Here is a 144,179-nt window from a genome sequence, read left to right on the forward strand (position 1 = left end):
CGTCATACTATACCACTACCAGCAAAATCGTTGACATGACTGTAACAATAGATTGTATCTATGTATGTTAAATTTGCTTATTTTTTTTTTACAAAAATGATAATAATATTAGTATATAACAACTCCTATGGTGGTGAAGGGTGGTATTGTTTGCATGCTGTGGTAGTGATTGTCCTGACGAAGAGACGGGCACGTCTCGAAACCGGTAGACATGCAAATCTCGGTAAGTGGTTGTATACTAATATTATTAACATTTTTGTAAAAAAATAAATATGTAAAAATAACTAACCACAAAGTAAATGCTAAAAATATTAATAATATTGAGATTTTTTTTAAATGTTTTACGCAGATACTTTGTAGCACATTTTATGAACTTTATAAAATTAACAACTTTGTTTTAACCACTTTAATAATAAAAAAAATGGTTAAAATAAAGTTCCTTAATTTTATAAAGATTTTTTGAGTCTACTAAGTTGTATTTTTTTGTTAAAAAAACACATAAAAATCAATTTTGTGACAATTCTTTCAAACAAATGTCATGGATAGTCGTTTGAAAATGCCATAACTAGGCAAAACAGTTGTCACAAGATTGATTTTTATGTTTTTTTTTTAACAATAAATAAAACTTGGTAGACTCAAAAAATCAGTGCTTGATTTAACATTTGATACATAAATTAAAATGGAGTTCTACAAATTAACCCCAAATCTATAAATATAATATAAGTATAGATTGTTTTATTAATGTACTATTTTTTTTATGTAAAATAAACGATATTTTATGTAATAATCTTTTATACTGTGATATTTTTATGTAGTACGTAAATATGTCAATGAAAAAAAAAATACAAGTTTAAATACAAATACAAGGTTAAAACAAGAAGTTCGACCCTTGTGAATCTTTGGTTTAAATTTATTTTGAATTTCGACTCTTGTGAATCTCTGGTTTAAATTTATTTTGAATTTCGACTCTTGCGTAATCTTTGGTTTAAATTTATTTTGAATTTCGACTTTTGTAAATCTTTGGTAAAAATTTATTTTGAATTTCGACTCTTGTGAATCTTAGGTAAAAATTTATTTAGAATTTCGGCCCTTGTGAATGGGCCTTCTGGTTTAAATTTATTTTCGAGTAAATTCGACGACGCCGTATTATTTATTTACCGCCAAGACCTTGCGCCGTCAGTAGCCTATTTGCAAATAATGGGAGCCAAGAATTTATGATTAATTAATATACCCCTCGCCCCCCTTCTAAGACCGCATAAATTTATGGAAAATCGGCCTGACCCAGATGCCAGGCATTAAACCTGACCATATATAATATTGTACACGCGAATGGCCGTTCGGGCATAGCTGCATCGCGGTGAATATTTCATCGGGCGCTTTCAGCATCGAAAGTGCACGGAAGAGCATATATTATACAGCGTCATCGAAAAATAATGCCATCATTTGAAAAAAAATATAGCAACGAAACCCTTTATATTGAACGGGTAATTCTGTATCATTGGACTGTCTCAATAATAATAATGTCTTTGCACTGTTCCGTGTCTGTCTGCTGTGCTGGTCGGGGTTGTGGGCGTCTGTGTACCGGCCAACGTTGGGTCGGAATCGGATCTAGCTGACTAACTGAACTAAATACTAATCTCTTTCACTGCCTACACTGGGGTACTTCTAGAAATTTTGGTGATGGACTTACAATCTTGTATTTATTTAGATCGGCAGTGACAGGTATATTTAAAGCTTTTAAATGTAAATTCACAGTAAAATCGGGATACAATTTTATGTTGTTTCACATTTTCAATAAATTTCGCAACTTAGTTTTTTTTTTAAATTGCTTTGCAAGAGCAGATCTGTCAGGAAGCCTAGATGCTTTTGTATCAGATCTGGACATGCGGTGGGACAGCTTTCAATATGTCTCAATAATAATGCTTTTTTTTTAAATTGTTCATATATCAAATCGATATATTGATGTACATAATTGTGAGAGTTATTTTCAGTACGTATGGTAGAAAAACCGACTAAGAGTGCTTGTGTACTACGCGGAATTTCACCATCCGGCAGTTAGGTTTTTTTATTAATAAAAGCGACTACGATAGTTTAGCGTGATCAAATTTACGCTCACCGCGATCATCCGATCATCCGTTTTATCATGCTAACCGGACTGCCGAACAGTGCACAAGTACCCTAAGAGCGCTTGTGCACTGTCTGGCAGTTATTTTTTACATAATTTTTTGAAAAAAAAAATATTTGGACACACTCAGAACGTTGTAGATACATATCGCTCACTCCTTTCAAGAAAGTCATAAATCAAAAACTTGATTTTTCAGGAGAACGTTTTTAAAGTTTAAAAATAAAATACAATGTATTAAACATAAATATCAAGCCACTTAATGAACTTTTTACTGTGCAACAGATCTTATTAGGTAAAACCTGAATGTTTTTTCTCCATTTGAAAAATATTTAGTATATTTAAAAAAATAATTAAACAATACATTTTCTTCAAAATGCAAAAACAACTCTTTCTGCCCTGTAGCGGGTTAATATTAAGTTAAAAATATGCCGCTTTTGCTGGGATATAGTACATTTTCTGGGCATTACGAAAACATGCACAACTCAAAATTGACGATTTTTGATTTATAACGTTCTTGAAAAGAGTGAGCGATATGTACATCAAAGCGCATTCGATGACCTGTATTATGTCCGGTGATAAACATACAAGGTATTATGACGTGTATATTACAGCCCCCGTAACACACGCGGTGGGCCTATCCGACAATAATAATTCATGCAGTCGGTGTTCGTTTATTCATCCCCGGCTCGATGGACCACGCGGCGGACGGCGTCGGCCGGGAGTCGAAATTCGAGACTCGAAACACGTGACCCAGTTGCGGAGCATCCGACTGTGGGTTAACGAACAAACGAGGGGTGGGGTGTTCTTGCATTCGCGATGATCCTTCATCTAAATTCACGTTAAAAATCGGCGAAACGTGGCATTAAGGAAGAATTTCCTAGCAGATTCGTTTAAAATCAAGTTTTACTCGGTAAATACCAGTATTTCTTAAAATCTTTTGTGACACGTGTTTCGTTGCATTCCGCATCATTTACAAACACCGTGTCACAACAGGTTTAGAGAAAAAGTGTTATTTAACAAGTAAAAGTAAAACTTGAATTAAAAATATAATTTTTTCACTATTTTCTTATTCGTACGCACAGTGGACATTTTTCTTTTGAACATATAAAATGTGTTCAAAAGAAAAATGTCCCTATTATGTCAAAAGTATATCCCAGCAAAAGCGGCCTATTTTTAACTTAATATTTACCCGCTACAGGGCAGAAAGTGTTGTTTTTGCATTTTGAAGAAAATGTATTGTTTAATTATTATTTTAAATATACTAAATATTTTTCAAATGGAGAAAAAACCTTCATGTTTTACCTAAAAAGATCTGTTGCACAGTAGAAACTTCAATAAGTGTCTTGATATTTATTTTCAATACATTGTACTATATTTTTAAACTTTAAAAACGTTCTTCTGAAAAATCACGTTTTTTGTTTTATAACGTTATTGAAAGGAGCGAGCGATATCACAAATATATTTTTTGACTGTCGAGGATGATTTAAAATTGATTTCCTCATCCTAAAAAAACAATAACTTTCTGTCTTACGAAAAGATCCTAATTTTCGAGTAAATTGACGTATGAATTACAAAGTTCCTTACATTTTTCCCCTCGGAATTTCGCAATATTAAAATTCAGCTACCGTTTCGCACGGTATTTGAAAATTATGCGGAATACATCGAAACACGTGTCACAATAGAATTTAAGAAATGGTGGTATTTACCAAGTAAAACTTGATTTGAAAACGGATTGCCACAAAAGACTGAATCAATTAATAAGATTTAGCGACAGTTTGCCTTTTTATCACAGTAGCTTAGTGTATCGTCTGATGATCTTTTTTAGGACCACTTTTCACAAGTTGGTTTCAAGAACACTCAAGTGGTCCAAAAAAAGCTTCTCAAACAATATCAGTAACAAATGTAATTCAAAACATTTAAACTAAGTATTTAAGCAATGTCAGTAACAAATGTAACTCAATTCATTTAAACTACGTAGCCCTAAAAAAGACCAAAGACATCAAGAACAAAACTAAAATAGCTTTGAAGCATCCCTCGTTTTGAAGATGATCTGCAAATTATTGATTCTTATTTAACTACCCGGATATATTTATTTTACATCCACTAAATTCCCAGAACAATATTATTTGTCAGTAAGGTCCCAAATCCCTTGAAACAATTTCCACCTCAGCGCCAAGAGGTTGCTTGACAGTTCGGTTTATCATTTAACGTCCGGCGCAGTTTGTAAGGAGCGATATTATGACATTGATTTAGGTTCACTCGAATCCGGCACTTACGGGGGTACGCTATCTCGGTACTGTTGAACTTCAAAGTCGGTCGTTATGTATACAATATCACTATAACATTGGCATCATCTTGGTCCAGAGCCATAATCGATTAAGGAATCTAAGACACACGTCTTGTCCTTAAGTTAATTGTTCAAATTTCATTATTTGGCTAAAAAGGTTTGTGTGTGGAGTTCCATATAGTAAGATGAGATGGAAATTCAATAAAATGAGAATAAAGAGAGGCTATTAAATAATAATAAATAAATATGATCAATTTATAAAGCGACGTTTTCGTGAAAATTACCTTAAGGGTGCTTTACAACAGACATTAATAGGAAAGTAGAGGAAAAACAATTGAGACGGTATGAGCATATAGGACGCAGAGAACCCGAACATGTAGTTTACCAGGAAATAGAAATGGATCTTCCTCGAAAGTTATCTAGAGGAACACCAAGGAATTCATGGGTGAAGCAGAAAGATAACGCGATTCGAAGGCATGGCCTAGGTGACGTTGTCCAGGACAGAAGGACATATAACCTGAGGACGATGACAGCTGACCCCAGCAGTCTACAAGTATAACAAGCTGGGATAGAGCCAGGAAGAAGAAGACCTTAAGAGTGCTTAACAATTTACAGTAATTGCTATGGATTTTACAGTAATAGAAATCCGGAAAACGTGGGTCTTGAGTTTAGATCGAAATTCGCCAGAATTCTGGATAGATCTCAGATTCAGGAGTAAGTTGGTCCACGTCGCGGCCGACAAAGGCGAAGATCAAGGATCTCCCCAATTGATGTCACTAGTGAAGTTCTAGTGATTCAGGAATGATATTTCAAAATTGGTTCATATATACTTATAGAACTTCCAAGAATTTGAGTAGTGTGGTTGACAATAATGGGTGGAATTGGGGAATGTTACACGTGTGTAAAGTGATCACTTAAACCAGCCTATGACGGTCGTCAGCCCCGTAAATGCCCAGACTTCCATACTCTTATTCATCCTTGATGAGATGTCTAAAAACATTATAAGACCTATGAAATATGTGACTAGAGATAGTGGTCGTATGGTAAACGCGTAAACTGATTATTTCTTTCGACATATGGGATCCGGAGGTATTTTAAGCAATTGTCGTGGCATTAGAAACCCGCGAATGTGGCGCCATCTGAGATAAGCCTTATGAATAATGAATATGATTAAATTAACTCGTCTGCTCCGATGTACATATACCATGATACACGCAGCCTCATAGGAGTGCCCACCGCCCGCTGGCTTTTAGAAATCGCAGCGACATCTCGCAACTTTTTTCACAGCGGCATATGTTAGCGAAATCTCGATTCAGATGTTATCGAAATCAAAGAGAAATCAATTAAAAAGGCATAAAAATTACGGGGTAATTAAAAAAGCAGATAGAAACTACAAAAATGTCTAGATTCGACACCCGCTGCGTTAGAAATCTTTGTATTTTACCCGAATACGTCATTATTTTTATTATTTAATTAAAGTATTCGCATTCGATACTATAAACAGCAAAAATATATTTTTCAAGTTTACTCTGACAGAACATCTGCTAAGATTTTTTTATTGCTGATAAAAATCTAGCTAAGATTCTTAGATTAAGGGGGAATTCGCAGAATTCATATTCAGAACGCGGACGATCGCGCAAGGGGTCGGTCGTGCTTACGCGCACGATTTTTATTGGAATATAGAAATTTAACTTTTATTTTTAGAAAATACATAGAAAAAGTATTTTCATATATTTTTTAACTCCTTACCTTTCAAAAATATTTTCTTTTTCAAAACTGATTGATTGGTATATATTTTTCATAATGACAGTTTTGATTTTCATTGAAATTCATACATAATTTTACTCTGGATATCACTTTAAAAATATATTATTGAAAACTCACCAGCACTCCTTGCATTGACGACCGCCATCGTAGCGAAGACCAGCAAAACAGCGCGGAGGAAGGAAGCCAAGGCTGACCCCCTCCGCCTGGGACTTCCTGCAGCATCACCCATGTCTCTACTCCTCCAGTGTTCCATCCTGGAGCAAATCCATCTTCTCCAACTCTCCAGGCTTCTGCTATCGCTACTTCTGCACTTGCCTAGGCGCGAACAGCATTTCCGACTATCGGATACACTGTGGTCCCTAACGTTTTCACTAACAACACTTTGTACATTTTCACCATCTCCGCTAAACTGTACACTTAACTGAGAAGAACCTATTTGCGGATGTGTTCCGACTATTGCATCACCGTCTGCTTTCGATTCCAGGCTATTTTGGAGGTTCTCTTTAGGAGAATACGGTTCTGCGTCCAGTCTCCTATGATCTTCTCTGCTCCTTCTACCCTGGTCCCCTCGCGGGAGCCTGGCTCCTCTCCGAGATGCTGGCTGCAAGGGACAAGGCTGCGTCAGCAACATAGTGGCTGAGGGAGTTGCTGACGTCGGCTGGATGCGAGCGGGGCCCAGCCGAACTAGTTATCTGGAAAGAGAGAAACAATTATTTACAACATTTTGAGTGTGTCCAAATACTGTATCCTTGTGTATTATGTTGATAAATTTGTGTGTTAAAAATCGGTTTGGGTTGCTGTGAGTCGTTTGAAACATTATTCGAAGCATTTCTGTAATCTTATATGTTGGGAGAATTTCAAAGGATATTAGTATATGCTAGTTCTCAATGAATTTCTTTTACAACATTTTGAGTGTGTCGAAATACTTGTTCACAAAATCTCGATTATCTCCAATTACAGGAGTTATTTTCATATTATTTTTTGACATCTCATCAAAGATGAAGAAGAAGAATATGGAAGTCTGGGCATTTACGGGGCTGACGACCGTCATAGGCTTGGTTAAGTGATCACATTACACGTTTTAACTTAACTGGCGTTTCTCATGTGTGTGATTGTAATCCAGGATTCGGACTTCACATACTAATATAAGAGTTTCTGCTTAGTAAAAAGCTTCTTTACATCTCACCAATAGATGTCTCTAGTGAAGTTCTAGTTATTCAAGGTTATTCAAGTTATTCAAGGTTTCTAAATTGGTTCATATATAGCTCACTTCTTTCAAGAACGTCATAAATTTAAAATCGTCAATTTTCAGTTGTGCATGTTTTCGGATTGCCCAGAAAATGTACTATATCCGAGCAAAAGAGGCATATTTTTAACATAATATTTACCCGCTACAGGGCAGAAAGTGTTCTTTTTGCATTTTGAAGAAAAGGTATTGTTTAATAATTTTTTTAAATATCCTTAAGATTTTTCAAATGGAGAAAAAACCTTCAGGTTTTACCTAAAAAGATCTGTTGCACAGTAAAAAGTTCAATGAGTGGCTTGATATTTATTTTTTACACATTGTATTATATATTTAAACTTTAAAAACGTTCTCCTGAAAAATCAAGTTTTTTTATTTATGACGTTCTTGAAAGGAATGAGCGATATAAAGAACTTCAAAAAATTTGAGTAGTGTGGTTGTCAATAATGGGTAGAATTGGTGCATGTTACACGTGTGTAAAATGATCACTTAACCAAGCCTATGACGGTTGTCACCCCGTAAATGCCCAGACTTCCATATTCTTCTTCTTTTTCTTCATCTTTGATGAGATGTCAAAAAATAATATGAAAACAATTATTAGCTTGAGGCGCAAAATACCGAATGCATTACGTGGGCGGACGATTGCGAAACCAAATTACTGTTGTAAACCGATTTGTATTACACATTATAAACACTTGCTCCGCTATAAATCAAAACATTTCAACATAATTAAATGATTGATTATTCATTACATTAAAACTACAAAAAATCTCTTCTCATTAATTTATTCTCTAAAATTTAGACTTGGCTTCGCATACGGAATTGAAAATTTTTCAGATATTTAGATGATTACAAAAACTAACGAGCAATAAAAATATTGGTAGAGGTGATAACTAGAGGGGGAGACTTGGTTTAATGGGAACATAGACAATAACGGTGATGAATTTTGGAAAAGCATATTATTTCATCAGTTTTAAAAATTTTATATACATATTTCTATGTGGCGAATGTGAGAGGGAAAACAGAACGTGGACGACCGAAAAAGACTTGGCACGATCAGATCAATCAGAACCTAAAATCTGGCGGTGTCAAAAGTCTGCGTAATCGGAGGGCATGTATGACTAGATGTATGGATGTGAAGAAGGCGAGGAGTGTATGTCAGGACAGAAGAGTGTGGCGTTCCATCCTCTCTGCCTACCCCTGCGGGGAAACGGCGTGATGGTTGTAGTAGTAGTAGTAGTAGTATTTCTAAATTGTTCATGACTAGACTTTTGAATGTCGATCTTCGAAACTAGTGTAAAATTAAATACAACACTCTTCTCATCATTCACCGTTCACTTTGTGTAATACCACTTTAAAAAACACTACTTTGTTTTGTAAATGTATGAAAGTGGTTTTTTAAAGTGGTATTGCACAAAATGAACGATGGGTGTTCGTGGATAAGGAGAGTGCTACATTACCATACCACAAAGTTAAAAATGCTTTTAATATACATTGGATCAGGTATGCCAAATACTTGAAAGTGGTCAGGTTAGAAGTCGTAACAATCGGCGGGTATGTATGAGGAGATGCATGAACATGGAAGAGGCGAAGAATGTTTGCAAAGACAGAGTGGTGTGGCGTTCTATTCTCTCTGCCTACCCTTGCGGGGAAGCGGCGTGATGGTTAGTTGGTTAGTTTTTTTTACACAAAATACGAAATGAAATACAACAAACTTCAATAAGTGGTCTAATACAAGTGTTTTAATGTTTAATAATAAATTGATTTTATTAAAAAATATTTTTACGAAATAAAAATGAAATTTTATATTTGATTGGCAAGCAAAAAAATCTGTATTACAAATTATATAAATTATTTCTGATCGGTTACGAGTTACAACACGAGAGAAGAATAATAAATCAGTAATTAAAACAAGATAATAATAAACACAAAAAATCAGGACCATCAGAATCTCATTTGAGAGCTGATCAATACATGACGTAATTATTCATGAATGATCGCCACAATTTTATAATTGAAATGCACGGATTACTCGCACACTCGTACGTATTGGATTATAATATCCTGGTCGAGGAAGGTGGAAATCATATTTCTCTAGAATAGCAGAGTCACCGTGACGACACAGGAATCGCACATGTATATTGAACATCGAAAGCCCACACACAGACTGCATACGAAGGTCCCTGAGCCTACGCAAGTAAGCCATTGGTAATCAAAATTTTAAATGAGAAAAATATCAATTCCGAGAATACGCATTTCTTCTCGAAAGATCAAAGAAAGACGAAACGTCGTGTTTTTTCTTCTTATACAACTCTGAACGAAAGTATCCAACGTTGGATAGAGAACAATGCTGATTACTGAAGCGAAGATTTAGTGTTTCTGCTACTACTACGACTATCATCACCTCGTTTCTCTGCAGGGGTCAGAAAAGAGGATAGAACGCCATTATTATTAAAATCAACGTGTCATTACGTCTGTAGCTTGTCTGCCTCCATACGTAGTGGTAAACGCGTTTAACTACCGCGCTTGAAGTCCCGGGTTCATAAATATAACAAATATAAGTGATATTCACCTTCAATTTAATATCACCCTGGACTGATAGAAGACGCGCGGGTCTAAACTATTTACATGCATGCAATTTACGAGCAAGATAACACTGCGTTGATATGATGTAGTGGCCCACGCGGATAAGTTAGAAGAAGTGTCTCACGGGTTTGATTTATAGAGAGGTTCATAAAAAATATTAAATAAATAAATATTTATTTTTCAGTATTGTTTCCAAAATGTATTTATAAAGATTAAGTGGTCAGGGTCAGGTGTCGGAATAATCGGCAGTAATGTGTGAGGAGAAGCATGAATGTACAAGAGGCAAAGATTGTTTAGTGACAGATTAGTGTGGCGTTCTATTATCTATGCCTACTCATGTGGGAACGCGGCGTGATGGTTAGTAAGTTAGTTTAAAAAATATATTCAAAGATACCTAAAACACATAATTTTTCTTCATACGTAAATTAAAGAAAGATACACGGGTGATATAATATATAAACTTATGGTCATAAATTATAGGTGCGTGTGTGAAAATTCTGAATAAACACGCCCTTGGGTAATTTTCTCATTGTCGTGAATTAGTTATTTATGTATGTATTCCAATACGAGCCAATATGGTAATCCATGTTTTATTGAAACCCGTTTTTCCAAGCGGCGAATAAAAAGTGGCGAGTGGGTGATCGGGAGAGGATCGACGTGTGTAAATATAATCTGAATTATTTATCGGCAGGGCTTACCTGTTGAGTCGAGTTCGAAGACACCGCAGGAAGCTTCACACAGATATAACGTACGACCCTAAAGCTGAAAGCGCTCGCCAGGTATGTGACCCGGAAACGGAAGCCGAAGAGGTATTTACAGGAACGGCTAAATTTCAAATGAAGGGTATAATCGTAAATTTAGACAATACGAGCCGGCTTTCGCTAACCCCGGAAAATACACTCATTCCAAAGCCAAATCCCTTCGACTGGTAGCTAGAATTCGGTACCAAGAATTGCTCCGACAAGCTGTATCCGCTTTGCAATTTATCACCCAGAGGATTGACTTAGCAAAGATGAAGTAACTTGATGTTTTAATGCGACAACAGGGGTGATAAATGTAAATATTTACAGTCGAAACGTGTTTAGGAACTCTAGTGAAGCATAGGGAAAAAAATAAAGCAAACGAAAACATCTTCAGATGTTTTTAAACATTTGCAAGATCAACCCAGAGCGCAATGATATTCGAAAAAAATTCCCATAAAATGAATTAAATATAAAAGAGAGGATATAAACAGACGATATCATGAAGACGAAATACAAGTAGAAGATGGAATAGTGACTAATATAGAAAAATGTTGAATTACCAACTGCATATACAGGAATTGAAGAATGTATTTTATAATCGGATTGTAAAGATATAATGATTAAAAAAATAACTTATAAAGTTATAAGATGAGTTAAGCTCGAAATAAGGCAGAAACGTGGCTGAGAACCGATGGATAATGAAGGTGAAGAAACGATATTCACAAAGTATGTAGATTACACACGATCGCCTTTTGTCCGTGGATAATATTATGATCTAAATTAATAAACCTTATTATTATCGAGTATAAATTCACGATATGCGTGGTAGAGGCATCTCGAAAAGAGATGAAAGTAAATATGCTCTCGATAGCAGAAAACCAGTTTCGAAGCCGTTTAGATTCACGCAAACTGGTCGCAGGGGCCGATACAATATTGGAACATCGGCGAGAGACGAGAACTTCGTGTCTAATAACGGTAATAAAATGTGCGTCCGAATCACGGGCGGTTGGAAAGGTCAGAGGCTGGTAGGCTGGTCGGAGGACAGGGTATAGAGACTGTGTATAGTCTGCTGTAGGTAGGAGCTGTACCGGCTCAGATGGCTGGCTCTGTATGTAAACCCGGAATGTAGTCAGTGTAGTCCTAGGCGATTAAACATTACGGGCGACCTCCAAGCGGCGCGCTCAGAGTGCAAACGCTTGTAGCACCACTAATTGCCAATCAAAAGGCCGGGATGTTTTTGCTCTGGCGGTCATTCGGACGCGATTCCATTAATGCGGGTTTATAGAGCGAATGCACTTACCGCTACCGATGATATAACACCCGCTGCCCCGGCAATTACCATTTACTACCTCGCGGACGCGTCCAATTCGTACGTTTCAACGTAGGGAGCAATCGAGGCGGGAATGCGGCCGAAGCGATCGTTAAATCGCATGTTGAACCCGACTTACATTTTTATGGCCCTCAAATGTTTAGCATAACAATAAAACAAAAACTCCGCGAGAGTTAATTTATATTTGCATCGCACGTTTCCAGTGTTCAACATTTTTACAGCAAATCATCTGATAGTGAGACATGAGACAATATATCATATCACGTGGGAGTAGCGAAGGCTGCTTATTCGTTTCGACATAAAACAAAAAAGGCAGAATTAACCATGAAAATTATGTTTGCGAGAAATGCGCTTTCTAACCTTTTTTAAGATAAAAATTCTCTAGGTATCCTAAATTTAATACTGTTAATAAGAAGTCTCTGTGCAAAGTGTTCTGCTCGCATTTATGTGGAAAAAAACCTGCGTATATACGTTCATTTTCTCGAGGCGCGAAAAAGCCCCGGGCTCCAGAAACATCAAAGAGATGGAAAAATGCATAATGCATTGTTTTTTTAACGTCCGCCGTCCGAAAGGGGGAATAATTACAACGATGCTACAGGGGGAGCGAGGCGAGAAGAAGAAAAGCCGACAAGACACTGAGAAATTTAATAATATCAAACGGAGGGAAATCCGACAACACGGTCACTTCAGCGGATTTTCATTCGCAAATTTAACGATGTTAATCCTGGCACATCGCTTTTGCGAGGATACCCGAGTGCATATTTCGACTGACAGTATGAAACATAATCGCTTCTAACGAATTCGCGCGTCGGCCATAAAAAGGGGCGGGATAAGAGAATTTTAATATGCACGATTAAAGTATGCCAATGCCGCATTGACCGCTTTTTTCGCCGGCGATAAATCATCGGCTACGAATTTATTGCGCGGCTAGGAGGAGTGGCCGCGGTGTCTATCATATCCAGTCACTTCTTCCACACTCCTGGCATCGCCGAATTAATGATGGGCGACTCTAGTCGAGTCATTAAGCGGGCAATATTAAACGTTTTGTTCTCTCGATTCGAAAGAAATATATTTCGTATACCGTACACCACTCATGTAAAAGAAATTCACTGAGCACTAACATAATACCTTTTGACATTCTCCCAACATATGAGATTACAAAAATGCTTCAAATAATGTTTAAAACGACTCACAGCAAGACGAAACCGATTTTTAACATAGAAATTCATGATTATAATTATTCTTCTTCTTCTTCTTATTATAGGCCTTGCGGCCTGTTTTTAAGAGGGATTAGCCTCCTGCGACGTCGATTCCCAGCTATCGATATTTAGCCATTATAATTCACGAGGACATAATAAAATACGTATGGAGCTGATAAGCACTACTAAGTTTGGAGTAAGGTCCTTGCAATATATTGCCTACACCCGAATTAACCAGCTGCCTGACATATATAAAACAGAACCCAGTCAGGAATCCAAAATGAATGAACTGAAAAAATAAAATAAAATCTGACAAGATATTTAGTGTAAGTGATGATTAAAATTTTCTCAATTATTCCTTTAAACATGCTTCTTACCTAATTTCTTTATGCCTATTTACTGTACCTTTTATTGCTTTATATTTTACATATTGCCCTATGTTTTCTTATCTGTTTTTCAGTCTCGTTAACCTGAATCCCATGTCTCAAAATGGGTAGTGGAAATTACTCATCGGGAATATTATATATGTGACGTATGTATGTAATATGTTTTTTTAAAATTAACTCAATAAACTGTGTTCTGTGATCAAGTGAGTACTTTTTTCATTCAAAAGTAATCTTCTGATGAGCTGTGTATTCTTACATCATATCACACATCCCACAGTATACCCTAGCACCTCACATTTTATAAGATTGATCCATGTGATGGTATACATACGTAAGTATGTAATATGTTTAAATAAATAAAATAAACTAAAAAAGGGAATAAATATACGGTACGAGAGAGTCCAAAAGCCGAATCACGATCGGAACGTGTTACATTTTGAAAAACCTTTTCAGCGCGCATGCATTGTATATATTTCCCCGAGTTTGTCCCCGGGAGAAAAGGAGATGAACAGTTACTAGGGCCACAGAGCACGCGGGCGGTTGTAACTCCTCGATACACCCACATGAGGCGGGGACGGTTTACGAATTGGCGCCCAACGTGGGGCAAAAATATACGAATTATTCGATTACATTAAAGTCACCAACAATTCAACGCGTTTAACCCTACATTGCACTTTTTTCTAAATCAGAACATTCAATCGATGTTAAAAATATGTCCTTTTTCATGGTATTTCTTTCATCTTTACTGCATAAAATGTACGCATAAAATATGTTCTTTATGGTATTTTTTTCACATTTACTTTTGTTTTAACGAGACGGCATGGGCATATAGGACCTTAACGTATTGAGAATCAGGCAATCGCGACAAATCTTCCTCGAGAGACGATCAATTCATTTGTGCGTAAGTGCGTATTTTAGAGTTAATATGATATAATATAAAAAGAAAAGTCAAACAATTTTTTTTTAAGATGACGAACAGTGGACTCATCCTAATGACATTGAGATGACGACGTCATAAAAATAATGAAATCATAAAATTATCTAAAAAAAAACCGCAGCAGCGACGGACGATTCTGAAAGAAAAGCTTATTAAAAACCGTCATTATAAATTTCGTGTACGTCTTTCTGACGACTGATCCCAGACGCCTCTTCAGCGACTTCAGGATTAAGATATAAAACGCGAGATTAACGGTGATTTTCTTTTAAAACAAAAGCCAAAACGCAGATAGTTCAGATATCGGGCAAACACAAACAATCCTTTGTGCAAACGTAGCTTATTCCATTCAATTCCAACCGTCTCTCTCGGGTACAAAGGACGTCTGTAAATGTTTAGCTAGGGAACCGTTTAATCAATTTCAAGAATAAGGATTGCCTGAAATAAAACCGAGCGGAGAAATAAATCGGCCAGCCATTACGTAGAGGCGTACTTTGCAGACGCTGAGTGAAAAACTGACCGCAACGGGACTGAGCTATGAACGCGAGCATGGACTGTATACACATCAGCAGAAGCGAGCATGTGCATAAGAACAACACAACACATATATGGTCCATCCCGCTTAGAATACCCGCTATCGCCGGTGATGTATGCGCCCCTAGTATTCCGGGAGGGCTAACAAGAGGACGCGGCGGCAAACAGAGGGAGCTTTGTAAAATTACATTTGGGAAGAGTTACACGAAGGAGAGTGTAATAATAGCAGACGAAATGTAATACTCGAGACTGGCAAGTGCCGACAAAGCATGAATTGTATAAACGAAATAAATATATGGAGAAGTAGAAGAAAATGCTGAACATACAAATATGAAAAAGCAAGAGAAAGAGTATTGTAGCTTAAAAAAATAGCACTGTTATAAAATCACAACAACGTTATGTTGAAATTTCAACGCAATCAGCGAATACCTTTAGGAGATTCAAGATTTAGAAAAAACGAACATATACATATTAATTTACTTTAAAAGATGAGCAGAGTAAAAATACTACAAAATGATGGCATAAGAGCAAAGTTTGAAACAGGCGTATGCAGTAGGTTGATTGCGGAAAATGTAAATGAACTCGGTATAAATGATATGTGAGAACATCTAAAAGGTAGTGTGTGTGGATCCGCAAAGGTGGCGTGTGGTATAGCGGTGCAAGGAAGGAAAAAAGGCGATGTGTGGTGGGATGACGATGTCAAAGAATCAGTAAAAGAGAAGAAGAATGCGTGGTTTAGCAGTGAAGAATATATACTCCACTGAGTGTGAATATACCTCGGTGGTTAGAGCGCTACGTGCAGCGCAGTCAAGGGATAACTGGAGAAGAGTCATTGCTTCCACAAGGGTCACAACCCTCAGTTACGAGGAGTAAGACGAAGAAGAAGAGAATGAATCGATTATAAAAGTGTATAAATAATGCATAATGAAGGTTAACAAGATGTGAGTGAACGAAAACGACTATTGAGAGAGGAAGGAGTAAAAATGACTGAGAAATTCCAGGAATATAAAAAAAAACTGGAAAGAAGTCAAAAATTCCCAAAGTCTAAATGATAATTCACAGGAGAATATAAAAAAATGATAGAATTCAAAAACTCCAAAAGCCTAGTGAGAACGGATGTATGAAGTCCGTGGAGCCAGAAGAGACACAACACAGATACAATAAAGATACGAGAATAGCTAATAACGAGTCTGGACCAACGATAACGGTGAGGCTGTGTAATCTGCGGGCACGTATTGTGCAATGATGGCTTAATTATAACACATGTTATTGAGCCGAACACCGGGTTATGGTTATACGGCGCCAATAAACCCCGACGCGGGAATAACAACAATTAAAACCCATAAATGTCTCACCTCCGGACCCGCGGCCTAATGAAAAGCTAATAGTGGCTTTAAATCATTTTATATTCAAATTAAAAATTAATTATGCTAAATGAACAACACGCCCCGATTCTCCGTACAGTATCAAGAAGATGTTCGCCAACTTAATTAAAGTGGCCGAAATTTTAATATCGCGAAATTCCAAGGGGAAATGAAACGAACTTCGTAATTCATACATCAATTTTCTCGAAAATTAGGATCATTCCGTAAGTAAGCTCTATCTACTAAGTCAGAAAAGTAATTACTTTTGATGATTAGGAAATCAATTATGCGTCATTCTCGACAATCAAAAAATATTTTTGTGACGTGGATTCAAAAGATAATGATCACTTTGCGAACGAATAAGAAAAAACTAATCAAATAATTTCAATTCAAATTTTACTTGGAAAATCCCACTATGTATTTCTTGAAATCTATTGACACTTTGTTCGAAAATGTAGAGGACTCCATCGAAACACGTGTCACAATATATTTTAAGAAATAGTGGTATTAACCATGTAAAACCTAAATTAAAACAGATAGATATTACCACAAAGTGACGTCCGAATCAATTAACGAAAAAATAATTATATTCGAAGTATAACTAATAGTCTTACAGTCTTCACAGTTAGGCACAACGTAGTCCTAATACCAACCGTAATGTATAAGTAAAGTATGATTTTGTAAAATGTCCAAATACTTGTTGTCCAATTAGGAGTTACGTTTACATTATTTTTTTGACATCTCTATATACACTTCCATATTCTTCTTCATCTATGTTGAGATGTCAAAAAACATAGTCTATTTGCTTGCTTGGACGTAAATAACTTAACAAGAAATGAAAATATAGATTTTGTATAGAAAAACTAACTAACCATTACGCCGCTTCCCCGCAGGGGTAGGCAGAGAGAATAGAACGCCACACCACTCTGTCTTTGCAAACATTCTTCGCATCTTCCACGTTCATGCATCTCCTCATACATACCCGCCGATTGTTACGACTCCTAACCTGACCACTTTCAAGTATTTGATACCATACCTGATCGTGGCATGTTTTTCTCGGTCTTCCTCTGCTACTTTTTCCAATAACATTCGCCTCGTAAATTTGTTTTACCGTTCTTTCCTCACTCATTCGCTCTACATGTCCAAATCATCTCAACACACCTTTCTTAATTTTATCGATAATGCTTATCTCAGCGTATAGAAAAATAATCAGCAAAACTTCTAATGTACCGTGGAATACACCAGGAGCACAGCAGTACGAAGAGAACTATTTATGTACCATCCTAAAAATGAAAATATTGACTTTGCATAGAAAAATAATCAGCAAAACTTCTAATGTATTGGGGAACATATCAGGAGCACAACAGTATGAAGAGAACTTTTCATGTACCATCATTCACTACCTAATAAAGACATAAATAAATAAACACAGGTATGCGAAATTCGGCAATATATCAAATTGATCCCTCATCCAGAATCCTTGTTATCGGACACAAAAGCCCTTTAGGAAAGAACGAAAGGGAGGGAGGATTGTAACAGCGACCCGGAGAGCAGAACATTTGAAGAGGCTCATCGCATCGCTCATACCCGTAATGCACGGGAGCCGGGAGCGAGAAGGCATTCTGTATGTGGCGTATGAAATAATACGAGCCTACCAGGTCGACTCCCCAACTGGGACGCGCGGTTATGTGTAATGCCCGGGTGGATACCGAGTAGTGACGCGAATGACAAACGGTATGGTAGTTATAAAAATAATGAAAAATTATTTGTAAAGCGCCATTTTTGTGAATTATCACATCAAGCGCGCTGTAAAAACGACATACATCCTAGTTGAAATTATTAATGAATGACAACTAGTTTCAGTTATAAAAATAATGAAAAATTATTTGTAAAGCGCCATTTTTGTGAATTATCACATCAAGCGCGCTGTAAAAACAACTTAATCCTTTTAAAGAAAACACGTTTTTATACCACTTGAATTAATTTATGAATGACAACTAGTATCAGTTTACATTTAGACCTGAAGGTGGAAGCTTAGCTTCCGAAACTAGTCAATATCAATAAATAATATAAAGAGCCATGTCAATAGATTCTTCCTTACCCAAAAAATAAATATAGGTGTACGTACCTACATGCCCCATTAACTATTGTTGTCTCCCGTAAGTTATTACTGCACATGTTAAAACTATTACTTAAGTACCTAGAATTGTAAAGCTACATAAGGACCGTCAGTCCATTTAATCTTCACATTCGTTTGAAAATGCCATAATATTAATTTTTATGTGTTTTTTTAATAAAATACAACTTAGTAGACTCAAAAAATCTGTGTTTGATTTAAAAGTTAATACATAAATTAATTTAAAGAGAACAGGCTTATGATGTAGCACTTTGATCAAACAAGTTTGCCATACGAATCATAACTAACTAACTAACTAACCATCACGCCGCTTCCCCGCAGGGGTAGGCAGAGAGAATAGAGCGCCACACCACTCTGTCCTTGCAAATATTCTTCGCCTCTTCCACGTTCATGCATCTCCTCATACATACCCGCCGATTGTTACGACTCCTAACCTGACCACTTTCAAGTATTTGGCATACCTGATCGTGCCATGTTTTTCTCGGTCTTCCTCTGCTTCTTTTCCCACTAACATTCACCTCATAAATTTGTTTTACCGTTCTTTCCTCACTCATTCGTTCCACATGTCCAAACCATCTCAACACACCTTTCTTAATTTTATCGATAATGTTTATCTCAGCTTTGCATTCCTTCTTTATTTCACTATTCGCACATCTATCATACATCGTTTTGTCGCACATTCTTCTGAGAGATCGCATTTCGACTGCATCCAGTCTACTTTCATTCTTCTTCCTTCATCCAAAATTATTCGAATCATCCAAAATTATTCGAATCATCCAAAATTATTCGAATCATCCAAAATTATTATTATAAACGAATCATCCAAAATTATTATTATAAGTTATCATTCAGTAATCGGTTTCCGTGACCGAATGCGCCATCAGCCGGTCGCGAGTGTCCCTAGAGCGCGGGGAGCAGGAGATGGATAACAAAAAAAGTTTAAGGGAGATCTTAAAACTAAATGGGCAGAGCGGTTCGCAGGTAGAGCCGCTCGCCTGTCGGCCCGCTAGATTTATGTCCCCCTGGTATGTTTAGGGTAAAAATCAAAAAGATTTACGGCCAAGTCCGTGCGGAATATAATTCTGGAAATTAGTACGGAGCGGGAATAGTCACTGCGTTCGGGGAAAATACCGTGCGTTATTTCGTTTGTTACGCAAACACGCATCACGAAGGTGATAAAGGATTCATTAGGAGGATATAACGACATAATAATGGTATAATATACTAGTGTTTACCCGATTAAACTTCCTATATACCATCCGCTGGCAAAAATGCTAGCTATGCTGAGCTCTTTATCGCGAACAGTAGCGTCTGTTACCAACGAGCGTTAGTCTTATAATCTAAACCAGGCATGGGGAACCTGCGCCCTTGAGGCCGCATGCGGCCTTTTGGCTATTCTAGTGCGGTCTTTTGGCTATTCTAGTGCGGCCTTTTGGCTATTCTAGTGCGGCCTTTTGGCTAATCTAGTGCGGCCTTTTGACTGATGCCAATTTTTGTAATTATGCATATTTTCTATATTTTTTAAAATTGCATTTTTAACAATTTATATTGTGATATAATTAAAATATCTTGTTTATGGGGAGGGTGTCAAAGTTTTCTTTACTGCGGCCTCATGTTGAATCAGATAAGTGAATGTGGCCTTTTGAAATAGAAAGGTTCCACATGCCTGATCTAAACCATTGTTCCGCAAAGTGTGTGCCGCGGCACACTGGTGTACCGTGGTTATTAGTTGGTGTGCCGCGGAAAAAAGTCAAGTTTTGTGAAAATAACACAATTGCTTCAAATTTTGATTGCCTGTGCTCAGGTAAGTAGGCTCAATTTTCGCATTAAACATAATATGTTACCATAATATCGCTCACTCCTTTCAAGAACGTCATAAATCAAAAAACTTGATTTTTCAGGAGAACGTTTTTCAAGTTTAAAAATATAATACAATGTATTAAAAATAAATATCAAGCCACTTTTTACTGTGCAACAGATCTTATTAGGTAAAACCTGAATGTTTTTTCTCCATTTGAAAAATATTTAGTATATTTAAAAAAATAATTAAACAATACCTTTTCTTCAAAATGGAAAAACAACACTTTCTGCCCTGTAGCGGGCACATATTATATTAAGTTAAAAATATGCCGCTTTTGCTGGGATATAGTACATTTTCTGGGCATTCCGAAAACACGAACAGCTGAAAATTGTCGATTTTTGATATCAGACGTTGTTGAAATGAGTGAGCGACATGTCGTATTACATTTTAAGAAATAGTGGTATTTACCAAGCAAAAATTAAAAAATATAAATATACACACGTGTTCCGACGCATTCCGCATCATTTTCAAACACCGCAAATTTAACCAAAAAGTGGGCTTGAGTATAAAGATACAACTATTATTTCTTTTTTTTAATTGTGCCACAACGTCATCATTGTTTTTAATATGTAATCAATTTTTTTTTAAACCCTTATCCGCACCCCAATGGTGCATAGGGCACTGCGTAATACAAACGCAGTGTTATCTTGATCGTTAACCATGAAGGAAAGGTGATCAGCCCTCCGCTTCAGGTACCAGTCCAGGGTAATATCGAATAAATAGTACAGTGAAAAAAATCACTTATATTTATTTTACCCCCCCCCTGGGAATCGAACCCGGGACCTCCAGAACGGTAGCCGAGCGTGCTGACCATTACACTACGGAGACGGACGTAATCAAATTACACAGTTCAATTTTAAGCCTCTCTCCGACAATATCCCACTCGATGTTTCTATCATGTTTCATTTTTAAATTTGCAATATGACGCTAGTCCCAACGCAGAGACCACCTGGTTTTAGGTTATCCCGAGAAACCGCCATGACTAATGAATTATGTATGTGGCTTTTAGTGATGAATATTTTTTCTGCATATTCCATTTCCTGGAAAAAGAGGGTGGGTGATTCCACCCGAAAGGGCCAAAGTATCATCCCCTAATTGCACCCGACCCATTTACACAGTAAAAAATATAAAAATATCTCAGCGGAAGCTAAACTGGCAGTACACAACGGAGTCCTGGTATCAACTCTAACGTATGGAAGTGAAACATGGAGTTGGCGAAAGAAGGATGAAAGTAGACTGAATGCAGTCGAAATGCGATCTCTCAGACGAATGTGCGACAAAACGATGTATGATAGATGTTCGAATAGTGAAATGAGGAAGGAATGCAAAGCTGAGATAAGCGTTATAGATAAAATTAAGAAAGTTGTGTTGAGATGGTTTGGACATGTAGAACGAATGGGTGAGGAAAGAACGGTAAAACAAATTTATGAGGCGAATGTAATTGGAAAAAGGAGCAGAGGAAGACCGAGAAAAACATGGCACGATCAGGTATGCCAAATACTTGAGTGGTAATAATCGGCGGGTATGTATGAGGAGATGCATGAACATACATACAGTTAATGACCCCAATTAAAAATTTCGGCATTCGAAATATGAAATGTGTTCTTATTTATTTTGCTGTAGAAAATAGAATACATAGTCAATTGCGAATTTCGGCATTCGAAATTCGAAATGTGTTCTTAATTATTGCGAATTTCGGCAGTCTAAATTTGAAATGTGTTCTTTATTCTTTTGTTATAGAAAATAAAATACATAGTTGATTGCGAATTACGGCATTCGAATTTTGAAATGTGTTCTTAATTAATTTAGTTATTTGCGAATTTCGGCAGTCTAAATTTGAAATGTGTTCTTTATTATTTTGTTATAGAAAATAAAATACATAGTTGATTGCGAATTTCGACATTCGAAATTTGAAATGTGTTCTTTATTATTTTGTTATAGAAAATAGAATACATAGCTAATTGCGAATTTCGGCATTCGAATTTTGAAATGTGTTCATTTTAAAAATAGAAGCAAAGCATTGTACCACGTGACCAGCGTTCGTGCATTTAACACGGGCCGATACGATCTCGCGGGCCGTGGAATTATTTTTCCGTTCGGCCATAAATCACCGGTTCTCGACCCGATACGTATAATGATAGGGCTTTTCTAGGCGTTTTACATTAGTTTTTTCGGGATTTCGGACCGCGGCTCTGTTCTCCACTAATACTTGTAATTTGGTTATGAATAATTAATTTTCTCGCATTTCGGCGGTGTCGGGGAACGGCCGCAATCGGCGATCGCGACAATTTCGAAAATTGACTAAAAAAATTAGAAAAATTACCGTGTCGTGTCGGCCGGGGGCATAAGAAGGCTGAATTACGACCGGCGATACTGGCTGTTCATGTCGAATCGATTTGAAATTAATGTTCGTGCTTTTAGATTAATTCACGGCCCGAAATTATGTAAAAATATATAAAGTTAAACAATTTGAGAATGCAAATTAATAAATTTCGGGCCTCGCTGTGACATTATCTGTATCGAAAGTTAATTTGTTTTTAAATAAAAAAATTAAAATCCTAAATTCCCTCATACCAGCTTAATTTCCTCATTCCCTCATACCACTAGAATTTCTTTCTCGAGATAATATTCATTCGCTCTTTAGACCGCAATGACAGTGCCATCTGTTACGTACGCAAAAGCAACACATGCAGTAGTTTACATTGATAATGGCAGACAGCGTGCTTCTTGACAGCTGCTACCACTTTTGTGTCCAAAATAAAATATTGTTTCGTAGATATAACATTTTTTTTAATATTGAAAGCATTAACTTTGTGGATCATATTAATATATTATTTCGAGAAATAAAAATACTTTGTGTTCTGATCCACTCACATTTTTATTAACCAACTAGTTTCGGCAACAACCTGTTGCCCTCTTCAGGGTTTAATCATAAATTAAACCCATTAAGTCATAAATTAAACAGGTTGTTGCCGAAACTAGTTGGTTAATAAAAATGTGAGTGGATCAGAACACAAAGTATTTTTATTTCTCGAAATAATATAAAATTTTTCATTGTTTCACAAGCATTGTAGAATTTAACATACTAGAAATGTGTACTATCTATTTTCTTTCTTTTCTATTTGACTCGGATTGAGCCACAGCAACGAGTGGCGGGTTACATCTAATAATAAAAAAATATAATACATCATTTAAAGTGTATTTCGATACCAAATACTACAAATCTGGGTTTCTTCACTTAGGGAATTATTTTTACATGTTAACATCTAAACATAGATGAAGAAAAATATGGAAGCCTAGGTATTTCCTGGGAACATTTTTTTTTTACTTACATTGTAATAATTTTTTTATTACGGATGATGTATTTTGTTTGAAATCTTGATAAAACTTAACTGTAAGAATGAGGAAAAATTTACATGTTTTTTTTTAAGTGGCCCCTAATTTTTTTATTTAGTATTTTCGTGGATACGAGGTTGTGAATCAACACCGTCGAGGAACAAAGAACCACATGAGCGTGTAATTATATTAAATTTACTATAACGCGTTACATACCGCGCTATACTTCACAGATGACTATGAATGATGTTGCTTGACCCAGTTCGAGAACAATTTACAGTGACCCGCGATGCTCGGAGAATAATTCTCAATTCGTGTCCAAACTCTTTCGGCCACACCACATTATGCTACATAATGTAAAGAAATGAAATGAAGGATAACGGTAGAAGAGCAACAAAATAAAAAAGGAAGAAGAGGTTGAATATGAGAAATAGCTTACGGGATTACGGGCGGTCATTAGGCGGTTTAAAAAAAAAACGTGAAAAAAACTGCGTTGGCTGTCGTTAATTTGTCAAATGGTTTAATGTTTTAACCTTCCCCTCTCGATAATATGTCGCTCACTCTTTTCAAGAACGTCATAAATCAAAAATCGTCAATTTTCAGTTGTGCATGTTTTCGGAATGCCCAGAAAATGTACTATATCCCAGCAAAAGAGGCATATTTTTAACTTAATATTTACCCGATAGGGCAGAAAGTGTTGTTTTTGCATTTTGAAGAAAAGGTTATTATTTAATATTTTTTTTAAATGTACTAAATATTTTTCGAATGTAGAAAAAACCTTCAGGTTTTACCTAAAGAGATCTGTTGCATATTAAAAAGTTCAATAAGTGGCTTGATATTTATTTTTATATTTTGTATTATATTTTTAAACTTTAAAAACGTTCTCCTGAAAAATCAAGTTTTTTTATTTATGACGTTCTTGAAAGGAGTGGGCGATGTATTTACTACAACTCGACTTTTCAAATGAGAATATCAATACAAAATATAATACATACGGGCTCACAATTGTTGTATTCGTCCATAGTATAATCATGTATTACATGAAAGTATTATATTATAATATAAAGTTATTCATTTGCAGCGACGGAAATAAATCATTTGTGAAAAAATCGGGAATAAAATCACCAATACACAAACGTTCCTCAGTGTTGGAACGCGTGTCGTTGCTTTATGTATACGCGCATGTCGTAGCAAGTTTAGTAGTGCGCAGTCGTATGCAGCGGTCGTGTCGCTACGCTAACTATTGCGGCTACTTACGATGTCTTTTTTCTCGTTCAGATAATAATCAGGAGTTATATGATCAAGATGATCAAGAGTTAATTCTATGAAAATTGTATAATAGTAAAAAAAATTAAATAATTGTAAAATAGTAAAATAATGTTTTAATATATTATTAGATTAAAATCAATATTTTTAGCTTTTCCACTTTATTTTTATTTGACCAGCGACCGGGTTTCGTCGTTACCGACATCATCAGACTGGTGGGAGGCTATACAAATTGTGTAAATTTAAGTATTGTATGATATTAAAAATATTTTTATTAAGTATTGTATGATATTTTAATATCATACAATACTTATATTCACTCAAATTAAATTAATTTCTCAATAAAATTATATAAAATCATGGTTATCAACTCCTGCATTGTTTTATATATAACATAACAATTTATATAGCCTCCCACCAGTCTGCTGATGTCGGCAACGACGAAACCCGGTCGCTGGTCAAATAAAAATAAAGTGGAAAAGCTAAAAATATTGGTTTTAATCTAATAATATATTAAAAAATGCAATTCCATCACGAAGTGTCAGTGGATAATATAAATCTAGTAAAATAATTTTTTAATTTTTTAATTTTTTTATATATTAGGTTAAAATGGATTAAAAACAATAAAAAATGTATGTTAAAAGAACTCCACCGACAAGACACACAAGGTGGCTTAGTGGGTCTCTGAAAAAAATATTTTAAATATGATTATAATTGTTCTTTTAAATAACAATTTATGTACATTAAAAAATAAAATAAAATTTTATTAAATACTTATGTAAATTTACGTAAAAATAACTCCAACCTCTAGACACGTAAGGTGGCTTGGAAAGCCTCAGCATTAAAAAAAATATATATTAATTTATAAATGTGTGTAAGTATTTTTACGTATATTTTTTACGTATTTAAGAAATTAAACGATTGTAAAAAAATGTACTGAAGAAAAACTTGGAATGATCAAGTATTTCAAATACTAGATCAAATTCAAATAGCAATGGCTTAGCGGTGCGAAGGTTAGTAAGTTTAGTTTTTTTAGTTAAAAATAACGCACATGTTATTTTGTCAAAATAAAGGTGATGTATTCAAGTATTCAAGGCTGAAATGTAAAAAAAACACACATCCTTACTTTACTTGGGGTAGTATTCCTCGAGTAACATTTTTTCAACGCATGTTAATGACGAAGTCGAGAGTCGACCCAAAATAATTAGGTACCTCGGCTGGCGCTATTATATTTCATCCTGCAACGAGATATCCCGATATTCTCATATCCATGACGCCCACTTACGCATCATATTTTTGTCACGAGGAAAATCGAGTTTATCGGCTATTCCAAAAAATTCCATACGACAAAAATAGAAATATTTTTCAATTCGGCCATAAAATCAGAATGGAAAACTAAATGGAATAGTTATGACTCCAATTGCGAATTTCGGCATTTTTTCATCAGTTGGAAAAAGAAGCAGAGGAAGACAGAGAAAAACTTGGCATGGTCAGGTATATCAAATACATGAAAACGGCCAGGTCAGGATTCGAAATAATCTTCGAAATAATCGCCAGGTATGTATGAGAAGATGCATGAATGTGGAAGAGGTGAAGTATGTTTGCAATGACAGAGTGGTATGGCGTTCTATTCTCTGTCTACCCCTACGGAAAAGCGGTGTGATGGTTACTGAGTTAGTAAATAATGTAATAAAATTATATCAAAATTAAATCCGTATTGTGAATTTAAAGATTATTTTGATTTTTACAATAAAGAAATAAAGACGAAAATCAAACATGCTAAAATACGTTGCAAACACTGCAAAATGAGTATGAAGGCTAGCAAAAATAAATTTAAAAATAATAATAAATAAATCGCGATGAACAAAAATAAACGAAAAAACAATAAAATAACAAATAAGGTCGGGTTGTGGTCCCGTGGTTAGTGTCGCGAACTCTTAAGTCAGAGTTTCTCGATTCGAACCCACTCTATCACAATTTGATGCCTATTTCTAATAATGAGCCGCTAAGGCTCACAGAAAAAGTTTGAAATTGAAATATTTGTGTAAACAATAAAATAAAAAAACATTTTATTATTATTTTTAAATCATGACTTATCCTAGTTTTCCTGGTGACCGCATTATTTTTCGAGGGCTGTTTTAAAAACATCACATGCGCCCAAAGAATCACACGCCTAATTAAGACGGGAAACAAACACATGTTAATTTTTTCCATTTACTTTTTTATGAATTCGCTATGCGACCTTTTAAAGTGGTATTTAAGATTTGTCGGCGACACAAATGTGCCTTTTTTTGCTTCGTTTTAAAAGCTTTCTTAAACATCTGAGCGTGCTTTAAGAGGCCAGTCGTCACATCTTGATTCGAGTAATGTAAAAATTAATTTACGCATTTCCGTGGGACAAAAATGGCACTTAAGGCCCAATTTACGAAAAATCGCATAATTTTCTTTAAACCCAGGCTACGTTTGACGTCATTGAATTTTTTACTTCAAACACCGTTTTTGTAATGAAAAAGAAGTATTTCTTCGAAATAAATATATGGTTTTAAATGAAAAGTTATTGAAAGGTACGGAGTGAAAAAAAATTCAATATATTTTCTCAAAAATCAAATTCCAACACAGATTCTAAAAAATATGAGACGTCTAGCCACTAGCGCGGCCGATCGCGTTCTAATTTAAACGTTATAAATAAAACTAGGAACGCATTTATTTGCTAAATCATTTCCACTACCTCCTTTTCCCAAATCATTCACAGTGAAGCGCCCTTGAGATATTTTTTTTTGTTAAGGAATTGTACAGCTTTACATTCAAAAAAGAAGAAAAGTTTACAAAAATGGCGCTATACAAATCATCCAAATTTATATGATTATTCATCCTGTTGATGGTATATCAACGTTTTTTTACCGAGTGGATAAAGTGATCACTCAAGCCAGCCAAATGCCAGGTCGTAAGCCCTGGGATGCTCAGACTTCAATTTCATTTATATATATATATATATATATATATATATATATATATATATATATATATATATATATATATATATATATATATATATATATATATATATATATATATATATATATATATATATATATATATATATATATATATATATATATATATATATATATATATATATATATATATATATATATATATATATATATATATATATATATATATATATATATATATATATATATATATATATATATATATATATATATATATATATATATATATATATATATATATATATATATATATATATATATATATATATATATATATATATATATATATATATATATATATATATATATATATATATATATATATATATATATATATATATATATATATATATATATATATATATATATATATATATATATATATATATATATATATATATATATATATATATATATATATATATATATATATATATATATATATATATATATATATATATATATATATATATATATATATATATATATATATATATATATATATATATATATATATATACCCGCCGATTATTTCGACTCCTGACCTGACCTTCAATTATTTGACATACCTGAACATGCTAATTATTATTTATTTATTTTAAACTATAATTATATATATTTTTTTACTATAATTAAGGGATTCATTTTTTTTCTATTAATAAAATATATGAAGCGTTTTTAAGAATTCTTTAATTAAATTTATGTGCAATAATAGAACAGAAAAGGGATAAAAACGGTTTGGCAAACCTCTGCAAAACATGATTTCTAAAACTGGACCCTTAACGACAGAATTTTGTCAAGAGGAAAGAATGCATCCGCAGACGATAAGAGAATTACCAAAGATAAAAAATACATTAAAAAAATAAACTTAGGTTGTTCGATCATATGAAACCGGAAGGCAAAACCCGTAAATCTCTTTTTTTTATATTTAAATAACCAGACCATGCAATTATTTCAACCATCAGGTAAAAATGTATTTCATATTTAATATGATAAATCCTTATCCGCACCCCGGTGGTGCATAGGGCACTGCATATAAACGCAGTGTTATCTTGATCGTTAACACATGAAGGAAAAGTAATGAGCCCTCCGCTTCAGGTACCAGTCCAGGGTGATATTGAATAAATATTAGAGTGCAAAAATCTTTTTCGTTGAAATATTAGAGTGAAATTTCATATTTACTAACGCAATATATTCATACTGTATTTGGGTGAATAAAATAAAAAAATAAAAAACGCTAATTTATACTGAAAATATGCTTCGAATCCGCTTCATCGTCAATTTCACAAATACGTAAATAAATATGAATATTCTTTTTTAATGCGGTAAGCTCAAAAAAAACGGATTAGCTTAAATATCGAAAATTCGAATCCGGAAGGATTTTATTTTCGTTACAAAAATGATATCCGCCATAAAAAAAACTGATCAATTCCATAAATTCACAAACAGAATATTATTTCGCGCGGCAGCGATTCTCAAACTTTAAGGGGGGGAAATATTTTCAATAAATATTTTCTCAGGTGAAAAAAAACTCTGGGAGTTGCTATTTAAAACCTGCGATTTTAAAAATACAAATGAAACGCGATAATTCGTCCTGCATTACGGAATTACGGAAAAAGACGAATAAATGAACGGGTCTGAAACAGAGAAAATATGAATGAAACAGATTTTTTGATACTCCATTTATTGCATTCACATGCATTCAAGTATGCGCAGAAACAAAAACGTGTTAAGCGTGTCTGAAATGAAGACTCTAAGGAGTATATCTAGCAAGAATTTACGATATAGAATAAGGAACATCATTATCTTACCTTAAAACCCTAACTGTCCATCTCCTCCTCCCCTGACCCCTCCTCTCTTTCTTAAACTTGCTACCTGATTCTACCTATTTATCATTAGAATCCTAGAATACTTTTTTGTCTAATTGTTAATAATTGTTTTTTAGTTTTTTTGATAAAATCTATTACATCAGACAATAATATGTATTAACTTTTAAAAACGTCTGAGACATTACTATCTGTCATTAGAATCCTAACTGTCGATCAAACTTCCTCCCTCTACCTCCTTCCCTAAACTCCCTTCTTCCTTTGCCCTCCTTATTATCGTCTTTTGTTAATTTATGTTTCTTTTTAAATGTCAATTTGTAATTTATGTTTTTTTAAATGTTCAAGTACTATCTGCCCACTGATTGCAAACGGCTATATATGGTATCAAACGTTTTGATCAATATCACTAGTCCGTCTTTGGTCGGTTGGAAGATATTGCTTTCTAGCAATAAGCCCGCCAATGTCCTTTTTATTTTCTGTACATGAAGTTTAAAATAAATAAAAAATAAATAAAAACACCAGGATAAATTTGAATAATATCTTTGGAAATTTCAAAAGAATGGCAATCATGGGAAGAAAGGTGCACGTAACACGTGTATAAAGTGATCGCTCAAAAACCAGCCTATGACAAGTAGAAAGCTCGATAAATACACGTACTTCCATATTCTTCTTCATCTATGTTGAGATATCAATAATAAAATAATAACTCACAATATAAAAACACACATTCATTCAAATGTAAATTCTCAGTAGCATCTATGGTTATAAAATAACTCGCAGGTGGAGAAGAAACCCAGATATCGCTCACTCCTTTCAAGAACGTCATAAATCAAAAAACTTGATTATTCAGGAGATCGTTTTTAAAGTTTAAAAATATAATACAATGTATTAAAAATAAATATCAAACCACTTTTTGAACATTTTACTACTCATCAAATCTTTTTAGGTAAAACCTGATGGTTTTTTCTCTATTTGAAAAATATTTAGTACATTTAAAAAAATCATTTAAAAAATACATTTTCTTCAAAATGCAAAAACAACACTTTCTGCCCTGTAGCGGGTAAATATTAAGTTAAAAATATGCCTCTTTTGCTGGGATATAGTACATTTTCTGGGCATTCCGAAAACGTGCACAACTGAAAATGTACGATTTTTGATTAATGACGTTCTTGAAAGGAGTGAGCGATATGTGAGTAAGGATTTGGATGAATTCAACATGTTGTGAAAAAAGATGTCCAGACTTTGTTGAGATAACCGAGAGTTTCTCGGTTCGAACCCACTCAACCACAATTTGATACCTATTTATAATAATGAGCCGCTCAGGCTCACAGAAATAGTATGAAAAATAGTTAACACAAATATTTATCTTTTAAAATAAAACTATTTGTTTAAATAATAATAAATAAATTATTATTTTCTGACATCTCATCAAAGATGAAGAAGAATATGGAAGTCTGGGCATTTACAAGGCTGACGACCGTCATAGGCTGGTTTAAGTGATCATGATTTTTATGCCCAGACTTCCATATATGTACTTATTCATCTTAGATGAGATGTCATTTTTTTTTAAAAAAATAACTCCTATAATTGGAGATAATCCAGATTTGAGAACAAGTATTTGGACACACTCAAAATGTAGTAAAAATAAATTGAATAATTAAATAAATTTCCCTTTAAAAAAAAAAAAATCTTCCTAATCCACGTTACTTTAAATGTTACCTGAGTTTAAAGAAAATTAATTTGCGAGCTATAGATTATCCCGCCTTAAACGTAAATGCCCAGACTCCCATATTCTTCTTCGTCCATATTGGCATATCAACATAAACGTTTGAGAAACAGCGAAAGGCGAAAATATGATGAAGGTTTTCGATAATTCTCAAAATACACGCGGATTTTCCGCACAATCGGGCAAACATCGGACGGAATAATCCGCTCCGGACGCGTGCTCCACCCAGCCTCCGTCCTACCTGCACATAATTGTTTTCGGTGCAGTGAAATTACCAAATTTTAATCAATCCAACGCAACGAGACGAGAGTAATTAATTTTTAGCCGGTGCATAATCGGAGCCGTCGTGATTGGCGGCCATTCGCGCGACAGCTGGAACCAATCACGGCGGGCTATTGCTCAAATACGGAAAAAAAACGGATTACAAAATTTCTAAAACAAAATTTGATATAAAGACATATCAAGGAGAGTGAATGCTGAATGCTGGGAACAAAGTGAATGGTGCACTGAAATCAGTTATTGCAAATAAAAACCTATCAGCGGAAGCTAAACTGGCAGTGCACAACGGAGTCCTGCTTCCAACTCTAATGTATGGAAGTGAAGCATGGAGTTGGCAAAAGAAGGATGAAAGTAGACTGAATGCAGTCGAAATGCGATCTCTCAGAAGAATGTGCGACAAAACGATTTATGATAGATGTGCAAATAGTGAAATAAGGAAGGAATGCAAAGCTGAGATAAGCATTATCGATAAAATCAAGAAAGGTGTTTTGAGATGGTTTGGACATATAGAACGAATGAGTGAAGGAAGAACGGTAAAACAAATTTATGAGGCGAATGTAAGTGGAAAAAGGAGCAGAGGAAGACCGAGAGAAACATAGCACGATCGGGTATGCCAAATACTTGAAAGTGGTCAGGTTAGGAGTCGTAACAATCGGCGGGTATGTATGAGGAGATGCATGAACGTGGAAGAGGCGAAGAATGTCTGCAAAGACAGAGTGGTGTGGCGTTTTATTTTCTCTGCCTACCCCTGCGGGGAAGCGGCGTGATGGTTAGTTAGTTAAAACAAAATTCAAACTTCGTTTAGCTACTTATATCCCTCACTCTTCTTCCAAGTGACTTAAATGGCCCTTCTGAACATTTTACGTTTTGGTAGTTGGTCACTTTCTCCTTTACGACTACACTATCATTATCATCATCATCCTATTATTATTATTATTATCCATGTCTTTATAAACGCCCTTGAGGTAGTATTTTACGAAAATGGCGCTATACAAATCATCCAAATTATTATTCATCAACGACATATATCAAAAAACTTGAATTTTCAGGAGATCGTTTTTAAAGTTTAAAAATATAATAAAATGTATTAAAAATATATATCAAGCCACTTATTAAACTTTTTACGGTGCAACAGATCTTTTTAGGTAAAACCTGAATGTTTTTTCTCCATTTGAAGAATATTTAGTATATTTAAAAAAATAATTAAACAATACCTTTTCTTCAAAATGCCAAAACAAAACTTTCTGCCCTGTAGCGGGTAAATATTCAATTAAAAATATGTCGCTTTTGCTGGGATATAGTACATTTTCTGGGCATTCCGAAAACATGCACAACTGAATATTGTCGATTTTTGATATATGACGTTGTTGAAAGGAGTGTGCGATATGTTTAGCCACTTTTTCTGTATTTGAGTAATAGGTGTTGCTCAAATGCCGAAAAAAAACGGAATACAAATTCTGTAAAACAAAATTCAAACTTTGTTCTTAGCCGCTATTATTTTTGGTAGTATTTTTAAGCGATTTCGACAAGCACCTTGTCATCTACAGAGATGGATACGTCCTAAACTGAAATCTAAGAAATATTCATTAATTATCATAAAAGTTATTATTTCTTAAAACAACAATAATGATAGAAATAAAATAAAAACTACATATTTTTAAAGGCGTGTTCGATGGCTATGCGACCCTAACGGACCCGGCCAGATGCGACAAATTTGACCAGGGAATCTGACGCTATACTCAAAGGAAAGTTAACCTTCGACTTAACTTTTATTATCGTTTTGTCCAAGAAAAAAAAAGTATCACATGATATACAAGCGAAGAGCCCTTGAGGTGGTATTTTACGAGTGCTATACAAATCACTCAAAATTATTTTAATTATTTTTCTTAATCGATTAAAAATAATTTCAATGCGGACATGGGTCATTATACATGTAGTTTCAGTTCGGCTGCATGACTAAGGTACAAAAAAATACCATTACGTCATACGTATGTTACGTTAAAGTATTGTTACATTATTCTGACCTCAGAACGTAATAACGATAACAAATGACATTACTCATTCTTACGTACGCTAATGTATCACACTATTTAAATTAAATGTTAAAATCTGGATGTAGTAAGTTTGGAATTCCATTGCTTGAACATTCTAACGTTCCTCACAAAAAAATAATTATAAATAATTATAAGGGGAATTTTTAAACTTTTAGTACCTACTTAGATAATTCACGAACCCTTATCCGCACCCCAATGGTGCATAGGGCACTGCATCATACAAACGCAGTGTCATCTTGATCGTTAACACTTTAATATTCGAAATACTTTAACATGCCAAGTTTTCCTCAGCCTTCCTCGGTTTCTATTATTCTACATAAAAATCACTTACTCTTAGCCTTAACAGCGCGTTTTGAACGGATCACATGACGAAAGCAGCAGAAAATAATTTACCTGCAACAAAAAAAAAACAAAATGAATTACAAATTATATAAATCTATGTACTTAGGTTATGTTTGGGAAAGCGCTCGAGTCTAGTGGCCTTACCGCTTTATTTATGCTACGGTCCAATTAGTTCTTTATTGCATAACATCGACCCTGGCCACAGTACCTACTCGAACAAGTCGATAGCTACAAAATCTCTCTTGTTTGAACCCTGGAACGGAAACCCTGGGAGCTTGGCACAACCCTGGATTACCAACTCTACTAACTTCTTCTTCTTTTTTTTTGAAGATATATTTGTGTTTTTATTATTTACAAAAATACATACTTTAATTTCATACTATTTCTGTGAGCCTAAGCGGCTAATTATTAGAAATAGATATCAAATTGTGGTAGAGTGGGTTCGAACTGAGAAACTCTGACTCAAGAGTCCGCGACACAAACCACGGGACCACAACCTGACACATTTTTCACATTCTTCTTCTTGGTGTAGGCCTTGTGGCCTGTTTTTAAAAGGGATTAGCCTCCTGCGATGTCGATTCCCAGCCGTCGATCCATCTCTTTGGTGGTCTGTATGGGATTCGTCTATCTTAGGGTTGGCCGAACATTGCAATGTGGGGGGAATGATGAGTCAGGGATGTTAGTTTCTACTAACTTTATTGTAAATGAGTTATTATTGTAAAGTATGCCCTCGGCACGGAAAAAGACAACGAAGACACATTATTGTGTCATAAAAAAGTATAATATATATTTTTTTTAAATCTAGATATAAGTCCAGTCTAGGGTAATATAAAATAAATATTGGAGTGAAAAAACACTTTTATTCGAATCGAGCCCGGGATCTCCGGCTTGCTAGCCAACCATGCTAACCATTACACTACGGAGCTGTACAAAAATTTATAGAAATATTATACAATAAATAAATAATAGCAAATTAACATACGATGCAATGATGAGAAGTGAAATTAAGCAAGAAAAAAAATATAAACGTTTAAACAGTTGTTTCAACGTATTAAAAAAAAAAGTATTTAAATACAAAATATTTGAGAATCGCTGCCTTAGATTATTCAACGGGAAGTAAATTAAGTCCGGTTAAATTTAATTTAACGTATTTTTCATTGTTATAGAAAATACGTCAATGAATTGCTCAGTTTGTGGTTTTTATGAATGAGTGAGTATCCGAGTAATCGTAATTCATCTTGCAGGTAATGACTTCATTCATTGCAATAAAACGTCACATTGACAGTTCTATAATAGTCGATTGACAGATCAATGACATCTCGCTCACTCCTTTCAACAACGTCAAATATCAAAAATCGTCAATTTTCAGTTGTGCATGTTTTTGGAATGCCCAGAAAATGTACTATACCCAGCAAAAGCGGCATATTTTTAACTTAATATTTACCCGCTACAGGGCAGAAAGTGTTGTTTTGCATTTTGAAGATAAGGTATTGTTTAATTTTTTTTTTAATATACTAAACCTTTTTCAAATAGAGAAAAAACCTTCAGGTTTTACCTAAAAAGATCTGTTGCACGGTAAAAAGTTCAATAAGTGGCTTGATATTTATTTTTAATATATTTCGTTATATTCTTAAACATTAAAAACGATCTCCTGAAAAATAATGTTTTTTGATATCTTTATGACGTTGTTGAAAGGAGTGAGCGATCTGTGAATATTTGTATGTTATTTTGTCATAAAATATATATATAATTATTTTTTTTTTTAAATAATTTCTATCTTCATAGATTTTGTAAAAAAATAATATGTAAAAAGAACCCACTCCTCAGAGAAAGTCGGACATCAAAGGATCTTTGTCAAACGGGAGGAATATCTAATTTAACATACTCAACCTATAAAGGATTGTATTAGACTCGTGCAGTGTTTATAACAGCCGAAATAATAATTGTTTTCATTCATCATTTTCTTTTGGATAATTTGCCTTCGAAAAAACGTTATTTTCATAAGTTGGCAATGAATGACGTCACAGAAAAGATGGATTTATTTTAATGTTGGTGTCATTGGTTAATTATTGACGGCTGTATTTGTTGATGTCTATGGTCTATATATTTCTTTCGAATCGAAGGAACAAATCGTTTAATATTGCTCGCTTAGTGACTCTAGGTATTATAATGATGAATATCTCTGTTTAAAATCGGTTTAGTATAAAAAGGAAATTAAAAGATGAAAAAACCACACACCCAGGCGAAACGCGTCGTATTATTTACCCGTCGTATTATGAGTCCCGGTACCAAACCCGCGCTGGTAGATTTACAAGCCTGTAGCCATGTCCGCTATTAATCCCCAGTGACGGGCAGTCCATTAAATTGGACCCGAATTGACTGGATTCGACCATCAGACCGACGCTCCGTCAAATCCTTAGGCGTGAAGACGTGTGTTCAATAAATAAACATCGTGTCGACGGATATGAGCGGATTCATATAATTTACTGCGTAAGAAATCATACGGCGTCCGTGAAAACAGGAAAATGATTAAAAAAGCGGTGACTGCGACACGGTATAAAATTTGATTACGTTACTGGTGCAACCGGGACCAATGTGAGAAAAATCATAGAACTAAAATCATACCTTTAAATGACTATATTGCTTATTAAGAATCGTGTCATTAACGAGTTTTTTTGTCTACATTTTTCCCTCAAGAATTACATGATTAACTGGTTTAACCAAAAACTCTTCGCCTCTTTCAAATACATCATGCCAAGGTTCTATGTGTCTTCCTCTGTTTCTGTTACTATGAAAATTCGCCTAAAAATTTTGTTTAACTGTTTTTCTCCATTCATCTGATTTCCACGCACAAACCATCTAAACACCATTCCTAATTTTGTTTATTATACTTATAGCAAGCCTTGCATTAGTTTCTAAAATCACCATTCGAACATCTAGGTCATTAGAAATTTCTGAAATGCGAATGTTTAGATGGTCAGCTGGAGTATCCCTTGGAGACAAAATAAAGAGTTCACGCATGCGTGGAAGCCTGGCTGTAACAGCCATCAACAGTAAGGTAGAGGAAAGGCATTGAGATGGTATGGGCACGTAGGACGTAGAGAACCTGAGAATATTGTAAATCAGGCGATCGCCATGGCTCTTCCTCGAAAGAGATCTAGAGGAAGATCAAAAAAATCGTGTGTGCTACAGAAAGATAACATGATTCGAAGGCATGGCCTAGGTGACGTTGTACATGATAGAATGACCTACAACCTGAGTACGAGGAGAGCTGATCCTAACAGTCTATAAAGAGAACTGACATGTTAGGACACATGCAATTGCTAAAAAAAAATGCCCCTGGTAAATTCTGCCCTGGACAGGTCAACATGCCGCTCACTCCTTTCAAGAACGTCATAAATCAAAAAACTTGATTTTTCAGGAGAACGTTTTTAAAGTTCAAAAATATAACACAATGTATCAAAAATAAATATCAAGCCACTTATTGAACTTTTTACTGTGCAACTGATCTTTTTAGGTAAAAGCTGAAAGTTTTTTCTTCATTTGAAAAATATTTAGTTTATTTAAAATAATAATTAAACAATACATTTTCTTCGAAATGTAAAAACAACACTTTCTGCCCTGTAGCGGGTAAATATTAAGTTAAAAATATGCTTCTTTTGTTGGGATATAGTACATTTTCTGGGCATTCCGAAAACACGCACAACCGAAAATTGACGATTTTTTATTTATGACGTTGTTGAAAGGAGTGAGCGATATGTATAATTGCAAAAAGAATATAAAAATTTGCCCCTTGTAAATTCTACTCTGGACAGGTCAACATGTGTAGTACCTACACACACCTACTACGAAAGCGTAAGCCACGAACATATAAATATTTTTATTTACTCCCATTGATGTGTTTTAAATCCACGGGCTTCGGAATCACAAATCATACCAGCGTTGACACAGGATAAAAAAAAAAAAGAAAAAAAAAACAGATATCATATTTCAACCGACAAACCGGGGTGTATTGTTCAAACAAGAGCGGTCGCGTACCCCCGCGACGGAAGAATGGAAAAATAAATATAAATAAAAATAAAACAAACCAGCCGCGGATCGGCCGTTATTCCAAATCAAACACGTTCGAATATCGATCCGTTCGTTTCCGGATTCGAGATTCGAAAACAAATTACAAGCTTAAGTGGTTTCGCACCAAACAACGTTTGGGAAATACAACGAAATCGAGAAGAATCCCTTAAGAAAATGTTTCAAGGTTCCTTAAAAATAATTTTTCTCAGAGAAAAGAAAAAAAATTTTTTCAACATTTTACATATAACTCGATTTTATACGTTTTTGACATCTCAACATAAGTGAAGAAGAATATGGAAGCCTGGGCATTTGCACGGCTTACGACCGTCATAAAATAACTCAATCTAAGTGGAGATTATCCAGATTTGTGAACAAGTATTTGAACACACTCAAAATGTTGTAAATCGACTTCAGTTGACAAAATTGCAGGCAAACCATTTTTTTTAGATTTAACTATTACTACCACCACACTACCATCATAGGTAGGCAGAGAGGATAGAACGCCACATTCATCTGTCCGAACATTATCTACAATGAAAGATCTAAACATGCATGCTATCCGATCGCGTAGACCTTTGACACTACTAGATTTTTAGATTACAATTTTCGTTCTGCTCACCCTTTTATATTTCCCAAATGTGTAATTTTTAAATAACAAAATGCAACACCAAGCAATTTAAAATTATTGGGAATCAAATATTTAAATAGCCTCCTTCCCTATAGATATAAAAAAATGAAGATACTAAAATTCTCTATTTTAGCCTAGTGACTAAATGCCTAAAAATATGTAAAAAAAAAATACATTAAAAATACATTAAAAAACGTAAAAATATTTAAAAAAATGATTGCATTATATCCATAATTCAGTACAATAAATAAACATTGGGTGCAAGTCCCTCTCCAAGCGCATGAGCCAAGTCTCTTTTATGGAGAGGCGCGGAGTAACTAGTATAATATATTTTATAGTAGTTACGTTAGTACAAATGCCTAGTTCTTCTAACTCTTATGCGCATCCAATGTTGCATAGGGCACTGCATCGTAAAGAAGCAGTGTTATCTTGATCGTTAAATACACGAAGGGAAGGTGATCGATCAGCCTCCCGCTTCAGGTACCATTCAAGGGTCATATTAAATAATTAATGTCTAGTTAAAAAAAAATATTGTAGCAATATCAAACAAATAAAATGAATACAAAATGTAACTAACTAACTAACTAACTAACCATCACGCCGCTTCCCCGCAGGGGTAGGCAGAGAGAATAGAGCGCCACACCACTCTGTCCTTGCAAACATTCTTCGCCTCTTCCACGTTCATGCATCTCCTCATACATACCCGCCGATTGTTACGACCCCTAACCTGACCACTTTCAAGTATTTGGCATACCTGATCGTGCCATGTTTTTCTCGGTCTTCCTCTAAGGAATGCAAAGCTGAGATAAGCATTATCGATAAAATTGAGAAAGGTGTGTTGAGATGGTTTGGACATGTGAAACGAATGAGTGAGGAAAGAACGGTAAAACAAATTTATGAGGCGAATGTTATTGGGAAAAGAAGCAGAGGAAATACAAAATGTAAAATATATAAATCTAGATCCCGTTCATTGGTGAAAGCACTAAGTGGCCAGATACAAATTTGGAATGGAACCAAGTTTATTTATTTATTTTTTATTGGTCGCGTTAAATCTTGCAACAGTGCACCACGGTTCAGAACAAACGGTGAAGTCACGCGTAAAAAGTGAAGAATTCTAGAAATGACTAAAACGTGCTGAGATAATATGACGCGCGGACGTCACTCTGCGTCGACCTCGGTTCAAGTGTCTCGCCTACGCGCTCAGAAATAATAAAAAGCATATTACAAAAACGTCCCGGGTTCAAAGTAGACAGATACCTAGACAATTATGTCGTAAACTAGACAATTTAGTATGTGCCTGATGACTAACTGTTAGTTTTTCGGTAACCCGACTGTTACTTTAGTCGTTTTATGTTAATTTCCAACAATACGTTTGTCGAATCGTCAAATATATCAGGAACTAGAAATATTTTCAACACACTAAGGACGGGAAAGGTATTTCTACCCGTTTGGTCGATTGATGCTTAAGCATCCTAATAAATAAAATAAAAACTTGTGAAAACTTTATATCCCTCTCAGATCATGGTCTATCACTTCGTTCTTCCCAAGAAAGAACACTTTCCATTCCTCGCCATAACACATCATTATTCAGTAATTCCTTCTTTGTCCAAGCGGCCAGACTATGGAATGAATTACCTCTCCGCGTAAACAAATGCACCTTCTCCAATAAATTTTAAGAAACATCTGAGACATTACTATCTATCATTAGAATCCTAACTGTCCATCAAACCTCCTCCCTTAATTTTTTTCCTCTACCTCCTTCCCTAAACTCTCTTTTTCCTTTCCCTTCCTTATTATCATCTATTTGAAATTTATGTTTTTTTTTCAATTTTCAAGCACTATCTACCCTCTGATTGCAAACAGCTATATCGCTCACTCCTTTCAAGAACGTCATAAAAAACTTGATTTTTCAGGGGAACGTTTAAAAATATAGTACAGTAATATTAAAAATAAATATCAAGCAACTTATTGATCTTTTTAGGTAAAACCTGAAGGTTTTTTCTCCATTTGAAATATATTTAGTATATTTTTAAAAATAATTAAACAATACCTTTTCTTCAAAATGCAAAAACAACACTTTCTGCCCTGTAGCGGGTATATATTAAGTTAAAAATATGCCGCTTTGCTGGGATATAGTACATTTTCTGGGCATACCGAAAACATGCAGAACAGAAAATTTACGATTTTTGATTTATGACGTTCTTGAAAGGAGTGAGCTATATATGGTATCAAACGGTTTGACCAATATCACTAGTCTGTTAGGTTGGTTATTGCTTTTTAGCAATAAGCCCGCCAATGTACTTATTAATTTTCTGTACATGAAGTTTAAATAAATAATTCATTCCACGGTCTTATCTGCTTTTGAAACTAGCAGAGACTGATACACACATCACACGCCCGTGTGTTGGTACATACCCAACCGCACAGCCAGCTAAGGCCAGGTCCCAGATGCGCTTTTAATGGTCGGGTCTTAGCTCCCCGAGGTTTAGACAAAGCGAAGAGCCGGGCGCGGTTTTCCGATGTGAGTTTACGGTTCGCCCGGGAGATGTCGTTGCGCGAGGCAAGCGATTGATCGATGGCGCTCCCGTAAGTGAGATGGCTTCGGTTTATTTATTCTGTTTTTAATTAAATCACGTTCGCCGTATTTTTATCTCGGGAACGTTGATACGGTAAGGTTCCTCAAGAAACACGAGTAAAATTTAAAATCCTTATTATATATATATATATATATATATATATATATATATATATATATCGCTCCCTCCTTTCAACAACGTCATATATCAAAAATCGTCAATTTGCAGTTATGCATGTTTTCGGAACGCCCAAAAAATGTACTATATCCCAGCAAAAGCGGCGTATTTTTAACTAAATATTTACCCGCTACTGGGCAGAAAGTGTTGTTTTTGCGTTTTGAAGAAAATGTATTGTTTATTTTTTTAAATATACTAAATATTTTTAAAATGGAGAAAAAACCTTCAGGTTTTACCTAAAAAGATCTGTTGCACAGTAAAAGTTCAATAATTGACTTGATATTTATTTTTAATACATTTTATTACGTTCTTAAACTTCAAAAACGATCTCCTGAAAAATCAAGTTTGTATATTGTATATTTCTTTCCAGTTCTACGTTCCGCGTCCATACATCAGTGTCGGTGCCAGCACAGCGTTGTGAACCGCCATTTTGACTTACGTTTACATATTGTTATAGTTTTATGCATGACAATATTTCGCAGGCAGTTGCTTTGCGTTATCCAGTACACCTGGGTCCATATTTCGCAGGCAGGGTGCGGTCACATACTGTATCCGCCCTTTAAACTGGCGTTGTAGGGGTAAAAAACCCTTTAGCAACGGTTGTTGAAATTGACGGCTCGCGGCAGTCATAATATTTCATCAGGCACCCTCACCAATCCGTCCATCACTCACGAGGGATGTTTATGTTTAGTGGCTGTGAAACCTACCTCTATCGTGCGTTGCCACCCTCTCTCCCTTAGATTTACTGCTATTTACATTTACATCTTTCAGAGGCATTTTCTTCTTGGGATTCGAGAGTGCGTGCTTATTTTATTTTCGATAAATCATTGGCAGTTGGTTTTTCTTCTTCCTTTATTGGTTTTGCGTTGCATTCATGGAGATAAGACGATCGGGCTTACCCCTGAGTTTAAACTTAAAAACGGATCAATATTGACCCATGTGTGATGGTAAAACTAAATGTGTTGGGTCGTTTAGAGGCATTTTCTTCTTGGGATTTGAGAGTGCGTGGTTATTTTATTTCCGATAAATCTTTGCCAGTTTGGTTTTTCTTCTTCCTTCATTGGTTTTGCGTTGCATTCATGGAGGTAAGACGATCGGTCTTACACCTGAATTTACACGGATCAATATTGACCCATGTGTGATAGTAAAACTGAATGTGTTGAGTCGTTTAGAGGCATTTTCTTCTTGGGATTTGAGAGTGCGTGCTTATTTTATTTCCGATAAATCATTCGCAGTTGGTTTTTCTTCTTCCTTCATTGGTTTTGCGTTGCATTCATGGAGGTAAGACGATCGGGCTAACCCCTGAGTTTACACTTAAAAACGGATCAATATTGACCCATGTGTGATGGTATAACTGAATGTGTTGGGTCGTTTAGAGGCCCTATTCTTCTTGGGATTCGAGAGAGTGCGAAATTACTTTATTTCCGATAAACCATTACCAGTTTGGTTTTTCTTCTTCATTCTTCTGCATCCGATTGGTTTGGCGTTGCATTCATGCAGGTGAAAATTCAATTTTTACCCTCAGTTTATACTTTAAAATCAATCGATATTGACCCATGTGTAATGGTATAGAAAAATGTGCATAGGGTGTCGTATTTATAGACCGATTTGAGATTCGTAAGAAAAGATGCATATACTTGAAGGAATAAATGTGATGGTCAAGATCAGTGGTCCTTACGGACCCCAGGAGTTAACGGGATATTTCAGGGGGTCCGTGGAAAATTCAAATTGATTTGGGGGTCCCTGAACAACGTTAGGGGGTCCGTGCAAGGTTTAATATCGATGCGCGACTGCGCGGTATGGTCGATAATCCTGAAATTATCCGGAGCATTATTCTGTATGTTCCCGATAGTTACCTAAGACAGCGTCGGCATAGATTGTTTCACATTCCTATACACAGGACCAACCTGCCGATGGTTATGCCTGTAGGAAGAGCTACCGCTATGTTGAACAATATCTCATTGGATATTGATCTGTTCCATGTGTCTGAAGGAGTTTTCCGAAGCGGGATTCTTCTACACCTTTAGCAATAGTATTCTTGCCCTTTTTCGATTTTTGTTCATGTATTTGGACGCATCCGGAAAAACGATTATTTGAAGAACGAAAGAGGTTTGACTGTAGAAACATAAGGAGAAATAATATAATTTAAAAAGCAGGACCTCCGCGTCTATCAATCTTCCATTTGAGGGTAGGAACATCAATCTTTTTAAGTTACGATAAAAAATCTCATTAATTTTCTCCGATCCGTACGAGATATCTGATCAGCCGTTTTTTAAAACATGATATTTACAGTGACGCTTCGGCTAACGAATTTCATTCGTTCCGCGAGGTAACTCGCAGTACGGTAGAACGATTCAAATGTAATTAGTCAAATTGCTAAATATATTAATAGAAATTGCATAAATGAAATACATTGGCTAGTTGTTTTTGCTTTTTTCGTTAGAAAGATTAATTGGTATTCTTACTTACATTTTCGGTACCCTATCCCCGTTGCGTTGGTCAGCATTTTGTTTCATGACTATTTTCTTTAATCTATATATGTCTTTATAGTCCGTAGTAAATGGAACCAAAATATCGTCCAATATCACACAGTCAAAATGGAATCATCATCCGTTATAGCACAACCAAAATATCGTCATTATCCGATATCGCACAACCAAAATATCGTTATCATCCGATATCGCATAACCCGAATATTATCATCATCCGATATCGCACAACCAAAATATCGTCATCATCCGATATCGCACAACCAAAATATCGTCATCATCCGATATCGCACAACCAAAATATCGTCATCATCCGATACCGCGTAAACTCCAAATAAAAAACGTGCCCTCGCGACGCTGGAACGTCGGTTGTTTTGACTTTAGGACGATTTAGAAGCGCGGTGAGTCGAGAGTGGCATTTCCCGCTGGATGTTTACCGTCCGCTGTTTGCTGGAAATTTTTACTCTGGCCGTGTTTACCGTTTCCCCAGCGCCGGCCCTGCACGCGGCCGCAACAGGTTTTCACGCAATTAGCCGCCCGAGTGACGGGCGTCGAGACGCGAAGCGGACGAGGCGAGAGGAGCGTCGGCGTCGCCGGAGCGGACGCGTAAATCTAAACACCCCACGAGCTTACTGATAATACTTCAAGTGCGTCTAAATCTTTACTTTATATACCTGCCGATGGTCGAAATGCGTTGTCTCAAACGAGTGTGCGGCAAAACGATGTCTAAATGTTGATAAAAGAAAAGTGTGTTGTGATGATTTAGGCGTGTGAATCGAATGAGTGATGAAAATAAAGTATAATGAATTTATGAGGCGAATGTGGTTGGTAATAGTAGCAGAGGAAAACCGAGGAAAATTTGGCATGATCGAGTATTTCAAATACTTAAAAGTGGTCTCAGACGACAAAACGATATATATTATTGATGTTGTAATGACATAACGCAAGGCTAAGATAAGAATTATCCATAAAATGAAGAAAGGTGTGTTGAGATGTTTAGGCACCTGAATCGAATGAGTGAAGAAAATACGGCAAAATAAAATAATCAGGCGAATGTGGTTGGTAATAGAAGCAGAGGAAGACCGAAGAAAAGTTGAAAATGGTCTGGTCAAGAGTCGAAATAACGGGCGGGCATGTATCAGGAGACGCATGAATACGGAAGAGATGAAGATTGCTTGCAAAGATAGAATGGTGTGGCTTGCTATTCTCTCTGCTTACCCAGCGGAGAAATGTCGTGATGGTAGTACAGTACTTAATAAAAATCTACATACGTTAATTTATTTTTGTGGTACCGTAGAACGGGGCTACTTGAACTTTAACGTGTTACTTGAGCCCAGTACAAAAAAGAGATTTAAATTTGTTATTTGGTCACTGATAATAAACGTATCGTGACAATAAGTGTCACCTGTCAGGGAAACAATGAATCATGTAAATACATTCATAATTGTAGACCAAATACACATCTAAATATTTTTTTTTGTACTGGGCTCAAGTAACACATCAAAGTTCAAGTAGCCCCGTTCTACGGTACCTAGTTTTCACCATATTCACTTAAGATTTGAGGAATTTCTTATCGCTTAACTAAGTAGCGGCCCGGAACGCCAGAGTTTCACTATTAACGATTTACGGTCATAAGTGGCCCGGCATATAAATCTGACAGTAATTGATTTTCAAGTGTCGACCAGGAGCCGAGAAGGATGGTGAGGTGGCGGCCCTCGACATGTACCAATTAGTTTACAATGCGTCCCCGGAGCCAATTATAAGGCCGCTCCGACGGCTGCGACTCGTCCAAGTTATACGTTATCCACGGTGGAAGATAAATTAACCTTCGCGGTTAAGAAATTGTAATTTAGCCCTTTTGTTGTATATTGTCAACAATCACTAAAAATCAAGTTGCGAGTAAAAAAAAACTCCCAGATTGCAGCTAACTTGACGTATTTTTTATTAATAGATTTATATTATCCACTGACACTTCGTGATGAAATTGCATTTTTAATTTATTATTAGATTAAAACCAATATTTTTAGCTTTTCCACTTTTTTATTTGACCAGCGATCGGGTTTCGTCGTTACCGACACCATCGTATTTTTTATTCAAAATATATTACATAAAAAAAAAACAAACTAAACTAACTAACCATCACGCCGCTTCCCCGCAGGGGTAGGCAGAGAATAGAACGCCACACCATTCTGTCCTTGCAAACATTCCTCGCCTCTTCCACGTTCATGCATCTCCTCATACACACCCGCCGATTGTTTCGACTCCTAACCTGACTGCTTTCAAGTATTTGGCATACCTGATCGTGCCAAGTTTTTTTCGGTCTTCTTCTGTTCCTTTTTCAGTTACATTCGCCTCATAAATTTGTTATACCGTTCTTTCCTCACTCATTCGTTCTACATGTACAAACCATCTCAATACACCTTTCTTAATTTTATCGATAATGCTTGTCTCAGCTTTGCATTTAATGTTTTGAAAAATAAATAAATTAAATTGTTGAATAAAGGGTGATCGTTCGTTTTGCGCCGCCCAACTTGCGTACATCGCAAGTCTAAACGATCGAATTTGCGGGCCGAACGTTATACCATATTTTGAGCGGTGATTAATATCATTATACAAAGTTCTCCTTCCACGCGACGTCGGGCTGATTAATTCCAGTTTTCGTTCAGAAAATTCACGATAACCAGACATTAGCTGAAATTACAGTTGGAAATAATTTAGATTAGCCGGAGGTAGGTACAAACGCACAAAACAGTTAAATACTTTCAGACTATGAAATTAATCAAATTCATACGAAATTATCCGAGTAGGTACCTACACAGCCTGAAGGTAAATCAATCATGCCGTTATAACGCCGTATCGCACGAAACAAAAACAATCAAATTTCTTTACAATCAGCAATACTTCTAAAAGTATCTAAAATCGTAACCATATGTGGAAGGTTCTGACAGCACTGCATATATCATAGTAAACCCCCCTATAACGTTGAGACAGGCACTTCGTTATCGGAGGGAACTAATAAATTCATACGAAATCATCCGAGTACCTACACAGCCTGAAGGTGAATCATGCCGTTATAACGTCGTATCGCACAAAACAAAAAATTACTATTAAAAACAATCAAAATTCGCTTCAATCAGCCATACTTCCAAAAGTATCTAAAATCGTACCCATATGTGGAGGGTTCTAAAAGCATTGCATATATAATAGTAAACCCCCCTATATCGTTGAGACAGGTACTTCGTAATCGGAGGGAAGTTTTAAGGTTCTCAATTTTGTCCGCAGGACCTCTTAGCAGTCGAGGCCAACGAAAAAAGTATAAGAGAATAAATTTTATATAAAAAAAAACTTATTTTAATGAATTACATACGAAAAACTAATTTCGATTTTACTGTTAATACAACATATATCCAACAAAATTATTATTTAAAAAATTTCAAGTCCCAAATAAAGAATCCATTTATAAAAAAACCGCAATTTTTCAAATACTAAAGGGTGACAATTATTTACATTTAACAAAAAAATTATCATCGAGATTCTCAAACGATTTTTCTACTCCAAAATGCAACACCAATCAAACATTTCAATAAACTCCCTAAAGAAATTTAAAAAAATAGATGATATAAAAATACTTAAGAAAAAATTAAAGCTCTATACATTTAAATCTTGAAAAAATATACAAAAAAAGACTATTTTATCTTTTATTATATAACATTAAACCACGAGTGCAAGTCCCTCTCCAAGCACAAGAGCACAGTCTCTTTTATGGAGAGGCACAGCGAATCGAAATATAAAAGTTCTCCATATGTAGAAATGATTCAAATGTATTATGTTATAAATAAAAATGTAAATATATTAAATTAATTAAAAAAAATAATATTTCAAAATATAAAATTATCATCTATCGGGAATATGTGACACCGTTAGCTTCATATTTGTGATGGTAATATCGTTTAACTGCGGGATTAAAATATACCCTTGCCTAAGTGATATTTAATTTACGACTTACCCAAGACGTTTCGGGACCCTTCCGAACTCAATATCCGGGATTTATGTTAAAAGCGATGAAGAAAAACAGAGGACCCCATTCATTAGGATATGCGTAGTAACACGGCGTATAAAGGTATGTACATAAAAAAATATATTATATGGGAGAGATATTTTAAAATTTGAAAGGTATGCGTAAAATTAGTTTTAAGAAATCGCTCACTCCTTTCAAGAACGTCATAAATCAAAAATCGTCAATTTTCAGTTGTGCATGTTTTCGGAATGCTCAGAAAATGTACTATATCCCAGCAAAAGAGGCATATTTTTTAACTTGATATTTACCCGATACAGGACAAAAAGTGTTGTTTTTGCATTTTGAAGAAAAGGTATTGTTAACTTATTTTTTTAAAATAAACTAAATATTTTTCAAATGGAGAAAAACCTTCAGGTTTTACCTAAGAAGATCTGTTGCACAGGTAAAAGTTCAATAAGTGGCTTGATATTTATTTTTATTACATAGTGTTATATTTTTAAACTTTAAAAACGTTCTTCTGAAAAGTTTTTTGATTTATGACGTTCTTGAAAGGAGTGAACGAAATGTGAAGCAATTAAATATGTCCAAAAACTTAATTCACACTTGTTAAAAAATGTTGTAAACAAATTAACTGGTCAAATTATAAGCCTAACCGCCCTACACATACGAACGTACGTGATACGCGCGGTTTTTCTTCACCATCCTGCGCTAACCCGTATGACCTACGCGCACGAGAAAACATATCTGTTCCAAAAATATTTAATGCGTACCGGATACACTGACATATTTTTGTCAGGTGTCATACCTGACAATATTTTGTGACAACAAACGTAGTGTTTTTTTTTGCATGTTTATAAAAAAATATGCCTGAAAATAACCCGAAGGTAGGGTGGGTTATTAAAATTGTAAACGATGTTGTCGAGTGTTTCTCAAGTAAGTATGTGATTATAATCCAGGATTCGGACCTCACATACAAATGAAAAAGTCTCTGCTTAATAAAAGCTTTCCTCATCCCACGATAGGAGGTGTCTAGTGAACCGTGTTTTGAGTTTGATCAATATATCTAGAAGTTTCAAGAATTTTAGTGAAAAATAATGTTAATAAATTTGGCTAAATAAACGTGGAATATATGTATTACTAAAATTCAAACATCCAAAATGACAAAAAAATCGTCTCAAAAAATTATAAAAATCGAAAATTTATATCATAAAAATTACGAACGAAGCCCTTTTGAAACGTCAGCATAATAGAATTTTTAATATTTTAAACGATTTTAAAATATTAGATTTTTTTTAAATTTACTTTTTTTAGAAATATCTATCAAATACTGCCAAATACAGTGTTACGCGAATAAGGGATGATAAATAGTGGGGAAAAAATGAGAGCTTTATAAAAATGAATAATTTTCTTTAAAAGACTGGGTGTTATCGATTGGAACGTGAGAACTAAGTAGAAAAAGAAAGCCCTGGCAGAATTACTGGGGGGTGTTTTATTGAAACCCTCCCAATATGATATTTCCAAAGAAAAATGGGAATAAAAGAGAAAATTGAATAGGCGATTTTATCTAGAAACTGCAGGAGCTTGATTGAAAGCGAAACAATTATTTTTCCTTTCAAATTGTAACCATCACATAAAAAGAAGTAATTGAAAATGCAAAGGGAGTCAAATTAATAATTTAAAACTCAAAGGAGCTGAATTTGTTTTCGAATGCTCTTTGATGTGTGAATATCTGAAGCTAGCATAACTTTTTGTTTCGGCAAAAACGTGAAAAAAAAATCAAATCACCAATAACAATATCGTAGAAAGGGGCTAGTTGAACTTTGATGTGTTACTTGAGCCCAGTACAAAAAAGAGATTTAAATCTGTATTTGGTCTACAATAATGAACGTATCGTGACAAGTCGCTCACTCCTTTCAAGAACGTCATAAATCAAAAATCGACAATTTTCAGTTATGCATGTTTTCGGAATGCCCAGAAAATGTTCTATATCCCAGTAAAAGAGGCACATTTTAAACTTAATATTTACCCGCTACAGGGCAGAAAGCGTTGTTTTTGCATTTTGAAGAAAAGGTATTGTTTATTTTTTTTTAAATAAACTAAATATTTTTCAAATGGAGAAAAAACCTTCAGGTTTTACATAAAAAGATCTGTTGCACAGTAAAAAGTTCAATAAGTGGCTCGATATTTATTTTTAATACATTGTATAATATTTTTAAACTTTAAAAACGTTCTCCTGAAAAATCAAGTTTTTTGATTTATGACGTTCTCGAAAGGAGTGAGCGAAGTGTCACCTGTCAGGGAAACAATGAATCATGTCGATACGTTCATTTTTGTAGACCAAATACAGATCTAAATATTTTTTTGTACTGGGCTCACGTAACACATCAAAGTTCAAGTAGCCCCGTTCTACGGTAATGTTTTTTATCACACGGATGACTATACAGTAAAACCTCGATATAACGGGCTAATTGGGGGGAGGGAGTCCGTTAAAGATTCGTGAGTGAGTAAGAAACTATAGGTAATAATAAAGTAATATTACCATCGAGTGCTTGAAGGATAAGAAGAAAAAACAGGAAGAAAGAAATATTACCAAAACGAATGAACCCTTTTTCATGGCGAATAAACTTCAAAAGAAAAGCGTCTTATAATTCAAACTGAACAAAAATTGAAAAAAATTGCCCATTTTTTGTAATGTAAGAATTCATATTTTACATCGACGGAAAAAATTGCAGTAAAGACCCGTCTAACGACAATTCAAATTGGAGTTGTCCACTTAAGTAAAGAGTTTTTTTTGTTAAAGATTGTTAAAAATTGCCCATTTTTAGAACAGTAAGAATTAATATTTTAAATCGACGGTAAAAACCGCAGAAATACGTGTTATAGCAATTCGAACTGAAGTTGCCCAGATTAGTAGTGCGTTTTTATTAAAGATTTACAACATTTTGAGTGTGTCCAAATACTTGTTCACAAAATCTGGATTATCTCCAATTACAGGAGTTATTTTCATATTAAGATATGAAATATATTATTATATGATATGATATATATTATTTTCATAGTGAAGTTCTAGTGATTCAAGAACAAGGTTTCTAATTTGGTTCATATATACAGAACATCCAAGAATTTGAGTAGTTTGGTTGTCAATAATGGGTAGAATTGGTGAATGTTACACGTGTGTAAAGTGATCACTTAAACCAGCCTATGACGGTCGTCAGCCCCGTAAATGCCCAGACTTCCATATTCTTCTTCATCTTTGATGAGATGTCAAAAACAATATTTATTAAAGATTGTTAAAAGTGACAAATTTGTCCTTTTTAGTAGTGTGTTTTTATTAAAGTTGGTTAAAAAAATTCTAAATTTTCTCAGTTTTGTAATTAAATAATTTATGTTTTATATCGACGGAAAAAACCGCAAAGACTTGAATGAATTTCAAAAGTTTACACATTGAATACAAAAAGTAATATTCTTTTTATCAAATTGTAAGAGATCGTATTACAATATGAAAATCCCGTCAAAGGAAATAAGTGGTCCCAACACCATAGAAATAAATCGAAATAAGTTTTCGAATTTTGTTCACTTTCCGAGCAAAAGACCAGTATGGAAGAGGGACCGCTGAATACAATGGTGAGCTTTATCACAAAAATGCAGCGACCCGCCCAAAGCACGTTTGTTAAAGCCCGAATAACTAGCGACCGGCCGTCTGCGCCAAGAAATCCAGTGCACTAACCCACACCTTCCGATTAAACTGCCGTCGGTATCTCAAAAAACAAAGAAGATTTGTCGAATAACCGGTTAAATTTGACCGGAGGTTCGGTACGTGCTTTTATACCGGGCATGCTAACAGATTTCCGGTTAAACTCCGTTTTACGCGGTGCATACAAGTCGACGATGAGAACAATGTTACATTACTTGCTTTTTCTTCTTTCAAGTTTTCTCTGTAGTGGAAGTTCAATTGGGAGGATAACGAAGGTGTTAAGAAGAAGGAAAATAAGAAAAAGTAGAAGTGCTTCTTTGGCTTTATACTTTGCAGTATTAGTAATTGAAATACTAAAGAACCCACATCGAGAGGAGGAAGAGATATCAGTGAGAAGAGAGATAGTTTATGGGGAAGAACGTGCATCATTACGTAGGAATCTACAAGAAAACTACTATTCTAATCTTCGACGAAACGAAAGGAATATCTTCAAAGAAATATTAAGTGACCAAGTCACACACATCGATTCACCTTTTACAGTTATACCCATTAGAACACAGACAATAAGTACTTGAGCGCCCTTGAGGTAGTTTTTTACGAAAATGGAGCTAAATAAATTATCCGAATTATTATTACTTAAATATCATATCGATAAGAAATAACTACCAGAAAATTAGTAATATTCATAATCGTTAAAAGAGGCAAAAATTTAGAGTAAAAAAAAAACAAATAACTTAGAAAACGACAGAAATCCGAAGTGTTTTTTCGCAAACAGTGTCATAATTTACTAAATAATTTTTCAAGAAAATACATTAAATAAATCAACGCTTACCTTTTGATTGTTATTTTGCCAACAAATTATCAGTTTATTTTTTTTAAAGATTTAAAAATACGACGGAAATCTGATATGTTTTTTTGTTTTTTTTTTATCATTTCAAAAAAACAGAAAAAAGAAATCAAGGTACATCTTAAGCTTATTGTAAATACCAATAAATTTTCAGTTTCAATTGAAAAAAAACGACATAGAAATACAACAGAAATCCGATGTATTTTTTGGAAAATAATGTCAAAATTTACTGAATAATTTTTCAAAAAAAAATAACGCATACTTACTTGTTATTTTTGCCAAACAGTTATCCGTTTCAATCAAATAAATACTATTCAAATTGTCCAAAACGTATTTACTAAACATGAATTAACAAATTCTGCAGATGAAATATTACTAAAACGATTTTCGACAAAAACCACATATTTTGCGAAAATTAGTTTTCAACTGAAATTGATTCCCTAACGATTGACTTAATCAAAATTAGATTATAATATAAAATGAGGTACAATTTAAACACCCCCCCCCTTCCACGCTCCGGACAGCTAACAGAATTGTTAAAAAAAATTGACCTGATAAATATATCGTAGTCGTACAGGAGAAAGTGACCAACTACCAAAACGTAAAATGTTCAGGAGGGACATCTAAGTCACTTTTGCTAGGCAAGAAAATGAGCATAAATGCAGTTAGTCATTTTTAACAAGTTAATATATTATACTTACAAGTTTAAAATCCTTAAGGATTTTTTTCAGGGCAATATTAAGGTAGTAAGATATCAAATAGTCAATGATCACGTTTTTTTTTAACACTTGGTCACTTTATCCTCTATGACTACGATATATTTAAATTTTTAACGGACACCGCCTCTCCCAATTTGTCCGTTATATCGAGGTTTTACTGTATTTACGTAACATGTCGTAACCATCATGGCTACATCCTTCACTGTCGAATAATGAAGTCATACCGATTAAGGGTTAAATTAGCGTGCTAATATACAGTGGAACCTCTCATAACGAGTACCTCTCATAACGAATAATTCGCATAACGAGTTACAGAGAAAAGGGAAGTACCTTTTTCACGACATTCACTTGTGAGACGGGACTTCCGTGCCAGTCAAAGCAACAACAAAAAACTAACTAACCAACTAACCGATGAGTTTGACTCCTAACCTGACCGCTTTAAAATATATGGCATACCTGATCGTGCCAAGTTTTTCTCGGTCTTCATCTGCTCCTTTTTCCAATTACATTAAAAACAAACAAAAAATCGCTTCGGTTAACGAGTAAAATTCTGAAACGAATTACGCTCGTTGTGAGAGGTTTCACTGTATTCTAATGTTTTTCCCTGTGATTTTCGAAACCGTCGCGTGTAATACATATTTACCGCTGAAGGCTCGTTCTCTCTTTCGGGGAAATACGCAACGATGCTCCAGCCAGTTTAATTGTGTTACTCCTCATCTCGGTTTGACGGTATTATCATCCCAATTCCCCCCACCCTAGTACCCACCCTCCGCCCCCCCCCACCTTGCGTGCCTCGGGGGCTCATTACACCGGAATAATGGCTTTGGAACTTACCGAGAGACGAATAGCGAGTAACTTACTCTAACTCCATCGTGCTTATTGCTCCGAGCCATTAGATAAAAAAAATCCCGAAAATTCTAAGTGATTCAATTTTACCTGGATTTTCTTTATTCGGTCTCTTAAAAGACCTGCTAATGCAGTGGTCGGCAAACTTGTTAGCCGAAGACACAAATGCGCACATTATAACGTTGACTTTTTTTCTTGAGAGTCAAATATGTTTGCAATTCAAGTAAATCTCAATTATAATTTTAGAGCATTATTAAATTATGGGTACACTCAATAAAACTTGATTTCACAATAAACAGTGGAACCACAACAAATACTGCGAATACAGATTTTTGCCTAGTACCTCTTCGACGCACGCTAAGCTTTATTTGATTTAGGAGATCAGGGCTGTCCAAAAATTGTTAAGAATTTTATGTATGTCGTTATCTACAGCATGTTTCTAGGTTCTCGTCAATAAAGCGATCACTTAGATTGATCTAAATAAGGATCGGAGTCGAAGAGATACTTTTTTAAATTTTTGACTAAAAACTAACTAACTAACTAACCATCACGCCGCTTCCCCGCAGGGGTAGGCAGAGAGAATCGAACGCCAAACCAATCGGTCTTTGCAAACATTCTTTGCCTCTTCTACATTCATGCATCTCCTCATACATACCCGACGATTATTACGACTCCTGACCCGGCCGCTTTCAAGTATTTGACATACCTGATTGTGCCAAGTTTTCCTCGGTCGTCCTCTGCTTCTTTTTCCAACTACATTCGCCTCATAAATTTGTTTAACCGTTCTTTCTTCACTCATACGCTCCACATGTTCAAACCATCTCAACACACCTTTCTTAATTTTATCGATAATGCTTATCTCAGCCTTACATTCTTTCCTTATTTCATCATTCGAACATCTATCAAACATCGTTTTGCCACACATTCGTCTGAGCGATCGCATTTCGACATTTGACTAACATTTAAGTATTTCAAATACATGAAAGCGGTCAGGCCAGGAGTCGAAATACTCGGCGGGTATGTATGAGGAGATGCTTGAGTGTGGAAGGGGATAAGAAAGTTTGCGAAGCTCTGCTCCCCCCTGCGGAGCAGCGGGGAAATGGTTAGTAAGTTATATATTTCAGTTTATTAATTCAGCATTTGAAATTTGTAATAGATTTCAAGTAATAAAATAGATGAAGAAAAACTACGAACGATAATTGGGTTATATATTTTAGATTTTAAGCAATAACTTTGTGATTTTCCTTTTTTTAATTAAAATATAACTTTGTTTTATTTATTTATTTATTTTTCAAAACATATTTTATATATAAAACATTTATAATATTCCCGATGAGTAATTTCTGTTTCTCATTTTGGGACATGGGATTAAGGTTAACAAGACTGGAAAACAAATAATAAAGTTACAACAAAGATTTTGAAAAAATAACCTAAACTAAAACATGGTAAAATATAAAAACAATAAACAGGTTTAAAAAATAGGCATAATGAGCATTTTTAAAATAAATAAATGTGAAAAACATAAGGCAAGAAGCATATTTAAAATAAACAAATAAGAATGATTAAAGAAAACACTTGGTTTTTTACCACTTGAGTTTTATTATAGACTACATGTTTCAGAAGTTAAACTTCCATCATTCGGGTCTGTATAATAATATAATAGGTATGTAGTTATTATACAGACCTGAATGATGGAAGTTTAACTTCTGAAACATGTAATCTATAATAAAACTCAAGTGGTAAAAAACGAAGTGTTTTCTTTAATCATTGTAACATGTCTTACCACAAAGTTAATGCCGAAACAATAAATAAAACAAATAAAGAAAATGTAAAAAATGGGAAAATCACTGTAAATGATACATATTTACAGTGATTTTAAAATAACGTTATATTTTCAATGATTAAAGAAAACACTTGTTTTTATACCACTTGAGTTTTATTAAAGACTACTAGTTTCAGAAGCTAAACTTCCATCATTCAGGTCTGAATAATAACTACAAAAACTAACTAACTAACTTTAAAAACAAGTGTTTTCTTTAATCGTTGTAACATGTCTTACCACAAAGTTAATGCCGAAACAATAAATAAAAACGTTATATTTTAATAATAGATAATTGGGTTGGTACTCTATCTTCTTTAGAAGTTAAGAAGAAAAAAAACATGGTATTACCGATTAAGATGTTATTTCAAAGTATGGGAATTACGGCGAAATTCCATGATCCGGCCTTCTCTACCTGGGTTTATCCGACAATGGCGATGTAGGTATTTCACCATTGTCGCCAAGGCACCTGGGAATGGGTATACACCATCGATACCTGAAATTCTTGCCAATTCACCCGACACGGACCTATTACCGCCCGACTTAGCACATATCTAGGCATGCGATCGGTCGTGAGTTTGTTCCTGCGCCACCCTAATACTGATTCAACATCTTGTAAAATACTACCTTATAACATTTTGAGTGTGTCCAAATACTTGTTCACAAATACGGATTATCTCCAATTAGTTGTTTTAAATACTTATTTTTAAATGGCGTAAATGCCCAAACTTCCATATTCTTCTTCACCTATGTTGAGATGTTCAAAAAATCATATAACGTCGGTTTTTTTAAGGTATATGTACATTATTGTAACTATTTTTTGTACATTATTGTTCAAAAAATCATATAACGTCGGTTTTTTAAGGTATATGTACATTATTGTAACAATTTTTTGTACATTATTGTTCAAAAAATCATATAATGTCGGTTTTTTAAGGTATATGTACATTATTGTAACTATTTTTTGGACATTATTGTTCAAAAAATCATATAACTTCGGTTTTTAAGGTGTATGTACATTATTGTAACTATTCAGGTCTAATTTAACATACTCAACCTATAGAGGATTGTGTAAGACTCGTTTTGTGTTTATAACAGCCGATATAATCAATATACTATTTTTTTATTGACACTTATATTTGTTAACATGTATAGTTAAAAAATACATATAAATATACTATATGCATTCATTTGAAAATTCATACATCAACATAATTAACTTTTTTGCAGAGACCCACCAAGCCACTGGTGGGCTTGTCTTGGTTATGTGTCTTGTATGTCGAGGTTATCCAGATTTGTGAACAAGTATTTGGACACACTCAAAATGTTGTAAATAAATTAAGGGGTCAAATAATAAACTAAAACAAAAAATTCAAAGAAATTTTCTGGCATTTCTCGAGTATATGAATATAATCTAGAATTCGGACTTCACATGTAAATGAAAGAGTTTCTGCTTAATAAAAAAACTTCTTTCATCCCACCATAGATACTAAGCAGAAAGGGTTTCATTTGTACGTGAAGTCAGAATCCTGAATTATATTTACATATTTAAGACACACTTGAAAATATCCTTTTTATTTTAGCTTATTTTTTGACCAGTTAATTTATTAACAACATTTTGAGTGTGTCCAAACATATACTACAAATAAACAAATATTTGCCTTGTGAGTTTGTTATATAGAGTTATCGGTCTATTACAACGTACACAAAAGCGAAAAAACGCGCTAAGCTACATTTTGCCATTCAACTCCTAACGCACTGCGTTTGACCGAAAGCCGTTTGGATTTGCCCAGGCATTGACGTATTTATTCAGAAAAAAATATTTGTGTGTGTATCGTACATCAAATAGTTTGGTTTTATTTTTCTGGGTTAGTGGATTTCGATGGGAGAAAACCTCGTCAATACGGGAAACAAGATTAATGGGAAAATATTCCCGGGTCCTTAGGGAAATATTTGAAGAAATCAAGTCATTAATTTCGCAATTCCCCCTTTGTAAGTCCGACTCCCGGGAATACTTGGCCGAAATCGTACAACATTCTGGATTAACAAACAAAATAAGAAATATAATATTTGTATTAGTATGTTTCCTATAATATCAGTGATTTCCAAACTTTTTTGATTTAGTACACTTATTACGAAAATAATCATAAAAATATACCATTGGTGAATGTTACACGTGCGTAAAGTGATCACTGAAAACAAGCCTATGACGGTCGTGAGCCCGTAAATGCCCAGACTTCCATATTCTTCTCCATCTATTCATTTAAAATTTTCTTTTATTTGTTCGGGAATTGTACAGCTTTACATATTTTTTTAAAATAGTTATATTAACAATTATAAACATTACATTACTCTAAAAAATGGTTACATTTATAATAATAAAGCCATTTAAATAATTCCACATTTATGTTTTAATTACTGTTGAACATTAACAGATAAAAATAAAATCTACGTTGCGATGACAGAATAAAGAATATAAAATATAATAATTATAATAAATAAAAGCCTTTTCCGCACCCCAATGGTGCATAGGGCACTGCTTCATATAAAAAGAATATAAAATATAATAATTATAATAAATAAACCCCTTAGCCGCACCCCAATGGTGCATAGGGCACTGCTTCATATAAACAAGAATATAAAATATAATAATTATAATAAATAAACCCCTTATCCGCACCCCAATGGTGCATAGGGCACTGCTTCATATAAAAAAGAATATAAAATATAATAATTATAATAAATAAACCCCTTATCCGCACCCCAATGGTGCATAGGACACTGCTTCATATAATCGCAGTGTTATCTTGATCGTTTACACATGAAGAAAAGGTGATCAGCCCTCCATTTCAGGTACCAGTCCAGGGTAATATTGAATAAATATTACAGTGAAAAAATCAGTAATATTTATTTGACCTCTCCTGGGAATCGAACACGGTAGCCGAGCGTGCTGACCATTACACTACGGAGGCGGACAAAATATACCCTCATATTATTTATTGATTCTGCATTAAGTTTGTGGAATGACATGTTGATTATATAAAAATAAATACAGACTTGTATAATACCACTCAATGAGTTTTATTACATTAAACACGGCTTGTTTCGAAAACTAGAGACGTTTTCATCAACAGGTGAAAAGTAAAACTTAAAGTAACAAATACACCTTAATAAAATAAAACTATTCATATTTTAAAATATACTTTATATTCTAATTTTTTATAAGACTCTTTTTTTATAAAAGTAAGAAATATAATTATTGATATGTTTCCTATAATATCAGTGTTTCCAAACTTTTTTGATCTTGTACCCTTATGACGAAAATGATCATGAAGTTTACCTTTATAAAATAAAATACAATATTGTTCTTTTAAAATTTTTATTTATGTTTTTTTTTATAAAAATAAGAAATATAATTATTGATGTTTCCTATAATATCAGTGATTTCCAAACTTTTTTGATATTGTACCCTTATGACGAAAATGATATGGCCCCAGAGTATCTTAAGGAGCTGTGTATTCCAGATGAATTGGTTGATAGACGTCTCACGCTTCGATCGGCTACAACATCTGAAATGGGCAAAGTGATCTTACCAGCTCGCAACCAACGCACTAAATTTGGCGAGCGTGCCTTTGCTGTTGCAGGACCGACGGCGTGGAATGCTCTTCCACCAATGGTGAGAGTATGATGATCTTTAGAAAAAGACTAAAAACGCATTTGTTTGCTAAATCATTTCCACCATAATATTTTCCCCAATTCATTCACAGTGAAGCGCCCTTGAGGTATTTTTTTTACGAAAATGGTGCTATATAAGTTATCCAAATTTATTATCATTATTATTAAGAATACCTTAATAAAATTTAAAAAAAACATTGGTCTTTTAACACGTTCATTTTTATTTATTTGTTAATAAAATACAACTTAGTAGACTCAAAAAATCTGTGTTTGATTTAAAATTAATACATAAACCTTAATTTTAGTACTTTTTCCGAAATATTTTAATTTTTATCAAATCTAAGCTGAGGCGGAAATGGCAAATATCACTTATCCCTCCCTTCACAAAATATCACTAAGGCAACAATGTAATGACGCGTATACGCGGTCACTTTTCGCAATCTACATATTACTCTATTACAAAAACGGGGCAAAGCAAAAAAAAACGTTAAAATAATTAATAAAGCAAAAAAAATAATGGAAAATATACCTAATTCACCTATCGCGATACAAAGCGTATTTTCCTTCGATTTTAATTTACTAACACAATTTTTTCACAAAAGGGCCGAGCTTGCAATTTCGAAAAACGCCAATCCCACAGCGCAAATTAGCGATGTTAGGGGAGAAATTACACATTACGCGAATATTGCACATGGACACGCCATTGCGAATTTGCATATAGTGATGAAAAAGTGTTACATAGGGAGCGGCGTTACACGGGGAATTATGTAACACGACATTGGGCACCACCTGACTGTGGTATTTTGTTATTAAGTTTTCTAGTATTAGTTAAAACCAGGCATGGGCAACCTTTATACACAACATTTTGAGTGTGTCCAAATACTTGTTCACAAAATCAAGTATTGAGAAACACTCAAAATGTTGTAAATAAATTATGTGGTCAAATTATAAGCTTAAATAATAAAAATGAAAATGATATTTTCTGGCGTTTCTCATGTGTGTGATCATAATCCAGGATTCGGACCTCACATACGAATAAAGAGTTTCTGCTCACTAAAAAGCTTCTTTTCTTCTAACCAATAGATGTCTCTAGTGAAGTTCTAGTGATTCAAGAATAATGTTTCAAAATTGGTACATATATATAGAGCTTCCAAGAATTTGAATAGTGTGGTTGTCAATTATGGGTAGAATTGGTGAATGTTACACGTGTGTAAAGTGATACACACTTAAACCAGCCTTTGACGGTCGTCAGCCCCGTTAATGCCCCCAGACTTCCATATCACTTATCAGCACTACTCAGCCTACTACAGGGCAAAAATGTTGTTTTTGCATTTTGAAGAAAAGGTTTTGTTTCATAATTTTTTTAAATACATTAAATATTTTTCAAATGGAGAAAAAACCTTCAGGTTTTACCTAAAAAGATGTGTTGCACAGTAAAAAAGTTCAATAAGTGGCTTGACATTTATTTTTAATACATTATGTTATATTTTTAAACTTTAAAAACGTTCTCCTGAAAAATCAAGTTTTTTGATTTATGACGTTCTTGAAAGAAGTTAGGATATATATTTTTTTTACGGATGGAACGCCACTGGTTTCTACACAAAAGCAGTGTCTCAAGGTGGGCTGGTAGATACTCCTTTGCAAATTACAAAAAGGCACGATGATAGCTCGGTTTCTGATGACAATGGAAAATGGGGTGACTTACTTATGGGAGAGGGGTGAGGGGAAAATCCGTTGTAGGGGAGGGGGGGGAGTCACGTATCAAAACCCAAAGAAGACGAAATGGTAATGACGAATTTTCAGTCACAACTGGAAAATCGACAGGTTATCGGTCAGGTTAGGAGTCGAAATGATCGGCTGGTATGTACGAGGAGATGCGTGAACGTGGAAGAGGCGAAGAATGTTTGCAAAGACAGATTGGTGTGGCGCTCTATTCTCTCTGCGTACCCCTGCGGTGAAGCGGCGGGATAGTTAGTAAATTAGTAATTAAAAAAGAGATTCTTTAGAGGGTGTAAGCATATTTTTTTTTAGCTTCGGGTCTAGACATGAAATTGCGCACCTTATAGGTAGGGAAAATGATAACGAAAATGAAGAGGGAAACGTTTCAATCAGTGTATGGCCCCCTTCATCAGCCCCTAAGCGGAAGGGAGGCAGCCATTGTTTGAAGTTGGGAAAAATATCGCTCAAATACAGCTCTACAACTCAGAATTCGTGATTTTTTAGGAAACGCTAACACTGTATATACAGTGGTGGCCAAAAGTATTTATATGAGTAAAGGAAAAAATTGCAAGAATTCCATAAGTCACGGTATTTAAAGCCATAAATTAATTCTGTAGGGGTGCCTAATACATTTGGCCACAACTGTATGTACTTAGTAACGTAAACAGAAGGGGCAAAAGAAAGTATGCAGTTGACAAAAAATGATGAGGCAATAGGACACAGAGATCTATCAGGTTTAGTGGTGTCTTATTTAGAAAATACAAGTCGAAAAAGACAAATAAATGAGCTATGTGACAGATCTCGATTGATATAAGATATTGAATCCATGCTAACTAAAAAAATGTCCCTTACTGAGTTTTAAATTTGGACAGCCGTATTGTATTGTTGTATTAATTATTATCTAAAAAAATATATTCCAGAATATAAGTAAGATATAGAAAAAACACTTTTTTTTACTTCTAACCTTTTAATAACTATTTTCTTATCAAAATAATTTGATTATTTCGAAGAAAACCTTACTTTTTCGATGCAAAAACAGTGTAATTATTAATGAAAACATTAGTTTTTACCACTCGAGTTTATTTTATGACGACTAGTTACGGAAGCTAAGCTTTCATTTTCAGGTCTAAGTGTAAACTTAGTTACATTAAGACCTGAAGATGGAAGCTTAGCTAATAAACTAAACTCAAATGGTAAAAAAAAAACAAGTGTTTTCTTTTTAAAAATTATTAAGCTTCCATATTCAGGTCTAAATAAACAAACTCTTAAAACATACTAAACAATTAACTGTTCTATAAATAAGGAGAGGGTTTTAACAAAAAAATCAATTGCGTAACATGTAACCTGGATTTAGAGAAATATAAGTTGCGAATTAACGAATACTGGGCCATTTTTATGTATTTATTTTTAAATCAAACACAGGTTTTTTGAGTCTACTATTTTACTAACAAAAACACATAAAACAATAAGATTGTGACAATTATTTCGCCTATTTATGGCATTTTCAAACGGTACCTACAGCTAAAAATTAAAAAAAAAATAATAAGAAAATGTCCACAAGCAGGTATACGGGGGAGTAAAAAAACAAGGATACTCGTATACAGAGCAAACAGCAATATCCCCGAATCCGAATAATGCACGTAGGTACTCGTATTGTGAGATGCGCAATATTTTTTCTCAACAAATGGCGCCCCCAAATAGCGCCCCCCCCCCCGCTCGCGATTACAATAATGGCCCAGAAAGGGGACATTGTGTGAGTGATTCCTGCGCGCTGAACAACTGTGGACTTCTAGGTACTTTCGACAATGCACACGGTGGTCCACAATATCTCAAAAAATTGGCTATACTGATTGGTGAAATCGAATTGGACTTGAAATTTCTACCTTAATCTTGAAGATTAATTTAATTTTTGAATTTTTCACCTTAATCTTGTAACTCAATTTAATTCTTGAATTTTTTACCTTATTTTGTAGCTTAATTTAATTTTTAATTATTCCATCTTTGTCTTGTAGCTTAATTTAATTCTTGAATATTCCACTTTAATTTTGTGACTTAAATTCTTGAATTTTCCCCACCTCAATTTTGTAGCTAAGATTAATTACGCTTTTAATAAAAGATTTATATTATCCACTGACAATTCGTGATGGAATGGCATTTTTAATTTATTATTAGATTAAAACCAATATTTTTAGCTTTTCCAGTTTTTTTTTATTTGACCAGCGACCGGGTTTCGTCGTTACCGACATCACCAGTCTGATGATGTCGGTAACGACGAAACCCGGTCGCTGGTCAAATAAAAAAAGTGGAAAAGCTAAAAATATTGGTTTTAATCTAATAATAAATTACGCTTTTAATTTTTACTTCATATTTTTCCATTTTTCATTGCTTTTATTGTAATTACTCTTTTTTATGACCACATTTCTATTATTTCTTTATATATGTATTCCATTTGACTAGATTATTTTATTCGCAATATTTTTGTGTGCCCAAATCTTTGTTCACAAACTTTGTGAGCGAAAATTTGTACAGACTAAAAAAATGTGAAAAATTAAGGCACCTGGGTACTCATACATATATCATATGACTGTAACATGGCTTAATATGTGAATTTGCGGCAGCATCTCTAGTTGATTTAAATCAGTGATTCCCAAAGTGGTCTATATCGACCCCCAGGGGTCTATGACAACTTGCAAGGGGTCTATGTTTTAATTTGAATTTAAAATATAAATGTATAAAACCTAACATGTGTGGTTCAAAGTGAGTAACACTACATATACCGGCTGTCAAAAATACATTTGAAGTTAATGAATTTGATAAAAATCAGTATCAGGTAAGGCAAGGGGTCTACGAGATAAAAGAGTTTGGGAACCTCTGATTTAAATCAACCTTTTAAAGTAACATAAACCAGCCTGTGATGAAAATAATTAACCAGACTACCATATTCTTCTTCGTCTATGTTGAGATGTCAAAATGCAGAAAGCTATCTACTTTCTGACCACCCAGTGCAGTAATGTAACGTGGGTCCGAGAATTTTCACGCTCCAATAGACGTTTTATACAATTTTACTATCATTTCGGATGAAGACATCTGAAAACTGTGGAGATCTCTCCCCGAGAAACTAGGGTAATCGTATGGAGTGAATAAATAAACAATATTCTCACTATACTACTGCATTCAGTCACTTCCGGTGATATTCACATTTTGAGTGTGTCCAAATACTTGTTCGCAAATCTGGTTTTCTCAATTTAATTAGAGTTTTTTTTGACAGGTCATAAGCCAATGATAAGTCACAAGCCTAGACTTCTATAATCTTCTCGTCTTTGTTGAGATTTGATTTGTTTGTTTGGAAATTATACAGCTTGCACATAAATTTTTTTTAAAAAAATAGTAAGGTTGACTATGGTAAAAGGCAAATTATAGGCTGCATTAAAAAAAATATATATAATTAAAATGTAACTTTGTTTTAAAATCACTATAAAATTTATAGTGATGTTAAAAGAAAGATACATTTTGAATATAAAATGGAAAATTACAAAATTAGTGCTTCAAATATAAATTACAAAAAAAAATGTTTTCATGCGTTTGTCACTATGTAAAATTAAATCGGATTTCAGACGAGCATACATGTTAATAAAAGGATTACTTTAAATGCAACTATGCAATGAAACTACAAAATTTAAATCTATAATATAATATAATGCAATATTATACAGTGAAACCTCTATTTATCGTTCCTCGAATAATCGTTTTCCCGGATGTGTCGTTTATTTCTTCTATCCCGAATTAATTTCTTACTAAACTAAACCGCATCGATCGTTTCTGTATCACCATTTACCGCATTTATCGTTCGAATTTAGCTGCATATTTGATACATTTTGTCTGTTTTTTACATTCTTTTCAATTTTCCTACATTCAACGGCAACTTATGGAATAGAAACTATCGAAAGCTTGTGTAACCGATACCAGAAGCCGAAAATATACTATTGACTTACGAAAATAAAACAGTTAAAAGACAAAAGTTTAAAAAAAAAATCTATTCAGGTTTGTATTTTTTTTAAATAAATATATTTGCATCTGAAACACGTATTCTTCTTAGAATTTTAGCCTACGCATTCGTAGGCTAAAATTGTTATGCAGATTGGGAGGACGGTATCTTTACTCGGTCGTATCTATTTGCGTATTGACCTCTTAATCCCGAATTCATTGTTTTCTATTTCAATAGGTCCCTTTAAAAACGATAGATAAGAGGTTTCACTGTATATATATAAACTATTTCGAGGAAAACGGATTAGATTTACTGTGGTAATCGAAACTTTAAATCCATATGTGGTAAAATACCACTTTTTGAGTTGTTCAGTCCCAAAACTGTAAAATTACATTCGAGATATGCTCGAAGCTACCCTTGATACAACGTTTTTTGTTCTGGTACATGAGCATAAAACATCACAATATGTATGTACAATAGAAGCGATCGCTCCCAGACGAAAACGGGCGGAAAACGGCAGGAGGGAATTTTATTTATTGATTTGGCGTTTAATTTGTAGAACTCCATTTTAATTTATGTATTAATTTTTAAATCAAACACAGATTTTTTGAGTCTACTGAGTTGTATTTTATTGTTAAAAAACACATCAAAATTAATATTGTGACAATTGTTTCGCCTAGTTATGGCATTTTCAAACGAATGTAGGGTAATTTCATTCGGCAGTCACTTTGTGATAAAAATAATAATCTTATTTTTTGCTTTGTAATTATATATTTGTAATATATATTTGTAATATATATTTAATATATATTTATATATATATTTAATATATATATTTGTAATATATATTTAAGCAAAATGGCGTTGTTTTTGTCGGTCCGAGAGCGGCGATAGATCTCGGTGATAGTTGTTTCGCCCGCCTCGTCCGTTTGCCGTTTCAATTAATGGTGAAATAGAGTTCGAGAAACGAGTGTTTCGCGAACGTCGGGTCAAGTACCGGTTCGCTTCCAATTTTCTTCATTTTTTAAATATGCACCATCATTTATATCCCCCCCTCCGCGGCTCCCACCCCCCGCCCATCCCTTCCCCCCTTCTCTGTCAACCCGGAGAATAAAAATTGTAAATTTATTCATAGAATCTGAATTGATTAATGCCCGCCACCAGAGTGAATTATGTCCCAGTTGATATTTTCCCATATCCGAAACGGTCCTTTTCGGGGCCTTTCGCAAAACAAACACAGAACAATCTTGCCTCCGTTCGATTCGAAATGTAGGGCTTATTTATGTAAATGTTTTTTTTTTTTCCGAATATTTTTTTACACCTCTTTATTCTGGTAGCTTCGACATAAAATAATAATATATAAATTAAAAAAATAAATAAAAATAAGAAACAGCTCGTGCCCCCTCTTCAACCTTCAACGTCCCAAGGACACAAGTCTAAAATTTAGAATTAGCTTCAAACACGGTGTTTGAAAATGATGCGGAATGCATCGAAACACGTGACACAGTAAATTTGAAGAAATAGTGGTATTTACTAGGTAAAAATTTAATTAAAAAAAAACAATTTTTTACACGTGAATTACATTAATTGAAAATATTATGAAGATAATTCTTTCTGACGCATTGTCTGGTGCACACATTATTTAAACTCTGCCAATTCTACCCTAGTAATATTTTTGAAGTAAACAATTTTTTTAAAACCCTTATCCGCACCCAAATGGTGCATAGGGCACTGCTTCATATGAACGCAGTGTTATCTTGATCGTTTTACACATGAAGGAAAGGTGATCAGCCCTCCGCTTCAGGTACCAGAGTCCAGGGTAATATTGAATAAATAAAAAATAAGATGACAAATTATGAACGAACCATTTCAGGGCCTTTCATCTTGTAGTACATCAAAAAAACTATATTTTATAAAAAGTATATTTTAATGTAAATTGCATAGTTATTTTAAAAAGATAATTGTTTCTGAGGCACTGTCTAGTAAAAAGAATATAATAAAAAATGGTGGTGAAGGGTAGTATTGTTTGCATGCTGTGTTAGTGATTGTCCTGACGAAGAGACGGGTACGTCTCGAAACCGGTAGACGTAAAAATCTCGGTGAGTGGTTATATACTAATTTTATTAACATTTTTGTAAAAAAATAAATAAATAAAAAATGAATTAAATAAAAAAAAAATAATAAAGTTTAATACTATCCTAGTACTTTCTGCAAATTAAAAGAAATACATTAAAATATGTGGGTGTCTGAATATCTGAATCAATAAATCGCCAAAGACTTATTTCAAACATTAACTTATTATTGTAAGCGACTTGATTCAGAACTTAATGAAACTCGAGATAATGGAGTTATTTTAATTTTGAATTCATTTAAATTCTCCTCTCCATTTGAGAGCTCTCAGAATTTAAAACGACTACTAAGAAGGTAAGTTTTTATTTAAAAATCGACAAACCTCAAGGTTCTTACGAATATAGTATCTCAACTGGCCACACTTAAACGATGCGTAGGGCACTGCGTGGGATCTGTGCGGTGTTAACCTGATCGATAAAGAAATATTTGGGCGAGGTGATCCGAGATTCGCTAATAAGTATAATTTTTTTTTTTTTTTAAATAAGAAAAAATGTATTTAATACCATGGTTTTTAATCCCTGACTAATTGTATTTACAACATATTATATATAGAATTTTGACTTCCAATTTTATACAGTCTGGTGATGTCGGTAACGTTGAAACCCGGTCAAAGGTCAAATAAAATAAAAGCTATATTGAATATATTCGATAGGATGCAGATGACGTTGATGAAGGAGTTAGATTTTTCTGCTGCATGGAAAAGGAAATGGAGGAAGAAAAGTAAAGGGAGAGGAAAATGGAAAAAGGCAGCAATAGCTAGGACACTCGTACTAGCTCGTTTACGCGTTTAAAAAATGAAATTATCTAACCTCCAGGTGAATCTGAATTTCTTGCTACGTCTTATGCAACACCGCTTATCATGTTCCAATTTCATAAGTTTTATAACCTATTACTTATTGTGAATGGGTTTACTCTTTACGCTAAAAGTTATTATAATTTAGTGGTAGCGTAGTTGGGTAGACGCGCGACTGCGAAACTGGCGTCACGAGTTCGATTCCCACGAATTTCAAAATAAATTTGAGGATTTATTTATAATTTGTCTGGGTGTTTGTATATTTTCTATATCTATTTTCCCTGTCCTTACTATCCTTCCTGCAGATAAGCCTTTAAAAAGTATGGGCTTTGTGGGTTATTCTTTTAAAAATATGTATACTAAAAAATCATGAAATTGAGCGAAAATTTCTAGACAAAAACTATAGCACGTTAATACGTAAATAAATAACTAACTAACTAACTAACTAACTAACTAACTAACTAACTAACCATCACGCCGCTTCCCCGCAGGGGTAGGCAGAGAGAATAGAGCTCCACACCACTCCACGTTCATGCATCTCCTCATACATACCCGCCGATTGTTACGACTCCTAACCTGACCACTTTCAAGTATTAGGCATACCTGATCGTGCCATGTTTTTCTTGGTCTTCCTCTGCTTCTTTTCCCGCTAACATACGTATATAAAATACTTTAATACGCAATAAAATATTTAGAAAATATGACAAGACGAATAAGACAAATAAATACACTGTGACAAATCTTAATTGATATAAGATATTGAATCCATTGTATCTTTTGTATTGTTTTTAGGGATCAACCTTATTAATTTATTATTAATTATAAACATTTACTATCATTTTTAAGACACAAACACTAAATATGCTATGTACATCGTAGGCAAAGAGAATTTTCAGGCATAATGCAACTAATAAATATTATAAAAATATATTGTTATTGAAAAAAGAGTAAAACATGGCACGATCAGGTATGCCAAATACTTGAAAGTGGTCAGGTTAGGAGTCGTAACAATCGGCGGGTATGTATGAAGAGATGCATGAACGTGGAAGAGGCGAAGAATGTTTGCAAGGACAGAGTGGTGTGGCGCTCTATTCTCTCTGCCTACCCCTGCGGGAAAGCGGCGTGATGGTTAGTTAGTTAGTTAGTTTTTTTTAAAAAGAGTTGCTTGAGGATTGATATAAAGTAATTCGCAAACGGAACGCTTCTAATGGACACGAAAAATTAATGAATTTGTTAAATTATTTGAAAACGGAACACATCTCAAATCTCTCTTGAATTTGTATAGCGCAAATTTTGCAAAATAGAGTCGTGGAATGCAACAAAATGCCGTTCGAAAATGTGTAGTAATTTGAAAATGGAACGAGAGCCTCATGGATACAAAACGTAGTTTCGAAGTTGTCAATTTTGAAAACGGAACACATCTCAATTTTGAATTCGCATAGTGAAAAATTTGAAAATAGAACACAGATACGAAAAATGAATGAATTTGTTAAATTATTTGAAAACGGAACACATCTCAGTTTTGAATTCGCATAGGGCAAATTTTGAACATAGAACAAACACAAAGTGAGTCGTGGAATGCGACAGAATGCCATTCGAAAATGTGTAGTAATTTGAAAATGGACGAACCTCATGGATACAGAATGTAGTTTCGAAGTTGTCAAGCGACCCTTGTCGAGTCCTTTGGCGCAGGAGGCAGGTAGGGACTGTCCTCAGACATCCCGCACACATTGTACCCAATAATCCGGGGGGCACGTGACCGTGAGCCACATCAAACTTTAGACACAATTGCACTTCGAGACACAAAATAAAAAAAATAAAAACACAAATTAAAATTTCAACACCGATAATTTTCCTTCCGCTGATGTCACTGCAAACGCACAAGTTTAAAATCGAATTTCGACAATGATCCGAAATGGCAACATTGTAAACGCGCGCTGACAGCTGTTTCGACGAAATTTCCTTACATAGTGCAATAATAAAAAAATGATGAAGCGGCAAAATTCTGAAATTGCACCATTTTTTCCCATTTCAGGTAATAAAGTGTAATTAAAAAATTGTTGTGAAATAATTTTACATTATTACACAAGAGTCCATTCACATGGATACTTCTTCTCAAACACTCATCCGCACCCAATGGTGCATAGGGCACTGCTTCATATTGATGCAATGTTATCTTGATCGTTACTTACACGAAGGACAGGTGATTACTCCTGCGCTTCAGGAACCAATCTAGGGTAATATTGATTTAATAACAGTTAAATAATGATTTAATCATTTTTTTAACTTTCTTCATGGGAATCGAACCCGGCACGGTAGCTAAACACGCTAACCATTACACCACGGAGGCAAACAAGATTGATCAAATTAACACATTGATTAATAAACCTATATAAATTGTGTAATTTTTATAAAGGCGCATTTTGGAGGTGTTGTAATTCGGCTTTACAAGTGTTATAAGTGCAGCGATTCGATACTCTCGAACCTGTGTAAAACTTGATTCGGAGACAAAACATGTTCTCCATTCCGTCGTAAAGCGGTTTCTTGCCCGTTTTTGGCTGTAAAAATCGTGTAATTCGAGCCAAGAACGAGAGAAGACCGCCAATTAGTGCGTTCAATAAACGAACAGGTCGAAAAAATATCAAATTTTCAACGTATTACCGCGAAAAACAAGTTTAAATTCGGAACACAATTGAAACGCGGGATTTTGTTTACGGGAATTTTGAATTCAAGCATCAAACGGAACACAACAGGAATTCAATTCACAGGGCGTTCGGTACGGAAAATCAAATCGAAACATCTGTCAAGCGCAGAAACAAAACAATAAAAAAAAGCATTGATTTACAGCACGTATTGTTGGGAATTTCACAATTTTCCGATTACGGGAGCCGACGCAACACCGACGGCAACACTGGGAACTTTTTCTCACAATACACGGACGACGCGGACGCGAGAGAACGTCGTGCGCGAACGACCAGGCGACGCGGCGTTCGCGAACAGACTGACGAACGGAAAAAATGCGGACCGAGCCAGCCTTCAAAAGCATGACGGACCGCTGTATACGATCACCAGAATGATAGCGGCCGAAGTGAGCCGATGGAATGTTGGGAAAAAGTTCAAATGATGCGCGTTGATTTGATCATTCTCTGACAAATATTTCAGTAAAGGCATAAAAAGTATGAAGTACAAAGATATTGAGTCATAAATTAAAACAAAAAGATACTCATTTTCTCTTATTTTAAAAATTAAACACATGTATAATACCACTTATTAAGATTTATATCTTATTGAGTGGACGCATGAATGTGGAAGAGGTGAATAATGTTTGCAAAGACAGGGTGGTATAGCGTTCTATTATCTCTGCCTACCCCTGTGGGGAAGCAGCGTGATGCTTATATAGTTAGTTAGATATTACTTATTGAGATATATAAACACACGACTAGTTTCAAAAACTACGCTTGTTTTCAACGACAGGTGATTACAAAAACTAACGAGCATTAAATGATTATTCAGGCATATATAGTGGTGGGTGGGTATGTCATTCAAGTATTTATGATGTATGTCTTTCAACAAAGTTAATGCCGAATCAATAAATAATGTAAGTTTTCTCTTGGCAAACTTAAACTATGCACCTAAGGGAGTTATTAGTAGAAAACTAATAACTCCCTTAGGTGCATAGGCAATTTTAATTCTATTAAGGGTAACTTTGAGTGTAAATTTCCCAAAGGAATTTGCCAGCTTTGGACTCAAAAGCATCTCTGAGAAGGTCTGTAAAATTCTCAATATAAACTGTCGCTAATGGTCGTTGACGTGTTTCACTGAACGTTTTTGAATATATAATTTGTATTTGAAGTAACTTTGTGGTTTTCCATTTTATAATTAAAATGTAACTTTGATTTAAAATCACTATAAATATTTTATTAAAACTTAATTATTATGTCTACCGGTTTCGAAGCTAACCGCTTCTTTATCAAGACTGATAAATACTTCAGTCTTGATAAAGAATCGGTTAGCTTCGAAACCGGTAGACATGAAAATAAAGTTATAATAAAATATTTTAAGTGATTTTAAAACAAAGTAACGTTTTCAAAAATATTTGCGATTGCAATTTGTGAAATATATTTGACAGCGAACGAAAAGAATTGATTTACCGGGCTTGATGTAATATTATAATAAAACAGTGTATAATGATTTTATTTTTAATATCTTTATCGCTTAAAAAAATAGTCAAACTTAAAAGAGATGTTTTTGTGAAAAAAACAACTATGGGTCGCTTGTAAATTGCGTCCAAATAGTGGCTTAATGCAATGAATGTCTACTGGTAAGAGTAAAAAATTAGATTCGATCTGGTTTTTATGGATAAGAGATCTGAAAAAAGTGGCATCAAATACTGCAAATAATACATCATTGTCACAATGAAAAATGCATAAAACGGTTTTATTAGTTAGCGAATTTCGTTACAATGGATGAGGTTCACGATTCAATTCGCAGGAGAGTTATTAATTATCGTCCGTTTTTAAATTTTAACATATTTTTTTTACTTGTGATAAAAAAATCCACAATTAACAATAGAAGCCTCCTTTTCTACAATGATTGTCAGATTTACAACGGTAAATTGAGTTGTATTAATAAAAGAATCAGCATTGATGATGAATGCAGCATAGCTAAACGAAAGTTCAGCAAGAATGATAACGACACACGACAATATTCCAAAAAAAAAAAATTAAAAATAATAACAATAATAAAATTGGATAATTTACATAGCGCCATTTTCGTTAAAATACTACCTCAAGGGCGCTTCACTGCGAATGAATTGGGGAAAAGAAGATAGTGGAAATGATTTAGCAGAGAAATGTGTAATGACTATTATTTTAACTGATTACAGTAAGATAAGCAAGTCAAGTACAGTATGGCGAATTATGAACTAAATAATGCAAGTTATTTTTCATAGTGCAGGTACATATGAGACTTGCACTGTTCTTATTCTGGGTCGACTGTACTACACGACGGACCAGAGAGCGGGAGACACGCCGGGGAGTCTCCGACCTTTCGGCGGCAACACAGAGAGAGTGCGAGCGAGACGCTAATACGCCTACCGCGCGCGAGCGAGCGAGACAAACGAAGAACGAGACGCACCTATACGAAAACACACACAGCCGACCGAAACGCCAGAGCCTCTCTCACGCGCGGGAATAAGAGACACAGCTATCCGCGGGAAAGAGACAAGACGAGTCGTGGAGCAAGAATGAAAGGCAGAGACGGTTTACTGGATTATTATGCGTGCAAAAGAGATGGGTAGAATGCACACACACATATAAGCGATGGATTTCGTGTACGTACACGCTGATTTACATGTGAGATGTACTAACGGTGTAAGCATGCAGGCGGACTGTATAGAATCTGGTGTAGGTACATTTTTCTTTATGTACGCAAGGGTGAAATTAAATCATCTTATTTATGACGGAATAGGTGTCCCGAATGGAATTGATGGGACAATGTGATCTTTCAATTTCGACTCGAAGATGAACAAAACTTTTAAGAACAATACTAATTGAACTATAAGTATTATATATACAACATTTTGAGCGTGTCCAAACACTTTTTTTGAAAAAATCTTGGATTTTCTCCAATAAGGAGTTATTTTTATATTATTTTTTGACATCTCAAAATAGATTTTACTTTCTTTCCGCATCATTTTCAAACACCGTTACGGTATTAATTTTTAAATCAAACACAGTTTTTTTTTAGTCTACTAAGTTGTATTTTATTAACAAAAACACATAAAAAATTAATATTGTGACAATTGTTCGCCAGTTATGGCAATGCTAAAGCATTCGTTCGAAAATGCCATAACTAGGCGTTTTTGTTAATGTAATGTTTCTATGTGTTTTTGTTAATAGAATACAACATAGTAGGCTCAAAAAATACGTGTTTGATTTAAAAATTAAAACATAAATTAAAATGGAGTTCTACAAATAAAACGCCAAATCAATAAATAAATACACCGTTACGGTGTTTGAAAACGATGCGAAATGCAACGAAACACGTGTCACAGTAGATTTAAAGAAATAGTGGTATTTAACTAGGTAAAATTTTAAATTAAAAATGGATAGGTTTTACCACAAAGTGACTGTCGAATCAATTAATGAAATAGACGAAGAAAGTCTGGGCATTACTTACGAACGTCATACACTGGTTTAAGTGATCACATTACACACGTGTAACATTCATTAATTCTACCCATGATTGACAACCACCCTACTCAAATTCTTGGACGTTCTATATATATATGATCCAATTTCGAAACATTGTTCTTGAACCACTAGAATTTCGCTAAAGACATCTATTGGAGAGATGAAAATATAAAAAATAGCTTCTTTTCATCTTTCCAATAGATGTCTCTAGCAAAATTCTAGTGACCCAAGAACAATAATTGTTAAAGATGTAGAAGAATCCCGCTTCGGAATGTCCCTTCACACACATGGAACAGATCAATATCCAGCAGCGTGATATTGTTCAGCATAGCGGTAGCTCTTCCTACAGGCATAACCATCGGCAGGTTGGTCCTGTGTATAGGAATGTGAAACAATCTATGACGACGCTGTCTTAGGTAACTATCGGGAACATACGGACCAATGCTCCGGATAATTTCAGGATTAGCGATCGTACCGCGCAACAATCGATAAAAATGCGTAATCAAATAAACTTTTTTTTCTTCTTTATTTTAAATTCTTTTGCATTTCACAATATAATAAAATTACAAGTACAAAAAAAATAAAAATACAAAAAAGATCCTACAAAGGCATGGCCTGAGTGTCGGTATACATTATAGTTTAGGTTATAGTAAAAAGCGCTGGCAAGAATACAATAGATATTATTAGATTTTTTTATTAAAAGTGCTACTATAAACTACAAATATTTGATTGTAACAAAAAAAAAACGAAATATCAAAAAGATGAAAATGAAAAATGTTAGCAAATATGTAGATACTAAATTATAAGAGAAAAACAGTTGTTTTTTTACCACATGAATTTATTTTATGACGGCTCGTTTCGTAAGCTTACGAAACTAGCCGTCGTAGATCCATCTTCAGGTCTAAATGTAAACTGTTAGTTGACATTTAGACCATGATAATTTATTCTAAACCTTATCCGCAGCCCAATGGTGCATAGGGCACTGCATCATATAAACGCAGTGTTATCTTGATCGTTATTACACAAAGTAAAGGTGATCAGACCTCCGCTTCAGGTACATGTCCAGGAAATATTAAATAAATATTGGAGTGAAAAAATCACTTGTATTTATTTGACCCCCCCCCCCTGGGAATCGAACCCAGAACCTCCAGAACGACGCCGAGTTTTAGAGCTACGAAAAATGAGTGAACACTCCAAGTCTCTAGCTTTCTCATCACAGTTATCACCCATACCCTTTCCACCTTCCAGGATTACATGACGTCACCGGTCCTATTGTAAGGAGTCCTACGGGACCCGGATTAGCCCGGACTGACCCTGGATTCCGGGAATTAAGGTGCCAGCATTGTAATTGCTACAAAATATAATACCCGGTTATGTACTCGCAGTACTTAACACGATCTATCCAGAAGCACAATGCTGAAACTAGCCGAGGTGCTACAATGGCACTTTCGCTAGTCTTTGTATGTTTATTAAAGTCAAAATTAAATTAAATTAAATATTTGCCTGGAATTTTCACTCATGAAATACGTGAAAATGTAGTAAGTTTAAACATAAAGTTCGCCTCCGTAGTGTAATGGTCAGCACGCTCGACTACCGTTCTAGAGGTCCCGGGTTCGATTCCCAGGGGGTATAATAAATAAAAGTGATTTTTTCACTGTTATAATTATTCAATGTTACCCTGGACTGGTACCTGAAGCGGAGGGCTGATCACCTTTTTTTCATGTGTAAACGATCAAGATAACTCTGCGTTTATATGACGCAGTGCCCTATGCACCATTGGGGTGCGGATAAGGATTTTATTATTATTATTGAACATAAAGAGCAAATCCACTCGCGAGTAGGCATAGGCTATAAAACTAAAAAAGTCGAAGCCTGAGTAGGGTCATGATAAGCAGTGTTGCATAAGCCGTAGCTAGATTTCAGAGTCACATGGACGTTAGATAATTTTTAAAAAATCATAATGTGATCCAAAAAAAAATAAAACAGGTAGGTACATTTCTAACTAGCTACTAGCTGCTAAGACTATAAAAAAATAAAACGATGCATATATTTAAAAAAAAAGACATTTTAATACAGAGTTGTTGGAGAAAGTCCTGAGAAGTGCTAAAATGGTAGTTCACAGCATTTTTAGTGTGTCCAAATACTTGCTCACAAATCTGGATTATCTCCATTTAGAAGTACATATTTTTTAAATTTGTAGAGAAGTATTTGAGTTTTTTTACTATTTATAATAATGCTTCAATTTCTTACTATTTCTGTGAGCCTAAGCGGCTCATTATTAGAAATAGGTATCAAATTGTGGTAGAGTGGGTTCAAACCGAGAAACTCTGGCTCGAGAGCCCGGGGGCCACAACACGACACATTATTTAACTAACTAACTAACTAACCATCACGCCGCTTCCCCGCAGGGGTAGGCAGAGAGAATCGAACGCCACACCACTCTGTCTTTGCAAACATTCTTTGCCTCTTCTACATTCATGCATCTCCTCATACATACCCGACGATTATTACGACTCCTGGCCCGGCCGCTTTCAAGTATTTGACATACCTGATTGTGCCAAGTTTTCCTCGGTCGTCCTCTGCTTCTTTTTCCAACCACATTCGCCTCATAAATTTGTTTAACCGTTCTTTCTTCACTCATACGCTCCACGTGTCCAAACCATTTCAACACACCTTTCTTAATTTTATCGATAATGCTTATCTCAATTTATTATTTTTTTAAAATAATATAATAAGAAATAACTCCTAATTGGAGATAATGCAGATTTGTAAACAGTATTTGGACACACTCAAAATGTTGTAAATAAATTAAGTGGTAAATTTTTAAGCTAAAATAATTTATGACATTTTGAGTGTGTCCAAATACTTGTTCACAAAATCTGGATTATCTCCAATTACAGGAGTTATTTACATATTATTTTTTGACATCTCATCAAAGATGAAGACGAATATGGAAGTCTGGGCATTTACGGGGCTGACGACCGTCATAGGCTGGTTTAAGTGATCACTTTACACACGTGTAACATTCACCAATTCTACCCATTATTAAATACCACACTACTCATATTCTTGGAAGTTCTATATATATTAACCAATTTGAAACAGTATTCTTGAATCACTAGAACTTCACGGCTGTCCAAACTCAAAACACAGTAAGGGACATTGTTTTGTAGTACGTTTTTTTTTTGCATTTTTGGACTAAGTAGATTCTACCTAGTCGAAAAATGCAAAAAATGTCCCTTACTGTGTTTTAAGTTTGGACAGCCGTTCACTAGAGACATCTATAGTAGTATGGTTCTTCTTCTTCTTTGATGAGATGTCAAAAAATAATACTAAAATAATAAGTTATAAAAATGAAAAGAATATTTTCTAGCGTTTCTTATGTATGATATGTGATTATAAACCAGAATACGGACCTCACATACAAATTAAAGAGTTTTTGCTCAATAAATACAAGACAAGACAGACAGACAAGGTGTCGCCCGACAGAACACATGAGGAAGAAGAAGATAATTAATCAATAAAAAAGTACATATGGTTGCGTTTTTTTCAGCATATACATATTTCACTCGAAAATTCGTAATGAAAATGTCGACGATATTATTCGAGTGATCTTTTTCAACGTACAATTCGTTTTTGGATCCATCAATGGATTTCTAAGTACTGAGGTATTATACCAACAACATAATAACCAGAAAAAATGATACTCAAAGCGTAGCGGATTACGACCCACCATAGATTTTTTTTACACAGACGACATCTCTTTTCATAACAGGCATTACTAATACTGCGAGAAAGGGAAGAAGATACTCCTTTTGTACGTTCCCCTATTGATGGTTTAGTAGTAAACATTATATTATTGATGGTGACATTTCTATAAACTACGAGCTGTACCCGGCCATCCGTTGCTGTGGCTCGGGCTTGTTAAAAGGAAAAGAAAAAAAGAAAAAGCACATATTTCTAATAATAGTGAACTCATTCTAAAATTAATATACAATTTTCTAAAATTAACACTACTTTCAGGAGAAGAAGCCTCGAATAAACTGATGATTTAAAACTAACCATCTCCCATCATATTCCCATAAAAAGTTAATAAAACCATATATGTAGTACAATACATACCAATATAACTTTTCTAGTCGAAAATAGAACGATGTCAATTGAAGAATAATAAAAGTCTTACCTGAAAACAAAGAAAAAATATATATTAAAAATGGCATTTCTTGAATGTTTTTCGCAGATACTTTGTGGCACACTTTATAAAGTTCATAAAATAAAACAACTTTGTTTTAACCACTTTTTATTGGTACAATTTTTCCAACCGGTTTCGACAAGAACCTTGTCATCCTCTGGGTTTATGTACTAATTCTAAAACGTTGAAGTACTCATAATAAGGTTATGGTTAATTAACCTTCTCTTACGATACCAAAAACTTCCACGCACTCCGCACACCACATGAAAATATGATTTAAAAAATGTGATTTAAAAAAACGGAAGAAAAACTCCTAAATGTTGCTTTTATTGAGCATTGGGCAGCGAATTATTAAAAAAAATGGCATATCTTCTTCGGATACAAAATGCCGAATCTTCTTCTAGTGTAATGGAAGGTCTATTGATGACAGTCAACAGTCCGGCATCTCCTGAGGAGTTTTGCGTAGTTTCCTCCCAGCAATGAGCAAATGCTGACAAGTTTCTGATTGATCCACACAAGATTAACTCCCTGTTCCCAACACAGATGAAAATAAAACATCATTTTTTTAAAGTAGGAAGAAACAAAAATTCACTCAACGATATAAACCTTGTACATAATAATGAAGATAAATAATAAATGCAACTCCCATCTAAATAAAAATGCAATTTATATTTGAAGCACTAACTTTGTGATTTTCCATTTTATAATTTAAATGTAACTTTGTTTTAAAATCACTATAAATATTTTATTATAACTTAATTATAATGTCTACCGGTTTCAAAGCTAACCGCTTCTTTATCAAGACTGATCAATACTAAAACACTATCTACTAAACAATATTCAATATATTTTGACGATTAGGGAAAGAAGCTTAGGTAGATCTCAAATGGCTTTATTTTTTTTTGTGTTGATTGGCAATCACAGTCAAAAGGGATCAGGGAAGATGAGTGATTGGACACATATTTAATAACGGACTTTTAGCGAAATCAATAAAAATCACAAAAAAATAACTTGAGATTTACCTAAGCTTCTTTCCCTAACCGACAAAATTGTTGAATATTATGGTAGATAGTGTTTTGAATGTAAAAATAATGATATTTTAATTATAAATAAAAATCGCCTGGTTTACAGTATGTTCAGGTTCTCTGCGTGCTATGTGCCCATACCATCTCAATTGCCTTTCCTCTACCTTACTATTGACACCTGTTACAGCCAGGCTCCCACGAATGCGTGAACTCTTTATTTTGTCTCTAAGGGACACTCCAGCTGAGCAACTAAGCATTCGCAGTTTCTAGTTGCCTAGAGTAGGTGTTGTACATCGTCCAGCATTCGGAGCCATAGAGGAGTGCGGGTCTGACAATTGTTTGGTAGACTTTTCCCTTAAGCTAGGCTGGAATTTTTGGGTCCCAAATGTTTTGACCACTGCTGACAATTCGTCGGCAGTTCTCGTCAGCACTTCGGGACGCGGATCTGACTTAGGGGGATGCAAGGGAGCTGGCAGCCGACAGAAAAGCCTGGAGACAGTTTGTGGACTCGATATGCTCCACCTATGTTTAATAAAATTAATTAAATGTTTTTGCGTTTGTAATACATAAATTTTCGTCTGTCAGCGGTCGGTCAGCACGCTGGGCTACCGTTCCGGAGGTCCCGGGTTCGATTCCCAGATGGTGGGTCCAATAAATATAAGTGATTTTTTAACTCTAATATTTATTCAATATTACGCTGGACTCGACCTGAAGCGGAGGGCTGATCACTTTGGCTTCATGTGTTAACGGTCAAGATAACACTGCGTTTATAAAATGCAGTGCCCTATGCACCATTGGGGTGCGGATAAGGTTTTGAATGAAATGTATATGATGCAGTGCCCTATGCACCATTGGGGTTCGGATTTGAATGGGTTTGAATGAATTGAAACGAACACGTAAATTAAATTACACACTCCTTTGACTTGTTACAGTCTAAAATTGGGTGCGCAAATTCATATCGGAGTCGAAATGATCCTTACAGGCTGGTTCGTCGCATGTATGAGTCCGTATAGCATACAGGTACGTGACGGTGGCAATGTGTCTACATATTTCTGCAGTCATATCGCTCACTCCTTTCAAGAACGTCATAAATCAAAAATCGACAATTTTCAGTTGTGCATATTTACGGAATGCCCAGAAAATGTACTATATCCCAGCAAAAGTTGCATATTTTTAACTTAATATCAACCCGCTACAGGGCAGAAAGTGTTGTTTTTGCATTTTGAAGAAAAGGTATTGTTTAATTATTTTTTTAAATATACTAAATATTTTTTAAAATAGACAAAAACCATCAGGTTTTACCTAAAAAGATCTGTTGCACAGTAAAAAGTTCAGTGAGTGGCTTAATATATATTTTTAATACATTGTATTATATTTTTAAACTTTAAAAACGTTCTCCTGAAAAATCAAGTTTTTTATTTATTTATGACGTTCTTGAAAGGAGTGAGCGATATGTGTGCCCGTACGATCTAGTCTATGGCAGGGTCATAAATATAGTCAATCTATAATAATCGGTCGGCATCAAGAGCTAATAAAGGCGATTAATCCCGAAACACGTTGTCTGTGTGCGTATTCGTGAATTATACATGGTGCATAAAAAAAATCACATATCCGCTGTTTAGAGCAAGAATCAAGTAACCCAAATAGAGATTTTACGAAAAAAACAAACATTTGCCACGATGTACGTATGATAGATGTACGAATACTGAAATAAGGAAGGAATGCAAAGCAGAGATAAGCATTATCAATAAAATTAAGAAAGGTGGGTTGAGATGGTTTGGACATGTAGAACGAATGAGTGAGGAAAGAACAGTGAAACAAATTTATAAGGCGAATGTTATTAGAAAAAGGAGCAGAGGAAGACTGAGAAAAACTTGGCACGATCAGGTATGCCAAATACTTGAAATCGGTCAGGTTAGGAGTCGAAACAATCGGCGGGTATGTATGAGGAGATGCACGAACGTGGAAGAACAGAAAAACAAATTCATGATGTTATTGGAAAAAGGAGCAGAGGAAGACTGAAAAAAACTTGGCACGATCAGGTAAGCCAAATACTTGAAATCGGTCAGGTTAGGAGTCGAAACAATCGGCGGGTATGTATTAGGAGATGCATGAACGCGGAAGAGGCGAAGAATGTTTGCGAAGACAGAGTGGTGTGGCGTTCTATTCTCTCTGCCTACCCCTGCGGCGTGATGGTTAGTTAGTTAGTAAGTAAGCTTTATCTCAGCCTTGCATTCTTTCCTTATATCATATTTTCGATGAATAATGGCTGAGTGGAAATGCGATGACTGACCATTCTCTATAAATGTCTTTGCACTGTTCCGTGTCTGTCTGCTGTGCTGGTCGGGATTGTGGGCGTCTGTGTACCGGTCAACGTCGGGTAAGAGTCGGATCTAGCTGACTAATTGAACTAAATACTAATCCCTTTCACTGCCTGCACCGGGGTACTTCTAGAAAATTTAGTGACGGATTTACAAACTTGTATGTATTTAGATTGGCAGTGACAGGGATATTGAAAGCTTTTAAAAATAAATTCACAGTAAAATCGGGATACAATTTTATGTTGTTTCACATTTTCAATAAATTTCGCAACTTAGTTTTAAAAAAAATGCTTAGCAAGAGCAGATCTGTCAGGAAGCCTAGATGCTTCTGTATGAGATCTGGGCATGCGGTGGGACAGCTTTCAATTTCCTTATACTTTATCAACATTCATACATCCTCTAAGAGAACGAATTCCGACTATCGCATTCCGGCATTTATATAAAGTGCAATTACAGATATTGTTGACTTATCATTTAAAACTGGCGCGTAAACAAAATATTTACATACGATATGTATAAATATTACGAAGTAATTAAAAAAAATGTACTCTATTTTTTAGAACTTATGTTTTACTTGGTAAATACCGCTATTTCTTGAGGCCCAATATACGATAAATTGCAAAATAACATAATTTTCTTTAAACCAGGGTAACATTTGACGTAGTTGAATTTTTCGCTTGAAATGCCGTTTTTGTATTGAACATTTTTTTTTTAAAACAAATATATGGTTATGTAAAATTAAAAAGAGTTGTTGAAAGGTAAAGTGTTAAAAAAATGAAAAAATAAAATTTTTACATATATTCTAAAATAAAAAACAAATTTCACGTTTTTTAAGAAAAAAATGCGCTCAAAAATACGTCTGACTTCTAGCGCAGCCGTCCGCAGTCTAAATTTAAAGATTGCGAGTTTAGCCATAAAATCTATTGTGACACGTGTTTCGATATGTAAGACATAAAAGTTAAGGTGTTTTGCCTTGAAGCCTCGGACGTGCCCGTACTAAATAACGTTAATATGCAAGTGAGACTTACGAACCAAGAACCCTCCTATTAGACAGTAAGATTATATTGCAAATTTCGCACTGGGAAATTTCCAATTGCCAAATTATAAAACAACGCATCAGCGGAAGATAAATTTGGGATCGCTTAAACGTGTGATTCAAAGTAGACTGAGAAATAAAGAGAAATGATAAAATAAAATTTCTAGCAATTTCCGTGACCATTTTGGTGCTGAACTATTCTTCACAACATTTTGAGTGTGTCCTAATACTTGTTCACAAAATCTGGATTATCTCCAATTACAGGAGTTATTTTCATATTATTTTTTGACATCTCATCAAAGATGAAGAAGAATATGGAAGTCTGAGCATTTACGGGGCTGACGACCGTCATAGGCTGGTTTAAGTGATCACGTTACACACGTGTAACATTCACCAATTCTACCCATTATTGACAACCACACTACTCAAATTCTTGGAAGTTCTATATATTTACATAAAAACCAATAGAGAATATGCTCATATTCACATCGCATTGGAATTGAAATTGTAACCTTGGAATTATGACATTAGTTTGAAAATGCCCTAACAAGGCGAAAAAAGAATTTTCATTTTTACGTTTCAAAAATAAAATAAACGTTTTAGTAGACTCAAATCAGTGTTTAATTTAAATACTAAAAGTACAAATATGGAGTTCTACAAAATAAATGTCTGCAAACTCTATAAATAAAGAAATACTTTTTTATACCTTTATTAATTGACTCGGCTGGGAAACATGGCACCTTACAAGAGCCCAGAGCAGCCGTGTACTTAGCTTCAAGAATAGGCGTCTGCAAAGAATTTAAGCTTTTAGGTCTAACTTTTTGAGGAATGAAGAGATAAGGCGTAGGATGCAGCAAATCTTAGTACAACTGTAGTTTGTAGCCGCCTATACAATGCCTGCATTGCTCCCGTTATACGGCTGTGAGAGCCCAGAGCAGCCGTGTACTGAGCTTTGAGAATAGCTGTCTGCGGAGAATTTTAGGCGTGCGGTGGACTTTGTGAGGAATGAAGAGACTAAGGCGTAAGACGCAGCAAATCTTAGTAGAACTGTCGTCAAGAAAAGGCGATTCAGTTGGCTTGGCCATATACTCCGCATGCCTCCCGAGAGCCGCCACAAACTTGCCTCTTTTACAAGGCTGGTTCACGCCTGCTGACAATACGAAGACAGTTCGCGTGTGAATTTCGGAACGCAGATCTGACTTGGGAGGATGCGAAGAAGCTGGCTACAGACAGAAAAGTCTGGAGACAGTTTGCAGACTCCATATAATTCACATATGGTAAAAGAAGAAGAAATGTATTTACCAAGTGAAATTTAAATAAAAAACGGATCAATATTACCACAAAGTGGCTGCCGAATCAATTCGTGAAATTAGGGATGAATCCATAAAGCAAACGTACACATTTCGCAAAATCTATCAATTTCGAGCTACACCTTGTGTTCTGTTACGCAGCTGTACACAAAATACTACCCGCGCATGAACGTGAATTATAAATCGAGTAAGTCTAATAGCATTTTTAAAGTAATAAATACTATAATTATAATTTAAAGCGTGTATCGTTTACCGCGCGGTTCCTAGGAACGGCCGGCGAGCCCGTCGGTCCGCGGAGAAGTTATGCAAATTGAATTTGAATCCGTAAAGTCTCGATTAAATATGAGAATAGCACCGCGCCAATGATAGGTTGTGTACCGCGTCTCGAGAATAGGCCAAATTATGGGCCGGGTAATGGGTACATTTAGTTCCGGAAGAGCCAACGAGTGCGCAGTCAACTGGAGGATCAGGTCTACGCGTCGCAACAGATGGAAACTAATCTAAAAATCGAGAGAATACGATATTAGGAGATAAAATTCTTTCTGCTTTGTAAAAAGCTTATTTACATCTCACCAATAGATGTCCCTAGAGAAGTTCAAGTGATTCGAGAACAAGGTTTCTAAATTGGTTCATATATCACTCACTCCTTTCAAGAATGTCATAAATCAAAAATCTTAAATTTTCAGTTGTGCATGTTTTCGGTATGCCCAGAAAATGAACTATATCCCAGCAAATGAGGCATATTTTTAACTTAATATTTACCCGCTACAGGGCAGAAAGTGTTGTTTTTGCATTTTGAAGAGAAGGTATTGTTTAATTATTTTTTTGAAATATACTTAATATTTTTCAAATGGAGAAAAAACTTCAGGTTTTACCTAAAAAGATCTGTTGCACAGTAAAAAGTTTAAAAAGTAGCTTGATATTTATTTTTAATACATTGTATTATATTTTTAAACTTTAAAAACGTTCTCCTGAAAAATCAAGTTTTCTGAAATAAAATAATATAACGTTTACATATAAAACCGGAAATTCTTCGGAATAAAACTAAATTATAACCTACCCTTTTATTCGGTGATCGCACAGAAAATACGGATTACCGGCATAAATAGTTTCACGAACTTTCGATCCACATGTTCAAAGTTTTACCACATAGCCATTCGACGTCCAATTATTATTCAATTACATACCTTCTCATGCCGGAAAATCTGAAATAAGTTATACTAGCTCGTCCGTTTGCTGATTATAAGTCCACCGATCTCCATACAACTTTTGTTCTCCTGATAATTAAGAAGAAAAAATACATACCAAATATCGCTCACTCCTTTCAACAGCGTCATATTTCAAAAATCGACAATTTTCAGTTGTGCATGTTTTGGGAATGCCCAGGAAATGTACTATATCCCAGCAAAAGCGGCATATTTTAAACTTAATATTTACCATTTTTAATTCATGTTTTAATTCATTTTTAATTCAAGTAAATACCACTATTTCTTAAAATCTACTGTGACACGTGTTTCGATGAATTCCGAATCATTTTCAAACACCGATTTTAAGAAATAGTGGTATTTTCTATGTAAAACATTAATTAAAAATGGATTTTACCACAAAGTGACTGCCGAATCAATTAATGAAATTAATATTTACCCGCTACAGGGCAGAAAGTGTTGTATTTGCATTTTAAAGAAAAGGTATTGTTTAATTATTTTTTCAAATACACTAAATATTTTTCAAATGGAGAAAAAACATTCAGGTTTTACCTAAAAAGATTTGTTCCACAGTAAAAAGTTCAATAAGTGGCTTGGTGTTTATTTTTAATACATTTTATTATATTTTTTAAATTTAAAAACGATCTCCTATTAAATCATGTTTTTTTTTTATATATGACGTTGTTGGAAGGAGTGAGCGATATGAGAAGTCCACTGGCAAACCACGTTAAGTCAAAAAAAAATAGTTTTTTTTAGTCAATGGCGCCAACCGGTAGAACATTAAATCTTCTACCGATTTGAGCTTTTTTGAGAGGTTTTAGAAAGTGAACTCTCGATCGGAATATATAGTTTTGCAAGAGTTTACATTAGCAGTTTTGGCAGATTATGTTAAATACGTATTTTTCATTTTCTATTGTTCGGCGCTATTCACTAAAAAACTCAATTTTTTAACATAACCTGGTTTGCAAGTAGATATTTATACATTCAAAATAATAATATGAAGAATCACATAATTGTTGAACGAAAATGTAAGAGGAAAAAATATCTTCAATGTTTTATACAGATAAAGGGTCCGCCAAATAACATTTTTTTTTTGAAAATGGGGCGCAAAACATCGAGTGTAGCTTCGGCTGTGTGGCACGTAGCGCCGTCCTGTTGAAACCAAATGTTGCCAATATCCTCCTCTTCAATTTTTGTGAACAAAAATCCGTTCAACATGGCCCGATAACGATCGCCATTGACTAACGGCCACTCCTTGCTCATTTTCAAAGAAAAATGGCCCAATTATGCCTCTGGACCAAAATCCGCACCAAACAGTGACTCGTTTTGGGTGTACCGGCTTTTCAATGTATGCGTGCGGGTTTTCTGTGCCCCAAATACGACAATTTTGCTTGTTTACATACCCGCCAAGATCAAAATGAGCTTCATCCGAAAAGATGATTTTTTTGGCAAAATCGGCATCTTCTGTAAGTCGAATGTCGCAATATTTCCCAGCGTTGTTCAAGCGTATACACAACCATATTCGCTCAGCGGAAGGATAAAACTAATTATCTGTCAAATCAGACATGAGCTAAGTGTTACCATTCACGAAATAAGCACTAGTTGAAAAAAAAAACTTTAGATGGCGGACCCTATACTTCGAGGCACATTTTATAAAACTTTTTCTACATATTTTTATATGTCCATTTTGTATTATATTTAGTACATATCCAGCCCTAAAGATGACAATGTTGTTGCCGAAACCGGTTGGAGAAAAGTACCAACAAAAAAGTGGTTAAAAACAGAAATGTTTTAGTTTTATTTTATAAAAGAAAAATAAATAAACAAATTCTCTACCGGGGTCAACCGTGAGAATTATAATAAATTATTATTTAAAAAAACTACTTAGTATTTTAAAAAATGTTAATGCAAGGGTAGATTTCTTTTACAGGTACATAAATCGAATAAATTGTAATACTTTATTAGTATTGAACATTTTAATAAAATTTAAATTAAAATTACCAGGAGCACATAGGGGTATAATGAACCCAGCCGTAAAATTTTCCGGCTGCGGTGTATGGACCAAAAATTAAAACGGATTTCATTATCCTTACTTTGTACATAGTCATCACTATTTTCCCTTCATTATTGACGAACTATCGACGCGAGTTACGAGTACGCTCTTGAGGTAAACATTTACGTATGTCACACGTCAGATAAAAATATTTGTGGGCCAGGGATTCTAAAACTAGGGTTCGTATCGACATTGGTCAAAAATGAAAATAAATAGCTATACTTTTTCTAAGCCTTATCCGCACCTAATGGTGTAGTTTTTTTTTTTAAATGTTAATTATTAATTTTATTAAAATGTTAATTAGTCATGTGATTCAATATCAGCCGAGTACACACAACAATTTTAATCTAATAATGTATTAAAATGCAATTCCATCACGAAGTGTCAGTGGATAATATAAATCTAATAAAAATTATAGTTTAGACAGTTTTAAATTTTGTACTGGAATTACTTGATGGAACTACTTTTCATATAATGATACATCAACTATTTAGTTTTTTTTTCATATTAACTTTAGTTTTCGTCGTTACCGGTATCATCAGTCTGATAACGTCGGTAACGAGGAAATCCGGTCATTAGTGTATTGAATCCTGCATACTGCCAGTGAGCACATATGCACTAGAGACTATGGCTCTGACAAAGAGAAATATAGAGAAACTTAAGCTTCACACAGCGTTCAATGGATCCATGCTTGGATTTAGCCTAAGGGATAAAATTAAAAATTAATATACTTACCAGGAAAAAACTAAAGTAGAGGACATCAAGGATCGCGTGGCAAAACTCAAATGGCAGTGGGCAGGACATATAGCAAGACTGGACCCCATGAGATGGACCCCAAAAATTATACGATAGAGACCTTGGGAGAACAAAAGAGTTGTTGGAAGACCCCAAAAGAGATGGTCTGACGACACAGTTGCTGTGAAGAAGAAGAAGAAGAAGAAGTCTAATAAAATGAATAAGGAAAAAACAATTATACTCTTATTATATATAATAATAAAATAAAACCCTTATCCGCACCCCAATGATGCATCGGGCACTGTGTCATATAAACGCATTGTTATCTTGATCGTGTTGTTACACGCATTGTTACACGTGAAGGAAAGGTGATCAGGCCTCCGCTTCAGGTACCAGTCCATGGTAGTGTTGAATAAATATTACAGTGAATAAATCACTTATATTTATTTTACCCCCCTTGGGAATCGAACCCGGGACCTCCAGAACGGTAGCCGAGAGTGCTGACCATTACACTACGGAGGCGGACTTATTATATACTTAATATATTATTAGATTAAAACCAATATTTTTAGCTTTTCCACTTTATTTTTATTTTTATTTGACCAGCGACCGGGTTTCATCGTTACCGACATCATCAGACTGGTGTCAAAAGTGTCAGTGGATAATATAAATCTATTATATACTTGTTATTTTATTATGTATACATTGTAAAGAGTTCGCTTAAAACAGTTTAACAGTCACTGCCATAGACAATGTGAACGGTCCTTTTTACGGCCAGTGGCGAAGGGCCGTTTTACGTCGCATTTATGGTACACATTCGGGCGCCACTAAAATTCACGCACAATTTTCCCGCGCGGGTTAAACGCGCGATCTCCGCGCGCCGCACGCACATCCGCGTTTATGGCAATAATCTCCCAAGTATTATTGACGAAATCTGGCGGGCCCGGATCGCGGATAAGGCGCGTTATCTCAATTCATGAAGGTGACGCGTTTAACCCTTAACAAATCGCCTGCGGGTATTTTGAATCTCTATTCGCGTCAGACAATCTCTTACGCGCGTCGTCGATCATGTGCGCGTATCGGATTAATCCGTTAAATGTTTAACTCCATCCGGGATAAAAATCTATACGAAAGAAGAAAAAAATACTATGTGGAATTTATCGATTTTATTGTAGTTGGGTAGACACTTGACTGCGAAACTGGCGTCGCGGGTTCGATCCCCGTCAAATTCAAAATTAATTCTAGAAAGATTTGTTTTCGATAAGTCTGGGTCTTTGTGATGTGTTTTTTTTTTACATTTACCTTCCCTATACTTACTATCCTACCTGCAGACAAGACAATTATTTCGAAGAAAATTTATATTTCAAAGCAAAAACGGTGTATTAAGAAAAAAAATCAACTACGTAAAATGTCACCTGGATTTAGAGAAAATTAAGTGGGGACTTAACGAATACTGGGCCTTAAACTGATTACTTAAATCAGACTATGACAAGTCGAGAGCCCTTTAAATACCCAGACTTCCACGTTCTTCTTAATTTATGTTAAGATATCAATTTTTTGACATCTCATCAAAGATCAAGAAGAATATGGAAGTCTGGGCATTTACGGGGCCGACGACCGTCATAAACTGATTTAAGTGATCACTTAACACACGTGTAACATTCACCAATTCTACCCATTATTGACAACCAAATTCTTGGAAGTTCTATATAAGTATAAACCAATTTTGAAACATTGTTCTACACTACACTAGAACTACACTAGAGACATCTATTGGTAAGGTGAAAAGAAGCTTTTTATTGAGCAGAAACTCTTTTATAAGTATGTGAGGTCCGAATCCTGGATTATAATCACACACATGAGAAACGCAAGAAAATACCATTTTCATTTTTATTATTTAAGCCCATAATTTGACCAGATAATTTATTTACAACATTTTGAGTGTGTCCAAATACTTGTAGAATGGGTAGAATTGGTGCATATATATATAGGACTTCCAAGAAATTGAGTAGTGTGGTTGTCAATAATGGGTAGAATTGGCGAATGTTACACTGTGTCAAGTGATCACTTATCATTTTCATTAAATATCATTTTCAATATCATTTAAGCTTATAATTTGACCAGATAATTTATTTACAACATTCCGAGTGTGTCCAAATACTTGTTCAAAAATCAGGACTATCTCCAATTATACGAGTATTTTTCATATTATTTTTTGACATCTCATCTTCACATTTGATGAGATGTCATTAAATAATAATATGAAAAATGCTCCTATAATTGGAGATAATCCAGATTTGTGAAGTATTTGGACACACTCAAAATGTTGTTTATATATCAACATGGCCCCTCCCGCCTCGTATGGTATTTCGTTGCACGCTTCTCGAACCTTCGCTGGGCCACAGTATATCACGTTACGTGTTACACACGTGTTAGTACACGGTGTACGGCAGCTCGTAATGTATCGAATTCACCCGTGTCCCTCCCACACGGGCTGACAACACACACGACACTGGCGTGCCAAGCAAGAGGACGTAACTGCATTTTAACCTTTCCGATCATCAGAAATTACTTCTTCTTCTTCTTCTTCTAACCCTTATCCACACCCAATGGTGCAAAAGACACTTAAATTAACATCACACACACACATTCATTAATTTGCTAGATCTACACTAAATATTTTGTAATAGATTTATATTATCCAGTGACACTTCGTGATGGAATTGCATTTTTAATATATTATTAGATTAAAACCAATATTTTTAGCTTTTCCACTTTTTTTTTATTTGACCAGCGACCGGGTTTCGTCGTTACCGACATCAGTCTGATGATGTCGGTAACGACGAAACCCGGTCGCTGGTCAAATAAAAAAGTGGAAAAGCTAAAAATATTGGTTTTAATCTAATAATAAATTAAATATTTTGTACTAATCTTTATTGGTTAACTATAATTGGCTTGTTTAATGTATTTCATTTAATTGTTTTGTTTTACATATGTTGCTGTTGTAAACCCAAATTAAAAAAAATATTTAAAAAAATACCGAATGTTAATTTCATTTTTTCATCCAAACCCTTATCAGCACCCCAATGGCGCATAGGGCACTGCTTCATATAAACGCAGTGTTATCTTGATCGTTAACATATGAAGGACAGGTGATCAACCCTCCGCTTCAGGTACCAGTCCAGAGTAATATTGAATAAATATTAGAGTGAAAAAACGCTCATATTTATTTCCCCCCCCCCCCATGGGAATCGAATCCGGGACCTCCAGAACGGTAGGCGAGCGTGCTGACCATTACACTACGGAGGCGGACAGTGTTTAAATAAATAAATAAATAATTTGCCTTTAGGATAAAAGATATTTGCCATTGTTTCCTCAATTCAGATTTATTAATTTGCCCACATTGTACGCAAAAGAACCTAAACTAACCTAACATCACGTAAAATTCTAAAATTCTGAATTGTGACCATTTTATTGTAATAACTGATCAAAGTAATAGATAGGTATCAATAAAAAAATAAAAAAATAAAAAATTACCAAATGTTTAAGGCAATCGTTTTACGCCATTTACCCCATCTTTGCTTAGTACTTCAGTAGCGTTGGCTGTTGCCATTTCTTCATATCGCATGCCACCGTCCGATAAATTCTGTTTCGGGTTTTGATCTCCCGTGTGTTTCTGCCCTCCTGTGATCTGTTCACATTTCACAATACTTTTTGTGCCTTTTCCCTTTGGTGTCCTTTTCGGCGTGAACCCTTCAACTTATTTATTTATTTTCAACTTGAATTATTGCAAATTTAGTTATTAATTTGTGGATTTATTGTTTATCTCTCTTTTTGCGTGTATATAAGGAAAAAAAATATAAAAATAATAAAAAAACGTATGTAAAAAGAACTCCACCGACATATCACACAAGGTGGCTTAGTGGAAAAAAATGCAACTCTCTGCAAAATTTACGATGCAAAAAATATTTTAAATATGTTTTATAATTGATAATAATAAAAACCTAAAGTCTCTTTTAACTAATGGTTCAATATCCTTAATTACTACAGTAAAACCTCGCTATAAGGGACTGTTTAACGGACTTCGGATACGAGTCATATAACGGAGAAAAAACCTATCAAATTTTAAAAAATCAAAAACATCCTGTTCATATTATCTTCAAACCCTTATCCGCACCCCAATGGTGCATAGGGCACTACATCGTATAAACGCTCTTGATCGTTAAGACATGAAGGAAAGGTGATCAGTCCTCCGCTTCAGGTACCAGTCCAGGGTAATATTGAATAAATATTAGAGTGAAAAAATCACTTAAGTATATAATGTTTATTTGACCCCACCCAGGGGATCGAACCCGGGACCACCAGAACGGTAGTCAAGCGTGCTGACCGTTACACTACGGAGGCGGAAAAAATATATATTATACAGTTATTAATTTATATTATATATGCTTAAATTCAAGTGTCGCCGCTTGTAAACGATTTTTCGTGGTCATGATAATCACAAATTACGACTCAAAGATGAAGAAGAATATGGAAGTCTGAGCATTTACGGGGCTGATGACCGTCATAGGCTGGTTTAAGTGATCACTTTACACACGTGTTACATTCACCAATTCCACCCATTATTGACAACCACACTACTCAAATTCTTGGAAGTTCTATATATATGAACCAATTCAGAAACCTTGTTCTTGAATCACTAGAACTTCACTAGAGACATCTATTATGTATTCTTCTTCATCTTTGATGAGATGTCAAAATGTAGTATGAACGATAAATCCTATAATTGGAGATAATCCAGATTTGTGAACAAGTATTTGGACACACTCAAAATGTTCTAAGTAAAACTTTAATTAAATAAGTGTGATTTTTGGTGATATCATTGTAATATATCACGAGTATATATGTTTTCGTTATTTTTACCTCACATGTGCGTGTTCGTCAAGGCGAGTGTGTGTAATGCTCGCGACAATACACGTCTAGAACACGTTATTACGTGTATATATATATATTTTAACGCCGTTTTGGCCTGTCTAAAGAAAGGTGGGATTAGCGCAGGACAATACATCGTCACCTTTCTTTGATGGCCCCATACAATGGGACAAAGGCTAGATCAAAATGAGCGCACCTTTATGGGGACACTACACTAAGGCGTACCTTTTCAGGGCCATTAACAAGGTAACTACAAGTATTAGCGACTATCAAAGGGGCTTAGTTTAGTATTGGGGTATTTGACAAGTTTAGAGCGATTTTCTAAAATTAGTTCAAGGGATATATTAGAGAGTTTGTTTTACATTTTATCAATAAAATGAAATGAATTCGAAATGCGATCTCTCAGAAGAATGTGCGACAAAACGATGTATGATAGATGTGCGAATAGTGAAATAAGGAAGGAATGCAAAGCTGAGATAAGCATTATCGATAAAATTAAGAAAGGTGTGTTGAGATGGTTTGGACACGTGGAACGAATGAGTGACGAAAGAACGGTAAAACAAATTTATGAGGCGAATGTTAGTGGGGAAAGAAGCAGAGGAAGACCGAGAAAAACATGGCACGATCAGGTATGCCAAATACTTGAAAGTGGTCAGGTTAGGAGTCGTAACAATCGGCGGGTATGTATGAGGAGATGCATGAACGTGGAAGAGGCGAATAATGTTTGCAAGGACAGAGTGGTGTGGCGCTTTATTCTCTCTGCCTACCCCTGAGGGGAAGCGGCGTGATGGTTAGTTAGTTTTTTTTTGATAAAATGTGACGTTTGGATTTTTATTATTATTTTTATCGTGAAAATTTTATTAATATACCCTAAATTGTTATTGTCCGCCTCTGTAGTGTAATGGTCAACACGCTCAGCTACCGTTTTGGATGTCCCGGGTGCGATTCCCAGATGGGGGTCAAATAAATATAAATGATTTTTTTACTCTAATATTTATTCAATATTACCCTGGCTGGTAGCTGATGCGGAGGGCTGATCATCTTTCCTTCATGTGTTAACGATAAAGATAACACTGCATATATATGATGCAGTGTCCAATGCACCATTGTGGTGCAGATAAGAGTTTGAAGAAGAATAAATCATTATTATACGCCTCCGTAGAGTAGTGGTAAGCGCGTTTAGCTACAGTTAGAGGTCTAAATTAAAAATAAGTTATTTTTCACCCAAAATTTATTTATAAACACGGAGTATTTGATAATATCCCAAGAAGACGAAACGCGTCACGTATTAACATATACATAAATAAATGTAGAATTCAACCAAATAAACCTTGTTTAATTTTGGATATAGTACCATTCGTGGATGCCTGGCTGTAACAGGCTTCAATAGTAAGGTAGAGGAAATGCGATTGAGATGGTATGGGCACATAGGACGTAGAGAACCTGAACATATTGTAAACCAGGCGATCACCATGGATCTTCCTCGAAAGACATCTAGAGGAAGACCGAAAAATTCATGGATGCTGCAGAATGATAGGTTGATTTGAAGGCATGGCCTAGGTGATGTTGTCCATGATAGAAGAACCTACAACCTGAGGACAAGGAGAGCTGACCCTAACAGTGTACAAAGACGATAAGATAAGGATGGAGCCGGAAGGAAGAAGAAGAAGAAACCTCTGGATGTGTAAGGTATAAGTGGTGTAAGTTATCTATAAACGGCCACATGAGATTTATACCCATGCCCTGTTAACCGCCAATTATTTATTTTATTTTATTAAGTAGATATTATGTAATCATTGTATGGCAGAATTAAAAACGAGGTTATAAGAAAGGAATGTAAGCTGAAAAACGAATAATTAAAAATATTAGGAAGAGTTATTTACGGTGGTACGGACATGTGGAGCGAATGGATAACGAGAATATGACTAAAAAAATATATGTGATGAATTTGAGAGGGAAAACAGAACGAGGACGACCAAAAAAGACTTGGCACGATCAGATCAATCAGAACCTAAAATCTGGCGGAGTCAAAAGTCTGCGTAATCGGAGGGCATGTATGTCTAGATGTATGAACGAGAAGGAGGCGAGGAGTGTGTCAGGACAGAAGATTGTGGCGTTCCATCCTTTCTGCCTACCCCTGCGGGGAAACGGCGGGATGGTAGTAGTAGTAGTAAGTAGATATTTTTTAGTACAAATTCGTCTTGAGGAAGAAGATGTTTGCTTCGAAACCGACCGACATAATAATTAAGTTATAATATATAAAGTTATTTTGTAAGGTATAAAAAAATAATGGTTTTCTGATGCGCGTGTCACTCTACCTCTAAGTGGTCACCGGTGACGTAATACAAATTTATTAGATTTATTCATTATACAAAGTACCAGTTGCATTATCACAAGTCGCGTCACGACGAGCGCCTAACGTTTTGATACTTCCATATAGTTTATTGGCGAGATAACTCCACATCCATTGGGCTCATTCGATGGCCCGTGTTAATAATAACACGTCGATTTATTGGCCAGTGATGTCGCTCACTCCTTTCAAGAACGTCATAAATAAAAAATCGTCAATTTTGAGTTGTGCATGTTTTCGGAATGTCCAGAAAATGTACCATATCCCAGCAAAAGAGGCATATTTTTAACTTAATGTTTACCCGCTACAGGGCAGAAAATGTTGCTTTTGCATTTTGAAGATAAACATATTTTTTAATTATTTTTTTTAAACACTAAATATTTTTCAAATGGAGAAAAAACATCCAGGTTTTACCTAAAAAGATCTGTTGCACAATAAAAAGTTCAATAAGTGGCTTGATATTTATTTTTTAATACATTGTGTTATATTTTTAAACTTTATTTTTACTTTTTTTTCCTTTTATAATACTTATTTATTTATTGAACGGCTAAAGCCTTTAACGTAATACATATATACAATATCAAATATAAAATTACAATAATGAATACACTAATAAAGAAACAAAAAGTCTTGAACATAAAGTAATAATAAAATAACAAGTATTAATAATAAAATAATAATAGTAATACTAAAATAATAAGTCCGCCTCCGTAGTGTAATGGTCAGCCCGCTCGGCTACCGTTCCGGAGGTCCCGGGTTCGATTCCCAAGGGGGGTATAATAAATATTAGTGATTTTTTCACTGTAATATTTATTCAATATCACCATGGACTGGTACCTGAAGCGGAGGGCTGATCACCTTTCCTTCATGTGTAAACGATCAAGATAACACTGCGTTAATATGACACAGTGCCCTATGCACCATTGGGGTGCGGATAAGGGGTTTATATAATATTAATATTTTAATCAAACACTGATATTGTTTGAGTCTACTAAGTTGTATTTTATTGTTAAAAAAACACATAAAAATTAATATTGTGACAGTTGCTTCGCCTAGTTATGGTATTGTCAAACAAATGTAGGATAATTTCATTAATCGATTCGGCAGTCACTTTGTCGTAAAATCTATCCGTTTCAACAATTTTTTTACTTGGTAAATACCACTATTTCTTAAAATCTACTGAGACACGAGTTTCGATGCATTCCGCATTATTTTCAAACACCGTATCGTAGTCATACAGGAGAAAGCGACCAAGCGCATTTTTTACAAAAACGTGATCATTGACTATTTGATATCTTACTAGCTTAATATTGACCTGAAAAACATCCCAAAGGATTTTTAACTTGGAAGTATAATACAACTTGTAACAAACGACTAACTGCATTGATGTTTATTATCTTGCCAAGCAAAAGTGACTTTAATGGCCCTAATGAACATTTTACCATACGTTTTGTTAGTTGGTCACTTTCTCCTGTACGACTACGATATATTTTACGAGATTTAAATTTGCCCCATAGCGCGTTGCTCAGAATAGGTCCAAGTTGATGCGCAGATGACCGGGGAAGGGGGGGGGTGACATTCCCAGGATAAGACCTTTTTTATGGAACACGAATATTTGTCATCTCGATAGAGCGGTCGCATTTTTATTTCGGAACTTTTCACCGACGAATCCGGCCGATTCGTGGCCACATTCGGGGACAATGTCGCCGGACGGCATTTCGGCCGTTGGCTTTTTATTTATGCGACAGCTGTTGCGCCCGGCGAGAGGAGTCGAATTTATCAACACGTACGCGTGTTTCGGATTTGATTTACGCGGGAGTGATATGAAATAATGTTATTGGGCGCCAGGACACGCGTTAAGCGCGCAAAAACCATAAAGCACTCGAACATGTAAAATAATACGCGGAATTAATTTTGTGTGTATATATTAGAGATGTGAATAATGGGTCACTGTTGACCAACTTACTAACTAACCACCACGCCGCTTCTCCGCAGAGGTAGGCAGAGAGGTTAATCTGTCAATTGCGCGTAATATTCGCCTTTTCCACATTCACGTATCTCCTCATGCATACCCGCCGATTATTCCGCCTCTTGACCTGATCACTTCAAGTATTTGAAATACTTGATCATGCCAAGTTTTTCTTGGTCTTTCTTCGCTTCTATTACCAACCACATTCGCCTCATAATTTTATTTCACTATTCTTTCTTCACTCATTCGATTCACATGTCCAAACAATGAAAACTGTGAGGCGAATGTGGTGGGTAATAGAAGCAGAGGAAGGCCGAGAAAAACTTGGCACGACCAAATATTTGAAAGTGGTCAGGTCAGGAATCGGAATGATCGGCGGGTATGTATGAAGTGACGCATGGATGTAGAAGAGGCGAAGTAATGCAAATATTGTTTGGTTAGGCGTTCTATTCTCTCTGACTACCCCTGCGGAGAAGCGGCGTGATGGTAAGTTAGTTAGTTTAGTTTTTAAAATATAGAATAACACAAGTATAATAAGTTCTTTGCGGTGGTATGGACATGTGGAGCGAATGGATAGCGAGAGAATGACTAAGAAAATATATGTGGAGAATGTGAGAGGGAAAACAGAACGAGGACGACCGAAAAAGACTTGGCACGATCAGATCAATCAGAACATGAAATCTGGCGGTGTCAAAAGTCTGCGTAATCGGAGGGCATGCATGACTAGATGTATGGATGTGAAGGAGGCGAGGAGTGTATGTCAGGACAGAAGAGTGTGGCGTTCCATCCTCTCTGCCTACTCCTGCGGGGAAACGGCGTGATGGTAGTAGTAGTAGTAGTATTACAAGTATAATAATTACTTGAGGTTTCGTTCTTTACCACGCATTAAGGATCCTATTCTCGCGTTACTTCTTTATGAACGTTGAAGTTACAGAAATTTGAATTCTAAAGTCATGTATTTGACTAGTTCTGAATCGAGATTATGCTCAAATGCTGGATAGATCTCTTCTGTTACAAACAAAAACGATCATTCGCGATAATTAACGACCATCAAAGATCATTACATACCAAAAAACAGTCTATATATCTAATTGTTGGGTAATATATCCAAAATTAAACACGGTTTATTTGGTTGAATTCTACATTTATTTATGTATATCTTAATACGTGACGCGTTTCGTCTTCTTAGGACATTATCAAACATTCTGAGTGTTTGATAATGTCCTAAGAAGACGTAACGCGTCACGTATTAAAATATACATAGATAAATGTAGGATTCAACCAAATAAACCATGTTTAATTTTGGATATATTACCCAACATTTCAGAATGGAATTCTACCAACTGTCTGCAGTTACAATAAATAAGTCTATATATCGCTTACTCTTTTCAAGTACCTACGTCAAATATCAAAAAGCTTGATTTTTCATGAGATCGTTTTAAAGTAAAAAAAATAATAAAATGTATTAAAAATAAATATCAAGCCACTTATTGAACTTTTTACCGTGCAACAGATCTTTTTAGGTAAAACATGAATATTTTTTCTCCATTTGAAAAATATTTAGTATATTTAAAAAAATAATTAAACAATACCTTTTCTTCAAAATGGAAAACAACACTTTCTGCCCTGTAGCGGGTAAATATTAAGTTAAAAATATGCTGCTTTTGCTGGGATATAGTAAATTTTCTGGGCATTCCAAAAACATGCACAACTGAAAATTGTCGATTTTTTTATATATAACGTTGTTGAAAGAAGTGAGCGATATCCGATTAGGAAAAAGAAGATTGAAGGAAAATTATAGCTGGAAGAGAAAATTAACTAAGTGCTGCTTACACAAAGTATTGTCCACATGTCATAAAATATACATGCTAATGACAGCCGGATAATCGGGAATATACCGATTTTGTTTTGATTATTCGCGCCAATTCGCGGAAAATGCCACCTGGGGTCGGCAGCATGCGATGCGGACATTAGGGTAAGCGGTCCTAATATCGACCATATTTTTTTATTTTCCCCATATTTTTATCCTAATCACATATATGGTAAAAACACAAAGGTACATACATGATATTCCAAATGAGTAATTTGAATCACTCATTTTGGGACAGCGTTATATTGTATTATGGATATAACATACAGAGTAACAAAAAGTATAGAAAAAAATACAGTTACAATATAGAGCAAAATATAAACATGCATATCATTTGTAATGATAATATGGTGGTCATGTCATCATTAAAGTATAATAATAAAACATAGCCAAATTTACATTAAATATTTATTTATTGTACATTTATTAAGGGTTTCACGCAACCTATTTTTAATTGTTTTATTTCTCGGGTATTTTTTTGGTGGTTTAATATATTTTATCTTTTTTGTATCTAAAGAGAGATTATTAAAATGTTGGAAGTGCTTGGAAAAATTATTTTAGAATTTCAACGATGTTTTTTTAAAGATTTAAATATCTTTTAAAACTTCTAAAAAATTACACTGTAACCACTGTGCCGCCTCCGTGGTTAGCGTGTAATATATTAGAAGTAATGTTATACGATGCAGTTTCCTATGCATCATTGGGTGTGGACAAGGATAAGAAGAAGAAGAAGAATACATATGTTAAAATGTAAAGCGATCAGTGAATGACTTAAGTAGATTTAAGATTTTGAATCGAACCCGGGACCTCCAGCACGGTAGCCAAACCCGCTAACCAACGACATATTCAATTTTCAAACCCTTATCCGCACCCCAATGGTGCAGAGGTCACTGCATTATACAAACACAGTGTTATCTTGATCGTTAGTTAACACACGAAGGAAAATTGATCAGCCCTCCGTTTCAGGTACCAGTCCAGGGTAATATTGAACAAATATTAGAGTGAAAATATCATATATATTTATTTGACCCCCCTGGTAATCGAACCCGGGACCTCGAAAACGGTAGCCAAGCGTGCTGACCATTACACTACGGAGGGGAACAAACTAAACAACAACATTTCCTCTCCTTTCCTTCTCCTTCTTCTTCCTGTTAAATCTATTACATTATATCATACCCTTTTTTTAAATCTCTGAATGTTTTTTAATAGTTTTATAACATAAATGTGAAATTGTTTAATTGTTTTTTTAACGTAACTATTTCTGTTAATGTAATGTAATGTTTATTATTGTTAATGTAACTATTGTTTACTGTATCATTTTTTTATATGTAAGCTGTACAATTCCCGAACAAATAAAAATAAAATAAAAACATAAGAATGCAAAAATATGGATAATTTAGAATATTCTTTATCCTGTACAAAAATATGACGAAAATGGGATGTTTACCCTAAATAATTTGATTGGTATAAACAACACAGTGGTCATGCGATATCCTCGCCATTGAATTCAACTGCTGCTGCGGTTATGGCATTTCTCTCCCCGTCCCACCAACAAACACTTCTTCTTCCATCTGTATTTCTTCTTTCTTTCTTTATTTTCTCGTTCTTACGACGTCCTCGCACGCTAACTCGCGGGTTGCTGTACGTTCGGCAAATATTGAATTCCGGCCAATTCATGGTCCAGGAATTTATTTGAATTTTGGCTGGATAAATTTAGGTCTTTGTAAAGAGACGGGTCGTGGCACAGTGCCTAAATGGTGTGTGGATAACCTGATTCGTGGAATTGCGGTTCGCTTCCCAGTCACTGGACTTGAGAGTTCCTATCGCATCAATGTGAAATTTTTACAACATTTTGAATGTGTCCAAATACTTGTTCACTAAATCTGAATTTTCTCCGATTACATGAGTTATTTTCATATTGTTTTTTGACATCTCATCAAAGATGAATAATGTTGTCAATAATGGGTACAATTGGTGAATGTTTCAGTCTTGTTGACTTAAATCCCATGTCCCAAAATGAGTAATAGAAATTACTCTCGGAAATATCATATAAGTGACTTATGTAAACAAATTTATGAGGCGAATGTTAGTGGGAAAAGAAGCAGAGGAAGACCGAGAAAAACATGGCACGATCAGGTATGCCAAATACTTGAAAGTGGTCAGGTTAGGAGTCGTAGCAATCGGCGGGTATGTATGAGCAGATGCATGAACGTGGAAGAAGCGAAGAATGTATGCAAGGACAGAGTGGTGTGGCGCTCTATTCTCTCTGCCTACCCCTGCGGGGAAGCGGCGTGATGGTTAGTTAGTTAGTTAGTTAGTTTATGTATGTAATGTTTAAAAATAAAATATATATTCTGTTAAAATTAAATTAATTAATCACGAAAGGACTTCGGCCGACTTCGGCAGTCTCTGTGACTATTCGTAAGAGAAATTGCAAAAAAAATGCAGCACTCAAATATCCATTTCGTCCTGTTTTCCTGACACTATCGAGATAAAAGAAACCATATAATAAATAAATAATTTTAATATTTTAATATAATTTTTTGACATGAAAAGATAACACTGCGTTTATATGACGCAGTGCCCTATGCACCATTGGGGTGTGGATAAGGGTTTTATTATTATTATTATTATTATTATTATTATATATATATATATATATATATATATATATATATATATATATATATATATATATATATATATATATATATATATATATATATATATATATATATATATAATAATAATAATAATAATAATAAAACCCTTATTATTATTATTATTATTATTATTATATATATATATATTTATATATATATATATATTTATATATGTATTCCATATATATTCCATGTTTTAATAAAATAAATTAAAGTATTTGGAGACACTCAAAATGTTGTAGATAAATGATAATTCACTTAGAGACGAATGATAACTACATATTTACCCGGAATTGTCCGAACCCCCGAGTAAGGCACACTTTGTATGTTTCCTTATGCGTCGATGTAACGGTCCCATTGTTTCATGCCCTTATGTACGGTGACCAAGTGCAGTCAATCAATTTACATATTAGATTCGAGCATGGACAACGTATTAGAATAATGTGACCATAATTCAATGCATCGGAAGGCCAGAGGAATGCCGGCTGGAAGGGGACTGCATATAAAATGCACGGTATGCAGTTTGGTCAGGTTGATTGCGAAATACGCCGACATCAACATGTCAAAGGTTTTATTGATTTATTGACAGGAAATGCAACTGTGACGTATTTGTGGGCCTTTTCCACATTTTTCTCATAACTTCAATGATTCATTTCTTATTATTTTTTGACATCTCATCAAAGATGAAGAAGAATATGGAAGTCTGGGCATTAACGGGGCTGACGACCGTCATAGGCTGGTTTAAGTGGTCACTTTACACACGTGTAACATTCACCAATTCTACCAATTCTACAAGTATTTGGACTTACCAAAAATGTTGTAAATAAATTATCTGGTCAAATTATAAGTTTGAATAGTAAAAATGAAAATTATATTTCCTGGTGTTTCTCATGTGTGCGATTATAATCCAGGATTCGGACCTCACATACTAATATAAGAGTTTCTGCTCGATAAAAGGCTTCTTTTCAACTCACCAATAGATGTCTCTAGTGTGGTTCTTGTGATTCAAGAATAATGTTTCAAAATTGGTAATTGGTAATTTCATATATAAAGAGCTTCCAAGAATTCGAGTAAAGGCCCAGACTTCCGTATTCTTCTTCATCATTTACAACATTTTGAGTGTGTCCAAATACTTGTTCACAAAACCTGGATTATCTCCAATTACAATATTACACGTGTGTAAAGTGATCACTTAAACCAGCCTATGACGGTCGTCAGCCCCGTAAATGCCCAGACTTCCATATTCTTCTTTATCTTTGATGAGATGTTAAAAAATAATACTTCTTCATCATTGATCAGGTGTCAAAAAAATGTGATAATTAACTCCTATACTTGGAAAATTAACTTCATATATATTTGACAAAATACAAATAGTAAAAAAATTTTTAAAAAAATGTTTCTATGAAATAAATAAAAATAAAAAATTTACATACGTTTTTCTTTGTGATTTTTCATTGTGAACAAGTGACCTTTCGCATTCAATCATCTCGATCTCCACTTCGTAACAAAGAATTAAATAATTTAGCTTAATTCCCATCGCGCTAATGCGGCCATTTCTCCCGGGGCCTGCTACGTGATAGTCCGCAATAAGCGGATATTATTGTTTATAGGAACAGAAATACGCATTATAAATAATAATGCTTAACGGTTATACCTCCTAATGCCGGAGTGATTTGAAAGATTTCACTTTTGCACAACGAAAACCCCACATATCTAACGAATAACGCAATAATTTATTGAAACGCCGTGTGTGAGAACTGTGGGGGTCTTTGAAAATACGAATTTTATAGTAACCAACTAACAAAACATCACGCCGCTTCTCCGAAGGAGTAGGCAGAGACAATATAACGCCACACCACTCTGTCTTTGAACACAATTCACCTTTCATCACGCATCTCTTCATAGAAACCCACCGATTATTTCCTCCTCCTAACGCGGATATTTTCAAGTATTTGGCAAACCTGATCGTGCCAAGTTTCCCTCGGTCTTCTTCAGCTTCTTTTTTCAACTAGGTTTGCCTCATAAATTTGTTTTACCGTTGTTTGCTCAATCATACGTTCCACGTGTCCAAGCCATCTCAACACGTCTTTCTTAATTTTATCGATAATGCTCATCCCAGCTTTGCGTTCCTTCCGTATTTCACCATTTAAATAAGGAAATATGTAAGAACGATTTTCATTTATATATATGAATGTACGTATATGTTTTTACACGATTAATTTTAACTTCGTTTTTGAAATTTCTTGTTGAAACTCCATTTTACATAATAAAACAACAACAATATTGGTTTTTCACATTTATTTTATTTGACTAGTAATGGGAGTGTGTGTCAGTAATGAAGAGTGCGGCGTTCCATCCTTTCTGCCTACCCCTGCGGTGAAACGGCGTGATGGTAGTAGTAGTAGTAGTATGTTTTCTCTTTTCCTTTTAATGGTAAACAGATTAACTAATACTACCAACTTTAATTAAGTGAATTTTTTAAATTTACAAATTGATTAAACGTTGTATTTGATTACTTATTTATTTTATTTATTCGGGAATTGTACAGCTTACATATAAAAATGATATAATAAACAATAGTTACATTAAAAATAATAAACATTACATTACATTAACAAAAAATAGTTGCGTTAAAAAAAAGCCAATTAAACAATTCCACATTTATTTTTTAAAACTATTAAAAAACATTCAGAGATTAAACAAAAAAACAAAAAAGCGTATAATATAAAATAATAAATTTAGCAGGAAGGAGAAGGAAACGAGAGGAATTAATAAGGGTGGTTAAAGGTTTTTTTTTTCTAGGTAAGAAGTTTAAAAATATATTTTTAAATATACATACATACATATACATACGCATACATACACACATACATACATATATATTTATATATTTATATATATATATATATATATATATATATATATATATATATATATATATATATATATATATATATATATATATATATATATATATATATATATATATATATATATATATATATATATATATATATATATATATATATATATATATATATATATATATATATATATATATATATATATATATATATATATATATATATATATATATATATATATATATATATATATATATATATATATATATATATATATATATATATATATATATATATATATATATATATATATATAAATATATATATATATATATATATATTTATATGTAATAAAAAAACCTAGGTACCTACCTACACATTTTATTAAGTACTTACAAATAGTACCTACATAAAACAGTTCTACCACCAGATGTCGCATGCGTCGCACTGAATAAAAAAAAGACATCAGATAGAAAAAATATAATATTGTTAACTGTCAGAATCAGATAGATAGAAAATTATTGTAAAGATTAATTAAGAATAAACTTTTATTGTAGTTTCAAGCAACACATTGTTTATTTTATTATTATACACCCACTTAACATATTATTTACACCCAATTTACGAAGAAAAATAATACCACGTTATATATATATATATATATATATATACCTACATATACACCACTTATACATACATATACATATACATTATATATACAGAAAAAAAAATTGTCATACACCGTTCACCCCCCCCCCCATAACATAACTACGTTATTGGTGGAGAGTAAAAAGAGTATGACAACTTTCTACTAATCTCTTTTTTTATTATAGCTATAGCTATTACTGAAACATTTACCAATGCTACTTAGTCTGTGCACGTACGGAGTTTGAAGGTTTTTTCATCTGTGTACACTTTGTTTCGTTACATCCAGTATTTGCTAGAAAACAGACAAAAATGGCGTCCATTTTCCTCAACATGCAATTTCGTGCTTTACAACGCTTGCAACGAAAAAGCTGCGAATAATCATTAGCAATACACTAATGGTGTGCATCAGATGGTTCGTAGGTAAATACACCGAAGTACATATGTACTTTCTTTTTTTTCACATATCGCTCACTCCTTTCAAGAACGTCATAAATCAAAAAACTTGATTTTTCAGGAGAACGTTTTTAAAAAACTAACTAACTAACTAACCATCACGCCGCTTCCCCGCAGGGGTAGGCAGAGAGAATAGAGCGCCACACCACTCTGTCCTTGCAAACATTCTTCGGCTCTTCCACGTTCATGCATCTCCTCATACATACCCGCCAATTGTTACGACTCCTAACCTGACCACTTTCAAGTATTTGGCATACCTGATCGTGCCATGTTTTTCTCGGTCTTCCTCTGCTTCTTTTCCCGCTAACATTCGCCTCATAAATTTAATAATCGTTTTTAAAGTTTAAAAATATAATACAATGTATTAAAAATTAATATCAAGCCCCTGATGGAATTTTTTACTGTGCAACAGATCTTTTTAGGTAAAACCTAAAGGATTTTTCTCCATTTGAAAAAAAAATTGTGCATTAAAAAAAAAAGATTAAACAATATATTTTCTTCGAAATGCAAAAACAACACTTTCTGCTCTGTAGCGGGTAAATATTAAGCTAAAAATATGCTTCTCTTGCTGGGATAAAGTACATTTTCTGGACATTCCGAAAACATGCACAACTGAAAATTGACGACTTTTGATTTATGACGTTCTTGAAAGGAGTGAGCGATATGTTTCAACAGATACAAATAATTTTTTGACGTGTGAATGTAAGGCTTATTTATTTTAACACTCTGAATATCTCAATAGTTGCTACGCAATTCACAAGAAAAATAACATTTAGGAGTTTTTAAATCATATTTTTAAATAATATTTTTTTAATAATATTTTCATACGGAGTGGGTGGATTTTTTTGGTAAGGGAATGTAATTGAACCCGGGATCTCCAGCACGGTAGCTAAACACGGTAACCAGTACGGAGGCGGACTAAAGGTTAACAATGCTTTTAATATAATAATATCCAGGTGTAATTATCACACTGAAAAACTTTAAAACATAAATTATTTTTATATCTCCTGTATGTTATGTTTATAATCTAATCATCAAAAAATATATATATATATATTAAAAATTAAAAAAAAATATATATAAACTTTGTATTACCATGTTAGTATTCGGCTCAACACAGGCCATGCCTAAAGAGCCGTAATACGTATAATAAATGTGTACATGAAATGAATATGTATATTGAATGTATCTATGTATTATGAAAATAAATAAATAAATATTGAAAAAAAAACTTATTTATGTAGCGCCGTTTTCGCTAAAAGTCGACATTAGGCGCCTTACAATTTACAGAATATTCTGGTTTAAAATGCAAGAATACGTGTTGAATTTCACCTTCTTATCGATGATGGTTTCCGAGGCGTTGCGAGACAAAGCGGGTTGGCGGAGTTAGGCCGTTGTGGTGCTGAGCCGCGACGCGAGCCCGTGACGAATTCGCCTCCATCAGCGCGAGATCAAGAACCAGTATACAATGGAGGCAGTTTCGGCCGAAGAATGCCGGGAAGCGTGTGCGGGCACGAGCAAAACGCAGTAACCACTAACATTATTTTTTTTTAAATTTACTAGATCTCTCGTTAAAATTAAAATTTCGTACTGACATTTTTTATTTATTTATTTTTTAAAAAAAAAGAGAAATATTGTGTTTTCATTATTTACACAAATATTTCAATTTCATACTATTTCTGTGAGCCTAAGCGGCTCATTATTAGAAATAGGTATCAAATTGTGGTAGAGTGGATTCGAACCGATAAACTCTGACTTAAGAGTCAGCGACACTAACCATGGGACCACAACCCGACACTTAACGAGAAATATTTGTGTTTTTATTATTTACACAAATATTTCAATTTCATACTATTTCTGTGAGCCTAAGCGGCTCATTATTAGAAATAGGTATCAAATTGTGGTAGAGTGGATTCGAACCGAGAAACTCTGACTTAAGAGTCAGCGACACTAACTATGGGACCACAACCCGACACTTAACGAGAAATATTTGTGTTTTTATTATTTACACAAATATTTCAATTTCATACTATTTCTGTGAGCCTAAGCGGCTCATTATTAGAAATAGGTATCAAATTGTGGTAGAGTGGATTCGAACCGAGAAACTCTGACTTAAGAGTCAGCGACACTAACGACGGGACCACAACCCGACACTTTCTTGACTTCACGACGATTTCTTTGTGGAATTGCATTTTATAGAATAAAAAAAAACATCTATTTAGTTTTTTCCATATTAATTTTATTTGACCAACGACCGGGTTCCGACATAACCAGACACCAATCTGATGATGTCGGTTACATCATCAGACTGATGTCACGACGAAACCAGGTCACTGGGCAAATAGAATTAATATGGAAAAAACTACAACATTCGTGTCCAAATACTTGTTCACAAATCTGGATTATCCCCGATTATAGGAGTTATTTTTCGTATGATTTTTTTCACCATAGATGAAGAACAATATGGAAGTCTGGCCATTTACAGGGCTTACGACCATCATAGGCTGGTTTAAGTGATCACTGTACACACGTGTGACATTCACCCATGATTGACAACCACACTATGCAAATACTTAAAACTTCTATATATTATTATATATTGATCAAAATCGAAACATGATGATTGAATTCACTAGACTTCAATAGTGACATCTATGGTGGGACAAGGAAAGCTTTTTTTAATTTAGCAGAAACTCTTTCATTTCCATGTAAGGTCCAAATCCTGAATTATATTCACATACTTGAGAAACGCTAAAAAATATCATTTTTATTTTATTCTTTTAGCTTATAATTTGACCAGTTAATTTAATTATAACATATGAGTGTGTCCAAATACTTGTTCACAAATCAGGATGATCTCCAGATAATCCAGACATTTGAGATATTGGAGATAATACAGATTGTTTAACAAATATTTGGACACACTAAAAATGTTTCTAATTAAATAACATAGTTCCAAAAGATCATGAATTTTATTTATTGTTTCGGCATTAACTTTGTGATAAGACATGTTACAATGATTAAAGAAAACACTTCGTTTTTTACCACTTGAGTTTTATTATAGACTACATGTTTCAGAAGTTAAACTTCCATCATTCAGGTCTGTATAATAACTAAAATATAAAATATAAAACTGTTCTATAAATAAGGAGGGGAAAGTAAGGGGAAGGGGTTAGTCAAGGAACGGAGTTTGAAAACAAAGGAAGAATGGAAGTTTAACTTCTGAAACATGTAGTCTATAATAAAACTCAAGTGGTAAAAACGAAGTGTTTTCTTTAATCATTGTTAGATCATTAATTATTGTAAATGGCGTTTACCACGTTTCGAGCCAGGAGCGACGCGACGACCCGCAAGGAAATTGTTACACATACGATGTAATGGTGGATAATGAAAAAGTAGCAGTACTCTTTTTACTGACTTGTCGTTTTTTTATATTTATTTATTTATTTCATTATTCGACGGAATAAATACGAAGAGGCGCTCCTCAGCGGGCACAATAGATCCTAACAAGTGCTGGCACAATGCAAACAAAACATCTCGTACCTACATTTTCATACAATATGTATGGAGAAAAAATGAACGCCTAGTATATAATGGGAGATGAATCCGTGTTGCTCGCATTCAAAGCGTAGTTCTAAGTGTAATCTTCAGCATAGGAGCCGAGGTGAACGACATTACTGCTATATGGCAAAAGAAATGGAGGAGAAATATTCGTTTGTATATATTGTCAACACAACCCTTATCCGCACCCCAGTGGTGCATAGGGCACTGCATTATATAAACGCAGTGTTATCTTGATCGTCAACACACGAAGGAAAGGTGATCAGCCTCCGCTTCAGATACCAGTCCAGGGTTATATTGAATAAATATTAGAGTGAAAAAATCACTTATATTTATTTGACTCCCCCCCCTAGAAATCGAACCTGGGACCTCCAGAACGGTAGCCGAGCGTGCTGACCATTACGCTACGGAGGCGGACATATATTGTAAAATCTTTCAATTTTTAATGAAAGTTTTACTTGGTAAATGCCACTGTGTATTTCTTAAAATCTACTGTGACACGGGTTTCGATGCATTCCACGTCATTTTCAAACACTGAAGTCAAAATTTAACAGTGTTATAATTGTGTGACAATTATGCAGAATGCATCGAAAAACGCGGTACAATAGATTTCAAGAAAAAGTAGTATTTACCAAGTGAAATTTAGATTAAAAGTGCATAGATATTACCACAAAGTTACTGCCGAATCAATTAATAAAATTGATTCGTATAGTATGATACAATCTTTTAAATAAAAATGCTTTTATAATGCTTTAGTTTTATGACTAGTTTTGAATAAAAAAAATGGGATGAATCCATTAAGCAAACGTACATGACGTAGTCATACAGGAGAAAGTGACCAAGTACATTTTTTTTACAAGGACTTGATTATTGACTACTTGAAATCTTACTAGCTTAATATTGCCCTTAAAATTTCCTAAGCGATATTAAACATGCAAGTATAATATATTGACTTGTTAAAAATGACTAACTGCACTGATGTTTATACGCGAATTTCTTTCCGATATTCACAAAATACCTTCGATGTACCCGATATATTCGGATTATTATTAATGTTATTTTTTAAATCAATGCGTAAATATGTTATGGAGTTACCTAAAATCTTAGCCTTGTATTTATTATATTTATAGAGATATTATGGTTATTAGAAGCAATGTGTACAAGGTACACGACACCGGGAAAGTAGGGTTAATTTCGAGTCCCAAATCGCTCACTCCTTTCAAGAACGTCATAAATAAAAAAACTTGATTTTTCAGGAGAACGCTTTTAAAGTTTTAAAACATAATACAATTTATTAAAAATAAATATCAAGCCACTTATTGAACTTTTTACTGTGCAACAGATCTTTTTAGGTAAAACCTGAAGGTTTTTTCTCCATTTGAAAAATATTTAGTAAATTTAATAGATTTATATTATCCACTGACACTTCGTGATGGAATTGCATTTTTAATTTATTATTAGATTAAAACCAATATTTTTAGCTTTTCCACTTTTTTATTTGACCAGCGACCGGGTTTCGTCGTTACCGACATCATCAGACTGGTGAGAGGCTATACAAATTGTTATGTTATATATAAAAGAAGGCAGGAGTTGATAACCATGATTTGATAAATTATATCAAATCATGGTTATAAAATTATATAAAATTATAAAATTAAATCAAATCATGGTTATCAACTCCTGCCTTCTTTTATATATAACATAACAATTTGTATAGCCTCTCACCAGTCTGATGATGTCGGTAACGACGAAACCCGGTCGCTGGTCAAATAAAAAAGTGGAAAAGCTAAAAATATTGGTTTTAATCTAATAATAAATTAGTATATTTAAAAAATTACTAAACAATACATTTTCTTTAAAATGCAAAAATAACATTTTCTGCCCTGTAGCGGGAAAATGTTAAGTTAAAAATATACCTCTTTTGCTGGGATATAGTACATTTTCTGAGCATTCCGAAAACATGCACAACTGAAAATTGACGATTTTTGATTAATGACGTTCTTGAAAGGAGTGAGCGATGTGTGCGCACAGTAGACTGCGCCAAATCGATTTTTAGCGTAAGATACCAACAAACATTTCAATACGTCTATATAAGCCGAGAGCGATGGATAGGTACAAGTGCCACAATTCAAGTATCACCATCGCCTACATCTCAATCGGCAATATCGATTACATTTTCGATACTCTGTTGCGCCATTGTACGGAGTCAAGGCGTTTTGTTCGTCCAAGAGCGTGGCCTCACTTCGAACGAAAAAAAATAAATAATAACAGTGATAACTTAAAAAAGTGATAATAGAAACGGTCCGGAATCCATTCACTGTATATCACGTCGAGCCTAAACACATGCTTCCTGATAACCTATTCCGAAAGCCATGTTAAAATGATCATATATTCGCGTAGGTATGATATCGACGGCCCCTGCGTAAAGTACTCTATCTGCAAATCTGTTACTTTACAGGAGAGAGGTTAGAAGATTTTACAACGTATTTTTTTATTATTAATTAACGGTTTTATCTGACATAACTAGCATTATACATTCAAAACCACGATAAAATAATGTATTTAATCTTTTTAAAACATTTCGCTTTTTAATAGATTTATATTATCCACTGACACTTCGTGATGGAATTGCATTTTTATATATAATATTAGATTAAAACCAATATTTTTAGCTTTTCCACTTTATTTAAATTATTTACAATAAAGTGGAAAAGCTAAAAATATTGGTTTTAATCTAATAATACATTACGCTTTGTCGAAATTAAGTAGTAAGGGTTTTAGGAGTTCAGTTCATTTCGAAAATCCGATATAGATAGCGTCTTATACGCCTGAAAACTAGGCTTAATTTATTTTATATATATTTTTTTGTTTGTTTACATTAGTAGATAACAGTCAGTTGATAACATACACCAAATATCTCAAAATTGACAAAATTGTAGTTACAGCACTTTACGTAGGGCACGTCGATATAAGACATGAGTACCTCATACCCATACCTGCACGAGAGAGACTAGAAGTATAAATAATGATTCGTAAAGAGTAATTTGAAAATTGATCAAATTTCACAACCAGGTTGAAAAATATCGATGTCAGATATGGTAACCTATCATTTACAGTTAAATGTTGAAAACAGTCGAAATTTTAGATGGCGGTTAACGCAACAGGGTTGGAGAACGAACATCTGGATTTATACTACCCATGACAAACACAAGTGTTTTATACTATTTTTAATTAATGTTATAGTTAGTAAATACCACTATTTCTTAAAATCTACTGTGACACGTGTTTCAATACATTCCGCATCATTTTCAAACATCGTATCAAAAACGTTTGAAAATGATGCGGAATGCATCGAAACAGGTCGGCTGTCCAGTCCAAACTTAAAACACAGTAAGGAACATTTATTTTGTAGTACGTTTTTTTTTGCATTTTTGGACTAAGAAGATTCTACTAAGTCCAAAAATGCAAAAAAACGTACTGCAAAAAATGTCCCTCACTGTGTTTTAAGTTTGGACACCCAAAGTGTCACAGCAGATTTTAAGAAATAGTGATATTTACTAAGTAAAACTTTAATTAAAAATGGATAGATTTTACCACAAAGTGACGGGCGAATCAATTGATGATTTATATTATATTAAAATTATACTGTACACCCACGCACAGGCTATGTAATTTTTTGTTAAAATTTTGTTAAAATTTCAAAGCTACAATAATGAATACATACTTATACCATAAAATATATAAAGAAAAACTTATACATAATTGAAATCAATGAGTAAACAGCACTCCACATATTCAACCTTTTCTAACTAACTAAAAATCACGCCGCTTCCCCGCAGGGGTAGGCAGAGAGAATAGAACGCCACACCACTCTGTCTTTGCAAACATTCTTCGCCTCTTCCACGTTCATGCATCTCCTCATACATACCCGCCGATTGTTACCCTGACAACTTTCAAGTATTTGGCAAACCTGATCGTGCCATGTTTTTCTCGGTCTTCCTCTGCTCCTTTTTCCAATTACATTCGCCTCATAAATTTGTTTTACCGTTCTCCCCTCACCCATTCGTTCTACATGTCCAAATCATCTCAACACACCTTTCTTAATTTTATCGATGATGCTTATCTCAGCTTTGCATTCCTTACTTATTTCACTATTCGAACATCTACCATAAATCGTTTTGTCGCACATTCTTCTGAGAGAGCATTTCGACTACATTCAGTCTACTTTAATATATTTTTTACTTTTATTTGATTTAAACTTAAAGTGGTATCTATCGAGTAAAATGAAATAAAATATGAATAGAAATTACCATATAGTGACTGCCAAATGAATTAATGAAAAACATTAATGAAAAATATTCTCTGTGAAAAAAAGTCGTGACGATAAAAGTAGTGGTATTACGTCGCGGAAAGAGGCAATTATATACGTCCGTCATAGAAGTACACTATCCCGTTGCGCCAGAATAGGGCCCTGAGCAATTACAAAGGCCATGTTCGCGGGGACATCACATCGGGAATGTTGAAATTGCAACCGGATGTCGGTGCAGTGTGAAAAAACCTAATCAATTATTTTTATGAATACTCCCTGACGATTAATTACAGACTCAGCATGACTGCAGGACCACTCTTTTCAGTTCCAAGAATTTGAGTAGTGCGGTTGTCAATCATGGGTAGAATTGGTGAATGTTACACGTAAATAAAGTGATTACTTAAACCAGCCTATGACGGTCGTAAGCCCCGTTAATTCCCAGATTTCCATATTCTTCTCCATGTAAGTTGAGCTGTCAAAAAATTTATATAATTTATAAATTTCACACGGTAGACGAAAGCCGTCCTGTAGATTAAATTACAGATTTTTTTCTTTATTTTAAATTATTTTGCATTATACAAAAAAAAATAATGAATATAAATACAAAAAAAGATCCCACAAAGGCATGGCCTGTGTGTGGGTAAACAATATAATTTACGTCATAGTAAAGGACACTGGCAAGATTACAATTGAAATTATAAGAAAAACTAGAATAATAGTGTTAATATAAAATACAAAAAATACAAAATACTTGACTGTCAGAAATAAAAATTAAATTAAAAATAAAAATAAAATAAAAACTTAAAAACATAAAAAATAAAAAATAAAAAAGCAAAAAGTGAGCAAGCACGCACTACATGAGTGATATAAAATTGATGATTCGGTAATATTCCTATTTATGCAATACACGAGTGATGTTTTGGAAGCATTCGTCATCCGGAATAACGCGGACGAGCCCACCTTATCCGTTTGTTCTGAATAATTTAGGGTCATCCTGTATAATTTACAGGTAGGTACCGGCATAATCGCTCAAGTGAGCATAGACGTAAGCGTGGGCATAGACAATAGTAAATTACAATCCATAGATAATTACCGTTCTCGCCATGAGCAGTCAGTCCCCCATTGTAGGCAGAGCGGTGATCGAATCAAGAGCGAATTAAACAATCTCAGCCAAGAAATTACTAATTTTATAACTTCAATTTTTATATTATTTTTTGACATCTCATCAAAGATGAAGAAGAATATGGAAGTCTGGGCATTTACGGGGCTTACGACCGTCATAGGCTGGTTTGAGTGATCACTTTACACACGTGTAACATTCACCAATTCTACCCATTATTGACAACCACACTACTCAAATTCTTGGAAGTTCTATATATATGAACCAATTTAGAAACCTTGTTCATGAATCACTAAAACTTCACTACAGACATCTATTGGTGAGATGTAAAGAAGCTTTTTATTAAGCAGAAACTCTTATATTAGTATGTGAGATCCGAATCCCGGATTATAATCACACACATGAGAAACGCCAGAAAATACCATTTTCATTTTTATTATTAAGCTTATAATTTGACCAGATAATTTATTTACAACATTTTGAGTGTGTCCAAATACTTATACTTAATGTCCAAATACTTGTCCAAGTATTTGGACACACTCAAAATGTTGTACTTCAATTTTTTATTAATACTTATTATCATGGTATGTCAAATACTTGCAAGCGGCCGGGTCAGGAATCGTAATAATCGCCGGGTATGTATGAGGAGATGCATGAATGTAGAAGAGGCGAAGAATGTTTGCAAAGACATAGAGTGGTGTGGCGTTCGATTCTCTCTGCCTACCCCCGCGGAGAAGCAGCGTGATGGTTAGTTTAGTTTTTTTTTTAATTTTTTTATTATTATTTTGTCCGCCTGCGTAATGTAATGCTCTCCTTATCATTCATTGCACACTTTGCGAAATACCACTTAAAAATGGTATTATACACGATCTATGTATGATAGTGAATGATTTTGTCCGCCTCCGTAGTGTAATGGTCAGCACGCTCGGCTACCGTTCTGGAGGTCCCGGGTTCGATTCCCAGGGAGGGTCGAATAAATATAAGTGATTTTTTCACTGTAATATTTATTCAATATTACCCTGGACTGGTGCCTGAAGCGGAGGGCTGATCACCTTTCCTTCATGTGTTAATGATCAAGATAACACTGCGTTTATATGATGCAGTGTCCTATGCACCATTGGGGTGCGGATAAGGGTTTGAAAAAATGATGAATGATGAGAAGAATGTTACTTAAGTGATTGGTTCCACTGTAGCACGGCTTGATGCACAGCCCTATGCTCTATCGGGAGCAGATAAGGGACAGGCAAGAATAATTAGAAGAAGAAGAAAGGCCAGATGGGCAGGTCCACCGAACAAGTCAATTACGGATGTCTCGAGGTCCGCCGAGCGCGGGAAACAAAAGGTGTGATTGACCCACAAAATGGCCCAGGAATGCTGTCGGCCGCCCGACGCCCGTAGTGGTGTAGCGATCGAAACAAAAACTGGCGTCATATTACCGTGATATATAAGATCTTTAAGAGCCTAATATGAATTATCTCGAGATGTATGATTTATGGTTCCACACAGCCAATACACATACTGCTGTATCCATATACGCTGGTGCACAGGGTGTTCTTGAAATATTAATAAAAAAATATTCATATTTCAAGAAAACCCTTAAATTATTTATTGAAAAAACAGATTTCAGTTCCTTTTTTTGACGTATCACTCATGAAGTACATGTTTGCTAAATTTTTTCTTTTTTATTTTTTGTTGGCAAGTTTTTGTAATTTATATAGACACTTTTATTCCAATTTTACTCCTTACAATATCTGTAGTATTCTTGCCAGTGCCCTTTACATATATATATATATATATATATATATATATATATATATATATATATATATATATATATATATATATATATATATATATATATATATATATATATATATATATATATATATATATATATATATATATATATATATATATATATATATATATATATATATATATATATATATATATATATATATATATATATATATATATATATATATACATATATATATATATATATATATATATATATATATATATATATATATATATATATATATATATATATATATATATATATATATATATATATATATATATATATATATATATATATATATATATATATATATATATATATATATATATATATATATATATATATATATATATATATATATATATATATATATATATATATATATATATATATATATATATATATATATATATATATATATATATATATATATATATATATATATATATATATATATATATATATATATATATATATATATATATATATATATATATATATATATATATATATATATATATATATATATATATATATATATATATATATATATATATATATATATATATATATATATATATATATATATATATATATATATATATATATATATATATATATATATATATATATATATATATATATATATATATATATATATATATATATATATATATATATATATATATATATATATATATATATATATATATATATATATATATATATATATAATATATATATATATATATATATATATATATATATATATATATATATATATATATATATATATATATATATATATATATATATATATATATATATATATATATATATATATATATATATATATATATATATATATATATATATATATATATATATATATATATATATATATATATATATATATATATATATATATATATATATATATATATATATATATATATATATATATATATATATATATATATATATATATATATATATATATATATATATATATATATATATATATATATATATATATATATATATACAGTATCTACTCAATGAATTAGGGCCACCCATTATTTTTTTGAATACTCTGAAATCTTTTGGATTATTACATTTATTTTACATAAATACTTTAAGTTTTTTATTGACATCTAATATCATGTATATTACCTTCAATAATATGTAAAATATACCTGGATTATTTAAGCGTTTACAAAATTTTAAACCCTTTTTCTGAGAAAGGTCCCTAATTAGCACAGGTAGACAGATAGTTGAAAGTTCAAAAAAAAGCCCTATCTCATTTATTAGTGAAGTTTCTTGAGTTCTGATTGTTGTTTTGTTCAGAGAGGTTATATAGTTATCGTGTCTTGTGAAAAAAACTTAATATTTAATTTTAGTTCATAAAGTATAATTTTTTTTTGTAAACACAAGTGTTTTTTTTGAAAAGAACAAAATGGGAAAAAGTAAAGACATTTCTGAGGAAAAAAAGTCTAGTGTTATAGTGCTACTGAAATTAGGAATACTATCTAATAGAGAAATTTCAAAAAAAGAAAACGTTTCTCGTCAAACAGTGGACAAAATTTCAAAATCAATAAAAAATCAGTCACCCGCCACCAGCAATCAGCGAAAGAACTGTCGTAAGATTAGAAAAACAACACCGAGGACTGATCAAAAAATCGTTCAAAGTGCCTTAGAAAACCGAAGTGCATCAGCAAAAACATTAAAAATAAAATTGGAAGAAGAGGGTATAAATATATCGGTATCAACACTGAGGCGACGTCTTTACGAAGTAAATCTGAAATGCAGGCGCCCTGTAAAAGTACCAAAATTGACACCACGAATGAAAGCGGATCGATTAAAATGGGCCAGGCTACATCGAAATTACTCGGTAGATGATTGGAAAAAGGTATTTATTTAAATTGAATTTTCAACATATCATTTTAGTCAATAAACTTATATATTTGAATTAAACTTAAATTTTCATTATTTTTCAGGTCATCTTTAGTGATGAGTGCCGGTTAGAAGCCGTGACAGAGAGCCGTCGATTCGTCAGGAGAACACCAATGGAACGTTACAATGAGGCCTGTGTGGTTAAAGTTATCAAACACCCCCCTGCAACAATGATATGGTCATGTATTATTAACAATTTACCTGGGCCGTTGTTTTTCGTTTAAGGAACAATGAACCAAAATTCCTATAAGCAGGTCCTCGAACGAATTTTATTGCCCTTCTACCATACACTCGACCCAACAGAAGGTCCATACACCTTCATGCAGGATGGGGCACCTTGCCACCGGGCTAAATCAATAATAAAAATTTTGTCTAACAAAAATCTGCCTTTGCTCCCCTGGCCTGGAAATTCTCCGGACCTTAATCCTATAGAAAACGTATGGAGCATGTTAAAAAATAAGGTATACTCATTCCCAAATCCGACAGTAGACTGTCTAAAAAAAAAAATTCAAAAAATTAGGTCAGAAGACGAAGAAATAAAAAACACGATAAAACAGTGCATTTTAAGTATGCCAAAAAGAATTGAGGCAGTTATTTCTGCCAAAGGTGGAAATAATAAATACTAACTATATTTATATGAAAATATATGCATAATTTAAGCGTAATAAAGTGTTCTTGTGTAAATAAAATTCAATGTTGTTTTATTCAAGGTTTTCTCTGAGTTATTCCTGTTTGAATTGAGAAATTGCGCGAAATTCTGCGTGGCCCTAATTCATTGAGTAGATACTGTATATATATATATATATATATATATATATATATATATATATATATATATATATATATATATATATATATATATATATATATATATATATATATATATATATATATATATATATATATATATATATATATATATATATATATATATATATATATATATATATATATATATATATATATATATATATATATATATATATATATATATATATATATATATATATATATATTTGAGTACCGAGTATTTAAAAAACTTGAAATACCAAGTTTTCTTCGGTCTTCATCTGTTCTTTCTTCAATAATTCGATCCGCATGCCCAAACCATCTCAACACACCTTTCTTGGATTTATCGATAATTCTTAAGTCGGCCTTGAATTCATTTCTTATATCACCATTCGAACATCTACCATACATGGTTCTGCCGCTCTGAGATATCGCATTTCGACTGAATTTAGTCTACTCTCATTCTTCTTTTTACAACTCCGTGCTTTCTTTCTTCTAATAATAAATTTCTATACAGTTCAATTCCTTTTTTTTATACATTTATTTATATCACAATTTTTTCATATTTAAAACTTTTTTTTGCAGAGACCTACCAAGCCACATCGTGTGTCTTGTCGGTGGAGTTATTTTTTAATACATTTTTTATTATTTTTACCGATTTTAACCAAACATACACACAAAAAAGAGAGAAAAATTAAGAATATTAACATTTTACAATTTTCATAAAATTAACTCTTGATCATTTACCCATTTCTTCATTTTGCCTTTGTTCCATATTTTATTTTGACCTCTAACATCCGCCGGTAACAAATTTAAAATGTTCGGAACGATATATTGCAGTGTTCGACTCTCATATTTATTGTTAATTCTTGGGACTGTCAAACCTTCTAGTCTAATAATTTTCATCGTTTTTTATTAATTCACTTGGCAGTCACTTTATGGTAATTTTTATCCATATTTAATTTAATTTTACTCGATAAATACCACTTTAAGTTTAAATAAAAAAACCTCACATCCGAAACACCGTGTACTTAATATTTAACATTTTTTACTGTTTCTTGAATCTACGTCTCCAATTTTTAATAATAAAAACGAAACATACGAATGTGTCGGCAAGCCACGTCATAACAGTGGATGCATTCATACAAAGGGGACAGTTTTTCAGGGGTACAAATGGTATGGACCTTTCTGCTATTTCGTAGTGATATCGGCATATCTTTCATCGTATCGACACTTGGATCATTCGCCGATTGGTCGGGTTACCGTTAAAGGTCACTTCGATATGATAGGAAATCGGAAAGTGAGAATTTAACAGTCGCAAATCAAACACATGTATCCCAAGCTAACAAAAAAATACGAAAAAAATGTTTGAAAAAATATTTTGAGGTGAAAATCTCTGTATACTGGATTTGCCCATTTAAAACTATTCATTTTATAAAATAAAACTATTTAGTTTTTAACCGCTTTTTTATTTGTACATTTTTTCTCCGACCGGTTTCGACAAGAACCTTGTCATCATCAGGGTTAAACATGTACCCGTTGACATGGTTCTTTTCGAAACCTGTTGGAGAAAAAAAGTACCAGTTAAAAAGTGGTAAAAAAAAGTTGTTTTATTTTGTAAACTTTATAAAATGTGGAACAAAGTATCTGCGAAAAACATTCAAGAAATTAAAACGATTAAGACCAATTTTCTTCATATGATTATAGGAACAATTTATGAAATATGTTTTAATAATAAAACTAAAAGCCCCTTCTTTAGGTCGTACTAGCAAAGATAGAATTCAATTAACGGACGACCGCCGGAGATGCAACACGTCTTTCCACGTCCGAAGTTTATAAAGAATGCATATTGGATATTTTTTTGTTTTTTTTTAGAAAAAATATTAACATAGAAAAAATATTTTTATAATTTTTTACGTCCTAACCTTTCAATAACTCTTTTATTTTAAAAACCACATAATTATATCAAAGAAAAACTTGTTTTTTCAATACAAAAACAATGTTTTAAGAAAAAAAATCGATCACTTTGTGAAATACCACTTAAATTTTTTATTTTTGTATAAATGTCAGACCGTAACAATTTCACTTTGATGTAAATTTGACCTGATGATGGAATGATTACTCCGAAACCGGTAGTCAAGAAATAATGTTTTTTTAAAGTGGTATTACACAAAGTGAACGATGAATGCTAGGGAGAGTGTTTACCATACAACAAAGCTAACGATGCTTTTAATATACAAGATATGTAATATTTAAAATGCAAACTGTGCGTCTGATGAAATGTGGGGCATATTACCCAAATGACCCCATGTGTAATTCCGAAAAATGTACAAATGAGATACGGTGTTATGATCTGCCGCATATATGCGTCGTACACTGTGGATACACTGATAATATCACGCAAGTATGTAGATATGTAGTTACGCCGGGCTCTAAATAACAGGAGATGAACGTATTAATACCAAACAGGTTCCAGAACCATTCGCTCAATTCTGCATAAGGCAAGAGGTACAGTCGGACAAGAATATAACGTAACGAAAATTAAAAAAATGTAAATGCACTATTATCAAACGATAGTCAACTAAACGTTATTTACAACATTTTGAGTGTATCCAAATACTTGTTCACAAAATCTGGATTATCTCCAATTACAGGAGTTATTTTCATATTATTTTTTGACATCTCATCAAAGAAGAAGAAGAATATATAAATAGGATGATTAGTTACGAAGAGTAAAAGAAATACGGGTAAGTCAGGGTTAAACGCATCCAGGGTAAAATGAATCGCAGTCAAAGTATACAATATCTCATTCGGACACATTTAAAGCAAATGACTCGGTCACAATTTGTAACTTTTTCTCCGCAACCCCTCGTGCGTCCGTGTATGAGCAACACACATATCGCTCACTCCTTTCAACAACGTCATATATTTTAAAAAAAAACTTGATTTTTCAGGAGATCGTTTTAAAGTTAAAGAATATATTAAAATGTATTGAAAATAAATATCAAGCCACTTATTGAACTTTTTACTATGCAACACATCTTTTTAGGTAAAACCTGAAAGTTTTTTCTCCATTTGAAAAATATTTAGTATGTTTAAAAAAATAATTAAACAATACCTTTTCTTTAAAATGCAAATACAATACTTTTTGCCCTGTAGCGGGTAAATATTAAATTCATTAATTGATTCCGCAGTCACATTGTGGTAAAATCTATCCATTTTAAATACTTTTCACTAAATATCACTATTTCTTAAAATCTACTGTGACACGTGTTTCGGTGGATTCCACATCATTTTCAAACACTGAAAATTGATTGTGTTAGAAAATGATGCGGAATGCATCGAAACACGTGTCACAGTAGATTTTAAGAAATAGTGGTATTTACTAAGTAAAACATTTTTTTTCTTTATTTTAAATTCTTTTGCATTACATAAATTCAAAAACAAAAAATATTAAAAAAAAAAAAATGAATACAAAAAAAGATCCCACAAAGGCATGGCCTGTGTGTGGGTATACAAAATAAATAGTCATAGTACAGGGTATAAGGGTATAGGTTTGTATGTATAATTAGTTAATACAAAATACAAAAAAATTAATATAAAATACAAAAAAAAATACTTCACTCTCAGTAAGCAATTTTTTTAAAATTAAAACTTAAAAAAACATAAAAAGATGACAAAGTAAAAAAGTAAAAAGCTAGCGATCATGTGCTAAATGAAAATAAATTAAAAATGGTAAATATTAAGTTAAAATATGTCGCTTTTGCTGGGAAGTACGTACTTATAGTACGTTTTCTGGGCACTCAGAAAACATGCACAACTGAAAATTGACGATTTTTGATATATGACGTTGTTGAAAGGAGTGAGCGATATGTACACACACGCACTTGCACACTCTGGAAGGCGGTGGTGTCTCGGGTAGGTACCGCATAAAGAATCGCCGAACACTGCCGGCATAAATCACTTAAACATTTAAGAAGAGAAACACGAGGACCGTACGGGCTTAAGAGATGAGTCTAAGCACGCGACCTGGCAAAAAATAAACAAAAAGAGAATGATGAAACACCCGACGCGATAATTTGTCAAGTTTACAGTTCACACGACGCAAAAGCAACTCAGTTTTTTTTCCAAAAAAAGTGCATGATCAATTTTTTAACTCATTCACCGGTGACTGATACAGAGCTATTCTAATGGCGCCGTGTCAGTCAGCAATGACTGACACTAAGAACATATTTTAAACTTGTAATTTAGCGCCGTTAATCTCACTTAAGGCTCAGTTTCTTTAAACCCAAGTTTAACGTAATTATTTTTTTTTTTCTAAAAATACCGTTTTTGTATTGAAAAAATAAGTTTTTCTTCGAAATAAATATATGATTTTGAAAAGGGGTTCAAAATCCCAGCTTTTGCTGGGATATAGTACATTTTCTGGGCATTTCGAAAACATACACAACTGAAAATTGACTATTTTTGGCGTTCTTGAAAGGAGTGAGAGATATGCATTTAAAAAAATCTAATTCAATATATATCTATTCTAAAAAACGAAATCACGAAATTTTCAACTGATGGTGCTACAATCAGCTATGGCTGAAATATTCACATAATCTATTGAATAACTACTAGAATGCGAAAGACATCCAAGACCATAGGATATTCACAATTTGCAAAATGAATGCAATATAGTACGTGTCCTAATATATTTGAGAAACGGTGTTATTTATCAGGTAAAATTTCAATTCAAAATAATTTTACTTGATAAGGTTTAAGGAGTTATAAAATTCCCCGTATCATTCATCGTTTACTTTGTGTAATACAACTTAATTTTTTTAGTGGTACATATTACACAAGTGAACGATGAATGATAAGGAGAGTGTTATATTGTCATTCGAGAGGAATATCTAATTTAACGCCTATAAAGGATCGTGTAAAACTCGTTTTGGGTTTATAACAACCCATATAATCATTATTTTTAATCATCATTTTCTTTTGGAAAATTCTCGTTCCTAAATACGTTTTTTTCGTAAGTTGGTAATGAATGACGTCACAGAAACGATGGACTTATTTTAATATTGGTAACATTGCTAAATTATTAGCGGCTATATTTGTTGATGTCTATGGTCCACCCTCCTACCCCCCCCCCATCCCCACATATTTGTATAACACAAATGATAGTGTAGTGGTAAACAAACAAACCACACTACTACTAAAACAGCTCTATAAACCATAGACAATAAACCATATGACGTCATAAAACGTTCGATGACGGAAATTTGATGACGTATGCGAACGCACGTTTTTCGTTTTATTCAAATATCTAAAGTTTAAACCTTAATATCTCCCTTACTTCTCTACATATTTCAATAAGAACGTTACCGATAGTCTTGTGATTTTTCATATTAATTTATTAGCCAATAATAACACACAGTGAGAATGATCCATTCTGCATGTTCTCTGTTATTCTTCACACGCAAGGACTGCCCCCTTAAGACAGCCGTATGTTTAGACTGGGTGTCTGGCCATAATGTCGGGACATTAATGGCCCCGGTACACGAATAATACGCTCAAATAACGCGCTGATCATGTGCGTAGCACGCGTGTGGCGCGTAGGGGAGCGGGACGCCACTTTTTACTTGTCACATTCCGGGAACTGGAAACGGGAGCAAGAGCGATCCCGTGACAAATCGAAACACGACTTTCCGTACATGCTGTAATTACTAAAGCTAACTAACATTAATAGATTTATATTATCCACTGACACTTCGTGATGGAATTGCATTTTTAATATATTATTAGATTAAAACCAATATTTTTAGCTTTTCCACTTTATTTTTATTTGACCAGCGACCAGGTTTCGTCCTTACAGACATCATCAGATTGGTGGGAGGCTATACAAATTGTTATGTTAAATATAAAAAAGAAGGCAGGAGTTGATAACCATGATTTGATATAATTTTATTGAGAAATTAATTTAATTTGAGTGAATTTAAGTATTGTATGATATCAAAAATATTTTTTATAAAACCTTTACAAAAAAACCTTTATAAAAAATATTTTTGATATCATACAATACTTAAATTCACTCAAATTAAATTAATTTCTCAATAAAATTATATCAAATCATGGTTATCAACTCCTGCCTTCTTTTATATATAACATATCAATTTGTATAGCCTCCCACCAGTCTGATGATGTCTGTAACGACGAAACCCGGTCGCTGGTCAAATAAAAATAAAGTGGAAAAGCTAAAAATATTGGTTTTAATCTAATAATATATTACTAACTAACATTCATAAAAACTTAAAATAAAATGTATACCCACACCCTGGCCATGCCTTGGTGGGATATTTTTTGTGTTAATAGATTTTTGTCACGCTGTTAGATTATTGGCTAATAAACTTATATGAAAAATCACAAGACTATCGATAACGTTCTTATTGAAATCTGTAGAGAAGTAAGGGAGATACGATATAAAGGTTTAAACTTTAGATATTTGAATAAAACGAAAAACGTGCGTTCGCATACGTCATCAAATTTCCGTCATCGAACGTTATATGACGTCATATGGTTTATTGTCTATAGTTTAAAGAGCTGTAATAGTAGTAGTGTGGATTGTTTGTTTACCACTACACTACCATTTGTGTTACACAAATATGAAGGTAAGGGGGGGTGGGAGGGTGGACCATAGACATTAAAAAATAGAGCCGCCAATAATTTAGCAATGTTACCAATATTAAAATAAGACCATCGTTTCTGTGACGTCATTCATTACCAACTTACGAAAACAACGTATTTACGAAGGCGAATTTTCCACACGAAAATGATGAATGAAAATATTGATTATACCGGCTGTTATAAACACTTCACGAGTCTAATACAATCCTTTATAGGTTGAGTATGTTAAATTAGATCCGTCTGATAATTATCCATTTTATAGTATATTTGTGGAGGTCCTCACTAAAAAGTCTCAATTCCAAATTTGCACAAACAAATCCTTTAAATGCAAATTTCTGTTTACTGTGTTATATAGACATTTTAATAAAAGTTGCGACAAAACGTGACCAATCCTATGTTAAACCAATATGAAATCATATTATTTTTTGACATCTCATCAAAGATGAAGAAGAATATGGAAGACTGGGCATTTACGGGGCTGACGACCGTCATAGGCTGGTTTAAGTGATCACTTTACACACGTGTAACATTCACCAATTCTACCCATTATTGACAGCCACATCACTCAAATTCTCGGAAGTTCTATATATATGTATATGAACCAATTTAGAAACCTTGTTCTTGAATCACTAGAACTTCACTAGAGACATCTATTGGTGAGATGTAAAGAAGCTTTTTACTAAGCAGAAACTCTTATATTAGTATGTGAGGTCCAAACCCTGGATTATAATCACACACATGAGAAACGCCAGAAAATACCATTTTCATTTTTATTATTAAGCTTATAATTTGACCAGATAATTTATTTACATGAATATGAAATCAATTAATCATGTGTCAATATGAAATCAATTAATCGCTCCAAAACATAACAATTTTACAAGCTAGAATTCCTGATGACTTAAAATCATTTATAATGAAAATGTAAGGTTTTGGTAGACCTCCAAAACTAACCATTTATTAAAACTTAAAATAAAATGGTCAGCATGCTCGGCCACCGTTCTGGAGGTCCCGGGTTCGATTCCCAGGGGGGGTAAAATAAATATAAGTGATTTTTTTCACTGTACTATTTATTCGATATTACCCTGGACTGGTACCTGAAGCGGAGGGCTGATCACCTTTCCTTCATGGTTAACGATCAAGATAACACTGCGTTTGTATTACGCAGTGCCCTATGCACCATTGGGGTGCGGATAAGGGTTTTAAAAAAAAAATATATATATATATATATATATATATATATATATATATATATATATATATATATATATATATATATATATATATATATATATATATATATATATATATATATATATATATATATATATATATATATATATATATATATATATATATATATATATATATATATATATATATATATATATATATATATATATATATATATATATATATATATATATATATATATATATATATATATATATATATATATATATATATATATATATATATATATATATATATATATATATATATATATATATATATATATATATATATATATATATATATATATATATATATATATATACCCACACGCATGCCATCTTTTTAGTGTTAATATAATAGTACAGTTTGTACTTGTAATATATTATATTGTTGAATGCAAAAAAAACAATAATAAAACCATCGTGCCACTTCCCCGCAGGGGTAAGCCGAGATAATAAAACACCAAATCACACCACACCGCTGTCTTAGCATACAATCTTCGTCTCTTCCTCATTCATGCATGTCATCACCCATACCCGCCGATTATCGATCAGAAGACTGCAAACGCAGATTAAAGCATTTCACTTCAAAAACATAGTTTAGAAATAAAAACTTACCAATATACAGAGATAACTGCATAGTAAAGAATTGCTTACCTGAAACAAAATAAAAATAAATAAATTAACAGCACATCAAAAACATGTATATCACTCACTCCTTTCAACAACGTAATATATCAACAATCGTAATTTTTCAGTTGTGCATGTTTTTAGAATGCCCAGAAAATGTACTAAATCCCAGCAAAAGCGGCATATTCTTAAATTAATATTTACCCCCTACAGACAGAAAGTGTTGTTTTTGCATTTTAAAGAAAAGGAATTGTTTGAGTATTTTTTTTTTATTTACTAAATATTTTTCAAATGGAGAAAAAACATTTAAGGTTTGACCTTAAAGGATCTGTTGCACAGTAAAAAGTTCAATAAGTGGCTTGATATTTATTGTCAATACATTGTATTATATTTTTAAACTTTAAAATCGATCTCCTGAAAAATCAAGTTTTTTATATATGGCGTTGTTGAAAGGGGTGAGTGAAATGTTAAATAATATTTAAACCCTTCAATAATCATAAATAACGAAATAAAAACATATTTGTTAAAGAAAGTATTGAACAAATATTACATATACAGATATAATTTTTTATGTGTTTTTTGTTAATAAAATACAACTTAGTGGACTCAAAAAATCTGTGTTTGATTTAAAATTAATACATAAATTAAAATGGAGCTCTACAAATTAAACGCCAAGTCAATAAATAGACTATTTTATTATTATTATTTAAAATGTTACATATATATGAACCGGAGCATGTTGTAAACCAATGCAATAGCAATGGATCTTCCTCGAGAGATATCTAGAGGAAGACTAAAAAATTCATGGATGCTGCAAATAGAGAACATGGTTCGAGGACATGGCGTAGGTGACATGGTGAGGCGTATGGTCCATGATAGAAGGACCTACAACCTAAGGATGAGGAGAGCTGACCCCATAAGTATACAAAGACAATAGTTGGGATGGAGGAAGAAGAAAATTTTACATGTAAAAAACTGGACGGTCGTAAACCTTGTATATGCCCAGAATTCCATATTCTTCTTAATCTATTTTAAGTTTTAAAAAAAAAATCAGGAGAGTGTTTTAAAAAATACATTTCAAGAATTTTCCCGTTAACAATGCAGAAAAAAATCACAACGCGAATTACGCATGCAAGCGCCTTTCCCCCGGGATAGCGGCGTACTCGAATTACGACACGCTACGAGACTCGAAATTCCGAAACGGCACCGGCCCATCAGCGCGAGGGATGAATCCGCGGAATTTCGCAGGGGACCCGGCGGGTAAATAACGGGCCGCGAAAGCGGGTGGTGCGTATCTCGGGGGACGCTCGCCAGGAGGCCGCAACTCGGGTGAATAAAAGGAAAATGTTCATTTGGCGGGGAGACAATAATATGGCGGGTATCAAAATGGTTCAATATTAAGTTTATGGTGAATGGCGTTGAAATTTATAAAGAAATACACCAAGAAACATTGGTTTTAAATATAACATATGTATGTTTAATAATAAAACAATAACTCAATAGTTTACTAGGTATATTTGTATTTAAAGAGGGTTTTTTTCTTATTCTAAATTCTTTTGCATTTTACAGCGTTATATAAATACAAATATGAATATCTTTGATGAGATGCCAAAAAAATAATACAAATCAAATTGTTACATTGTTGTGTAATATATCCAAAAAAAATAAGGTTTTTGTAGGATTGAATTCTACATATATTTATGTATATCTTAATACGTGACGCGTTTCGTCTTTATCATTATCAAACACTCAAACATGACCAAACACAAGGAGTGTTTGATAATGTCCTAAGAAGACGAAACGCGTCACGTATTAAGATATCCATAAATAAATGTAGAATTTAATCCAACAAAAACCTTATTTTATTTTGGATATATTACCCAATAATTCAATATGGAATTCTACCAACTGTCTGCAGTTACAATAAATATTGTTACATTTCGCATTTTCAACGGATACATTATTTTTTATCAACTCTTAAATTTTTACGATAATTTTCGTTGCGTTTTCCGAGGACGTCGTATCTAGCCTGACATACGTACCACCCGGCCGTGGGAATATTTCAGGACCGCTCTCCGCGTGTTTACGACCCTTAGCCGGGGATAAACACAGAGCTTTGTGCGTTGGGTGTAATAGTTTCAGCCGCGTTTTATATCGAGAGGGGATGGGGCGCTTTGAATTGTAAATTTTTCCACCCCTGCGCCGCCACACGCGTATCTAGGCGAAAATCAAATTTTAAATTAATATAGCGAATGTCTTTTTAAAGTGGTCCTTTGCACTGCATAACAATTTTTATCACGAGATATAGTATATATAACACTCTCCTTATCATTCATCGTTCACTTTGTGTGGTATTACACAAATCAACGAATGAATGAGAAGGAGAGTGTTATATTACTATGCCACAATGTTAACAATGCTTTTCATATATAATATATATATATATATATATATATATATATATATATATATATATATATATATATATATATATATATATATATATATATATATATATATATATACACACGCACTCCTTCATAAACCTCAGAACGTAATAGCGATAATAAATTACATTACTCATTCTTATGTACGCTAATGTATTACAATATTTTATATGAAATGTTAAAATCTGGATGAAGTGAGTTTCGCATTCCGTTGCTTGAATATTCTAACGTTCCTCACAAAAAAAATAATTATAAATAATTATAAAGCGTATTTTTAAACTTTTAGTACCTACTTAGATAATTCACGAACCTTTATCCACACCCCAATGGTGCATAGGGCAATGCATGATATAAACGATGTGTTATCTTGATAGTCAACTCATGAAGAAAATGTGATCAGCCTCCGCTTTAGATACCAGTCCAGGGTAATATTGAATAAATATGAGAGTGAAAAAATCATTTATATTTATTTGACCCCCCACCCTGGGAATAGATCCCGGGACTTCCAGTACGGTAGCCGAGCGTGCTGACCATTACACTACGGAGGCGGACATTCGGACGGAAAACAATTCCAACAGAACTTTAAATATATTTAGGAACCAATTGCGTATTTCTCATATATATCAGTTTGTTTTCTGTGCCAAGACGTTTGCACACGTCCCAATATGTATGCGTTTTTATCCATATGCCTATAGCGATCGAGTTGATACGCAGGGAGTGATTTTACCTTCACCTCTCCGGGAGTATGGCCGTACATGTACGGCCGATACAAAATATGATTTATATCAAAACACGTTTAAAACATGATTTACCCCAAAATTAACGAAAATTCGATAAATAATCTTTACTGGTGTAAATAATTAAAAAAAACCAAGAAAATGTGTTGCTTGTAGCATGGATTACGATATTAAATTATTTTTGAAAAAAAAAGCAAAAAATGACTGCCTAGATACAGTTTAGTTTAGCAGAAACTCACTTCCGGACAGGTTAAACATATCATGTCACGTACCGGACCAATAGCACTGATTACTTGTGTATGCAGATCATGGTCTACGCTCAACAACGCGTATTCGTTGCAACAAACTAATGCTTCAATTGTAATGACTGATAATACGTACACGATGTTTTATTTTTACTTATTTATTTTTTTACAAACATGTTAGTAATATTAGTAAATAACCACTCACCGAGATTTTTACATCAATATGTGTTAAGAGCCGAGGTCAAACATGCACTGTTTGCATTGCACGCGTGTTTGTGTTGCAACCCTTAGTGCATGTTGGTCTTCGGGTGGCCAAAAATCGCATGTGTTAAACATTTTCTGTATTTTTAAGTGTGTAAAAAGTACTATGGTATTTTTTTGCATGCTGTGGTAGTGATTGTCCTGACGAAGAGACGGGTAGGTCTCGAAACCGGTAGACTTGAAAATATCGGTGAGTCGTTATAAACTAATATTACTAACATTTTTTTGTATAAAATAAGTAAAAATGACACAATTCTACGCATTATTGACAACCACATGAAAAGCAGCTTTTTCATCTCACCAATAGATGTCTCTAGTGAAGTTCTAGTGATTCAAGAACCATGTTCCAAAATTGGACCATATATCTTCCATGACTTTGAGTAGTGTGGTTGTCAATAATGGGTAGAATCGGTGAACATTACACGTGTGTAAATTGATCACTTAAACCAGCCTATGACGGTCAATGTCAAGACTTACATATTCTTCTTCATCTTTGATGAGATGTCAAAAAATAATATGTTTATATATGATTGGTATTACAATCCTGGGAATCGAACTCGTGCCCTGCAGAAAGGAAGCCAAACGTGCCTACTATAACAATATAGAGGCGGACAAAACATAATTTTTTGGAGTTTAAAATAAGTGGTTATTTTTCAGACGAACCAATAATTACAATTTCGATCATACCATATAATATCTCCAATCGGTCACAGATCGAAGTAATCAGTCATTACGCGTAATAACCGAAGGCATGACCGAGAGGCATCTGAAAATGTTCATTTCGGATAATAATGGACACATTACTATTATTATTATTGAGAGTGACATTGCCGGGCGATCGGCCATATTACCTGTAATAAAATCGAATTACAATAATAAAGGGAGGGGTACTAAACCGTGGACCACGAGAGCCACAAAAGATACAAGAAATATCTGCATTCTAGAGGTGTGATGTCCGCTTCCATGGTGAATATTGTTTTTAACCACTTTCTTTTTCATATTATTTTTGAAATCTCATCAAAGATGAAGAAGAATATAGAAGTCTGGGCACTGACGGGGCTGACGACCGTCATAGGCTGGTTTAAGTGATCACTTTACACACGTGCAAAGTTGTTATTATTTGCAGAATTTTCAGTAATTGGAATTTTTTTGACTTTGAGTAATTTACTTAAATTATTTTTTTATGATGCCTCCGCAGTGTAATGGTCAGTACGCTCGGCTACCGTACAAGAGGTCCGGGTTCGATTCCCAGGGGGATCAAATAAATACAAGTGATTCATTCACTATTATACTTATTCAATATTACCCTGGACTGATACCTGAAGCGGAGGGTTGATCACATTTTCTTCACATGTTAACGATCAAGATAGCACTGCGTTTATATGATGCAGTGCCATATGCACCATCGAGTGCGGAGCCCTCCGATTCAGGTACCAGTCAATGGAACCTATAATTGAATAAATATTAGAGTGAAAAATCACTTAAATATGACCTTACCCCTGGGAATCGAACCCGAGACCTCGCAAGCATGGTAGCCGAGTGTGCTGACCATTACACTGTGGAGGTGAAAATGGGGATAGGGAATGTAGGTACTTACATTCATTTTCGGAGAAAGGAAAAATCTATTGAGTATTGTGAAATTAAAATTAAATTATATTTGAAGTACTAACTTTGTCATTTTCCATTTTATAATTAAAATGTAACTTTGTTTTAAAATCACTATAAATATTTTATAACTTAAGCGGATAACTTTGTTTTAAAATCACTATAAATATTTTATAACTTATAACTTAATTATAATGTCTACCGGTTTCGAAGCTATCCGCTTCTTTATCAAGACTGATTAATACTTGATTAGTCTTGATAAAAAAGCGGTTAGCTTCGAAACCGGTAGACATTTTAATTAAGTTATACTAAAATATTTATAGTGATTTTAAAACAAAGTTAAATTTTATTTATAGTTTGATTGATGTTTGATAGATGTTCGAATGATGAAATAAGGAAAGAATGTAAGGCTGAGATAAGCATAATCGATAAAATTAACGATAGAAAGGTGTGTTGAGATGGTTTAGACATGTGGAACGTATGAGCGAAGAAAGAACGGTAAAACAAATTTATGAGGCGAATGTAGTTGGAATAAGAAGCAGTGGAAGACCGAGGAAAACTTGGCACAATCAGGTATGTCAAATACTTGAAAGCGGCCCGGTCAGGAGTCGTAATAATCGTCGGGCATGTATGAGGAGATGCATGAATGTAGAAGAGGCGAATAATGTTTGCAAAAACAGAGTAGTGTGGCGTTCGATTCTCTCTGCCTACCCCTGCGGGGAAGCGTCGTGATGGTGTGTAAGTTAGTTAGTTAGTTAATTGTATTTTTTTACTATTTATACTTGGTTTAACTCGAATAGTTTTGTCATCTTCGCTCGTGCACCGCAGTTTCTCGACCCCTGAAGCTGAGCATTCCTCGGATGCCTCACGACCGGAGGTCCCAGTCGGTGGGCCATCGGGCCTCCGCGGCCCATCCCGCGACGGATACCGCATCCCACACGTTCGCGAAGACCCTTATGTTATACTATACCGCCTTGTACATATATCAATCTCCACATCTCGCGCCGCGTCCGACTATTAAAATATCGTTCGACATTTTTACAATGTCGAACGAAACTGTAACGATTCTCACGGCGATTCTCAAATGTTTACGAATTAGAAAAATACCATTATACCATTAATCCTATAAAAAAAACAGAAACAAAAATTGATTTAAAATCCCTAAAATGCACACCAAGTCCTACCAAAATTCATTTTTAAATCGAGCCTGCGATATGTGCAATGTTATGCTTACTGAAATAGACAACAATAATGTTTCTTTTAATACTTTTAAAGACAAAATTATTTTTTTTGTTAAATATTCTGATGGTTTTCCAATAAAAAAAAAAATAATAATAAATTAAAAAAATAAAATAAAATAAAACATCAAACATTGAGTGTAAGTCCCTCTCCAAGCACAAGAGCGCAGTCTCTTTCTTGGAGAGGTACAGGGAAACTAAAATTATATGTTTCCAAAATTATGTATAAATGTATAGAAATTGTATTAAAAATGTAACTATATTAAGTAAAAAATAAAATTTATATATTTAATGTTCAATCAAACACTGATTTTTTAAGTCTATGGAACTGTATTTTATTGTTATAAAACATATAAAAAAATAATTTCTTACGATTGTTACGCCTCGTTATGGTATTTTCAAACGAATGTGGAATGTGAAATTTAATATTATGTATAAAAAAAATTTACTGAATGATCTGTAAACCTTGTACATATTTTTTTTACCATTTTCCGCACTCAATGGTGCAAAGGGCACCGTACTGACACAGTGTTATCTTGATCGTTAACAGATGAAGGTAAGGTGATCACTTCTGCAGGGACCATTCCAGGGTAATATTAAATGAATAGATCTTCCTCAAATCAACCATTAATACTACAACGAACACAAACATTAAGCGAAGTTAGAATAATATGACATATGTTTGGGTTCAGGATATTAGAGAATTGTGGTTGTCAGTCATGGGTAGAGTGGTAAAATTGCACGTGTGTAAAGTGATCACCTAACCAGCCTAAGACAGGTCGTGTGCCCTGTAAATGTCCAGACATCCAAATTATTCTTCATCTATATTGAGATGCCAAAATGTAAGTGTTTCGATATTCGTTGCTCTCGGCCCACAGTTTGACATGCGGGGGATTTTCAATAGCTGATTCGTCTAGGAAATCCCCCACCGCGACTCTAGTAACTAGTGGGACCCGCGAGTCCGCAGTGACCCTAATAATTCATAAATTAAGTTCGGAGGCACCCTGGGGTCTGCGCCCCCCCTGCCCCCCCCCCCCCGCCACCAACACGCATGACATGTTTAGAGCCGGTGGAATCAATTTCCGATCGCGAAAAACATATTTGATTTAGAATTACAAGATTTTGAGCGCGTCCAAATACTTGTTCACAAATCTGGATTATCTCCACTAAGGGGTTATTTTTAAAATATTTTTTAACATATATCGCTCACTCCTTTCAAGAACGTCATTAATCAAAAATCGTCAATTTGCAGTTGTGCATGTTTTCGGAATGCCCAGAAAATGTACTATATCTCAGAAAAAGAGCCATATTTTTAACTTAATATTTACCCGCTACAGGGCAGAAAATGATGTTTTTGCATTTTTTGTTTAAGAAAAGGTTTTGTTTAATTATTTTTTTTTAAATATACTAAATATTTTTCGAATGGAGAAAATACCTTCAGGTTTTACCTAAAAAGATCTGTTGCACAGTAAAAAGTTCAATTAGTGGCTTGATATTTATTTTCAATTCATTGTGTTATATTTTTAAACTTTAAAAACGTTCTCCTGAAAAATCAAGTTTTTTGATTTATGACGTTCTTGAAAGGAGTGAGCGATATGTGGAGGGCCTAGCAAAAAAGTAATATTTCCAATATTGCACAAAAAATTCGTTATATTATTTTTTGACATCTCATCAAAGATGAAGAAGAATATCTGGAAGACTGGGTAGTTACGGAGCTGACGACCATCATAGGATGGTTTAAGTGATCACATTATGAAATGTGTCACAATGTATCTGCGAAAAACATTCGAAAAATAAACATAGTAATAATTAAACAATACCATTTCTTCAAAATGCAAAAACAACACTTTCTGCCCTGTAGCGAGTAAATATTAAGTTAAAAATATGCCGCTTTTGCTGGGATATAGTACATTTTCCGGGCATTCCGAAAACATAACTAAATATTGACGATTTTTGATATGCGACGTTGTTGAAAGGAGTGAGCGATATATCTATTGTCTATAGCATCAGTATTTGCAGAGAATAACGAAAATTCGGTGATTATTTTTTCTACGTAGGGGGTGGATAGGATTGGGCAATGTTTGGAATAACGTACAAGGGTAAAAAAAAAAAGCCCGGATCGAGAGGATATTTCATACGCCTTTTTAAGACACTCATGGGTAATCAAATTTTTATACCATAGATGCTAAAAAAAAAACCATTTCGAATGAGAAAAAATTCCGAACGTTAACAGCATAAATATACGATAAAAAATAAACAGAGATGTTACGAAAAATGTAATACTAAAAACAATGTTGATGTTTCGCCTCTTCCACATTCATGCACTTCCTCATACATACTCGCCAATTATTTCGACATTGACCCAGCCACTTTCTTTTAAGTATTTGACATATCTGAATATTCCAAGTTTTCCTCGGTCTACCTCTGCTTCTTTTTCCAACTACATTCGTCTCAAAAATTTGTTTTACCGTTCTTTCCTCATTCATTCATTCCACATATCCAAACCATCTCTATACATCGTTTTGCCGCAAATTCGTTTGAGAAATCGCATTCAGTCTACTTTGATCCTTCTTTTGCCAACTCCATGCTTCACTTCCATGCATAAGGGTTGAAACTAGGACTCCGTTATGTACTGCCAAATTATATAGACATGTTAATTTTTTTTTAATGTCTTCTAACCCTTATCTGCACCCAATGGTGCATAGAGCACTGCATCTATACGATGCAGTGTTATATTGATCTTTACTTACATAACGACGCTCTTGCGCTTCAGGGACCAGTCCAGGGTAATATTATAAATATTAGAGAGTAAAATCACTAACATTAATTTTCATCCCCCTAAGCGAACCCGGGATCTCCAGAATGGTAGCTAAGCACGCTTACCATTACACCACGGAGGCAGACAACGTTTAAATAATGTATATTGGATATTTTGTTGTTTTTTTTAGAATATATGGCTCACTCCTTTCAAGAACGTCATAAATCAAAAATCGTCAATTTTGAGTTGTGCATGTTTTCGGAATGCTTAGAAAATGTATTATATCCCAGCAAAAGAGGCATATTTTTAACTTAATATTTATCCGCTACAGGGCAAAAAGTGTCGTTTTTGCATTTTGAAGAAAATGTATTGTTTTATTATTTTTTTAAAATATACTAAATATTTTTCAAATGGAGAAAAAACCTTCAGGTTTTACCTAAAAAGATCTGTTGCACAGTAAAAAGTTCAATAAGTGACTTGATATTTATTTTTAATACATTGTGTTATATTTTTACACTTTAAAAACGTTCTCATGAAAAATCAAGTTTTTTGATATATGACGTTCTTGAAAGGAGTGAGCGATATATAGAACACATATTTTTATAGATGTTTTTAAACTCATTTCCTCTCATACATATATTTTCTTTTCAAAATAATATAATTACTTCCAAAAAAAAAACTAGAATTAGAGAAAATTAAGTTGCGACTCAACGAATACTGGCCTTAAGCATGTGTAATCTTAACAGGGCGTTTTTTTTATTTGTTCACATTAGACCGTTTTTATGTCCGCTATATCCGATGTCCGTCAAACAGAAGTCCTTTATATCGAGGCTTTACTGTACCTACAAATTTAACTAAAATCATATATCAGTTAAAAGTAAAATACGCGATCAATAGCCTGAAAATGCTGGGATAGAACTCGACGGAATCTCAAACCGGCGAAATTACACCTACAAAGCGAATAAGTGGTATTACAGGTGAGATGATGAGCGATTGTGAGAGATGCGATCTATCCGTTATCCATTTTCCAATAAGGTATATCTGCATCATTTGACCGCGTCAATTATCCACACTCTTCTGCCTTTACAAAAGGCGGACATCGGTATTAATCGGAGCTAGATGACGTCACAACGTGGACACGGTGGTTCAAAAGAAATAAATATATACAATGATAATAATATATATACTTATATATATATATATATATATATATATATATATATATATATATATATATATATATATATATATATATATATATATATATATATATATATATATATATATATATATATACATATATATATATAAATAACAACTAACTATTCTTCTTCTTCTTCTTCTTCTTCTTCTACTACTACTACTACTATTACCATCATGCCGTTTCCCCGCAGGGGTAGGCAGAAAGTATGGAACTGTCCTGACATACACTCCTCGCCTCCTTCACATCCATCCATCTAGTCATACATGCCCTCCGATTACGCAGACTTTTGACACCACCAGATTTTAGGTTCTGATTGATCTGATCGTGCCAAGTCTTTTTCGGTCGTCTTCGTTCTGTTTTCCCGCTCACATTTGCCACATATATTTTCTTGGTAATTCACCCGTTATCCATTCGCTCCACATGTCCATACAACAGTTCTTCTACTTAAATATATAATATTTATATGTTATAGAACATTCAAAATGATTAAGAGTGAAATAGCTTCAAAGTGGAGGAAATCCAGCGATATGAAAACAAAAATTTGGACACACAAAATACTGCCTATAAAGTAATCACTAAAGCCAGCCAAATGCCTCCCCATACTTTACCTTTTTTCGTATAAGTTTGAAAATACCATAATAAGGTGAAACAATTGTCACAAAATTTATTTTTATGTGTTTTTAACAATAAAATACAATTTAGTAGACTCTAAAAATCAGTGTTTAATTTTAACATTTAAATTAAAAGTGAGCTCCACAAATTAAACGCCAAATCTATAAATATATTAAGGCATTAATTTATAAAAAAATATAAATTAATTTTACTATCCACTGACACTTCGTGATGGAATTGCATTTTTAATATATTATTAGATTGAAACCAACATTTTTAGCTTTTAAACTTTATTTTTATTTGACCAGCGACCGGGTTTCATCGTTACCGACATCATTCTGATGATGTCCGACACCAGTCTGATGATGTCGGTAACGACGACACCCGGTCGCTGGTCAAATAAAAATAAAGTGGGAAAGCTAAAAATATTGGTTTTTAATAATAATAATAAAACCCTTATCCGCACCCCAATGGTGCATAGGGCACTGCGTCATATAAACGCAGTGTTATCTTGATCGTTTACACATGAAGGAAAGGTGATCAGCCCTCCACTTCAGGTACCAGTCCAGGGTAATATTGAATAAATGACAGTGAAAAAAATCACTAATATTTATTTTACCCCCCTTGGGAATCGAACCCGGGACCTCCAGAACGGTAGCCGAGCATGCTGACCATTACACTACGGAGGCGGACATTGGTTTTTAATCTAATAATAAATTTAATTAAATTAAATTAAATTTTTGGCCACCCGGTAGATTGAATATTCAAAAAAGGTCATAATACAATAAACAGCGCGCATAGTATTACTGCAACAATCTCGCCCGTAATGACTATTCAATAACAGTACGGAGTAGTGCGGGGCACAGCGCGCCCGGCATTACGATTTCGCCCACGCAGAACGAACAATGTAAATTACAAAACGTACGAACATATCCAATTCACAATTCACGGACGCGCGTCACCGCCGTAAATTGTAAATTACAAATCTAAGTGTACCTATGCACCGGGGGATTATTTTTTATTTATTTATTTCATAAAAAAGAGAATAGTATTTTATATAATATAAGATTTATTAACTAACTAACTAACTAACTAACCATCACGCCGCTTCCCCGCAGGGGTAGGCAGAGAGAATCGAACGCCACACCACTCTGTCTTTGCAAACATTCTTTGCCTCTTCTACATTCATGCATCTCCTCATACATACCCGACGATTATTACGACTCCTGACCCGGCCTCTTTCAAGTATTTAACATACCTGATTGTGCCAAGTTTTACTCGGTCGTCCTCTGCTTCTTTTTCCAACTACATTCGCTCCATAAATTTGTTTAACCGTTCTTTCTTCACTCATACGCTCCACATGTCCAAACCATCTCAACACACCTTTCTTAATTTTATCGATAATGCTTATCTCAGCCTTACATTTTTTCCTTATTTCATCATTCGAACATCTATCAAACATCGTTTTGCCACACATTCGTCTGAGGGATCGCATTTCGACTGCATTCAGTCTGCTTTCATCCTTCTTTTGCCAACTCCATGCTTCGCTTCCATACATAAGGGTTGGGACCAGAACTCCATTGTGTACTGCCAGTTTAGCTTCCGCTGATAGATTTTTATTTGCTAAAACTGATTTTAGTGCACCATTCACTCTGTTCCCAGCATTCACTCTCCTTTTAGATTTATTTTATTTTATTTATTTATTAAAACATACTACATACATTTAAGTAGTATGATTTCTAGGGATGGAAAGATTGATAAAGTCATAGAAAGGAGAGTGAATGCTGGGAACAAAGTGAATGGTGCACTGAAATCAGTTATGGCAAATAAAAACCTATCAGCGGAAGCTAAACTGGCAGTGCACAACGGAGTCCTGGTTCCAACTCTAATGTATGGAAGTGAAACATGGAGTTGGCAAACGAAGGATGAAAGTAGACTGAATGCAGTCGAAATGCGATCTCTCAGAAGAATGTGCGACAAAACGATGTATGATAGATGTGCGAATAGTGAAATGCGGAAGGAATGCAGAGCTGAGATATGCATTATCGATAAAATTAAGAAAGGTGTGTTGAGATGGTTTGGACATGTAGAACGAATGAGTGAGGAAAGAACGGTAAAATAAATTTATGAGGCGAATGTTAGTGGGAAAAGAAGCAGAGGAAGACCGAGAAAAACATGGCACGATCAGATATGCCAAATACTTGAAAGTGGTCAGGTTAGGAGTCGTAACAATCGGCGGGTATGTATGAGGAGATGCATGAACGTGGAAGAGGCGAAGAATGTTTGCAAGGACAGAGTGGTGTGGCGCTCTTTTCTCTCTGCCTACCCCTGCGGGGAAGCGGCGTGATGGTTAGTTAGTTAGTTAGTTAGTTACTACATACATAAGTTATATTTACTATGTATTATTATTTTTTGCCATCTCGACATAGATGAATAAGAATATGACAGTCTGGATATTTACCGGGCTTACGACCGTAATAGGCTGGTTTAAATGATCACTTTACACACGTTTAACATTCACCAATTCTACCCATGTTTGACAAGTTCTATATATACGAGTATACATATATTTGATCACGAAAATTTTCACTAGAGACATCTATTGGTGAGATGAAGAAGCTGTTTTTGCTGAGGAGAAACTCTCATATTAGTATGTGAGGTCCGAATCCTGGATTATAATCACATACATGAGAAACGCCAGAAAATATCCTTTCCATTTTATTATTTTAGCTTATAATTTGACTAGATAATTTATGAACAACATTTTGAGTGTGTCCAAATACTTGTTCTCAAATCTGGATTATCTCCACTTACGGGAGTTATTTTTCATATTATTTAAATAATCTGGGAAAAAACTCACGTAATTGGAGATAATTCAGATTTGTGAACAAGTATTTGGACACACTCAATATGTAGTTCACACATATCGCTCACTCCTTTCAAGAACGTCATAAATCAAAAAACTCGATTTTTCAAGAGAACGTTTTTTAAATTTAAAAATAAAACACAATGTATTAAAAATAAATATCAAGCCACTTATTGAACTTTTTACTGTGCAACAGATCTTTTAAGGTAAAACCTGAAGGTTTTTTCTCCATTTGAAAAATATTTCGTTTATTTTAAAAAATGATTAAACTACAACTTTTCATCAAAATTCAAAAACAACATTTTCTGCCCTGTAGCGGGTAAATATTAAGTTAAAAATACGCCTCTTTTGCTGGGATATAGTACATTTTCTGGGAATTTCGAAAACATGCTTAACACAAAATTCACGATTTTTGATTTATGACGTTCTTGAAAGGAGTGAGCGATATAATATTAATATTGGCTGTAACTGCTAATCAACACAAAAAAAGCCACTTGAGATCTACCTAAGCTCTTTTGCCCAACGGGAAAAAAATGTGAAATCTGTTAAGTAGATAGTGTTTTAGTATTAATCAGTCTTGAAAAAGAAGCGGTTAGCTTCGAAACCGGTAGACATTATAATTCAGTAATAATAGAATATTTATGGTGATTTTACACCAAACTTATATTTTAATTATACTAATTTATTGATTATCCCTCCTGTTCCCAACACAGATTTAAATAAAACATACTTATTTAGTTAGAATAAAATAAAATCACTTTATGATCTATAAATCTTGTACAAAATAATACAACTCCCATCTTAAAAAAAAATTAAAAATACTTATTTATTTTGGACACGGACAATCTGATGATATGTAGTCATACATATGTCATACGTGCGTAGGTGATGTACTGAGTGCGTTGATAAAATAATAAGCAGGTTTGAAACAGCAGTACTTAGAATTCATGACGAGCTTCTAACCGCAAATTCTGTCATCGTATCATTATTTACATACACGATTGACCTCATGTAGGTATGTGTCCATCTTTATAACTGGCTGCAAGCACCAACCGACCGGAGTAAATGTTAAAAAGGGGAAGAGGCCTATATCCAGCAGTGGGGCTCATAAAGAAGAAGAAGATTAGAGAGAAAAAATCGCATTTATTTATTTGACCCCTCCTGACGGTTTTTTGTTTTTTTTTTTTTCCTTGGGGGTCAAGGGATCTTGCATCCCTTGACCTGACATGTCACCGCGACCATGTCAGGTCTATTGTGACTTCCCAGTGTTTTACAGCTCACTGCCAAGACCTACATGAGTCATGTAACTCACGACCTGTCTTGGTGGTAGGAGCTTCACCTTCTCGGAGTCCAGTAGAGGTCCACCAAGGATGTGACTTCGTTTGTGAGCGAGTGCGTCACAATTGTAGAGAATGTGGATTGGCGTTTCGTTATCCTCCATACAAAATCTGCATACTGGGGAGTCATGAAGTGAGATGTGTTTCCTGCATACTGGGGAGTCATGAAGTGAGATGTGTTTGTCATGTGTTTCCTCAGTCTGCAGTATCCTGACAAGGTCCTGGTTAGGATCCTTATTTGTTTTTTGCTAAGCTTTAGAGCTCCTGGGTGTTACGACTAACGGTACTGGAACACTGATGATGAGGAAGACGGAAACGCGCAAATGAAGGCAATTATTTATTTATCGAAAATTATAAAACACTTATAAGGGCGAGAAGAACAAAGCGACACCAATGGACAAAGAGCGAGCGCGACGTATATACGTTTGAATTTTAATATTATCTGAGCACACTT

The 144,179-nt window shown here is 34.0% G+C and overlaps 1 long non-coding RNA gene across 1 annotated transcript; it reads right to left on the reverse strand.

Moving 5' to 3' along the window:
* Window positions 1–6,296: 6,296 nt before the first annotated feature.
* LOC148305018 (uncharacterized) lies at window positions 6,297–71,532 on the reverse strand. The gene is made up of 3 exons (XR_015838262.1): window positions 71,371–71,532; window positions 70,155–70,395; window positions 6,297–6,871 (listed from the first exon to the last, which is right to left on the reverse strand). It is a non-coding gene; the product is annotated as an uncharacterized LOC148305018 (long non-coding RNA).
* Window positions 71,533–144,179: the final 72,647 nt, after the last annotated feature.

This window comes from Brachycentrus maculatus, unplaced genomic scaffold, assembly GCF_059751285.1.
Source record: "Brachycentrus maculatus isolate JH-2025_06_01 unplaced genomic scaffold, ASM5975128v1 h1tg000293l, whole genome shotgun sequence".
NCBI classification, from domain to species: domain Eukaryota; kingdom Metazoa; phylum Arthropoda; class Insecta; order Trichoptera; family Brachycentridae; genus Brachycentrus; species Brachycentrus maculatus.